This window comes from Salvelinus namaycush, chromosome 8 (genome assembly GCF_016432855.1).
Source record: "Salvelinus namaycush isolate Seneca chromosome 8, SaNama_1.0, whole genome shotgun sequence".
Taxonomy (NCBI): Eukaryota; Metazoa; Chordata; class Actinopteri; order Salmoniformes; family Salmonidae; genus Salvelinus; species Salvelinus namaycush.
Genome location: NC_052314.1, coordinates 16016134 through 16134803, shown reverse-complemented (window position 1 = coordinate 16134803; position 118670 = coordinate 16016134). Strand labels below are relative to the sequence as shown.

Genomic DNA, 118670 nt, shown 5'->3' with positions numbered 1-118670 from the left:
ACCTTGGTCTCCTTCGTATGACGAACGTGACAGGACAGGGAATTTTTACGAGGATTAAATGTCAAGAATTGTGAAAAACTGAGTTTAAATGTATTTGGCCAAGGTGTATGTAAACTTCCGACATCAAATATATATATATATATATATATATATATACAGTACCAGTCAAATTCTCGGACACACCTACTCATTGAAGGGGTTTTCTTTATTTTACTATTTTCTACATTGTAAAATAACAGCGAAGACATGCAAGACTATGAAATAACACATATGGAATCATGTAGTTACCAAAAAAGTGTAAAATAAATCGAAATATTTTTTATATTTGAGATTCTTCAAAGTAGCCACCCTTTGCCTTGATGACAGCATTGCACGCTCTTGGCATTCTCTCAACCAGATTCATGAGTAATGCTTTTCCAACAGTCTTGAAGGAGTTCCCACATATGCTGAGCACTCGTTGGCTGCTTTTCCTTCACTCTGCAGTCCAACTCATCCCAAACCATCTCAATTGGCTTGAGGTTGGGTGACTGTGGAGGCCAGGTCATCTGATACAGCAGTCCATCACTGTCCTTCTTGGCAAATAGCCCTTAAACAGCCTGGAGGTGTGTTGGGTCATTGTTCTGTTGAAAAACAAGTGATAGTCCCACTAAGCGCAAACCAGATGGCATGGTATATCGCTGCAGAATTCTGTGGTAGCCATGCTGGTTAAGTGTGCCTTGAATTCTAAATAAATCACTGAGAATGTCACCAGCAACGCACCCCTACACCATCACACCTCCTCCTCCATGCTTCACGGTGGGAACCACACACCCTTACATCGATTTCCACCGGTCTAATGTGAAAAGCCAACTGACATTTACTCCTGAGGTGCTGCACCCTCGACAACTACTGTGATGTCCATTGCTCGTGTTTCTTGGCCCAAGCAAGTCTCCTCTTATTATTGGTGTATGTAGGGATCTCTTTTATATCCATTCAACCATGAAGTCCTGGTTCACGCAGTCTCTTCTAAACAGTTGATGTTGAGATGTGTCTGTTACTTGAACTCTGGTAAGCATTTATTTGGGCTGCAATTTCTGAGGCTGGTACCCCTAATGAACTTATCCTCTGCAGCAGAGGTAACTCTGGATCTTCTTTTCCTTTCTCAAGAGAGCCAGTTTCATCATAGCGCTTAATGGTTTTAACGACAGCACTAGAAGAAGGTTTTAAAGTTCTTTAAATTTTCTGTATTGTTAATTGAAATGCATTCAAGGAGACTACCTAATTAGCTGGTTGAGAGAATGTCAAGCATGTGCAAAGCTGTCATGAAGACAATGGATGGCTACTTTGAAGAATCTCAAATATAAAATATATTTTGATTTGTTAAACACTTTTTTTTGATTACTACATGTTTCTATATGTGTTATTTCATAGTTTTGATGTCTTCACTATTATTCTACAATGTAGAAAATAACAAAAATAAAGAAAACCCTTGTATGAATAAATGTGTCTTAACTTTTGACTGGTTGTAACGGTATTCCTCCTCCTCTTCAACCGAAGAGGAGGAGCAGGGATTGAACCAAGGCGCAGCGGGTTGTGATGACATAATTTTAATAAAACAAGACGGGAAAAACACGAAACGAAACCACTTGAAATAATTAACAAAATAACAAAACAAATGTAGACAAACCTGAACTATACGAACTTACATATAACACTAAGAACGCACGAACAGGGAAAATAGACTACACAAAAGGAACGATGTACAAACAAACCGAACAGTCCCGTATGGTGCGACAAACACTGACACAGGAGACAACCACCCACAACGAACACTGTGAAACAACCTACCTAAATATGACTCTCAATTAGAGGAAACGCCAAACACCTGCCTCTAATTGAGAGCCATACCAGGCAACCCTTAAACCAACATAGAAACAGAAAACATAGAATGCCCACCCAAACTCACGTCCTGACCAACTAACACATACAACAAACTAACAGAAATAGGTCAGGAACGTGACACTGGTACTGTATATATACACTCCATGACCAAAAGTATGTGGACACACCCTCGTTGAACACCTCATTCCAAAATCATATGCATTAATATGGAGTTGGTACCCCCTTTGCTGCTATAACAGCCTCCACTCTTCTGGGAAGGCTTTCCACTAGATGTTGGAACATTGCTGCGGGGATTTGCTTCCATTCAGCCACAACAGCATTAGTGGGATCGGGCACTGATGTTTGGCGATTAGGCCTGGCTAGCAGTCGGAGGTCCAATTCATCCCAAAGGTGTTCGATGGGTTTGAGGTCGGGGCTCTGTGCAGGCCAGTCAATTTCTTCCACACCGATCTCGACAAACCATTTCTGTATGGACCTCGCTTTGTGCACTGGGGCATTGTCATGCTCAAACAGGAAAAGGCCTTCCCCAAACTGTTCTCATAACGTTGGAATGACAGAATCGTCTAGAATGTCGCTGTATGCTGTAGCATTAAGATTTCCTGTCACTGCAACTAAGGGACCTGAACCATGAAAAACAGCCCCAGACCATTATTCCTCCTCCACCAAACTTTACAGTTGGCACTATATATTGGGGTAGGCAGCGTCCTCCTGACATCCGCCAAACCCAGATTCGTTAGTTGGACTGCCAGATGGTGAAGCGTGACTCATCACTCCAGAGAACGCATTTCCACTGCTCCAGAGTCCAATGGCGGAAAGCTTTAAACCACTCCAGTCGATGCTTAGCATTGCGCATGGTGATCTTAGTCTTGATTGCGGATGCTCGGCCTTGGAAACCCGTTTCATGAAGCTCCGGACAAACTGTTCTTGTGCTGACGTTGCTTTCAGAGGAAGTTTGAAACTCGGTAGTGAGTGTTGCAACTGAGGACAGACGACTTTTACGCACTACGCACTTCAGCACTTGACGGCCCGGTCTGTGAGCTTCTGTGGCCTACCACTTCATGACTGAGCCGTTGTTGCTCCTAGACGTTTCCACTTCACAATGCCAGCAGTTACAGTTGAACGGGTCAGCTTTAGCAGGGCAGAAATTTGACGAGCTGACTTGTTGGAAAGGTGGCATCCTATGACGGAGCCAAGTTGAAATTCACTGAGCTCTTCAGTAAGGCCATTCTACTGCCAATGTATGTCTATGGAGATTGCATGGCTGTGTATTTGATTTTATACATCTGTCAGTAACGGGTGTGGCTGAAATATCCAATTCCAACAATTTGAAGGGGTGTCCACATACTTTTTTATATACAGTGCATTCGGAAAGCATTTAGACCCCTTGACTTTTTCCACATTTTGTTACATTACAGCCTTATTCCAAAATTTATTAAATTACTTTTTTCCTCATCAATCTACACACAATACCCCATAATGACAAAGCAAAAACGGATTTTCATACATTTTTGCAAATGTATTAAAAATAAAAACCGGAAATATCACATTTACATAAGTATTCAAACCCTTTACTCAGTACATTGTTGAAGCACCTTTGGCAGCAATTACAGTCTCAATTCTACTTGGGTATTACGCTACAAGCTTGGCACACCTGTATTTGGGGTGTTTCTCCCATTTTTCTCTGCAGATCCTCTCATGCTCTGTCAGATTGGATGCGGAAGGTCGCTGCACAGCTGTTTTCAGGTCTCTCCAGAGATGTTCGATCGGGTTCAAGTCCGGACTCTGGCTGAGCCACTCAAGGACATTCAGAGACTTGTCCTGAAGCCACTTCTGTGTTATCTTGGGTGTGTGCTTAGGGTAGTTGTCCTGTTGGAAGGTGAACCTTCACCCCAGTCTGCGGTCCTGAATACTCTGGAGCAGGTTTTCATCAAGGATCTCTCTGTCCTTTGCTCTGTTCATCTTTGCCCCAATCCTGACTAGTCTCCCAGTCCCTGCCTCTGAAAAACATCACCATAGCATGATGCTGTCACAAACTTGCTTCACTGTAGGGATGGTGCCAGGTTTTCTCCAGATGTGACGCTTGGCATTCAGGCCAAAGATTTCAATCTTGATTTTATCAGACCAGAGAATCTTGTTTCTCATGGTCGGAGAGTCCTTAGGATGCCTCCAAGGGAGCTGTCATGTGCCTTTTACTGAGGAGTGGCTTCCGTCTGGTCAGTCTACCATAAAGGCCTGATTGGTGGAGTGCTACAGAGATGGTTGTCTTTCTGGCAAGTTCTCCCATCTCCACAGAGGAACTTTGGAGCTCTGTCAGAGTGACCATCGGGTTCTTGGTCACATCTCTTCCCAAGGAGCTTATCACCCGATTGTTCAGTTTGGCCGGGCGGCCAGCTCTCATTTGTGGCCAAAAGTTGTGAGAATGACACAAATATTAATTTTCACAAAGTTTGCTGCCTCAGTGTCTTTAGATATTTTTGTCAGATGTTACTATGGAATATTGGAGTATAATTACAAGCATTTCATAAGTGTCAAAAGCTTTTATTGACAATTACATGAAGTTGATGCAAAGAGTCAATATTTGCAGTATTTGCATCGATGTTTTGTTCCCCGAGCCACTTAGTTATCACTTTTGCCTTATGGCAAGGTGCTCCATCATGCTGGGAACGGCATTGTTCGTCACCAAACTGTTCCTGGATGGTTTGGAGACGTTGCTCTCGGAGGATGTGTTGGTACCATTCTTTATTCATGGCTGTGTTCTTATGCAAAATTGTGAGTGAGCCCACTCCCTTGGCTGAGAAGCAACCCCACACATGAATGGTCTCAGGATGCTTTACTGTTGGCATGACACAGGACTGATGGTAGCGCTCACCTTGTCTTCTCCGGACAAGCTTTTTTCCGGATATACCAAACAATTGGAAAGGGGAATCATCAGAGAAAATGACTTTACCCCAGTCCTCAGCAGTCCAATCCCTGTACCTTTTGCAGAATATCAGTCTGTCCCTGATGTCTTTCCTGGAGAGAAGTGGCTTCTTTGCTGCCCTTCTTGACACCAGGCCATCCTCCAAAAGTCTTCGCCTCACTGTGTGTGCAGATGCACTCACACCTGCCTGCTGCCATTCCTGAGCAAGCTCTGTACTGGTGGTGTCCCGATCCCGCAGCTGAATCAATTTTAGGAGACGGTCCTGGCGCTTGCTGGACTTTCTTGGGCGCCCTGAATCCTTCTTCACGACAATTGAACCTCTCTCCTTGAAGTTCTTGATGATCCGATAAATGGTTGATTTAGGTGCAATCTTACTGGCAGCAATATCCTTGCCTGTGAAGCCCTTTTTGTGCAAAGCAATAATGACGGCACGTTTTTCTTTGCAGGTAACCATGGTTGACAGAGGATGAACAATGATTCCAAGCACCACCCCCCTTTTGAAGCTTCCAGTCAGTTATTCGAACTCAATCAGCATGACAGAGTGATCTCCGGCCTTGTCCTCGTCAACACTCACACTTGTGTTAACGAGAGAATCACTGACATGATGTCAGCTGGTCCTTTTGTGGCAGGGCTGAAATGCAGTGGAAATGTTTTTGGGGGATTCAGTTAATTTGCATGGCAAAGAGGGGCTTTGCAATTAATTGCAATTCATCTGATCACTCTTCATAACATTCTGGAGTATATGCAAATTGCCATCATACAAACTGAGGCAGCAGACTTTGTGAAAATTAATATTTGTGTCATTCTCAAAACTTTTGGCCACGACTGTAGGTAGAGTCTTGGTGGTTCCAAACTTCTTTAATTTTATATTAATGGAGTCCACTGTGTTCCTGGGGACCTTCAATGCTGCAGAATTTTTCGGTACCCTTCCCCAGATCGGTGCCTCGACACAAACCTGTATCGGCGCTCTACGGACAATTCCTTCGACCTCATGGCTTGGTTTTTGCTCTGACATGCGCTGTTAACTGTGGGACCTTATATAGACAATGTGTGTGCCTTTCCAAATCATGTCCAATCAATTGAATTTACCACAGGTGGACTCCAATCAAGTTGTAGAAACATCTCAAGGATGATCAATGGAAACAGAATGCACCTGAACTCAATTTCGAGTCTCATAGCAAAGGGTCTGAATACTTATGTAAATAAGGTATTTCTGTTTTTTGTTTTTAATACATAGGCAAAAAAAATTAAAAACTTGTTTTCACTTTGTCATTTTGGAGTAGTGTATGTAGATTGATGAGGACAATTTTTTATTTAAACAATTGTAGAATAAGGCTGTAGCGTAACAACATGTGGAAAAAGGGAAGGAGTCTGAGTACTTTCCGAATGCACTGTATAGTGCACACCTACTAATTCCAGGGTTTTTCTTTATTTTTACTGTTTTCTACATATAACTATAATTTTATAATTTTACTGTTTTCTACATATTTCTACACATAACCTTACCCTTTGTAAAGAATGGAACATCTGATCACACAATCCCAATAACTCAGACATCGTATCGCCTATCATGTGCAGTGATTTCAAAACAGGACTGTTGATTTTTCTTTATTTTTACTATTTTCTACATGGTAGAATAATAGTGAAGACATCAAAACTATGAAATAACATATATGGAATCATGTAGTAAACAAAAAAGTGTTAAACAAATCAAATGAATTATATATTTGAGATTCTTCGAAGTAGCCACCCTTTGCCTTGATGACAGCTTTGCACACTCTTGGCATTATCTCAACCAGCTACATGAGGTATTCACCTGGAATGCATTTCAATTAACCTCACTAGGGTACGTGGGACGCTAGCGTCCTACCTGGCCAACATCCAGTGAAATTGAAGAGCGCCAAATTGAAAAACAGAAATACTCATGATAAAAATTCATAAAACATACAAGTGTTATACATGGGTTTAAAGATTAACTTCTTGTTAATCCAACCATGGTGTCAGATTTCAAAAAGGCTTTACGGCAAAAGCATACCATGCGATTATCTGAGAACAGCGCCCAGCAGACAAATCATTACAAACAGTAACCAGCCAAGTAGAGGAGTTACACAAGTCAGAAATAGTGATAAAATGAATCACTTACCTTTGATGATCTTCATATGGTTGAACTCACAAGACTCCCATTTACTCAATAAATGTTCGTTTTGTTCGATAACGTCCATGTTTATATCCAAAAACCTCTGTTTTGTTTGCGCGTTTTGTTCAGTAATCCACAGGCTCAAACGCAGTCACAACAGGCAGACGAAAAATCCAAATAGTATCCGTAAAGTTCGTAGAAACATGTCAAACGATGTTTATAATCAATCCTCAGGTTGTTTTTAGTCATAATAATCAATAATATTTCAACCGGACAATAACGTCGTCAATATAAAAGGTAAACAAGAAAGGTGCGCTCTCGGTCATGCGCATGAAAATGCTCTGGGACACTGTAGTGTCCACTCATTCAGAGAGGTCTTACTCCATAATTTTTTAGAATACAAGCCTGAAACAATTTCTAAAGACTGTTGACATCTAGTGGAAGCCATAGGAAGTGCAATTTGAGTCCTAAGTCAATGAATACTCTAATGGCATTCAATAGAAAACTACAAACATTAACAAATCCCACTTCCTGGATGGATTTTTCTCAGGTTTTCGCCTGCCAAATCAGTTCTGTTATACTCACATACATTATTTTAACATTTTTGGAAACTTTAGAGTGTTTTATATCCAAATCTACCAATTATATGCATATCCTAGCTTCCTGGCCTGAGTAGCAGGCAGTTTACTTTGGGCACGCTTTTCATCCGGAAGTGAAAATAGTGCCCCCTACCCTAGTGAAGTTAACAGGTGTGCATTGTTAAAAGTTAATTTGCGGAATTTCTTTCCTTCTTAATGTGTTTGAGCAAATAAGTTGTGTTGTGACAAGGTAGGGGTGGTATACAGAAGATAGCCCTGTTTGGTACAAGTCCAATTCCATTTTATGACAAGAACAGCTCAAATAAGCAAAGAGAAACGACAGTCCATCATTACTTTAAGAAATGCATGTCAGTCAATACGGAACAGTTCAAAAACTTTAAACGTTTCTTCAATTGCAGTCGCAATTTTTGTTTTAACTACTCCTATTGAAATTGTAGTCTGTCAGGTACTCAGCAGGAAGGTCAGATTTTTATATTATTAAAGCAAGACCCAGATGGCAAATATAAAGACCTAGTCTATCTTAAAAACTGGAGACCCCTTACACTTCAATGTTGTGATGCAAATATACTAGCGAAATGCATAGCACTCCGATTTAAAAGGGTTTTACCAGGTATTGTTAATCTTGATCAGACAGGTTTTTTACATGGACGATACATTGGAGATAATATACGACAACTACTAGTAATAATAAAACATCATAAAACGTCTAAGAAGCCAGGCCTGGTATTTATAGTGGATTTTGAAAAGGCATTTGATAAAGTAAGATTGGATTTTATTTAGAAAATGTAGAATTTTTTTCTATTTTGGCAATTCTCTTATAAAATGGGTGAAAATAATGTGTAGCAACCCCAGGTGTAAAATAGTAAATAACGGCTACTTCTCAGAGTTTTTAATTGTCAAGAGGAGTTAAACAAGGGTGTCCGCTGTCACCATATCTATTCATTATGGCCATCGAAATGGTTGCTATTAAAATCAGATCCAATAACAACATTAGAGGATTAGAAACTCAAAACAAAGGTGTCCATGTATGCCGATGACTCAAGTTTTATATTAAGTCCACAAGCTAGATCCCTGCAATGTTTCATTGAAGGTCTAGATAACTTTTCTGTACTCTCTGGACTAAAACCTAATTATTATAAGTGTACAATATTACGTATTGGATCTTTAAAAAATACAACTTTTACGGTACCCTGAAGTTTACCTATAAAATGGGCTGATGGTGAAGTAGACATACTTGGTATTCATATCACAAAATATATAAATGAGCTCTCCACAATGAATTTCAATAGAAAACTTGTAAAAATAGACAAGATCCTGTTACCATGGAGAGGAAAATACCTGTCTATTTATGGAAAAATTGCCCTGATTAACTCCTTAGTCATATCTCAGTTTACTCACTTACTTATGGCTCTGCCTACTCCTGATGATTCGTTTTTCAAATCATATGAGCAAAAAATATTTATCTTTATCTGGGACGCTAACCAGACAAAATAAAACGTGCCTATCTGTATAATGAATATGAATTGGGTGGGTGGAGATTATTAAATATAAAAGCACTAAACCTCTCTCTAAAAGCTTCGCTTATTCAAAAGTTTTACTTGAACCCTAAATGGTTCTCAAATAGATTACTAAGAAAAGCTCATCCATTGTTTAAAAATTGCCTTTTTGCCTTTGTGCAAATTGTCATGTCTCATTTTCAATTAATTGAAAATGATATTTTTTTCAAAGTATCTTTCTTTTTCAAACAAGCATTGCAGAGCTGGCTACAATTTCAATTTCATACCCCTGAAAAGATAGAACAAATAATACAACAAATATTATGGCTGAACTCAAATGTGCTGGTTGATAAAATACCTGTATTTATGGGAAAGATGTTTGAAAAGGGTATTTTGTTCTTAAATGATATTGTAAATTGAAATGGTAGAGTTATGTCCTTCATGGTGTTATCAGAATTGTACGGTAAAGTCTGCTCAATCCAAGAGTACAACCAATTGATTACAGCATTACCCCAAAAATGGAGAAGGCAGGTGGCAGCAGGAGGAGGTAGGGAACTGGTCTGTCTGCCCAATATAAAGGATCAAAACTGGCAGAGGAAAAAATATATAATAAATAGGAAAGTATACCAGTTTCATTTGAGGACCAGAATGTTGACAACTGTGCCATACAGATTGCAAAATATTTGGGAAGAGATTTTTGATGTACCGATTCCATGATACAGGGTGTATGAGTTGATATATAAAACAACGTAAGATTCAAGACTTTGTGCTTTTAAGCTAAAATTATTATATAGAATTCTTGCCACCAACAAAATGTTGAATATTGGGGAATAAAATCATCGAAACTCTGCAGATTTTGTTGTGAGGATACAGAATCAATAGACCATTTATTTTGGTATTGCCCTCAGGTAGCCTGTTTCCGGTCTCAAGTTCAGGAATGGCTGAAAATGCATAGCATTGATCTAAAATTGACCCTAGAAATAGTACTGTTAGGAGATCTGGAGAGACTGGGTCAGTCAATTACTAATACACTAATACTCTTAGTAAAAGTATTTATCTTCAACTCGCAATCTGAGGATTCTATTCGATTAGATAAATTGAAATATTACATTAAACATCACAGCGTAGTTGAAAGATATGTGCTGCGTAGAAACCCGAAGTGGGTGGCCAGCAGAGATAGATGGGATAGGCTGAGGGAAGCTGAGGGTTGGGATGTGGAATTGGAGACATGTGGGAGTGGAGTTGCTGTGCAGGAGATAGAATGATGGTCAAAGAAAAAAGTTTTTAAAAAAAGTAAAAATAAAACAGAATAAAAAGTATGTTTGAATGACACTGAGGGGCAGTGTTTTTACAACTAATGCCGGTTGCCTGAGGCTGATGCCATGCAGGTGTTTGTACGCATGCATAAACACACACTCTCATTCAAATAAACACATACAAGAACAGACACATACATGTAATAGTGCCAGACATGCACACAAACATATACAGTTGGCATTGCTGTTCTTCTGGGGAGGTCTCGAATGGTTGAGGGTCAGCTATTAGGGGACTGTGGGGGGATCTTGGAGGGTTCAGGTTCACCTTTTTTGGCCTAGTGGGAGATCTGTCAACGTGCCCTTGAGCAGGACATTGACCCTGGATGCCTTTGTGTGTCACTCTGAATGGGAGTCTGTTGGATGACTGGTATTGTCACGAATCCCGTTTCCTGAGTCTGTTTTTTGCCTGTGTTCTGTCCTGGAGTGTTTTTTCCGGCGTCCTGGAACGCACCCTGTCTGGTTGCCGGGCAAGGTAGCCAGTTGGGAGAGTTCTGATTACCCGCACCTGTATCCCATCAGCTATCTGCACACCTGGTCCTGATCATCATCTCTCCTCTTCTTAAGCCCGGACCTGACATCCATTCCCTGCCGGATCGTTAGCCATGAACAGTATGTTGTGCCCACGAACCAGCCTCCAGTTGATAGAGTTTGTTTTGTTTTGTTTTGTTTTGTTTTGTTTTGTTGTTTTGTACGTCTTGCTTGCCTTTAACTTACCTCCGTTTGTTCTGTCTACAGCCATTCACCCGGAACCCATATCCCATCCCTGTCTGCTCGTCGCCAGTTTTTGTTTATCCCTTGGATCTGCCTATCCAATCCCATCAACACACCTCCGCTGCCCGCTCCACCACCTGGAACTATCTACCTCCACGTTCTCATTTATTAATAAATACTCACCATCTTCATACTCACCTTGTCCTGGTCTGCTTCTGGGTCCAATTTTGGTAAACCCTGACAGAACGATCCGGCCAGCGATGAACCCAGCGGACCTGGACTCCGTTTGCCATGCAATTACCCAGCAGGAGAAGATGTTGGGACAACACAACACGGCGCTACACGAGATAGCGGGTTCAATCCGGAACTTATCGGCTAGCTTAACGAGTATCCAGGATCAGCTCAGTTTGCCGGCGGATCATCCACCACCTGTTTCACCCATATCACCTGCCGATTCGGGAGCGGGTTCCTTCCGTGAGCCCAAGGTTCCGACACCGGATAAGTACGAGGGAGATTTGGGAGGATGCCGTTCATTTCTTTTGCAGTGTGGGTTAGTTTTTGATCTGCAGCCCTACTCTTACGCCACAGATAAGGCTAGGATAGCTTTTGTTTTTGAGCTGCTGCGTGGTAGAGCTCTGGAATGGGCTTCAGCCGTTTGGGAACGACGGGACACCTGCATGACGTCATACCAGGGTTTCACGGCAGAGATGAGAAAGCTTTTTGACCATCCAGTCCGAGGTAAGGACGCAGCTAAACGTTTGTTCTCTCTTCGCCAAGGAGCTCGCAGTGTGGCAGACTTTGTGATTGAATTCAGGACATTGGCTGTGGAGAGTGGTTGGAATGAGGAATCACTACAAGCGGCTTTTTACCCGGGGTTGTCGGAGCAACTCAAGGACGAGCTGATCTCCTATCCAGAGCCTAGTGACCTAGACAGTTTGGTCACCTTAGCTATTCGGGTAGATAATAGAGTCCGAGAGAGAAGGAGGGAGAAGCAGTGGGGTCCGTCTAATCAATCTGAGACTCGGTTACCATTCGGGTCAGGAAGTGGACCAGAACGTGTTGATCATTATTCCCCACACAGGATTAGTGGAGGGGTCTTGCCGTCAGATCCTGAACCCATGCTTATAGGGCGACACGGGTTAACTAAGGTGGAGCGCCAACGTAGACGTGAGACCAACAGCTGCTTCTACTGTGGTAGCTCGGGACATTACATCTCCGCTTGTCCTCAGCGCCCGTTAAACTTCCCGGCTCGCTAGTTTTGGGAGGTCTTTTAGCGAGCCAGTTTCAACCTCTCAAGAACCCTGTCAGACCCTGTTTTCCTGCGACCCTCATGAATAAGAATCAGAGTTTAGCGATGAACGCTTTTATCGATTCAGGTGCCGATGGCAGCTTTATTGATGCCGATTTGGTGGAACAGCTGGGGCTTTCCAAGGAGCAATTGCCGAAAGCCATTGAAGCTACCACTCTGAACGGCAGTAGTCTGGCACGGATCACTATGAGGACTGAACCGGTTAAGATGTTGTTGTCGGGGAATCATTCAGAGGTTATCTCCTTCTTCATTTTGTCCTCGCCCCATGTTCCCCTGGTTCTTGGTTACCCTTGGCTGAGAGAACACAATCCCTCGGTTGATTGGGTGACGGGTAGGGTAACTAGTTGGAGCATTGAGTGTCATGCTAACTGCCTTAGGACTGCCTGTTCTCATGCTATCCCCAGTCAGGGCAGTGAGTCTGCTCCCCCTGATTTGTCCCTGGTTCCAGAAATATATCACGATTTGGGTGAAGTATTCAGTAAGCAGAAGGCTCTGTCACTTCCTCCCCACCGACCTTATGACTGTGCGATTAAGCTGTTCCCTGGAGCTGCCTTTCCCAAGGGACGATTATACAGTATCTCTCAACCTGAGCGTGAGGCCTTGGAGACCTACATCAAGGAGTCTCTAGCTGCAGGTCTCATTCGCCCCTCGTCATCACCCCTGGGAGCAGGATTTTTTTTTGTGAGCAAGAAGGATGGCTCACTTCGACCGTGTATTGATTATCGGGGTTTGAATGATATTACGGTCAAAAACAAGTATCCCCTGCCCTTGATGAGCTCTGCGTTCGACTCATTACAGGGTGCTACGGTGTTTACGAAGCTTGACCTACGCAATGCTTATCATTTGGTTCGGATCAAAGAGGGGGACGAGTGGTTGACTGGGTTCAATACACCTATGGGACATTTCGAGTACCAGGTGATGCCGTTTGGACTGACCAACGCTCCTGCTGTGTTCCAAAGTATGGTGAATGACGTGCTGAGAGATATGATTGGTATTTTTGTGTTCGTTTACCTGGATGATATCCTCATCTTCTCGAGGGAGCTTTCTAGCCACGTCCAGCATGTCAAGCAGGTCCTGCAGCGGTTATTGGAGAACCGTCTGTTCGTGAAGGCTGAGAAGTGTGATTTTCACGCCCACACTACGTCCTTCCTCGGGTACATCATCTCCAGGGGAGAGATCAAGATGGACCAAGAGAAGGTTCGGGCGGTTCGGGATTGGGGCCAGCCCGGTACGAGATTGCAGCTCCAGAGATTCCTGGGATTTGCGAACTTCTATCGGAGGTTTATCCGGGATTACAGCCGGGTGGCCGCTCCTCTTACTGCCTTGACGTCTTGTACCAGGAATTTCTGTTGGACTCCTGAGGCAGACCGAGCATTTCTGGACTTGAAGAGCCGATTCACCAACGCCCCGATTCTCTCTCAACCTGACACTTCCCGTCAGTTTGTTGTTGAGGTGGACGCGTCTGATGTGGGGGTGGGCGCCATCCTGTCCCAGCGTAGCTCTACTGACGGTAAACTCCATCCCTGCGCCTTCTACTCTTGTCGTCTTTCACCAGCTGAGAGAAACTACGATGTGGGTAACCGGGAGCTTCTCGCTGTGAAGCTTGCCTTGGAGGAGTGGCGTCACTGGTTGGAGGGAGCGGAGCAACCGTTTGTGGTCTGGACGGACCACAAGAATCTGGCTTACGTGCAATCGGCTAAACGTCTCAACTCCCGTCAGGCCAGGTGGGCGTTGTTTTTTGGACGTTTCAATTTTTCCCTGACGTTCCGACCTGGGTCGAAGAACGGCAAAGCGGACGCCTTGTCCCGGATGTTCTCCAAGACGGATGAGAGTGGGTCCAAGACTGAGACGATTCTTCCCCAGAACCTCGTCGTGGGAGCCGTTACATGGAGGATTGAGGAGGATGTGATGGCGGCCCTTCGGACGCAGCCCGGCCCGGTAACGGTCCACCCGGTCGGTTGTTCGTGCCTGAGTCGGTCCGTTCTGCTGTCCTTCAGTGGTCCCACGCCAGCAAGATAGCTTGTCACCCTGGCGTTGCTCGGACTATGGCGCTACTGCGCAGACGATTTTGGTGGCCTGCCATGGGAGAAGATACCCGGAGGTTTGTTGCCGCATGTCCTGTTTGTGCGCAGAACAAGAGTACCAATCGGCCCAGCTCTGGGCTTCTTCACCCCCTACCTATTCCTCGGCGACCTTGGTCGCATCTGGCCCTGGATTTTGTCACGGGATTGCCCTCTTCTGTTGGGAACACGGTCATTCTGACCAGTGTGGACAGATTCAGCAAGTTTGCTCATTTTGTCCCTCTCTCCAAGCTTCCATCTGCCACGGAGACGTCCGAGATCCTTGTTAGGGAGGTTTTCAGGGTCCACGGATTGCCCAGTGACATTGTTTCTGACCGTGGTCCTCAGTTTACCTCTGCTGTCTGGAGATCCTTCTGTTTGGCCATTGGAGCTACAGTCAGTCTCACTTCTGGATTTCACCCACAATCTAATGGTCAGGCGGAGAGAGCCAACCAGAAGATGGAGTCTACGCTACGTTGTCTTGTCTCCTCTGATCCCACCTCTTGGTCATCTCAATTACCCTGGGTCGAGTATGCCCATAATACCCTTCCTTCATCTGCCACTGGGATGTCCCCCTTCCAATGCCTGTACGGATACCAACCTCCCTTGTTTCCTTCTCAGGAGAGGGATCTCTCGGTTCCTTCTGTCCAGGCCCACATATCGTCGTTACCACCGGACCTGGCATCGGGCCAGGAAGGTCCTCCTTAGAGTTTCTGACCGGTATCAGATCCAGGCGAATCGTCGCCGTATTCCTGCTCCCGCTTATACCATCGGAGATAAGGTTTGGTTGGCTACACGGGATCTTCCTCTACGGACTGAGTCGAGGAAACTGTCACCAAGGTTCATTGGTCCGTTTGTGGTGGAGAGAATCATTAACCCTGTTGTGGTCCGACTCAAATTGCCGGCAACGCTTAGAGTACACCCCACCTTTCATGTCTCCTGCCTCAAGCCGGTTCTTCTCAGTCCTCTGTTGCCCCCTCCTCCTCGTCCTCCTCCTCCTCGGATGATCGGAGGTGGTCCTGCCTACACGGTGCGCCGTATCATGGACTCCAGACGGCGGGGTCGAGGGTTCCAGTATTTAGTGGATTGGGAAGGATATGGTCCAGAGGAGAGGAGTTGGATTCCTCTGCGTCAGATCCTTGACGATGACCTGCTTCGTGACTTTTACCGCCTCCACCCTGGCGCTCCGGGTAGTCCGCCCGGTGGCGTTCGTCGGAGGGGGGGTACTGTCACGAATCCCGTTTCCTGAGTCTGTTTTTTGCCTGTGTTCTGTCCTGGAGTGTTTTTTCCGGCGTCCTGGAACGCACCCTGTCTGGTTGCCGGGCAAGGTAGCCAGTTGGGAGAGTTCTGATTACCCGCACCTGTATCCCATCAGCTATCTGCACACCTGGTCCTGATCATCATCTCTCCTCTTCTTAAGCCCGGACCTGACATCCATTCCCTGCCGGATCGTTAGCCATGAACAGTATGTTGTGCCCACGAACCAGCCTCCAGTTGATAGAGTTTGTTTTGTTTTGTTGTTTTGTACGTCTTGCTTGCCTTTAACTTACCTCCGTTTGTTCTGTCTACAGCCATTCACCCGGAACCCATATCCCATCCCTGTCTGCTCGTCGCCAGTTTTTGTTTATCCCTTGGATCTGCCTATCCAATCCCATCAACACACCTCCGCTGCCCGCTCCACCACCTGGAACTATCTACCTCCACGTTCTCATTTATTAATAAATACTCACCATCTTCATACTCACCTTGTCCTGGTCTGCTTCTGGGTCCAATTTTGGTAAACCCTGACAGGTATGATGTAGTTGTTGAGCGGCTTCACTGCAAGTACATTTTATGTTTCAGATATTCAATTAAAATGTAAAAAAATAATAAGTAATAATAATTTGCAGTCGCAATATTCATCAAGCGCTATGATGAAACTGGCTCTCATGAGGACCGCCACAGGAAAGGAAGATCCAGAGTTACCTCTGCCGCAGAGGATAAATTCATAAGAGTTACCAGCCTCAGAAATTGCAGCCCAAATAAATGCTACAGAGTTCAAGTAACAGACACATCTCAACATCAACTGTTCAGAGGAGACTGTGTGATTTAGGCCTTCATGGTCAAATTGCAATAAGAAGAAGAGACTTGATTGGGCCAAGAAACAGGAGTAATGGACATTAGACCGGTGGAAATCTGTCCTTTGGTCTGATGAGTCGAAATCTGAGACTTTTGGTTCCAATCGCTGTGTCTTTGTGAGATGCAGAGTAGGTGAACGGATGACCTCCGCATGTGTGGTTCCCACCGTGAAGCATGGAGGAGGAGGTATGATGGTGTAGGGGTGCTTTACTGGTGACACTGTCAGTGATTTATTTAGAATTCAATGCACACTTAACCAGCATGGCTACCACAACATTCTGCATCAATACGCCATCCCATCTGGTTTGTGCTTATTGGGACTATCATTTGTTTTTGAACAAGACAATGAAACAACAAACTTCCAGGCTGTGCAAGGGCTATTTGACCAAGAAGGCGAGTGATGGATTGCTGAATCAGTTGACCTGGCCTCCACAATCACCCAACCTCAACCCAATTGAGATGGCTTGGGGTGAGTTGGACCGCAGAGTGAAGGAAAAGCAGCCAACAAGTGCTCAGCATATGTGGGAACTCCTTCAAGACTGGTGGTGAGGGTAGGTAGCAACACATCTACCACGCTGATCCTCAACACTGGAGCTCCCCAGGGTTGAGTGCTCAGTCCCCTCCTGTACTCCCTGTTCACCCACGACTACATGGCCAGGCACGACTCCAACACCATTATTAAGTTTGCAGACGACACAACAGTGGTAGGCCTGATTACCGACAATGATGAGACAGCCTATAGGGAGGAGGTCAGAGACCTGGTCGGGTGGTGCCAGAATAACAACCTATCCCTCAACCTAACCAAGACTAAGGAGATGATTGTGGACTACAGGAAAAGGAGGACCGAGCAAGCCCCCATTCTCATCGACGGCGCTGTAGTGGAGCGGGTTGAGAGCTTCAAGTTCCTTGGTGTCCACATCAACAACAAACTAGAATGGTCCAAACACACCAAGACAGTCGTAAAGAGGGCACGACAAAGCCTATTCCCCCTCAGGAAACTAAAAACATTTGCATGGGTCCTGAGATCCTCGAAAGGTTCTACAGCTATAACATTAAGAGCATCCTGACTGGTTGCATCACTGCCTGGTACGGCAATTGCTCGGCCTCTGACCGCAAGGCACTACAGGGGGTAGTGCGTACGGCCCAGTACATCACTGGGGCTAAGCTGCCTGCCATCGAGGACCTCTACACCAGGCGGAAAGCCCTAAAATTGTCAAAGACCCCAGCCAACCCAGTCATAGACAGTTCTCTCTGCTACCGCATGGCAAGCGGAACCGGAGTGCCAAGTCTAGGACAAAAAGGCTTCTCAACAGTTTTTACCCCCAAGCCATAAGACTCCTGAACAGGTAATCAAATGGCTACCCGGCCTATTTGCATTGTGTGCCCCCCCAACCCCTCTTTTTACGCTGCTGCTACTCTCTGTTTGTCATATATGCATAGTCACTTTAACTATACATTAATGTACATACTACCTCAATTGGGCCGACCAACTAGTGCTCCCGCACATTGGCTAACCGGGCTATCTGCATTGTGTCCCGCCACCCACCACCCGCCAACCCCTCTTTTACTCTACTGCTACTCTCTGTTCATCATATATGCATAGTCCCTTTAATCATATCTACATGTACATACTACCTCAATCAGCCTGACTAACCGGTGTCTGTATGTAGCCTCGCTACTTTTATAGCCTCGCTACTGCATATAGCCTGTCTTTTTACTGTTGTTTTATTTCTTTACTTACCTATTGTTCACCTAATACCTTTTTTGCACTATTGGTTAGAGCCTGTAAGTAAGCATTTCACTGTAAGGTGAAATGCTTATTGTATTCGGCGCATGTGACAAATAAACTTTGATTTGATTTGAAAAGCATTCCAGGTGAAGCTGTTTGAGAGAATTCCAAGTGTGTGCAAAGCTGCCATCAAGGCAAAGGGTGGCTACTTTGAAGAATCTCAAATATAACATATATTTTGATTTGTTTAACACTTTTTTGGTTACTACATGATTCCATATGTGTTATTTCATAGTTTTGATGTCTTCACTATTATTCTACCATGTAGAAAATAGTATAAATAAAGAAAAAACAACAGTCCTGTTTTGAAATCACTGCACATGATAGGCGATACGATGTCTGAGTTATTGGGATTGTGTGATCAAATGTTCCATTCTTTACAAAGGGTAAGGGTATGGGTTTTATGAACTGCATGCAGGAAGACATAATCCTATATTCCAGGTTGAAACTACAACTCCAGATTACTGCATAACTCCCAAATTGACCTCTTTTTGTGGGTGCAAAATGTAGCTTTTTGGTAAATCCCTATTCAGTATTTAACTCTTTTAGGTGGTTTTGTATCAAAATGATGTCACTATTAAGCTTATAAGGAAATTAATTGGATGCTGCATCAGTTTATACCAATTGTAAAATGGACACATTCTAGCATAATGTTGTTGTGTATGATGATCTTAGAGGGTTATATCTCACAAGTGGATAGTGAGGATTGAGACATTAGTTTGCTAACAATTAGAGTAGTTTATCTTTTTTTGGCTCCCGAGTGGTGCAGCGGTCTAAGGCACTGTATCTCAGTGCTAGAGGCATCACTACAGACACCCTTGTTCGATTCTAGGCTGTATCACAACCGGCCGTGATTGGGAGTCCCATAGGGCGACGCACAATTGGCCCAGCGTCGTCCGGGTTTGGCTGGTGTAGGCCGTCATTGTAAATAAGAATTTGTTTTTGACTGACTTGCCTGTGTCACTCATTATGCCTTTTTAAATAAAGGTTAAAAAAATAAAAAAATTCGTCTCAGTCAGTCAGCTGATAGTGTGCACATCCTGAGATGAATTCTCATAGAATATTCTCTCTATTCCAGTCCCCTTCATACAGATGTAGGATCTTTATTTGATCACTCTTTTGTTGCTGAGAATTTTCCTGCGGAGAAGGAAATGCAACTTGTTTTGTATTTGAGTTTTAAAAGGCTTCCAAAGTTTGGATTTTCCCCTTAGACATTTCAGACTTGATTTGCTTTAATGAAAAATGTATCAACCCCTACAGAAATGTCTGTTAATTCTTATCTTTCAGTATTCCTATTTTGACTCCTATGCACCTGGAACCAACACTAAGTAGTAGTAAGGACCGCAGACGGCTGCTTATCATAAATTATAATCCACATAATAATTCACATTTCCTGTTGCTGCAGAATTATTTTCCTGCTGTAGCAAACTGGCTCAAATTAAGATCCTACATTTGTACCACACAGCTTTTCACACTCTTAAACACTCCTATTTACCACATCCTAAATACTTGCTGGATATAAGCTTATTTAAGATAGAAACTGTTTAACACTTTTATGTTAGAGCTGGACAAAATTCCAGTAACTTTTCCAAAGTTCCCAGGTTTTCCAGAAACTCTGTTTGGAAGATTTCTGGAATCAGGAGGGAATAAGCAGGAAATCTGGGAATCCTCCAACCAGGATTTCTCAAAAACCTGGGAATTTTGGGAAAATTACCTGACTTTTGCAACCATAAACTGGACATAGTTCAAAGATTTTGGATGTTGGTTCACAGTCACATCACACACAAGGTGTCACTCATTATGCCTTTAATGTTCCCCTGTAATGTATTGTTATGGCAGTTGTGTAAATGTATAGAAAGACCTCTAAAATAAAGTATTTTGAAATAAGGTTATTCCATGAAATCAGGAAATTAGAAAGGCTATCCCAATATTCATCAATATCAACATGCTCACCAATGTACAATAAGCTGTTGCTCCCCTCCCCCTCCAACCCCCCCACCCATTCTAAAATACCCAACCTCCACACACTGATAGTGCACTGGTTGCTAAGCGACAGAGGGAGAGATGGATTGAGGAGGCATAGTCGATCAATTCTACAGCGGGAGAGGGAGAGCACAGAGAGAGTGACCCAGAGAAAGAGGAGAGGGTGAGAGGAGGGGAGGAGGGAAAGGCAGAATGCAGAGTAGTGGAGAGGGGTTAGAGATGATCTTATAAAACATATATCTTTGTTAACGGTATCTTGCCTTTGAAAGAACTCTCCACCTCTCAATCTCTGTCCAAATATATTCCACTTTAATATCTTGATCACTACACATTATAATCTGTTCACCCTCCCCATGTGGAATGTTAACCAATTCAAGAGAGTTTATAATTTTATATTTTATACTTTCGCTCTCTATCACACACACACACACACACACACACACACACACACACACACACACACACACACACACACACACACACACACACACATACACACACACACACACACACACACACACACACACACACACACACACACACACACACACACAATCACACAATCCCACAGCAGTAGCACATCTCCCCCAGTGTGTGTGTGTCTGTGCAGAGCTAGGTGTTGAGCGCATCGACTGAGTATCGATCCCTCCACTCACCTCCCCGCAGTCAGCTCTTGTCCTACCTAGCATACCCTGTCTGATTTCTCCCTTAATGGCTTTTATCCAGCTCCAATCTTTATTTAAACTGAAAAGCAGGAATTAGCACTCACTCCCTTCCAGCTACTCCTTCCCCATCCTTTTCATCCTCCTCTCCAGGATGTCAACACATCACTGAACCCCATTCCTCCTTTACTGGCTTTCTCTTTGTTCTCATCCACATTTTACTTACTCCCCCCCACCCACTCTGTTTCTCTGTGTGTGTTGGCAATGATTGTGGTGCTGTTTGTGTGTCTGTGCAAGAGAGAACGAGAGAGTAAGAGAGAGAGAGTGAGGTGAGAGAGTGAGGTGGATTTCATACCAAGATCATATGAGTTTCAGTCATGTAAGAGAGAGATTTCAGATTTCTGCATGTTACCAAAAAATATGCAACTTACCCATCAAACACTAATATCTCCTGATAATCATTATTTGTCTTATGTGATTCTGATTTGCGCATAATACAAAATAAATATTCAGGGTTTATATGTACAGTACATTGAGATTAATTTCCATCATCCAGTCACTGACATTTCAGCCTGGGAATGAGAGGCATTTTTTCTATGAGGAATAATTTGTTATTGAACGGATTTCCTTATTGTGACTACCCAAGCTGCCCCGGGGAGGACCTGCTGCATGCCGTCACCCCACCATTCCATTTGATTTGATTTGATGATGTTCATAGAAGGAAGTGATTGGAGACTTATCTTGGCTGAGCAGAAAACAAGCCCTACCAAATAAGACACCGCCGACTATCTGTGCTGGCACACACAATGGGGATTAATTGATCACCTAATACCACAAATAAATCAATTCCTGCCTTCCCCTTGAGCTCCTCTGTCCATTTGGAGGGCTTATTGTTTGATCAACAGAGGCTCCGTGGCCAATGGGGAGGCAGGTGGGAGGGAGACTGACAGAAAGCAGAATGGAGGTTAGCCCTACTATGGCCAGTGGAGAGCCAATCAGAAAGCCATTGGCAGGAGAATTGTTCCTGAGTTGGATTGAATAGAATTAGTGCTAAATCCACAGAGCTACAGAGTGCCCTGTGTAATCCTGGCAAAACTGTAGTGGGAAACTACTGTATAAGAAGGCATCTATGGTTGGAGAAAAATGACTAGTTGATACAATATTCACATCAATCTAATAGGAATAAATGTGTTTGTTGAGTCAATTGATATCACAAAACACATGGTATACCCTCTTTAGAGTCACTGTAAACCTATCACAATATCACATCAAGTATCACTTGGTCACTGTAAACCTATCACAATATCACATCAAGTATCACTTGGTCACTGTAAACCTATCACAATATCATATCAAGTATCACATTAGTCACTGTTCCATCCTTTCTTCTCTCAGTCAGCTAGAACGCTCCTCCTCCCATGCAGCCAAGTCTCTGGTCTGGTCGGGGCACCGGCCATTTTCTCCCAGTCGCCTCCTCTTATCCCCTCCTTCATTTGATTAATCTCCATTAGACTATCGTTTCCATCCACTAGCACTCTCCTTCTCCTTCTTTTGTCTCTCTCTTCTTGTCTCTCCTAGTCTCTTTTATCAGTCACTTTGCTGTTTCTGCCTTTCCCACAAACATGCTTTCGTCTTACAGCTCATATAATAACGGGCTAAAAATATGCCCTTTTCTTTCTGGAAAGTATTGATTTTGCCCGTAGCATTGTCTATGGATAGGGAGAGGAGAAAGAGAGAGGGAGAGTGAATGGGAGAGAGAAATGAACTAGCAGGAAATAAGGAAAGGATCAGTCTATGTCTGGTTAAGCTCTCACCTTCTGTATTACTGGACTTAACCCAGTTGCAACATACGTTTGCTGTACATTACAGCACAATAATAACCCCACTTTGTCGGTTACGGTTTTTATTGTACTGGTCTACAGCACAGGGAGTGATTACATGTATAGGTACTAGTATAGCCTACTGTCTACATGTATTTCAAGATATGAAAGAACATTTGACAGTGTGCTCACCGAATATGTTTTAGGTCAGTGAATGGTTGGCTCTTTTGGCACTTGTGTGTAATGGAAATGGAGAGAGCTGATCAATAGAATATTGATCGCAGCTGGCCGTAGTCAGGGGAATTGAGAGTGAGAATAGGCGGGAGTTGGGGTGGGGGTTAGCTGCAAGTTGAATTTTTAAAATGCTTTATTTTAGAGATGACTTATAGCCTGTTTGTAGTGAGGGGAGAATGGAGGAGCCAAAGCGTCTCCTTCCAGTATGCCTCTTTCTGAACAGTCATCGGACAGACTGGACTTCCCAGAAGTTGTCTCTTGAATCTGAGCTGAATCTACTACAAAGCGATGGAGGCTTTTAAGGCCACAGCAGCTTGTGTTTGGGGATCTCTGTTTTAAAGGCTTTCAGAGCCATCCAGCAGTGTTTTAAAGCACTGCAAGCACATACAGTTTAGTGATTTGTACTTCTATCCAGGGTGCAAGAGTGTCTGGAACCCCAGGGGGCACAGAGACACACAGTACTTAGGTAATATTTACACACACACAGAACACAGGCTCTGATTGAGGTGCTATACCCATACAAACCAACACTGGAGGAGTGGATAGTAGAGGCATCACACATCAACATTTTATAAAAAGGGCACTGATGGTAAATGTATTTTGTGTGGAAAAAATAGCATATTTTTACCATACAAATGGATAACGTGGTGGGGGCATGTAGGCTACCTCCTCAGTTTCAGTAGGTATACTGGCTGTGGTGGACAGGACCAACTAGTAACACAGGTCCACAGGAGCCATTGGTAAGGCACTGGTACAGTTGAAGTCGGAAGTTTACATACACTTAGGTTGGAGTCATTAAAACTCGTTTTTCAACCACTCCACAAATTGCTTGTTAACAAACTATAGTTTGTTTTGGCAAGTCGGTTAGGACATCTACTTTGTGCATGACACAAGTAATTTTTTCAACAATTATTAGCAGACAGATTATTTCACTTACTGTATCACAATTCCAGTGGGTCAGAAGTTTACATACACTAAGTTGACTGTGCCTTTAAACAGTTTGGAAAATTCCAGAAAATGATGTCATGGCTTTAGAAGCTTCTGACAGGCTAATTTACATAATTTGAGTCAATTGGAGGTGTATCTGTGGATGTATTTCAAGGCCTACCTTCAAACTACTGTCAAGCCTCTTTGCTTGACATCATGGGAAAATCAAAATAAATTAGCCAAGACCTCAGAAAAAATTGTAGAACTCCTCAAGTCTGGTTCATCCTTGGGAGCAATTTCCAAACGTCTGAAGGTACCACGTTCATCTGTATAAACAATAGTACGCAAGTATAAACACCGTGGGACCACACAGCCGTCATACCGCTCAGGAAGGAGATGCGTTCTGTCTCCTAGAGATGAACGTACTTTGGTGTGAAAAGTGCAGATCAATCCCAGAACAACAGCAAAGGACCTTGTGAAGATGCTGGAGGAAACCGGTACAAAAGTATCTATATCCAGAGTAAAACGACTCCTATGTCGACATAACCTGAAAGCCGCTCAGCAAGGAAGAAGCCACTGCTCCAAAACCGCCATAAAAAAGCCAGACTACGGTTTGCAACTGCACATGGGGACAAAGATCGTACTTTTTGGAGAAATGTCCTCTGGTCTGATGAAACAAAAATAGAACTGTCTGGCCATAATGACCATCATTATGTTTGGAGGAAAAAGGGAAAGGCTTGCAAGCCCGAAGAACACCATCCCAACCGTGAAGCACGGGGGTGGCAGCATCATGTTCTGGAGGTGCTTTGCTGCAGGAGGGACTGGTGCACTTCACAAAATAGATGGCATCATGAGGCAGGAAAATTATGTGGATATATTGAAGCAACATCTCAAGACATTATCAGAAAGTTAAAGCTTGGTCGCAAATGGGTCTTCCAAATGGACAATGACCCCAAGCATACTTCCAAAGTTGTGGCAAAATGGCTTAAGGACAGCAAAGTCAAAGTATTGGAGTGGCCATTACAAATCCCTGACCTCAATCCTATAGAAGATTTCTGGGCAGAACTGAAAAAGCACGTGTCAGCAAAGAGACCTACACACCTGAGTCAGTTACACCAGCTCTGTCAGGAGGAATGGGCCAAAATTCACCAAACTTACTGTGGGAAGGCTGCCCGAAATGTTTGACCCAAGTTAAACAATTTAAAGGCAATGCTACCAAATACTAATTGAGTGTTGTAAACTTCTGACCCACTGGGAATGTGATGAAAGAAATAAAAGCTGAAATAAATCATTCGCTCTACTAATATTCTGACATTTCACATTCTTAAAATAAAGTGGTGATCCTAGCTGACCTAATAGAGGGAATTTTTACTAGGATTAAATGTCAGGAATTGTGAAAAACTGAGTTTAAATGTATTTGGCTAAGGTGTATGTAAACTTCCGTCTTCAACTGTAATTGGTTAGAGCCCTGGTCTATAAGTAAGTATCCCTGAGAGAGAAAGGCAGTAAAAATTCAGTAGAAATTCAGCTGTAAATAATGTATTGAATGAAAACTTAAGGTCCAGAGGGAACAACGGATGGGCTCTTATTCTTTTTGTTGCCTATTTATACAGTGCAGGTTCAGACTGATGGGTTTCCAGCTCCATTCTCTATTGTAATTTCAGCAGCCTACATATCATTTTACATGTGGATATGGATTTGGATAGTCTTGTTTTTCCATTTCACGCTCAAGTTTGCATACAATACACCTGTGCGCCCACATGTTTCTCTGCCCTCTCATGGTTGGTGTGCATGTGTGTGTTATCTAGGCCAGTAGCCGAGGCGGATGCATGGTCCTAGGTGTGTGTGTTATCTAGGCCGGTAGCCGAGGCGGATACATGGTCCTAGGTGTGTGTGTTATCTAGGCCGGTAGCCCAGGCGAATACATGGTCCTAGGTGTGTGTGTTATCTAGGCCGGTAGCCCAGGCGAATACATGGTCCTAGGTGTGTGTGTTATCTAGGCCGGTAGCCCAGGCGAATACATGGTCCTAGGTGTGTGTGTTATCTAGGCCGGTAGCCCAGGCGAATACATGGTCCTAGGTGTGTGTGTTATCTAGGCCGGTAGCCCAGGCGGATACATGGTCCTAGGTGTGTGTGTTATCTAGGCCGGTAGCCCAGGCGGATACATGGTCCTAGGTGTGTGTGTTATCTAGGCCGGTAGCCCAGGCGGATACATGGTCCTAGGTGTGTGTGTTATCTAGGCCGGTAGCCCAGGCGGATACATGGTCCTAGGTGTGTGTGTTATCTAGGCTGGTAGCCCAGGCGGATACATGGTCCTAGGTGTGTGTGTTATCTAGGCCGGTAGCCCAGGCGGATACATGGTCCTAGGTGTGTGTGTTATCTAGGCCGGTAGCCCAGGCGGATACATGGTCCTAGGTGTGTGTGTTATCTAGGCCGGTAGCCCAGGCGGATACATGGTCCTAGGTGTGTGTGTTATCTAGGCCGGTAGCCCAGGCGGATACATGGTCCTAGGTGTGTGTGTTATCTAGGCCGGTAGCCCAGGCGGATACATGGTCCTAGGTGTGTGTGCTCTGTTAATGCGCAGAGCCGGGATCCATTGATCTCTGTGCAGGATGTCAAACATTTTAGCGCGGATCTTGTCCTTGTTATTGCCCTACACAAGCAGGCTGTTAATGCATTAAAAATCGTTTCTCCCTATCTTTCCAAACCCATTTCGGAGCCCTGCCCGGAGCAACAGAAGAATATACCTCCATTGTATCATATACCACTCCTGACCCCCCTTCCTCCACCAACTGTTTCTCCCTGTCCTTCCATCCTCTTTGTCTCAATCAATCTTTACGACACCCGGTTGCATCTCTCTAATGTTTCCGGACTTGACTGTATCCCCGTTCAAAAATTCTTAATTAAGCCCGTTCTATCTGTTTACAGTTGGGCAAATGCCAATCTGACAGGGCTAATAAAATAACATTTGAGAGAGGAGGCCAAGAAAAGCATAAAGGGACCATTCTCTATTACCCTTACCTCCTTCATCTACCACTCCATCTCTACCACTCTTTATCTCCATATGTTCTACCTCACAGCTCACGCGAAGAGGGGAGTGATGAACTGATACCTGTTATTCAGGCCCCTGTGTTAATTTCATTTCTAGCCAGCTTTCATCTCTGGCTATTGAGATTCATTAATCTGCTCCCTGAAGTACAGTTAGTGCTACTGCTGTGAGTCATATGCCTATCTTTGCACATTAGCATTCTCTTGATATAGTTATTGACATATGCAATATCTAGACTTCAGGAATGTTTTTGTTTATATTTCGTATCTCTATTTCCATCCAATGTATGTTTTAAAGTGGACAGCTGCAGGAGCAGTGGGTGAGGTGGGGAGGGGAGGGAGAGGGGACCTCTCCAGCAGTTTAGGGAGACCTAGGGGGGGAATAAGGTTTGACGGCCTAATATCCCCTCAGAGCAGAGTCCAACCACACGTGTCTGAGGTCAGCGGTCATGACAGGAACAAATAAGGGGTGGTTTTCTAAGCAACTGAAAAGAAAGCAATACACCTCAAATGACATGACAGATGTTCAAAGGGAGCATTAATTAAGGGAAATATGAGAGGGCCCAGGTTCACACAAATTAGGTACATTTATTGACCAAATTATTGGTTTGGTACAAATTTGGTGTTAACAGTCTTACTTATTTTCAATTATAACCAACAAAAACTTAAATAAGTAAAATGAGTTTTATGCTCTTTAAAGTGTATTATTTTCTTCAGTATGTGTGTCCGTGGGAAAGAGAGGGAAAGAGTGTGTCTTGTATGATACTTTGTATGTTGCTCGACACAGTCTGACAGGAGCAAAGCCCCACAGTATTGTATTTCACACTCCACCGGACATATACCTCACATTGGATGTGTGAGAAATCCATTGTGGTCTTTGAGGACCTATCACAGAGCCTCTGTGAACACATCCTCACCTCCTGTATGTCAGCCACACACACAGGCTACCCACTGCAGTGTGATGTGTTCGCCCCCTTGTGAGTGTGTGAAGTGAAAGAGAGAGAGGCTCTGAGTTTGTGTCATAGGATCAGAGTGTGTGTGTGTGTGTGTGTGTGTGTGTGTGTGTGTGTGTGTGTGTGTGTGTGTGTGTGTGTGTGTGTGTGTGTGTGTGTGTGTGTGTGTGTGTGTGTGTGTGTGTGTGTGTGTGTGTGTGTGTGTGTGTGTGTATGAATGGCTGTCTTTAGTGCAGTTAATCAAAGGAGAGGCCTGGAGAGTGTCAGGCAGCTCAGTTGAAGAGTCCTCAAGCTCTCTCGCTGTGCGTTGACACCTCTTAACCCCAGTCTATCATCTCTCACACCGACACGGCCTCTCCATTGACACTTGCCACCGCCGTACAGCATACAGCCCTCTCCAAAGGCTGAGAGTCCACTACAGGGGTTGTTAGCATAAAGACAGTGTTCAGAACAGTAAAGCATGTGCATGGTATGAACTGTACGTATCAGAACCCCCTGGAATATTACAATGAAGAATAAGAAAAATGTATCAAAGAAAAATAAAAGGGAAAAGGATTTGTTCTGTAAAAATATGGATTATAGAAGATGCAAATGTATATAAGTATAATGACTTTCAGCTCCCATGACCATTCACTGCATGCCTGTCACCTTCACTCTTATTTTTCATTCATTGTGCAAATGGATTGATATGGATGGATGGATGACAAAAAGATGGATTGACGGGTCAGTGATGGAGTGAAAAATAGCATACATTTTTAAGACCCCAGAAACAATGCAAATTTGTTTATTCAAATAAGTCCTTCTCCTGTACAGCTGACCAACGGAAGTGAGAGAGGGGTGTCAGTACTGTCACTGGCCTGTGTAAGTGGGGTCAGGGGATAGAATCAGAAGATGAGGGTCAGTGGAGGAAGGTAAAAGGTCCCAGAGCAGTGGGTTCTTAAAACTCCTTTTAGCCTCCTTCAGGGATGTTATGTAATAGCTTGGGACAGGTTTGCAGGGTGAGGGGGTGCTAGCTAGGAGATTGTATATGCACTATGCAGGATGTATATTTATTACCCTTTTTATCAGGATTCAAAGTGAAGGCATTAAGGTCAAGAGGGTCAGGGTTCAAATTGATGTTGTTTTTTGGGAAGTATTAATATGATTATGTTTTACATAAAGAGGATGTCTTTATGTAGCATAGTTTAACTTGAACCTTCCAGACATGTTAGTGTCATTGAATGTCATCAAATTAGGTCTTAATAAATGTTCATATGTTCTCATCAACAGCCTTGTGTCATGAACAATGATATCCCCCTTTTACACCACAAACTCCATCACTCCCTCTACGTCATCATTGATCACTCCACAGCCCCAGTCTCTCTCTCCCTCGGCTATCTTTCTCCTCACACCTCTAACCTCCCTCCATCCTCTAGCCTCACTGTAAAATGTGTCCTTATTCCCTGCTTCAGGACACTAACCGTGTGCAGTCCCTATTATCAGTCCAGAGCTGTTAAATTAATAAATTGATATTGACGAGCTATCAGCCAGGGGATAAATTATTTGGGAGCGGAAGGCTAGGGTCACATGACTTTTAGTACCCACGATTCTGCAATTATTCCCTGCGAGTAGGCCAGTGGTGCATTTCCCATCCCCCCTTCCATACATTCACACTTTGGCCTATAAACATCAACACGTAGCCTACAGTGGGTTACAGGGGCTGTGGGGAATACCGATGATCATTATTGCTGTCATAAACGTAATTTCATCATACAGGGGTTAGAGCTGAATATTGTGCATTACTCGTAGCCTACCGATAACTCATAAAATACATAGAATGTCCATCCGTGTGTATATGGGCAATATATGTATGAGGATGTATAGAATCAAATGCAATTTGTAGACTATTGAGCGCACATACGTTGCCTTAAGAGTAGAATACCTACAGAAACAAAAATGCTAAAATATGGAATGTTATGCACTGATGTTTCCAATATAAATGCAAATGGAAGGTGAAATCTGGGAGAAAGGTGAGGACTGCAGATGAAGGGGTAGTGAGGTGGCAGGTAGCCTAGCGGTTAAAGCGGTGGGCCAGTGACTGAAAAGTTGCTGGATCGAATCCCAGAGCTGACAAGGTAAAACTCTATTGTTCTGCCGCTGAACAAGGCAGTTCTCCGGTAGGCTGTCATTGTAAATAAGAATTTGTTCTTAACTGACTTGCCTAGTTAAATAAAAAAAATAGAGTGAGCATCAGAGTGCCAATCATGGAAGTGCTCTCATTGCCCTCTGGCCACCACTGACCTCTTGACCCTGGCCATGGCCTAAAGGTTAAGGGTCAGCAGGGTTCACTGCTGGCCTGGCCGAGAACCATCACCATAGAAACCGTGGTCCCCAGGGAGGGAGAAAGGGAAAGGGCACTGGACTCTAACATCTACCATCTCCCCCTGACCAGAGGCTGTATCACATCTTTCCTGCTTTTAGAGATTTCAGCTTCCCCTATTAGCACACATTAGACTAGCATACGGTGGTATTGCTTAGCCCTACAGTAAAAGGAGAGGGAAAGGGGGATACCTAGTCAGTTGTATTCCTGGATGCCTTCAACTGAAATGTGTCTTCCGCATTTAACCCAACGCCTCTGAATCAAAGAGGTGCAGGGGACTTGCCTTAATCGACATCCACATCTTAGGAAAGGTAGCATAAGGCATCTAGTAAGGGAACATTATAATGATCAGGTTAGTATGATATTTCCAATATAATGAGCAATCTGATACTCACCAGGAGAGAAAGAGCTGATCTCTTGAGATTTTTTTAAATTAGTGTCTTGTTCTGTGAAGTATTGGTTTCCTGGTCTTACTAAGATGTCTTAATCTGTCACTTGTATTTTGTACCCAGAAAGTGACATGCAAGTCTACATATTGCGTGTGTAGAATTTCCATTAAGTGTGACGAATTAGAGCCCTACTGAAATATTTGTTTCAAATGGTCAAAACAATGTCGAGGATTTATTGACATCTTGCGCTATCTAGTGGTTATATGCCATATCGCTCTTTACGCAGCGCGGCACCGCTGGTCCTTTCTCCTCTCCGCTCTCATCACCGCTCCCCCTGCAAAAGAAAATCACTCCGTCTGCCTCCGTCTCCCGGGAGCGCCGGTCGATGCCTCGTCCTACCATATGTCTGAGCCCAGCTGCCAATCAACAGGTCAACGCGACCCCGGGGACAGAGAGGGGGTTGTGGGGAGAGATCAAATAGTGTACCTCAGGGATGACAGATGCAGATGAAAAGAAAGGCAATAAAACATTGCTTCAAAGATGGCAACGGTGCATTGGGAGGAAAATTATTGTTAACAGTAATGTGTAGAATAGCGCCTCGCATTCATGATAATCGATTGACTATTATGGGGCCTTTGATGCTCAGGCAGCTGAGGCTATTGTTCCTGTGACACAACTGTACACGACGGAGATAACGGTTCAGGTGCAGCCTAATGCTGACGTCTGAATATTCTACCTGTTTCTATCTATTCATAAGCTTTACAATACCTTGTTTCGACATTTTCCAAAACTTCAAGTTCATGCAAGTCTATCTGCCATGGGTCCGTGTACCTTTTCTTATTTTGATTTCCCGAGTCATAACTAAGAGTGGATAAACTGAAAATGTCTCGTTTCTCGTTTCTGATAACCAATTATAAAAAGGTGCTCTTATTTATTGTGTCATCATTGGACATGGAATAACAAAAAACAAATAACAACAAAATGTGTATATTTTTTGTCTCTCCGTTTTTCATTTGGTTCATACCTGGAAGCAGTGGCGACCCATCATTCAGGGCAGGTGGGGCTGTTTTGAGCGCCATATTTATAAAATAAAAAAAAATAAAAAAAACGAAAACATAAATAAAATATACACTACCATTCAAATGTTTTGGGTCAATTAGAAATGTCCTTGTTTTTGAAAGAAAAACAATTTTTTTTGTCCATTAAAATAACATCAAATTGATCAGAAATACAGTGTAGACATTGTTAATTTTGTAAATGTTATTTCACCTTTATTTAACCAGGTAGGCTAGTTGAGAACAAGTTCTCATTTGCAACTGCGACCTGGCCAAGATAAAGCATAGCAATTCGACACATACAACAACACAGAGTTACACATGGAATAAACAAAACATACAGTCAATAATACAGTAGAAAAATAAGTCTATATACAATGTGTGCAAATGAAGAGAGATAAGGGAGGTAAAGGCAAAAAAAGGCCATGGTGGCGAGGTAAATACAATATAGCAAGTAAAACACTGGAATGGTAGATTTGCAGTGGAAGAATGTGCAAAGTAGAAATATAAATAATGGGGTGCAAAGGAGCAAAATAAATAAATAAATACAGTAGGGGAAGAGGTAGTTGTTTGGGCTAAATCATAGATAGGCTATGTACAGGTGCAGTAATCTGTGAGCTGCTCTGACAGCTGGTGCTTAAAGCTAGTGAGGGAGATAAGTGTTTCCAGTTTCAGAGATTTTTGCAGTTCGTTCCAGTCATTGCCAGCAGAGAACTGGAAGGAAAGATGACCAAAGGAGGAATTGGCTTTGGGGGTGACCAGTGAGATATACCTGCTGGAGCGCGTGCTACGAGTGGGTGCTGCTATGGTGACCAGTGAGCTGAGATAAGGTGGGGCTTTACCTAGTAGAGACTTGTAGATAACCTGTAGCCAGTGGGTTTGGCGACGAGTATGAAGCGAGGGCCAACCAACAAGAGCGTACAGGTCGCAATGGTGGGTAGTATATGGGGCTTTGGTGACAAAACGGATGGCACTGTGATAGACTGCATCCAGTTTGTTGAGTAGAGTGTTGGAGGCTATTTTATAGATGACATCACCGAAGTCGAGGATCGGTAGGATGGTCAGTTTTACGAGGGTATGTTTGGCAGCATGAGTGAAGGATGCTTTGTTGCGATACAGGAAGCCGATTCTAGATTTAATTTTGGATTGGAGATGCTTAATGTCAGTCTGGAAGGAGAGTTTACAGTCTAACCAGACACCTAGGTATATGTAGTTGTCCACGTATTCTAAGTCAGAGCCGTCCAGAGTAGTGATGCTGGACGGGCGAGCAGCTGCGGGCAGTGATCGGTTGAATAGCATGCATTTAGTTTTACTTGCGTTTAAGAGCAGTTGGAGGCCACGGAAGGAGAGTTGTATGGCATTGAAGCTCGTCTGGAGGTTAGTTAATACAGTGTCCAAAGAGGGGCCAGAAGTATACAGAATGGTGTCGTCTGCGTAGAGGTGTATCAGAGAATCACCAACAGCAAGAGCAACATCAATAATGTATACAGAGAAGAGAGTCGGCCTGAGGATTGAACCCTGTGGCACCCCCATAGAGACTGCCAGAGGTCCGGACAACAGGCCCTCTGATTTGACACACTGAACTCTATCAGAGAAGTAGTTGGTAAACCAGGCGAGACAATCATTTGAGAAACCAAGGCTGTCGAGTCTGCCAATAAGAATGTGGTGATTGACAGAGTCGAAGCCTTGGCCAGGTCGATGAATATGGCTGCGCAGTATTGTCTCTTATCGATGGCGGTTATGATGACGTTTAGAACCTTGAGCGTGGCTGAGGTGCACCCATGACCAGCTCTGAAACCAGATTGTATAGCGGAGAAGGTACGGTGGGATTCGAAATGGTCGGTAATATGTTTGTTAACTTGGCTTTCGAAGACCTTAGAAAGACAGGGTAGGATAGATATAGGTCTGTAGCAGTTTGGGTCTAGAGTGTCACCCCCTTTGAAGAGGGGGATGACCGCGGCAGCTTTCCAATCTTTGGGAATCTCAGACGATACGAAAGAGAGGTTGAACAGGCTAGTAATAGGGGTTGCAACAATTTTGGCAGATCATTTTAGAAAGAGAGGGTCCAGATTGTCTAGCCCGGCTGATTTGTAGGGGTCCAGATTTTCCAGCTCTTTCAGAACATCAGCTATCTGGATTTGGGTGAAGGATAAATGGATAAATGGTGGGGGCTTTGGCGGGTTGCTGTGGGTTGACCGGGGTAGGGGTAGCCAGGTGGAAAGCATGGCCAGCCATAGAGAAATGCTTATTGAAATTCTAAATTATAGTGGATTTATCGGTGGTGACAGTGTTTCCTAGCCTCAGAGCAGTGGGCAGCTCAGAGGAGGTGCTCTTATTATCCATGGACTTTACAGTGTCCCAGAACTTTTTTGAGTTAGTACTACAGGATGCAAACTTCTGTTTGAAAAAGCTAGCCTTAGCTTTCCTAACTGCCTGTGTATATTTGTTCCTAACTAACTTCCTAAATGATTATTGTAGCTGGAAACGGCAGATTTTTTATGGAATATCTACATAGGCGTACAGAGGCCCATTATCAGCAACCATCACTCCTGTGTTCCAATGGCACCTTATGTTAGCTAATCCAAGTTTATAATTTTAAAAGGCTAATTGATCATTAGAAAACCCTTTTACAATTATGTTAGCACAGCTGAAAACTGTTGTTCTGATTAAAGAAGCAATAAAACTGGCCTTCTTTAGACTAGTTGAGTATCTGGAGCATCAGCATTTGTGGGTTCGATTACAGACTCAAAATGGCTAGAAACAAAGAACTTGCACCGGAGCCTCCCACTCTTCTTTCCATTCTGGTTAGAGCCAGTTTGCACTGTTCTGTGAAGGGAGGAGTACACAGTGTTGTACGAGATCTTCAGTTTCTTGGCAATTTCTCGCATGGAATAGCCTTCATTTCTCAGAACAAGAATAGACTGATGAGTTTCAGAAGAAAGTTCTTTGTTTCTAACCATTTTGAGTCTGTAATCGAACCCACAAATGCTGATGCTCCAGATACTCAACTATCAAATCAAATCAAATTTATTTATATAGCCCTTCTTACATCAGCTGATATCTCAAAGTGCTGTACAGAAACCCAGCCTAAAACCCCAAACAGCAAGCAATATAGGTGTAGAAGCACAGTGGCTAGGAAAAACTCCCTAGAAAGGCCAAAACCTAGGAAGAAACCTAGAGAGGAACCAGGCTATGAGGGGTGGCCAGTCCTCTTCTGGCTGTGCCGGGTGAAGATTATAACAGAACATGGCCAAGATGTTCAAATGTTCATAAATGACCAGCATGGTCAAACAATAATAATCACAGTAGTTGTCGAGGGTGCAGCAAGTCAGCACCTCAGGAGTAAATGTCAGTTGGCTTTTCATAGCCGATCATTAAGAGTATCTCTACCGCTCCTGCTGTCTCTAGAGAGTTGAAAACAGCAGGTCTGGGACAGGTAGCACGTCCGGTGAACAGGTCAGAGTTCCATAGCCGCAGGCAGAACAGTTGAAACTGGAGCAGCAGCACGGCCAGGTGGACTGGGGACAGCAAGGAGTCATCATGCCAGGTAGTCCTGAGGCATGGTCCTAGGGCTCAGGTCCTCAGAGAGAGAGAAAGAAAGAGAGAAAGAGAGAATTAGAGAGAGCATACTTAAATTCACACAGGACACCTGATAAGATAGGAGCAGTACTCCAGATATAACAAACTGACCCTAGCCCGACACATAAACTACTGCAGCATAAATACTGTAGGCTGAGACAGGAGGGGTCAGGAGACACTGTGGCCCTATCCGATGATACCCCCAGACAGGGCCAAACAGGAAGGATATAACCTCACCCACTTTGCCAAAGCACAGCCCCCACACCACTAGAGGGATATCTTCACCCACCAATTTACCATCCTGAGACAAGGCCGAGTATAGCCCACAAAGATCTCCGCCACAGCACAACCCAAGGGGGGGCTCCAACCCAGACAGGAAGATCACTAGTCTAAAGAAGGCCAGTTTTATTGCTTCTTTAATCAGAACAACAGTTTTCAGCTGTGCTAACATAATTGTAAAAGGGTTTTCTAATGATCAATTAGCCTTTTAAAATTATAAACTTGGATTAGCTAACATAACGTGCCATTGAAACGCAGGAGTGATAGTTGCTGATAATAGGCATTTGTACGCCTATGTAGATATTCCATAAAAAATCTGCCGTTTCCAGCTACAATAGTAATTTACAACATTAACAATGTCTACACTATATTTCTGATCAAATTGATGTTATTTTAATGGACAAATTATATATTTTTGGGGCTTGCCTGTTATGCATGCTATTTTGGCATTAATACGTGTTACATATCAGTTTACATACAATGTAAAAAAATATATAAATATCACTGAGTTAATAAAGCCGCAAACACACATGGTCTCTTTTTTGTTTTCTTGAGTGAGGCAGCTCCAAAATGCAGGTGTTTTAGCCTAGCTCAGTGTTTTCTGTGGTGCTGGGGCTAGCCAGCAAAAAATAGGAGCATTCCGCTGTGATTGGCTCAATGTTTTGTCAGTCATGGCGACAATACGTCATCGCCAAGTTTAAGTCCTTAGTAAGGGTAGACATCCAAAATGTCAGCCCTTTGGGTCCTGCCATAGAGTTATATTACAAGTACCCTTCCAAGAAGGCTCAAACTCATTGACGACAGATACAATTACGTCAAATCATGTTATATGTACAGTAGCTTTTATTGGACTGATCATGTCAATATCTTACTTTCAAAGTCTTAGCTAATAGTCATCATCATGAATCAAGTCGACAAACTACTGGCAAATCCTTTTTAATCCATGTCATATGAAGAGAAATAATGAAGAGAAATTATAGATAAAACTTATCGGTGCTCATCGGCCATTGGACATAAAAATTACACAACAAGTTGGAAATCGCAAATTCAACAATGAGTCGTTTGGAAGGAATCAGTGGCTAACTGCAAGAATTGCAAAGCAACCAGTAGCCTGCTATTCAATGGAGTTCCCACCATAAATCCAGAGAATGCCAGACTTTGATTACAACGTTTGATGACAAAATTGTCCCACAAAGGACCGCCGCGCCACCTTCATGTTTAAGTGAGCACATCATAAGCCAAGGTGAGTCCAAAAATGTCTTTAATGCTGCTGCATAAATTATGTAATATGCAAGGGAGATATGTGCACTATAGCTAAGAAAGTAATACTAAATGTATGTTGTGCAGTAAGCTGTTAGTAGCCCATGTTCCTCACCCTAATAATTTGGTATATTTTCACTTCTTAATTTCACCTAACATTACTGTTCTGACTCAGTGGTTGTGCACATGTAGCCTATAACCTGTTTTTGAGAAATGTCATCATCTAATATTGTAAGAGGTTTCAATGTCTGCTTATATGCCCCCTTTATTTATCTTACGGTTCTGACTTGGTGTACAGGGAGAATACTGTAAGAGCAGCCCATGTTCTGCATTCTGTCATTTCAAAAGTGCTAAACACATAGTTATATTGACTACGTCCGTCGTCGCTCACTCATTAATGTCTTAATTGAAATGACGGAATACCTCTTATCCGCTCATTGTTCCCTTATGCCATAGTTTGTACATCTCAATTGTCAGTAGAAACCAGATTTGTTTAAGCAAGTCAGCCATATCAGCTAAGTCTTTTAAAAAGGCAGTAAACGAGGCTGAATTAATTGTTTTGCTGCCAGACAAGGCTCTGCTGATAGCGAGGTGTAGCAGTGGTAAAGATTCACTCCATTGTCATGGAAAGAAAGCTCTGCTGTTGGGACAGCTTTATGTAGGCCCTTACAGTTTGTGGGCACCGCTTGTCACCGTTATAGTGCTATTGATGTATTGTTTAGTGTTGTGTTGTGTAGTGTCTTTGCTGGCATGGATCTTTTTTTGAGTTTGCCCCACCAAGATTAACATGCTAAAATCGACACTGCATGGAAGTACACACTCCCTCATAGAATATTCACAGGGTTTAGGGGGGGTGTTACAGTCTAGGTTGGCAGCACAAATAAAGGATTAGACAGTGTGAGTGTGACAGGAAGATAAAAATACTAATGTTAGACTAAGATGCAGAACTTATTATGAAGTTAGCACACTAATAGAACAAACTCAACAACAACTGAACAAAGTTGGTTTGCACTAGTTGGCTACAAGGCTGGCTAGCTAGCCCTACCTGGTTACTGGCTATAGTCATGCTAGCTAGTAGTAGCTAGTGGAAGTAAGTTAGTCCCTCAACCTGCTATAAAGCTGCCCGGCCAGGTCTACTGTACCTGCTGCAGAAAGGTTTGATTTCTAGATTACTTCTGCAGGGAAGAACAGGAGGGTCTCAGCTGATGTCCAATAATTATTATACACTGCTCAAAAAAATAAAGGGAACACTAAAATAACACATCCTAGATCTGAATGAATGAAATATTCTTATTAAATACTTTTTGCTTTACATAGTTGAATGTGCTGACAACAAAATCACACAAAAATTATCAATGGAAATCAAATTTATCAACCCATGGAAGTCTGGATATGGAGTCACACTCAAAATTAAAGTGGAAAACCACACTACAGGCTGATCCAACTTTGATGTAATGTCCTTAAAACAAGTCAAAATCCGGTCATGCTGGAGAATGTTGCAGGCAGCAGAACGTTCTCCACGGCGTCTCCAGACTGTCACGTCTGTCACATGTGCTCAGTGTGAACTTGCTTTCATCTGTGAAGAGCACAGGGCGCCAGTGGCGAATTTGCCAATCTTGGTGTTCTCTGGCAAATGCCAAACGTCCTGCACGGTGTTGGGCTGTAAGCACAACCCCCACCTGTGGACGTCGGGCCCTCATACCACCCTCATGGAGTCTGTTTCTGACCGTTTGAGCAGACACGTGCACATTTGTGGCCTGCTGGAGGTCATTTTGCAGGGCTCTGGCAGTGCTCCTCCTGCTCCTCCTTGCACAAAGGCGGAGGTAGCGGTCCTGCTGCTGGGTTGTTGCCCTCCTACGGCCTCCTCCACGTCTCCTGATGTACTGGCCTGTCTCCTGGTAGCGCCTCCATGCTCTGGACACCACGCTGACAGACACAGCAAACCTTCTTGCCACAGCTCGCATTGATGTGCCATCCTGGATGAGCTGCACTACCTGAGCCACTTGTGTGGGTTGTAGACTCCGTCTCATGCTACCACTAGAGTGAAAGCACCGCCAGCATTCAAAAGTGACCAAAACATCAGCCAGGAAGCATAGGAACTGAGAAGTGGTCTGTGGTCACCACCTGCAGAACCACTCCTTTATTGGGGGTGTCTTGCTAATTGCCTATAATTTCCACCTGTTGTCTATTCCATTTGCACAACAGCATGTGAAATGTATTGTCAATCAGTGTTGCTTCCTAAGTGGACAGTTTGATTTCACAGAAGTGTGATTGACTTGGAGTTACATTGTGTTGTTTAAGTGTTCCCTTTATTTTTTTGAGCAGTGTATATTCTGTCCAGTTGTCCCTCAAACAGGCATGCAGGTGTCATCAATCAGCTTACATACCATCTGTGAGTGAACTGTGAGGATTGTCATGTTTCCCATGCCAATAAATCCCATTTGAATTGAGAGAGAGAGAGAGATAATCACTGTTGAGCATTCCATTTCAAATAGTGTATAACTGTTCTATAGTCTATAGTCAGTCTTGAAAGCATCATGTCTCCTGGATAGGGCTGTTTGACTGAACTGTGTGAATGGTCCTGTCGGTGTGTGTGTGTGTGTGTGTGTGTGTGTGTGTGTGTGTGTGTGTGTGTGTGTGTGTGTGTGTGTGTGTGTGTGTGTGTGTGTGTGTGTGTGTGGGAGAGAGAGGGATAGGGAGAGAGCGAGAGTGTGTGTGTTGGGGGGGGGCAAATAATATTAGACTGGTTGCGTATCATTGATCATTGACCCACCCCACAGGCGATATGTACAGATGTAGGATGTTAATTTGATAATTTTCTCACAGCATAAAAATGATCCTGCAGCAACAGGACATATGAATAATTGTGTGGATTATAATTCATTGATACTTTTGTCAGGGTTGATAAATTCTTAGTTCGGGCAAATCAAGTCAGTCATTTTAAAGTGGAAATTACAAACTACAGAAGCCTTTTTAAACCTCAAATAAGCTATACATTTGCAACAACTGGGTGATCAATTAAGATCCTACTCCTGTTTACACGGAGTGTACAAAACATTAAGGACACCTTCCGAATATTGAGTTGCTCCCCCCCGTTTGCCCTCAGAACAGTCTCAATTGGTCGGGGCATGGACTCTACAAGGTGTCGTAAGTATTCCACAGGGATGCTGGCGCATGTTGACTCCAGTGCTTCCCACAGTTGTGTCAAGTTGGCTGGATGTCCTTTGGGTGGTGGACATTCTTGATACACACGGGAAACTGTTGAGCGTGAAAAACCCAGCAGCATTGCAGTTCTTGACACAAACCAGTGTGCCTAGAACCTACTACCATACCCTGTTTAAAGGCACTTAAACATTTTGTTTTGCCCATTCCCCCTCTGAATGGCACACATACACAATCCATGCCTCAATTGTCTCAAGGATTAAAAATAATCCTTCTTTAACCTTTCTCCTCCCCTTTATCAACACCGATTGAAGTGGATTTAACAAGTGACATCAATAAGGGATCATAGCTTTCACCTGGATTCACCTGGTCAGTCTATGTCATGGAAAGAGTAGGTGTCCTTAATGTTTTGTACACAGTGTATATTCAGAGAAGTAGGCCAATTGTCATAACAATAGTCGTGTTTTGTACTGAGTATAGCCTTGGTCTGCCTTTCAGTGAGTAGGAAGGGATGTTGGTGAAGTATACCAATGCCAATAAAAAGGCTTATTTTAACTTACTGTATTACTTGATGTAACTACATGAAGTTCATGATGATCAGCTGAGATGCCATATTGTACTTTTCTCCTACGGGGACATTCAGAACTCTCTCTCTCACACACACACACACACACACACACACACACACACACACACACACACACACACACACACACACACACACACACACACACACACACACACACACACACACACACACACACACACACAGAGACACACGCACACACACGAACACACACGCAGGGGAGGAGAAAGGTTAAAGAAGGATTATTTTAAAGGATTATTATACAATAATCTCCTTACTAAACTATAGTCAGTGCTGATGCGTCACTGACTATAGTTTAGTAAGGAGATTATTGTATACATAAGCAATAGCAAAGTTAGCTATGCAAAGTGCCAGATAGGTAACTATTTACAGTAACTGCAGTTCATTGTTACTTAGTCAACAAACACCATTAGCCAACAGAAGATCGAGCTACCTTTCTGCCGCAAGTAGACTTGCCTAGTTAAATAAGGGGGACTAATTTACTCCCATTAGCTACTACTAGCTAGCATGACTATAGCAAGTAACCAAGTAGAGCTAACTAGCCAGCCTGCTAGCTATTCTGTAGCCAGCTAGTGCAAGCTAGTGCAAGCCAACTTTGTTCAATTGTTTTTGAGTTTGTTCTGTTGGCATGCTAACATCATAATTAGTTATGCAACTTTGTTAGCATGAGTATTTTTATCTTTCTGTCACACTCACACAGTCTAATCCTTTCTTTCTGCTGCCAACCTAGGCTGTAATCCCTGTGAATATTCTATGAGGGGTGTGTACACCAGGTATGAATAAAAAAGGAATATATTTTGATGTTGTTTGTTTTCTGTTATTCCATGTCCAGTTTTGACACAATAAATGAGAGAACAAGTAGATTTCAGAAACACATTTTTCACACTCTGTCTTGACTCGGAAATCAAAATAACAAAAAATACACAGACATATTCCGTTATGAATTTAGTTAACCTAGTTGTTATATCCTAGGTCATTGAACTAGGTTAACCATTGGCTAAATTTAGGTAACGTAAGGCTTGACTAATTCAAATAATCTAACACATTTGACACGTTTATTGAAATAATAATTTTTATATGCCAAGTTTTGGTGGTGCAGTTGTGCTTCCTGTCTTATCAAATGTCATTCACATAAATCCCCCAGCTTTATGTCATTTTCTTCTGTTTTACAGATGCTCTGTGGAATCAGACATCAGCCAATGTTTGGTCAACATTTGTCAATATTGTGTCTTGTGTTGAGCCATAATCAATCCAAGAGATACTACAGCAGAGCTATCAAACTAGCTTTGGAATACTGTAATGTACTAATGTACTAGAACATGGCCATCAGTTTTCATCGCAGCAGGACACATCTTCTTACCTCACTCTCAGATCTGTTAATCAGGCACAAGTCGTGGACAGTAATCCCCTGAACCCTTCAGCCTATCCTATTAGATTAAGAAGTTAAAGCACCCAACCTGACAACCTCCCTCTGCAATGGCCCTACAGGCTGGGGCTGAAGTGTACCACACACTGACCGCGTCAGTCATCTTAAACACTGTTAACTTCTGATCATCATTCATTGAATGGAGAGTTTATTTGGTAAATTGAGATATCAGGTTTCTTGACGATGGACAACTCACATATTCCTAAAATGCATGGCACACCTACAATGTCAGAGGCCGAAAGAATATAGCACATTGTTTGACTATTCCCCCCCCCAAATTGAAACCTTAAATTTAGCTATTTTGGATTAGACATCATTACTAAAAGTTGAACAACTTGACAACATGTGTTGTGTCACGTTAAAGTCATTCAAGGGGCTCTACATTGTCTGATAGTTTTTCCATTGTTCATTGGTCATTTTACTGTGAACTTCAACCTTATACCTCACAACCACCAAATAGGTAACTGTGTGTGTGTGGGGGGGGGGGGTTGCGTGTGTGTGCGTGTGGGGGGGGGGGTGCGTGTGCGTGTGCGTGTGCGTGTGCGTGTGCGTGTGGTGGATGCAACCTGTTCAAAGTCTTGTATCCTGCCAGCATGCGGCAAACATATGCAACAGAATTAAAGCCCTAAAGCTCACAAATTGATGAGGATTTAATGCAGAGTGTAATTGATGGGAATTAAACAAATTAGTGATCTAATTAGCTTGTCCACAACGAATCGAGAGATTTGGTCAACAAAAATTAATTAGATGGATTTGTCATCGCTCTAATGAACATAGATGGAAATTGGGTATTGAGATGTTTGTCTCTTGTATTTTAGCCCTTTCCCATTAATATATTAATTATATTTTATTTTTACAATGTAATCTAATCTACATGTCAGATGTATTGCTTTATCTGGAGAAAAAAACCTCACATGAATTGCAATAAACAAGTAGCATAGTTCATTCAAAAAAACAACTCAAGTATTGTGAATTTAAATGTCAACCTTTGGAAATTACATAGGAATTTCCTATTAATGGAATAACTGATAGCTGATGATTGACTTTTCTTTTTAATCTTGTTGTATTCTCCAGATATGATTTTCTGACCATGCTGCTGCATATTTTAACACGTTTTGCCCTTTGGGAAAGAAATATGGTGCCAGTTCCCTATCCATTTTCAGATCTGTTTAAATATCATTATTATTGTATACTGTATCATATCTATATCACATTTCCAGTTGAGTTTGATTGACTGTTGGGTTTGATTGACTGTTGGGTTTGATTGACTGTTGGGTTTGATTGGACCTGTATACCTTCTACTTGTTGTTGCCTGTGATGACTTTGACAATGACCTTGTCCTCTTGGCCTTTCCATGTCCACTCCTCCACCTGCTCTCCCCCTCTCCATGACATCCACTCCCCTCCCCCTCACATCTCCCTCCCTCCTTCCCTCACCTCCCTCCCCCTTCCCTCACCTCCCACAGTGTCTCTTCACCACAGGAGCGGTTACAGATTACACTGTGTGATAAGCTTCCTATTTTTTTCGAAACTCCTTGGGATCTCTGGGATTATCCAGGTGCTTATCCCCGGAGTCAGCTTTGGGAAGCCTGCTTTAGTCTCTCTTACGGCACAAGATTTGGTATCCTGGCAGCTCTGACTAATTAGCATCTAAACTGCGCCGGGCTGCCGGAGTGGGCTCACTTTTAACACCCTGTATCTACACACAACCACACACAGACACAATTAGGAACACACAACCACATACAACCAACCACACACGTGAATACACAGGCACACAAAAAGACACACAGACACAAAAAGGTATTCACTCGCACGCATGCACGCACACACACGCATGCACGCACACACACATGCACATGCTCAGTTGATGAACTATACTACCCGGAGTACCAAATGTCTTCTCAGAACAGTCATCTGTATGGTCCATTATTCTGTACAGATTTGTTACTTTAAAGTGCTTTATTTACTAGTTCAAAAAGTTATCATTCAGTTTAAGCCTTTTCTCGTCTGACAGAAATCAATGACACTTTGCTGGGTGAGTTTTTGGTTTATTTATTTGAAATTGTGCAAGATATATAAAATATTGCAAATCTTCATCAGTATATTTACAATTCATTTTCTTCATATACAGAATTCATCAAATACAATATACATGTATACTATCACAGTACAAATCTGGTGTATTACATTTCAAACAAAAATTGTGCAATATCGTACTTTCGTGCTTTGGTACTCTTATTTGTGCCAGCCAGCCACATATTTCACAATCATACTCAATACATCTCTCTCAGCCACCTGTTATATAAAGAACAGACCAACATCCAACATGCATCCAATTCTATGTGGTGCTATTGAACCGGAGCGTGGCTGGGTGTCGTCTGGTCTGCAGGCTGGCCCAGCTCCAATAGATCCTGGCTGAGACGTAGGACAGAGGGTGGGCCGCGGAGAGAGGGTGGGCTGGGGGACAGCACCAGCACCACACACCCCTGGGCCTATGGAGGGGGTAATAGGGTGTGTGCAGGGCGTAGGGAAGCTGTCCTGTTACTCTGCGGATTCTGCGGCGAGCCCGGCGGCGATGGTAGTCCCCATTGGAGAAGTCCTGGAAGTTAGTAGGGTGGATGGCCCAGAAATGGCCTTTACCATTGTCACTCCGACCAGCCTTCACAAAGCACTCGTTCAGGGATAGGTTGTGTCTGACGCTGTTTCTCCAGTTCTTATCCTGTAGGACAACAATAAAGTTCACATATGAGACATTGAGTAATGTCGAAAGTTGAGTAATGAATTAAGTGTTGTATGTGGCCCTGGAACAGAAAGTATCTAATTTAATAGAAACTAATAATCGTTTTCCCTCACAGCTGAATCCCCAGTATATACATTGATACACTGTACTGAGAATATGGCAATTTGCTTTTGCTTTCATTTCATTGGTTCCAAGTTCATGTGAAGGGTCCATGGTGACCTTTGGTCAATGATGTTTCAGTTGGCTGCCAGACGAAACCATCATGTTCACTTTGTCAAACTCCCCCAATCATATGAGGTAAACTTGCTGTTACACCTGTTAAAGACCTAGTTTTAGTTTTTAGCCTGTTGCGGCTATCAACAGGTTTACCTATAGCCTTGAGATGACTCAGTTAGACCTTCCATGCAACAACAGCATCAGCCGAGCCAGGGTCCTGCATGCAGCAATTATACTCATTACTGAGTCAGACCACTAGATTACAGCTTACAATAGGAATATAGTGAACATTTAAATTTATAGATCAACTTTTTTCAAGCTCTTTATTTTCAGATGCTGCCTTATGACTAGAGTGGAGGAAGTGCGTAATGTCCCAGAATAGTACTTTAAGTTTTGGAAACTTTCCACACACTAGCCATTGCTTGACCAAAGAACTTTGTTTTTTTTCATGAGTATCTTGTCTACTGTTATTCAGTTAAATTGATAGGAATATCAGTAATTGGCTATTGGCTATACAGGGTTGGCAATGTCAATTAAATTCAGTCCATATATTAAGTGAATTGAAATTGCATTTCAATAATTAAAAAAAATCTGCTTTCTAAATAAATGGCACTCTTTTAAATTATTGAATTGGAATGTACTGTATCTCCTGAATTGAAATGAAACTGGCCTCAACCCTAATTCAGACAAATTCTCAACTTGAAATGAACCCTGAAATTAATCAATTGGACATACCTTGCTCTTGAAGTAGGGGTAGTTATCCATGATCCACTGGTAGATGTCACACAGCAAGAGCTTCTTCTCCTCTGAAGCAAGTATGGCCATGGAGATAAGGGAGATGTAGGACTGGGAAGGCTTGTCCTGTGGGCTGTCTGTAGTGGTTTCCTCTTCATCTTTTCCCCCTTTGATCTCCTCCTCCTCTTCATTCTCCTCCTCTGACCCCTCTTCTCCCTCTGGCCCCTTCTCAGGGCTCCCAGGTTTGATCATTTTCCTCTCTGAGAGGATGTCAGGACTCTGGCCCTCCAGTAGGCTATGAGCGGCCTGCTCCACTGCGGGAATATTTTGCTCTTCTCTCATACACTTACTGTCCTTGTTGTACAGCAGGTAGTCTATGGTGAAGCGTATTCCCAAGCGCTCCCGGTCATTGTTGCAGCTGCTTCTGTCCTCCATGGTTCTTCTTAGACTTTTAAGGCAGTTACTAATACTTTTGATGTAGATTATCTATAACCACCACAATAGGCAATCCTCAGATTCTTTCACAGGTGTTTTTGTTTCTTAATTTCAAGATGCTGGTCTAGGACACTGCTGTGCTCTCCATCAGGTAGGATGCCTCTCTTCAATGTCCTTTGGGCTAAGTAAGTTAAGTCTCTCTGGTCACAAGATCAAGTTAGGACAATTAAAAGGGATCCTCCCAACGTACTCTAATTATTTGGTGACTCAAACTCAATGTGATGCCAAAGCTTGAATAGGTTTAGAAAAATCTAATTTGTTAGACCAAATAGATAGGTTAGAGAAAAAAACCTGTATATTTTTACTATCTATGCAGTGCTCAACTGTATCTTGTGTACACTAGATCAGAATGGATCACAGTTGTGAAGGTACCACTATTTAAATGTTCGTAAATGTATCCTTCACAGTGAGGGGCAATAGAGACAGGAGAAGCAGAGGTAGGGGGTCTAATCGAAGCGGATTAATTTTATTAACCACAGCAAATCTTTGTAATTACGGGAGATTAAACACTCTGATTTAGTAGGACATGGTGTTCAGAGGGTGCTTCAGCAGCACCAAAAGGCATTTAAACAGCGTTATCCCTACTTAAATGGTTTTCGAACAGAGGATGCGCTGCAGAGTGCGCATCATTAGAGTTAGGCTTACTGTAAGCCTTTCTGTTATAAAACATTAAATCATTTATCATAAATGATATGCTAAAATCAAACTCCTTTGGCACAATGACAATAGCCAAGAGGCTAGACATAATAACTCAAACTACACTGCTTGAGTTTATCTACTTAATCTAAATTCAATAATTTGGTTGCAGATGTTGAGTGCCAAATCAAGAGCAGAACTATCTCAACTTCATTATTTTACGAATATTCTACTATTTCTCGCATAGGTCTTGTCACAGTTGCTAGGTTCCAAACGGAATATGAAATGTTTAATTGTTCTATGTAAAAAGCTTTAATGCTGCTGACTATTTGTAACTATTATAACACTAAAAAGTGTTGCACTTGTGCTATTCTAGAGTTAAACTACAATAGCCCTGCCTATAGCCCTGTTCTGTACATAATCTTACTATAAAATGTATTATCCTCAATTATATTTCATTTCATTTGGTTGAAGAGCACATTCAAAGTGCTCCTTTCCAGGAATATCCCTAGCGTCAGTAAAGAAAGCTAAGTTGTAATGCTGTATTAGAACAAGGTAGGGCATGCAAACCGTCTTACACTGGCCAAGAATGAGAGGAATGAAGAACCACCAGTGGACTATATCGCCCTCGTCTGTCCGAGTTGTGGAACTACTACTACAGCATATACAGTACTATCCAAGTATAATGGGTGAGCCATGTGGTAAAATGTGTCGTTAATTAAAGCTAGAATCCTTAATTTAAAGAATAACAAAGAGGTTACATCCACCTATGTATTGGTAAAAAGCTGAGGGATTGGCCTGGAGAAATGTAACCACTCTCAAATATATAGACAGAGATATGGATGCAAGGACTGACCATCCATAATATCAAAAGTCAAAAGTATAGTTTTAATTAGTTTTGAGGCTATCCAGCAGTCAAACTCATTCCATGGAGGGCCTAGTGTCTGCGTTTTTCTTTTCTTATTTCAATTAAGACCTAGAGCAGAGTTAGGCTACTATGTATTGTTCCAATAGTATACTTAAGTTATGGCAAATTTGAGGTTAACATATATCAAAGATGATATATGACAGCGTATATAATCTTTAATTAGATTTTATGAATCAATTTGAACCATTTCTGTTCTTCAGCACAAATCACGAAGTTTGGAAATCCAGAAATGGATCTTCAATGGAGAGTGTGAAATCGGGATTTATTTAACTCATGACTGCTCTTATTCAATGCACTGCATTTTCAAATTGAAAATCAAATATAACCTCTCATCAGAACGTGACTTCAGTACGCTACATCTGTGTACTGCATTTTGACTTGACTCCCTGTGATTATTTAGGTTTTGTGTTAAAAAAATATACAAAGCATTTATAGTTGATAGCTAATAGTTCATTTCAAATCCCGAAGTGTAGCTTTTCACTCGGACAGGAGTTGATTTGGCCATGTGCCTCTCCCCATTTAACAAGTCATGCTTTCCTCTTGTGTTGAATTTGAATTATTTCCACAACGCATATTCTCTTTGACTCGATAGTATAAAACTCAGCAAACCCCAACGTTCAGCTATTTGGAGGCTGGTTATGTTTTCTTATAATTGAGGCCTAACATATAGGGGAGGCCTGTCTTTTAGTGTTTAAAAAAAAGTTGTACTGTCACTTTAAAACAATGCTGGCACGCCTACTTTCAACACACTCCTTGAGGCTCGTGATGTAGTTGCGCTGTGATTGGAAGCAGAGAACCGTCGACCAGCGACCCTTCTGCCTCTCATTGGCGAAGGACTATCTTTCGGCTCTGGCTCTCGCGGGGCTGCTGTACGAAGATGGCGGCCGAACTGGTGGAAGCGATGGTATGCAGAGCTCCGCTCGCCTGGGTTGATAGAAAGGGGTCTGCTGTAGCGTGGGGGATGGCCTGCTAGGCTGGGAAACTGTAAGGGTGTGTCATGAATACTGTCTAAAATGGTTTAACTTAGCTACTTAGTGGTGGTTGATTAATTGGTATATTGAAACTGGTTTCCGTGCGCTGCTAAGTGCGTCTAGTTAGCAGGGACAGTGATGAGTGATGAGACCATAAACATTCGCCAGCAGGGAGTCGGCGTGAAATTGTACCATTCAGTGTTTAAGCAAGATATTGCATTAAGCATTCGGGCCATCCGCTGTCCATTTGACTTGTCAAATCAGTTATGGGGGTGACAACAGAACAAGTGGAGTTAGCTTAGCTAGCTAGCTATGTAACCAATAGCCTAGCCTCTGTTGTCAGACAAGGCACTTGCTCAATGCCGCTGTCTGGACAAAACAGTAAGCATGTCACTGAGCCTTATACACGAACTGTAGAAATTAAGTCAATTGATGAGATTGACTGATGTAGCTAACTTGTAAGGTAATTTTCTTATTAACTAAATAGCAAGCTAACGTTCCATGCATTGCTGGGTCTTCGACTATACCGGTGTTGTATCCTATAGTAGTTAAATGAGGGACCAGTCTAGGTTTTGCTTGCAGGAAAGATATGTATGGCGTTAGGAACAGAAGGGGCTCGTAGGTCACGTTACTGAATTCTAGAGGGTATGGATGGGAAATATTGCTCCAAGCAAATACTAACACTGATATTTCAACCCATCAAAAAATAAGTTGGCATGACCTGAGTATACACTTTAAACAACTTTTTTTAGACACCTGTGCCCATCTCTTTGTGTAGGCTATTTTTCTTATTGGGACTTGCCTAGGTCAAGGAATCCAAAGATTGTAATCCAAAATCAAAGATGGTAATCCAAAACCTCCCCTCTTCTTCCTATCCCTCTCTCCTTTGTCTTCCCTCCAGAATATGGTGAAGAATTTTCGGGTGTCTGACCTGCAGACGCTGCTGGCCTCTATGGGCCGCAGTAAAAGTGGTCTCAAGCAGGACCTGGTGGGACGGGCGCTGAGGCTGGTGCAAACAGAGTGCAGCCCAGAGCTGCTGAAGAACGTGCGGCAGCTCTATGAGTCACGCTTCCCCAAGGCGTCGGGTTGGCTGGCTGCCCGGCGCCCGGAGGGGGTCTCTGTGGCCTACTCCTCCCTCAGCTCCTCGCCCACTGGCACACAGGGCGCAGACTACCTCAACGGCATCCCCAAGCTGTCCTCCACACCAGCAGCTGAGGTCAAGCTGGTGTCACTGCCCTTTTACCAAACTCTGGAGAAGCTGTTGCTGCCAACGGAGCTGAGTGAGTGATTTTTGTGTTTTTTTCACCCGCAGTGAGATATCAGGCTAGTCTTTGTAGAGAGGCCCAAAAAATTTTACTGCTCAAATGATAAAGCTTAGAAGAATACTTCCTGGTCAGGTCTTGTGGTCAGAAAACCCCCTGGCAACTGGGCCATGGCCCTACACATACAGTGCATTCGGAAAGTATTCAGACCCCTTGACTTTTACCAAATTTTGTTACGTTACAGCCTTATTCTAAAATTGATTTTATTTTATTTATTTTTTATGTCACCTTCAATCTACAGACACTACCCAATAATGACAAAGCAAAAACGTTTTTGGACATTTTTGCTAATTTATATATAAAAATTAACTGAAATATCACATTTTCAGACCCTTTAGACAGTACTTTGTTGAAGCACCTTTGGCAGGGATTTACAGCCTTGAGTCTTCTTGGGTTTGAAGCTACAAGCTTGGCACACCTTTATTTGGATAGTTTCCCCCATTCATCTCTGCAGATCCTCTTAAGCTATGTCAGGTTGGATGGGGAGCTGCACAGCTATTTTCAGGTCTCCAGAGATGTTTGATCGGATTCAAGTCTGGGCTCTGGCTGGGCTACTCGAGGGCATTCAGAGACTTGTCCCGAAGCCACTCCCGCGTTGTCTTGGCAGTGTGCTTAGGGTCGTTGTCCTAGTCTGAGGTCCTGAATGCTCTGGAGCAGGTTTTCATCAAGGATCTCTCTGTACCTTGCTCCGTTCATCTTTCCCTCGATCCTGACAGTCTCCAGACCCTGCCGCTGAAAAACATTCCCAAAGCATGATGATGCTACAACCATGCTTCACCGTAGGGATGGTGCCAGGATTCCTCTAGACGTGCCGCTCTACCATAAAGGCCTGATTGGTGGAGTGCTGCGGAGATGGTTGTCCTTCTGGAAGGTTCTCCCATCTCCACTGAGGAATTCTGGAGCGCTGTCCGTGACCATCAGGTTCTTGGTCACCTCCCTGACCAAGGCCCTTCTCCCCTGATTGCTCAGTTTGGCTGGGCGGCCAGCTCTAGGAAGAGTCTTGATGGTTCCAAATTTCTTCCATTTAAGAATGATGGAGGTCACTGTGTTCTTGGGGTCCTTCAATGCTGCAGAACATTTTTCGGTACCCTTCCCCAAATTGGTTCCTCGACACAATCATGTCTCGAAGGTCTACGGACAATTCCTTCGACCTCATGACTTGGTTTTTGTTCTGACATGCACTGTCAACTGTGGGACCTTATCTAGACAGGTGTGTGCCTTTTTCCAAATCATGTCCAATCAATTGAATTTATCACAGGTGGACTCCAATCATGTTGTAGAAGCATCTCAAGGATGATCAATAGAAACAGGATGCACCTGAGCTCAATTTTGAGTGTTCATAGCAAAGGGTCTGAATACTTATGTAAATAAGGTATTTCTGTTTGTTTAATACATTTTGCAAACATTTCTAAAAACCTGTTTTTGTTTTGTCATTATGGGGTATTGTGTGTAGATTGAGGACAAATGTATTTTTATCAATTTTAGAATACGGCTGTAAGATAACATAATGTGGAAAAAGTCAAGGGGTCTGAATACTTTCCCGAATGCACTGTATATTAATGATAGAAACATGCCATGGCATTCAAATGAGAAGTACTAAGGACATTGCGAAGCATAGTGATGTTGTGCAATGTGTATGATCTATTTTTCTGCACCTGTCCTTGTAGTTGCCCAGAACAGTGAGAAACTGCAGGACAGTCAATGCGTATTTGAGTTAACACAGAGCCAAGCGGACCAAGTCAGAAACTCAACGTGAGTATAACACTTTTATTCAAAGTTAACTGTCTATCCTACTGCTTGTGACTTTGAATGAGCAATGAGGGTACCATCATTTTACCCTCTTGTTGTTTCAGTGAGCTTCGGCCAGGAATGAAGGCAATCCAGGTGGTTCTTAGGTGAGTTAAGATGTCCAACTGTTTTACACACAGCAGCACACCAATCCCACTGTTAATATAATTGCATAGGTACGTATAGTTGATACATACAGTACCAGTCATAAGTTTGGACACACCTACTCATTCAAGGGTTTTTCTTTATTTTTTACTATTTTCTACATTGTAGAATAATAGTGAAAACATCAACTATGAAATAACACATGTAATCATGTAGTAACCAAAAAAGTGTTAAACAAATCAAAATACATTTTATATTTGAGATTCATCAAAGTAGCCACCCTTTGCCTTGACAGCTTTGCACACTCTTGGCATTCTCTCAACCAGCTTCACCTGGAATGCTTTTCCAACAGTCTTGAAGGACTTCCCACATATGCTGAGCACTTGTTGGCTACTTTTCACTCTGCGGTCCAACTCATCCCAAACCATCTCAATTGGGTTGAGGTCGGGTGATCGTGGAGGCCAGGTCATCTGATGCAGCACTCCACCAATCTCCTCCTTGGTCAAATAGCCCTTACACAGCCTGGAGGTGTGTTGGGTCGTTGTCCTGTTGAAAAACAAATTATGGTCCAACTAGGCACAAACCAGATGGTATGGCGTATCGCTGAAGAATGCTGTGGTACACATGCTAGTTAAGTGTGCCTTGAATTCTAAATATATCACTGGCAGTGTCACCAGGAAAGCACCATCACACCACCACCTCCATGCTTCACGATGGGAACTACACATGCGGAGATAATTTGTTCACCTACTCAGCATCTCACAAAGACACAGCGGTTGGAACCAAAAATCTCCAGTTTGGACTCCAGACCAAAGGACAGATTTCCACCAGTCTAATGTCCATTGCTCAAGTTTCTTGGCACAAGCTAGTCTCTTCTTCTTATTGGTGTCCTTTAGTAGTGGTTTCTTTGCAGCAATTAGACCATGAAGGCCTGATTCACACAGTCTCCTCTGAACAGTTGATGTTGCAATGTGTCTGTTACTTGAACTCTGTGAAACATTTATTTGGGCTGCAATTTCTGAGGCTGGTAACTCTAATGAACTTATCCTCTGAAGCAGAGAACTCTGGGTCTTCCTTTCCTATGGTGGTCCTCATGAGAGCCAGTTTCATCACAGCGCTTGATGGTTTTTGCTACTGTATTTGAAGAAACGTTCAAAGTTCTTAATGTTCTGTATTGACTGACCTTCGTGTTAAATGAATGATGGACTGTCGTTTCTCTTTGCTTATTTGAGCTGTTCTTGCCATAATATGGCCATAATATTGCTATCTTCTGTATACCCTCCTACTTTGTCACAACAAAACTGATTGGCTCAAATGCATTAAGAAGGATAGAAATTCCCAAAATTTACTTTTAAGAAGGCACACCTGTTAATTGAAATGCATTCCAGGTGACTACCTCATGAAGCTGGTTGAGAGAATGCCAAGAGTGTGCAAAGCTGTCATCAAGGCAAAGGCTGGCTACTTTGAAGAATCTCAAATATATTTTGATTTAACACTTCTTTTTTTGGTTACATGATTCCGTTTGTGTTATTTCATAGTTTTGATGTCTTCACTAATATTCTACAATGAAGAAAATAGTAGAAATAAAGAAAAACCCTTGAATGAGTATGTGTCCAAACTTTTGACAAGTACTGTACATGTTAGGTACATACAGTTGATTTGTAAAACTCAAGTATACAGTTATAGCCTATGCCATATCAGTATCTAGGTTTCCATCAATTCGTTTAAAGATTTTCATGCAAATATTTGCTTAAAATATGCACATTTCACAAGCAGTGGTCGATTTCCATCAAACTGTCTTGTTAATTAAAAGCTGTGCGGAATGACGTAGTGCACATAAAAAGCACTTTGTCCTTTAACTTAATTTACCAAAAAAGAAAAACAAGTACAATGTGTTTCCATCCAGTTTTTAACTCTGCCGTTGGTATTGGCACAAGAAGTCTGCAACAAACGGTAAATGTGCCCATTGGTCTTAGCACGTGTGCTCTAGCCAACAGCTCGCAGAGGGTAGGCTTCATGATGACATTTTGGATAAGAGCAAGATCATTTTTATTTGTCAATTGACAGCCAAGCATTGATCATCATGTCACCAGCGTCAAACTAAGACCCTCAATATTTACTGGAAAGGAGCATCACGATCATCACTGTGCACTTTCACAACTTATTTCATCTGTAGCCTAATAAACTGTGCAGTGTGGATGCTTTTCTAAGTCGTGGGAGAACCATTCAAAATTTTACTTCGAGATGATGGTATTTTGTTCTGTCGACATTTGGAAAGTTTTCCTCTACAGTGTCCTCGTTTGTCAACAGTGAAAGTCAAAAAACAAAATGGTGTACAATTTGAAATGTGTGTATTGAATGACAAATCTGACCACCTCAACCATTCATTGTGAATGGCTCAGTGTCTGAGGCTTACAAATGTTGCAACTTATCTAACACTGCTAACCAATGAACCTCCTATGCTGTTTCTACGATGCTTTACAGAATCTGTTACACAGACTCCGTCGGTGTGCAGGAAGATCAGTACCCTCCCAATATTGCTGTCAAAGTCAACCAGTCTTACTGTCATGTACCGGTGAGTATTCAAGATGGGGAAACCCATCAGGCATACAAACCAACTAACTAATCAGAAGGAAATGCCTAGTTCTAAATATTGGAGGCTTAACATGTCTATATTTGTTCTGTACAGGGTTACTACCCTTCTAATAAGCCAGGTGTGGAGCCGCGTCGGCCCTGTCGCCCAGTCAACATCACACCCTGGTTACACCTCTCCACTGCCACCAACCGGGTCACTGTCACATGGGGCAACTTCGGCAAGGTCAGTCTCTGGTTGACACTGTTCTGTAATTGAAAACCTCGCTGCTGTATTCCAAATTTGTTTTGATTCATTTTTTATGACAAGTATTTGAAATGGTGTGGTTTGTTTTCTGTAGAACTTCATATCTGCTGCTTTCATTCTGCTCACTGCTCTCGTTCTGTGTGCAGCGCTACTCGGTGGCAGTGGATTTAGTGAGGCTCTTCACATCAGCAGAGCTCTTCGGCCAACTCAAACACTGCTCAGTGGAGAGTGCAGAACGCTGTCGTGAACGCAGTAAGTGGCCTCAACATTTCTTTCTCCCTGTTTTTCATGCTTCTTGCATTTTAGTGATGTTCACCGTGTAATGCTGTGTGATGTTGAACTAGTTTCTCTCTGCTGTGTCCAGTCCAGGACAAGCTACGCTTTGATCCAGAGAGCGAGATCGCTACCACAGGGCTACGGGTGTCCCTTATCTGTCCTGTGAGTATCTGGCTCCCACCCTAATCCATATCCACCCAAGAGAGGAAGTCACAAACCTTTCAGTTGTTTCTGACCAAAACAAAGAGAACTCACGACACGACAAACAGGCTACAACCCACCATTTGTCCACAGCTTAATAATCAAATAAAATTGTACCTTACCATGAAATGCTTACTTACAAGCCCTTAACCAACATTGCAGTTCAAGAAATAGTTAATAAAATATTTAGTATATAAACTAAAGTTAAAAAAAAATCAAATACATTTAAATAACAGTAACTAAGCTATATACAGGGGGTACCGGTACTGAGTCAATGTGCGGGGGTACAGGATAGTCGAGGTAATGGCATGTCTCCCTTTCCTCCTCTCAGCTGGTGAAGATGCGGATAGGCGTTCCATGTCGGGTGATCACCTGTGCCCACCTACAGTGTTTTGACGCCATCTTCTTCCTGCAAATGAATGAGAAGAAGCCCACGTGGACCTGCCCTGTGTGTGACAAGCAGGCTCCCTTTGAGCTGCTCACCATCGATGGGTAAGTAAGGCACGTTGAGACTTGAGACTTACTAGCACTACCACTCACAGGAATTTGAGAACCACGCTTCCTCTTTGCATGGGTCATTGCTTGTTCAACCTTGGAAACAAACATTTGCATTTTTGGAGCAATTTGTAGACTCCTGTTAAAACTTGCAATGGCTTACCTACACTGGGCTACATTTTCAATAAGGCTGTTGTCTCTCCCTGTTCTATTGTGGAACAGAGTAGAATAGTAGAATATCAAACCATTTCCATTGGGCTCCCGAGTGGTGTAGTGGTCTAAGGCACTAAATCTCAGTGCTAGAGGTGTCACTACAGACCTTGGTTCGATTCCAGGCTGTATCACAACCGGCCATGATTGGGAGTCCCATAGGGTGGCGCACAATTGGCCCAGCGTCGTTAAGGGTTTGGTCGGGGTAGGCTGTCATTGTAAGTAAGAATTTGTTTTGGACTGACTTGCCTAGATAAATAAAGGTAAATAAAATTCAACAAACTTCCTATCTAAGATTTGAGAGTTGATAATGTGTCTTGTGGGACACATCCGATCGATCCCTTCTTGTGTGTTCTGGTATGATATGTACTTCTCTTACTGACTGTTTGTCTCATGTTTTAGGCTGGCATCTGAGATCTTAAAAGAGACCCATGAGGATATTGAGGAGATTGAATATCTGACTGACGGTTCATGGAGACCCATCCGAGAGGAGAAGGAGAGGGAACGCAGCAACACGCCTGACTACCCTGTTCTGGATATATGTAAGTGCATGTCAAATATTGCCATTATTGCCTTTTCGACAATTGCAGACTAACGTTTTTATTTTTTATTTAAGTTTTCAAAATTAATTTAAGACGCCACGCTGTTGTAGGTCATGTCTATTTTATTTTTTTAAACGGCATTGGTTTGTAATAGTGTGTGAACCTGTTCCTTCTTCTCAGGTGTTCCCGAGGTGAATGGCCACTCCCCGGCCCACAGCAGCACCAGCCAGACGGGGAAGTCAGGAGCTGGGTCCACGGCAGGGGGGGCGGGAGGAGGAGTGGTGGTAGATCTGACTCTAGACTCTGAGGAGGAGGGGGGAGGGGCTGGAGGAGACAGCGACGACACTGAGGACAGCCAGGACAGCCCCGCCCCCAAGAGGGGCCGATACGACTATGACAAGGACCTGGTCACAGCGTACTGACTGGCGGACTGACCCCACAGACTGGGAAAGAGGGTTGGGCTAAATTGGAGGACTGGAAATCATTAGTCCCTACTACATCGCCCGCCCCCACTACTCTAGCATATATTCACACAGACACATGCACATACATGCACTGTCAACCTCTGGAGTGGTTAGCCTTCCTCAATACACCACTGGAAAAAGCAGCTCCCTGGCACTTGTGACCCTCCCAGCATTCAAATTCTGTATCCTCCATCATAAAGACCATTGAAAAGAGTAACCGCCAAAACTATTTCTCCCCTCCATCTTCTTGTACTTTGTATTTGACTGGAACTTAAGGCTCTCAAAGCCACAAGCATTTGGTGTTTGCGTCTCAGAATTTCGCCACTTTTTGTGATCGCAGGCAGAGGGAGATATGGCGCCTCCTCCGTAGTTCAGTGGTAAGAGGTCTAAATAACTTAAATGAATAATTTGGGACACGAACAACAGACTAGATTTTTCTGGAATATGATTAAATTGAACAACACCCCTACATTTTCTTTGTTTAATTTATTCAGACAATGAAAATAAATTAGTTCTAACAAAACCTTCCCCCATTTTTGTCTTTAAATGCTGACAACCTACCTCAGTCATACACAGCAAACTTACTTGACCAGAGAACGTAGCACCTGAACTAAGGTTGCTATAGTATTTAACAAGAGGGTCTATTTTTATTTTTTTGTTTAACTTTTTTTTCACTCACTCGCCTCACTTTTCCAAACAATTTATGTATGGCCTTTTTAAGGAATGGGTTATTGGAATCGGGGTCGTGTTCATTAGGGCACATGTTGCAAAACATATTTTTATGGTTTGTAACAGAAAATGAGCATTTCTTATTGGACAAGTACAGTTGGTACCTCCCTGTTTAACTCCATTGGAGCATTTTCGTTCTAATTTGTGCCTACTGAATACGACCCAGGAATGCTGTGTCTTTGACAATATACTTCTTGTATATACTCCCCACTGCATTGAAATCTACGATTTGATTTGGTGGCTGAATTCATATGACAAGCAATTGTCTTTGTGGAGAGTTTGCAAAAACAAGCAGTTATCAGTTGAGGTTTTGGAACATACTCTTTTCAGATTCTTCCCAATGTTCTGTTTTGCCAGTGTTGTTCATATTGATCAAGGAAACAAATGCAGGATGTATTCTTTTCACTTGCCTATTTCATGTCAGTTTTCAACAGTTGGATAGTCTAGAGACTGACTACTGCTGCATTCAACCTTCCACTGATATCCTGAGAGCTTTGCAGGGTTTTGAACTGGACTAGAGTTTTTTTTAATATTGAACAAGGCTCTAACTAAAGAATGATCATGTCACAAATATTAGTATCCACACAATTGGTCAAGATCATGTTGAGGCAATTGTGCCAAACAGATTTGGGTCAGTTATCTCTTGTTGTTTGGCCAGATTTGGGTGCCTTTTTGTTTTGAGTTAAGATTGGTGGAGGCTCAGTAAGAAAATTAATTAATTCCCCCCCTTTTTTTCCTGGAGTGGAGGACTTGAGATCTTCAGATCTGGAATGGGATTAATTTGTGAGTGTCGACATCCTTTGACTTAATTTTCTTCGTCTTAAGTATTTTATTTATTGATAATTGATTGCTTCACGCCTTTGTTTTATTTGAATGGCAGTTTATATTAAAATGTACATATGTCTCAATGGAAAGAGTGCTTTACCAGAGCATTTATATACAGCTCTGATCTGTACACGTTTTCAGTAAGGGATAGCAGAACACTTACGGAGCTTGGACTTTTTGTGGAAGAGTGAATGATTGCGGCACAAAGCACTGCCATTGTTAGACAGGTTCCATTCCTTTTCCTCTGAGGAAACTTAGCACTTCTAACCAATGACACATTCAGCCTCCTCCCAGTTCAAGGATATTACCCTCAGAAATCAGCATTTATTACCACATAGATCCTAGATGAATGTCCTCTACATCAGTAATAGCTGCTTCAGAGGAGCTTTTTCCACAGGCACAATTAAAATTGTAATTAACAGTTCATCTTTTGGGTATCAACAGTTGTTGAGAGAATTTGGCTACATGGATGGTATGAGTTTAAATATCCTCTCACTTTTATTTACTTTCCATGTCATTAGATTCCTCACCCCAAGAGTCCCTGTTTTCAATCTGTACTTTAGAGATGGCATTTCTGTTTTTATAGAACTGTGTGTTCTGAATTCCTAAAATGTCTCAAATGGTATTGATGATGCATGCATTTGACTATAGCATATTGACATTTTGTGATCATTCTGAATTCAGACTTGCGTAGACATTTTGTCCAAAGTGTAGTAGTATACCTAATCTAATAATGAGATGGTAACGACCTGAGGAAACTTATGGGCTCTGGTCTTTTATGCTAACCTGGTCTTCCAATTTTCTGCAGTACTCATGACATGTCCATATAGCTTGCGGATTGTTATACCGATTGGTGAGTCCTGTAAACATGGGAAACCCGCAATGATTGATGGCACTTTCTGTAAAAGAAACTCAAACCGTAGCCGTGTCCCTGAATATGACAGTCGTAGAATTTAATGCATTTAAGCAACATGTTAATACATCTTGCAGAATTTCATCTTCAACTAACAGAAAGTACTTTACAGATTTAATTGTATTGTCTACATTGTTTAAATTTCCAGGTGCAAAAGTGTAGAAGAACATCGCTGCGCAGATAAGATTTCCTCAAGCTTTTGCATATCATGGGCAAGGCGAGAGAGGTGAAGTACATGTTGTTTCTAAGGAACTCAATTATAATAATGCTTAAGGTAGCATGAGCAGTGGCTTGCAATCCATGATGTAAATGTTTTGTTTGTCTTTTTATATGTTCATATTAAAAGACAATACAATTAAAATATTTTATTAAGCTTTGAATTGCCTCCAGTTGTTCCAAAAGTCCAATAAAATCACAAATACCAGTGTTGGAACTGATGCCACTTTAGGGGTAAGTGAGGTGGTTGAGGTGTAGATTGGTGTGATGTCCTGTACCTGATGCTGTGGCCTCAGGGACACATTTGTCTCCTGTTCAAAAAGAACTGTAAAATTCTAAATAATCGTATTCGAACACCTGTTATTGATGTGTGGAACTAATTAAAACATTTTTAAATATAATTGTCTTAGATACTTTTAGAGCTAAAATTACTTAACTGAAGTTCCTTCTGGAAAAAGTGATTTAAAACAAACATTTAATCATGATCAAATTACTTTTGCCAGTTGTCCCAGAGGTAATAAAATTGTATTTGTCACATGCTTCGTAAACAGGTGTGGACTAACATTGAAATGCTTACGTATAGGCCCTTCCAAAGAATGCAGAGAGAAAGAATAGAGAAATAATAGAAAAGTAAAACACGTAGTAATAACTAATGAGTAACGCTAACTTGGCTATATACAAGGGGCACCGAGTCGATGTGCAGAGGTATGAGGTAATTGAGGTAGATGAGTATATACATATAACTAGGAATAAATTGACAGATAGTAAACGGTAGCAGGAGCGTACGTGATGAGTCAAAGTTAGTGCATGTGGGGGGGTCTGCTGCTACTGCATGGTTACCTGAGAACTTCAGGTGTCATGGAGGCTCTGAAAGACTGGCTGATAAAACAACACATGACTGTGAACGTGTGTGGTCTCCTCTGTATGACTGGGTTTACATACTGTGAGAACAGGTCCTGGCTTGGAGGTGGTTTCTTAATGGGTTATCTAGGTATAAATATTTCTGAGGTTAGATGTTTTATGTCATGTATTTATGTACATAGCTACTGTATGTGGTAAGATTTCCTTTTCTACACTGTCAGTTGGGAATTACTTAAGTATGACTGTGTTGCTAAGAGATTAATTATATTTAAGGGCCTCCGAGCCTCACTGTGTCACCAGTACCGCGTGCAGTGCAGTGGGGGTGGCCTTCCTCTGACACCGCCTGGTATAGAAGTCCTGGATGGCAGGTAGCTCTGCCCCAGTGATGTACTGTGCCGTACGCACTACCCTCTGTAGCTCTTTGCGGTCGGATGCCAAGCAGTTGCCATACCAAGCGGTGATGCAGCCAGTCAAGATGCTCCCAATGGTACAGTTGTATAACCTTTTGAGGATCTGAGGGCCCATGCCAAATCTTTTCAGCCTCCTGAGGGGGAAAGGTGTTGTCGAGCCCTCTTCACGACTGTTGGTATGTTTGGACCATAATAGATCCTTAGGGATATGTACACCGAGGAACTTGAAGCTCTCAATCTGCTCCACTTCAGCCCGTTCTATGTGAATGGGGCCGTGCTCGGCCCTCCGTTTCCTGTAGTCCACAATCAGCTCCTTTGTCTTGCTGACATTGAGGAAGAGGTTGTTCTGGCAGCAGACTGCTAGGTTTCTGATCTCCCTGTAGGCTGTTTTATTGTCCTCTGTGATCAGGCCTACCACCCTTGTCATCAGCAAACTTAATAATGGTGTTGGAGTGGTGCCCGGCCACACAGTCGTGTGTGAACAGGGAGTACAGGAGGGGACTAAGAACGCACCCTTGAGGGGCCCCTGTTTTGAGGGTCAGCGTTGCGGATGTGTTACCTACTCTCACCACCTGGGGGTGTACCGTCAGAAAATCCAGGAACCAGTTGCAGAGGGAGGTGTTCAGTCCCAGGGTCCTCTGCTTAGTGATGAACTTGGAGGGCACTATGGTGTTGAACGCTAAGTGACGTTTTCCATCATAAATTTAAGCCTTAATAGTATTTTGATGCACGTGTCTAAGTAACATACTAAAACAATCCCCATCAAAATCTGTCAGTTTAAGCAAAATATGTTCTCCATCCACCGCATCCGGCTATGTAGGCCTTCTGCATCTGCGGTGGAAGGTGGCCGAGCTACAGCGATGTTTGTCAGGCCATGAGGCATCCCTAAAATCAATCTTCTCATGAAAACGTCTGTAGCGTCCGAACCATTTGGGTTACAAACTAATATCACCCCACTATGGAAAGGGGAGATTCTCATAAACACGATGTTCTCCGTTTTGCTTTACAACCCCCACAAGTGTCACAGGACTCGTCTGAAGGTAATCGGTACCGTTATTTTTGTTTAAGTTATGGAGGTCGTTGTGTCCAAAAAAACAATATTTACTTAGCTTTCTTATCTCCTAGATATAGGAAAGACACTTAAAAACCTTATTCTATATGATTATTTATTTTACTGTGTTCTGACATTTATAAGTGTTTTTCAGTGCGCTTATATGGACGATAGTGGTCAAATTTAAATATTTTATCAAAATTGTATATACAGTACCAGTCAAAAGTTTGGACCCACCTACTCATTCAAGGATTTTTTTATTTTTACTATTTTCTACATTGTAGAATAATAGTGACGACATCAAAACTAAATAACACATGGAATCATGTAGTAACCAAACAAGTGTTAAACAAATTTTCCTTCACTCTGCTGTCCAACTCATCCCAAACCATCTCGGTTGAGGTCAGGTGATTGTGGAGGTCAGGACATCTGATGCAGCACTCCATCACTCTCCTTCTTGGTCAAATAGCCCTTACACAGCCTGGAGGTGTGTTGGGTCATTGTCCTGTTGAAAAACAAATGATAGTCCCACTAATCACAAACCAGATAGAATGGCGTATTGCTGCAGAATGCTATGGTAGCCATGCTGGTTAAGTGTGCCTTGAATTCTAAATAAATCAGTCTTACAGCAGAGCACCATTACACCACCTCATCCATGCTTCATGGTGGAAACCACACATGCAGAGATCATCTGTTCACCTACTCTGCGTATCACATAGACAAACATTTCAAATTTGGACTCATCAGACCAAAGGACAGATTTCCACCGGTCTAATGTCCATTGCTAGTGTTTCTTGGCCCAAGAAAGTCTCTTCCTAATATTGGTGTCCTTTAGTGGTGATTTCTTTGCAGCAATTCGACCATGAAGGCCTGATTCACGCAGTCTCCTCTGAACAGTTGATGTTAAGAATGTGTCTTGCCATAATATGGACTTGGTCTTTTACCAAATAGGGCTATCTTCTGTATACCACCCCTACTGTACCTTGTCACAACACAACTAATTGGCTCAAACGCATTAAGAAGGAACAAAATACCACAAATTATCTTTTAACAAGGCACACCTGTTAATTGAAAAGCATTCCAGTTGTCTACCTCATGAAGCTGGTTGAGAGAATGCCAAGTGTGTGCAAAGCTGTCAAGGCAAAGGGTGGCTACTTCAAAGAAACTCAAATATAAAATGCTATTTTTTTTGGTTACTACATGATTCTATATCTGTTATTTCATAGTTTTGATGTCTTCACTATTATTCTACAATGTAGAAAATAGTAAAATAAAGAAAAACCCTGGAATGAGTAGGTGTGTGCAAACTTTTGACTGGTACTGTATACAGTTGAAGTCGGAAGTTTACATACACTTAGCTGGAGTCATTAAAACTCGTTTTTCAACCCCTCCACAAATTTCTTGTTAATAACCTGTCTGGCTCTGGCGTTCCGCCAGCGGAACTCCTCCCACATTCCACTGAAAAGGCAGAGCGTGAAATTCAAAAGATATTTTTTAGAAATATTTAACTTTCACACATTAACAAGTCCAATACAGCAAATGAAAGATACACATCTTGTGAATCCAGTCAACATGTCCGATTTTTAAAATGTTTTACAGCGAAAACACCACATATATTTATGTTAGCTCACCACCAAATACAAAAAAGGACAGACATTTTTCACAGCACAGGTAGCATGCACAAAGCCAACCTAACTAACCAAGAACCAACCAACCAAACTAACCAACAAACAACTTCATCAGATGACAGTCTTATAACATGTTATTCAATAAATCTATGTTTTGTTCGAAAAATTTGCATATTTCAGGTATAAATCATAGTTTACATTGCAGCTACAATCAGAAATTGCACCGAAAGCAGCGAGAATAATTACAGACACCAACTTCAAATACCTAAATACCCATCATAAAACATTTCTGAAAAATCGATGGTGTACAGCAAATTAAAGACAAACATCTTGTGAATCCAGCCAATATTTCCGATTTTAAGTGTTTTACAGCGAAAACACAATATAGCATTATATTAGCTTACTACAATAGCCTACCACACTACCGCATTCATTCATCAAGGCACGTTAGCGATAGCAATAGGCACGTTAGCGATAGCGAATAAACCAGCAAGATATATAATTTTTGACTAACCTTGATAAGCTTCATCAGATGACAGTCCTATAACATCAGGTTATACATACACTTATGTTTTGTTTGAAAATGTGCATATTTAGAGCTGAAATCAGTGGTTATACATTGTGCTAACGTAGCATCTTTTTCCCACAACGTCCGGATATTTTTCTGACACTTTTTCTGAAACACATATTCTGACCAAATAACTATTCATAAACATAACTAAAAAATACATGTTGTATAGGAAATGATAGATACACTAGTTCTTAATGCAATCGCCGTGTTAGAATTCTAAAAATAACTTCATTACGACATCCAGCTTAGGTATAGCGAGAGAGTACCCAAAAGCTGGGCGCAAACGACTAGCACAACATGTTCGACAGATATATGAAATAGCATCATAAAATGGGTCCTACTTTTGCTGATCTTTCATCAGAATGTTGTACAAGGGGTCCTTTGTCGGGAACAATCGTTGTTTGGTTTTAGAACGGCCTTTTTCCCTCTCGATTTAGCAAGCACACTTGCCAAGTGGCGCGAATCTCTCCATCGTAAACAAACTCAGAGAACGGAACACGGCAAAACTCCCGAAAAAATTTCAATAATCTGATTAACTTCTACTTCCTCCCAATCCGGGAGCACCCCCATCAGTAAAAAAGATGACTAGCATAGCCTAGCATAGCGTCACAAGTAAATACTAGCATCTAAATATCATTAAATCACAAGTCCAAGACACCAGATGAAAGATACACATCTTGTGAATCCAGCCATCATTTCTGATTTTTAAAATGTTTTACAGGGAAGACACTATGTCAATCTATTAGCTAACCACGTTAGCAAAAGACACAACTTTTTTTACTCCACCATTTTTTTCCTGCATAGGTAGCTATCACAAATTCGACCAAATAAAGATATAAATAGCCACTAACCAAGAAACAACTTCATCAGATGACAGTCTGATAACATATTTATTGTATAGCATATGTTTTGTTAGAAAAATGTGCATATTTCAGGTATAAATCATAGTTTACCATTGCAGCCACCATCACAACTCTCACCAAAGCGACTAGAATAACTACAGAGAGCAACGTGAATTACCTAAATACTCATCATAAAACATTTCTGAAAAATACACAGTGTACAGCAAATGAAAGACAAAGATCTTGTGAATCCAGCCAATATTTCAGATTTTTTAAGTGTTTTACAGCGAAAACACAATATAGCATTATATTAGCTTACTACAATAGCCAACCACACAACAGCATTGATTCAAGCCAAAAATAGCGATAACGTATAAACCAGCAAAAGATATTAATTTTTTCACTGACCTGCTCAGAATTCTTCAGATGACAGTCCTATAACATCATATTACACAATACATATAGAGTTTGTTCGAAAATGTGCATATTTAGCGGCACAAATCGTGGTTATACAATATGAATAGTAGCCAAAATGCAAACAAAATGTCGGGAGAAATCTTGGGAGAGGCACCTATTCTAATCGATAACTAATCATAAACTTGACAAAAAAATACAGGTTGGACAGCAAATGAAAGATACATTAGTTCTTAATGCAATCGCTGTGTTACATTTTTAAAATTAACGTTACTACGACATACAGCGTGCGTTAAAGCGAGACCGCACCGAAATTAATGGCGGATTATGCATTTTACATTTTTCAACAGAACGAATTAACAGCATAAATAGTTCTTACTTTTTGATGTGCTTCCATCAGAATCTTGGGCAAGTTGTCCTTTGTCCAAAAGAATCGTTGCTCGGTTGTAGAATGTAGTCTTCAACGTTGGAATTAGCAGTAAACATTAGCCATGTGGGCCAGACGTGCCCAACTCCCTAGAACGCAACACAAATAAATACCCGAAAATCGCAATATACTGACAAACTGATATAACTCGGTTTAAAATAACAACATTATGATGTCTTTAACAGCTATATCGAATAAAAACAGAGCCGGATATATCTAAGAGCTATAACCGGAGCTTTCTAGTACAACATGCCAAGGTCCTTCCTGCTTCATGGCGAAAAGGGGAAAGAGGGTACACCACGTTGCCAGCCTATTTATAGGCCTTCAGATCTGCCTAGAGACTCCATTTCAATTCTCACTATTCGCTGACATCCAGGGGAAAGCGTATGCAGTGCATCTCAACCAATAGAAGACAGGCAAATTAATAAACTGACCTGGGAACAGCTTGCAGAATTCAGCATTCTCACATCCTCATAGGAAAAAGGCTCCAACTCGAGTTCTGTTTTACTCACAGATATAATTCAAACGGCTTTAGAAACTAGAGAGTGTTTTCTATCCAATAGTAATAATAATATGCATATTGTACGAGCAAGAATTGAGTACGAGGCAGTTTAATTTGGGAACGAAATTATTACAAAGTGAAAACAGCGCCCTCTGTCCTCAACAGGTTTTAACAAGCTATAGTTTTGGCAAGTCGGTTAGGACATCTCCTTTGTGCATGACACAAGTAATTTTTCCAACACTTGTTTACAGACAGATTATTTCACTGTATCACAATTCCAGTGGGTCAGAAGTCAAATCAAAGTTTATTTGTCACGTGCGCTGAATACAACAGGTGTAGACCTTACAGTGAAATGCTTACTTACAGGCTCTAACCAATAGTGCAAAAAAGGTATTAGGTGAACAATAGGTAAGTAAAATAAAACCGTAAAAAGACAGTGAAAAATAACAGTAGCGAAGGCTATAAAAGTAGCGAGGCTACATACAGACACTGGTTAGTCAGGCTGATTGAGGTAGTATGTACATGTAGATATGGTTAAGGTGACTATGCATGTATGATGAACAGAGAGTAGCAGTAGTGTAAAAGAGGGGGTGGCGGGACACAATGCAGATAGCCCGGTTAGCCAATGTGCGGGAGCACTGGTTGGTCGGCCCAATTGAGGTAGTATGTACAGTTAAAGTGACTATGCATATATGATAAACAGAGAGTAGCTGCAGCGTAAAAGAGGGGTTTGGGGCACACAATGCAAATAGTCCGGGTAGCCAAGTTTACATACACTAAGTTGACTGTGCCTTTTAAACAGCTTGGAAAATTCCAGAAAATTATGTCATGGCTTTAGAAGCTTCTGATAGGCTAATGATGTATTTCAAGGCCTACCTTCAAACTCAGTGCCTCTTTGCTTCACATCATGGGAAAATCAAAAGAAATCAGCCAAGATCTCAGAAAAAAAATTGTAGACATCCACAAGTCTGGTTCATCCTTGGGAGCAATTTCCAAATGCCTGATGGTACCACGTTCATCTGTACAAACAACAGTATGCAAGTATAAACACCGTGGGACCACACAGCCGTCATACCGCTCAGGAAGGAGATGTGTTCTGCCTCCTAGAGATGAACATACTTTGGTGCGAACAGTGCAAATCAATCCCAGAACAACAACAAAGGACCTTGTGAAGATGCTGGAGGAAATCTGTACAAAAGTATCTATATCCACAGTAAAACGAGTCCTATATCAACATAACCTGAAAGGCCGCTCAGCAAGGAAGAAGCCACTGCTCCAAAACCGCCATAAAATAGCCAAAGACTACGCTTTGCAACTGCACATGGGGACAAAGATCGTACTTTTTGGAGAAATGTCCTCTGGTCTGATGAAACAAAAATAGAACTGTCTGGCCATAATGACCATCGTTATGTTTGGAGGAAAAAGGGGGAGGCTTGCAAGCCGAAGAACGCCATCCCAACCGTGAATCACGGGGGTGGCAGCATCATGTTGTGGGGGTACTTTGCTGCAGGAGGGACCGGTGCACTTCACAAAATAGATGGCATCATGAGGTAGGAAAATTATGTGGATATATTGAAGAAACATCTCAAGACATCAGTCAGGAAATTAAAGCTTGGTCGCAAATGGGTCTTCCAAATGGACAATGACCCCAAGCATACTTCCAAAGTTGTGGCAAAATGGCTTAAGGACAACAAAGTCAAGGTATTGGAGTGGCCATCACAAAGCCCTGACCTCAATCCTATAGAACATTTGTGGGCAGAACTTTAAAAGCGTGTGTGAGCAAGGAGGCCTAAAAACCTGACTCTGTTACACCAGCTCTGTCAGGAGGAATGGGCCAAAATTCACCCAACTTATTGTGGAAAGCTTGTGGAAGGCTACACAAAACGTTTGACCCAAGTTAAACAATTTAAAGGCAATGCTACCAAATACTAATTGAGTGTATGTAAACTTCTGACCCACTGGAAATGTGATGAAAGAAATAACAGCTGAAATAAATAATTATCTCTATTATGCTGACATTTCACATTCTTTAAATAAAGTGGTGACCCTAGCTGACCTAAGACAGGGAATTTTTACTAGGATTAATTGTGAAACTGAGTTTAAATGTATTTGGCTAAGGTGTATGTAAACTTCCAACTTCAACTGTATGTTTTTATACCTACAGGGGTCCTAAAATTCTAAATCAGATAGCTAAATGATCCATGGTATGACCATCTTAAAACAATGCCATATATTAGCTTAGTTAAAAACTCCTCCCCCAGGCTTAGACTTTCAGAGGTGAAATACTAAAATGAAACAAAAATCCAAGCAAACCTTTTGAAAATTGAAGTAAATTTGTAGTCTGAACTGAAGTATTTGAGTAGCTAGTTGTCGAAAACGGCTTGATTTGTAATTTCTACAACCTTCCATTGGTGGTCGCTAATCATGAGAGACCTGGCGATAGTTCAATTGCTATGCCCATGATGGCTCAGTCTCGCGATTTTTGGAAGACTCCACGTTGCTGGGTTTACACTAGATAGCACAGCCACATAGTCAAAATTGTTTAAGGTTAAGATTAGCCATAAGGTTAACAGTGTGGTTAAGGTTAGGTTTAAAATCAATATTTAAGAAGATACATTTTAGTTATAGGCGGGGTTTATGACTTTGGTAACTAGTGACGAACATGTCTCTGTTTCCTGTACAGAAACCCCATAAGCAAAGATAGTTCACTCATGCCGTTTACCATTGGAAAAAACAAGTCAGTTCCGGTCTACTTAACTGGGTGTGTCTCCCTTAGACACCAATACAATAGCAGCTGGGTCCATTAAACCAGAAGAAAAAAACTGCGAGTGGGGTGTCTCGCTTCCTTTTCAGTCTCTGCCGAAACCCTTCTCCGCAACCAAGTTTCACACCCGGCTGCATAGGGAAGGTCCACCGCTGCACCCCCCCAAACCTTCGAAGGCCAACCATCCTCCGTCAGTGACCAGTCCTGTCAACCACCGCCGCTGTCCTTTCCGTGAGACCTCAGTGGCGAGGGCCGCTCCAATTTGAGGAACGCATCACACGATTTTCGTAGGGGAGCTGGTTCTACTTATCGCCTAGCAGCTAGCTTGCTAGCTAGGCAAGAATCGAAAGGAACAGTAACGTTAATATGTTGTGTAAGAAATACTGCTAGTGTAACGTTACTGTTATAGCTAGTTTGTTTGTGAAATATTCTTTACTCGTTAACTAGCTAGTTAAGTTAGCTATCTAAATAACGTTAGTCAAATGCACCTGACCTGATGGTGACGTGCATTAGGGATTGTCCTTAAACAGTTATCTGCCATGATCGCAAAGTAACGTTACTTAGCTAACGTTAAGTCACAGACCGCCAGCAACATTTACCCCTGTTGCTGTTTTAGAACAACTTTGAAATATCAGTTAATTCTTGTACTGATTTGCTTTGGAAAGTCGTCCAGTGCACTGTCAAATATTTCGAAATGGCTCCGAAGAGAAGACCCGTTCCCCTAAATATCACGCCCATTGGAGAGGGGCAGTCCATCTCCACGACCATCGATGCTGCGTCGGAGTGAGTGTTCAAGGAGGGCTGAGGGCATGTACTGTACTGATATTAGGCAAATGTTGATTCCGGGAACTGTAGTTGTATAATTTAGTTCCAGGCCAAAACTAACCTACTTAACACTAGTCTAACACACCTGATTCAAACCAATCATGGGCTCAGTGATCAGTTGTATCTGGTAGTGCTCGGCTAGAACACAAATGTGTCCCCAGGAAAATGGTCAATAATATGGTTGTTTAATATTGATCTGTGCCATGCTCACTCCATGCATATCTCCTTAGAGCAAATCTGGAGGCCTTACAGAAGAAGCTAGGCGAGCTAGATTTGGACGAACAGCAGAGGAAACGTCTGGAGGCTTTCCTCACCCAGAAAGCCCAAGTGGGCGAGCTGAAAGATGATGATTTCCACCCCATATGTGAGCTGGGCGCTGGCAACGGTGGAGTGGTCAACAAGGTCCGCCACAAACCCTCCAGACTGGTCATGGCCCGGAAGGTGAGTCTAACCTTGTATGTACTTTTGACATTATTCTCCAAATCCAGAGTTTTAGCTCTACACTTCACTACACTACTGAGACATACAGCTATTGAAAGAAACCAGGTCCACACACAAGTCTAAGTTGGTTTATGACTCTGAAACTGATAGTTATTCTAGATGAGCAATAGATTATTTGGATGTTTATCTGATCTCTCTTCTCCTCCACAGCTCATCCACCTGGAGATTAAGCCTGCCATCAGGAACCAGATAATCAGAGAGCTGCAGGTGCTCCATGAGTGTAACTCTCCCTACATCGTGGGCTTCTACGGGGCCTTCTACAGCGATGGAGAGATCAGCATCTGTATGGAGCACATGGTAAGAGTCAGAGAGACCGAGGTTTGAGTTGAGGGGGAGCGTCTGATTTACCTCAGTCATTGAACTAACATTATGCTGGAATGATGAAACTTGTTGGAAGACAATGGGGGGGTCCATGGCAAAAAGGCAGATGTGTGAATTCTCATTTTTGCTGAGAGTATGAACATTTGTGTGTGGTTTTGAGACGGCAATGGTGCTTATAATAGGACCTGTGGTATAACACTAACAAACCAGTTGTAACTTTGTTTTAACAAATTGATGTGTTGCAATGGTTGTTACGATATACCTTGTCATGCACCTGGAGCTATTGTGTATTACTGTATGACAAAACAATACAAAATGCAGACTGTGTACAGTAGCAGTGTGTGTCAGACATTAAGCCGTGGCCTGTTGGGTACAGGATGGAGGCTCTCTGGATCAGGTACTGAAGGAAGCCAGGAGAATCCCTGAGGAGATCCTGGGCAAAGTCAGCATAGCAGTGAGTATTACACTACATAATAAAGATTTATTTGTATTATTTGTGCTTCATTCAGTGGTACTTGCGTTTATTTTGTAGATGTCTAGATTTATCTCGTTTTAAAGCAAGTTTCCTGCAATTCTATATATTTTTCCATGGGGTGGAGACAAATGTTTGCAGTTTTTAATATGATGACCGGAGTGACTAACAAAAGCAATGAGAGCCCCACGGTCGGTGATTCAACCATGATTCCTACAAGTTTAGAATGCTGGCCATAACACAAATTACCAAACTAAAAAGTTTTAGCTGACACAGGCCAATTGAGTAACTAACATAACAAGATATAAACTACTAATGCACAACCACATTTAAAAATGTCACCTTGTGGGGGAATTGATCTGTGGGCCAGTTGCCCATCCGTGCTCTGAACACAACAACTTCACAGTATGTCACAACTGTGATCAAATGCACTCTGCTCCCTTCCCATGTGGTTAAAGGCCCGATGCAATTATTATCAAATCATTTCTGGGTAACAATTACTACATTACTGTAATACTTTTCCATAATAATAGCTTTTTAGCAAGCAAACATTTAGCCTTTTATGCTGGCTTCGAGGCAAGCAACACTGAAGCATGCATGAGAGCACCAGCTGTTCCGGACGACTGTGGGATCATGCTCTCCGTAGCCGATGTGAGCAAGACCTTTAAACAGGTCAATATTCACAAAGCCGCAGGGCCAGATGGATTACCAGGACGTGTACTCAAAGCATGCACGTACCAACTGGCAAGTGTCTTCACTGACATTTTCAACCTCTCCCTGACTGAGTCTGTAATGCCTACATGTTTCAAACAGACCACCATAGTCCCTGTGCCCAAGAAAGCGAAGGTAACCTGCCTAAAGGATTACCGTCCCGTAGCACTCACGTCTGTAGCCATGAAGTGCTTTGAAAGGCTGGTCATGGCTCACATCAACAACACCATGCCGGAAACCCTAGACCCACTCCAATTCGCATACCGCCCCAACAGATCCACAGATGACGCAATCTCAATCGCACCCCACACTGCCCTTTCCCACCTGGACAAAAGGAACACTTATGTGAGAATGCTGTTCATTGACTACAGTTCAGCGTTCAACACCATAGTGCACACAAAGCTCATCGCTAAGCTAAGGACCCTGGGACTAAACACCTCCCTCTGCAACTGGATCCTGGACTTCCTGACAGGCCACCCCCAGATGGTAAGGGTAGGCAACAACACATTTGCCACGCTGATCCTCAACACCTGGGACCCTCGGGTGTGTGCTTGGTCCCTTGTTGTCCCAGGACAACAACCTCTCCCTCAATGTGAGCAAGACAACGGAGCTGATCGTGGATTATATCACCTGGTATGGCAACTGCTCGGCATCTGACTGTAAGGCGCTGCAGAGGGTAGTGCGTATGGCCCAGTACATCACTGGGGCCAAGCTTCCTGACATCCAGGACCTATATACCAGGCGGTGTCAGAGGAAGGCCCTAAAAATTGTCAATGACTCCAGTCACCCAAGTCATAGACTGTTCTCTCTGCTACCGCATGGCAAGCGGTACCGGAGCGCCAAGTCTAAGACCAAAAGGCTCCTAAACAGCTTCTACCTTTGTTTTTACATTGCTGCTACTCACTGTTTATTATCTATCCATAGTCACTTTACAAATTACCTAAAATAAACTGTATCCCCGCACATTGACTCGGTACCGATACCCCCTGTATATAGCCTCTTTATTGTTATGTAATCTTCTTGTGTTACTTTTATGTCGGGATTTTTTTTCTCACTTTAGTTTATTTAGTAAATATTTTCTTAACCAACAATGCAGTTCAAGAAAGAGTTAAGGGCTTGTAAGTAAGCATTTCATGGTAAGGTCTACACCTGTTGTATTTGGCACATGTGACAAATAACATTTGATTTGATTTTGCTGGGAATGTCTGAGTGTCCTGAGTGAGGAACATAACCTGAAAACTAGCTGTTATTGGCAGAGAGGTTTGGAAGGCCACTCTCTTTGTGGCCTGTGGTATTCTATTAATTTATAACACCAGGCAAGCCAAAACTCCATGCTGATTAGGTCCTGTGTAAATTGTATTTTCAACCAGCAACTATCAGGAAATAACACATTTCACCAGTTGTACAATATGATAGGAAAAAACTGAATTTGGATTGCACTGGGCCTTTTGGAAGGCGTTTCTTATTGTTTCTCAATGGACTGCTTTTTCTACTGTCGTGATAATCAGGAGTCACAGGAAGCTCGGCATGCAGGCCTCACTGTTCTCACCGTTCACACTGTGTGTGTGTTTTTGATATGATATCCTGTATGGATGTATCTATGGACTCAGAGCTGGTCTTTGTATGATTTCAGGTCCAGGAAGTGTGGGTTATTATATGTTGTGTTAAATAAAATGTTTGCATCTCACTTTTAAAGGTACTCAGAGGACTTGCCTATCTGCGGGAAAAGCACCAGATCATGCACAGAGGTAAGCGACAGCTCTCCATATCGAATGTGTGTGTTTTTGTGCATATTAACAATATGATTTGAGACCCTGGATAGTGTTTGATTTGGATGGAATAAATTAGTGTGATGTCTATAGTGTGTTTGGGTGTATCTGAAGCTGAGGAGTTCTGGTGTCTAGTGTTCTGAAGTTGAGGCCGGTGGTGAAGTGTTTTGAGCTGAGCGTTGTGGCGTACAGGTTTTTTTGTTGTTGTTGAGGGCACTGGTGTATGGTGATGTATGTGGAGCTGATGGGGTGGGCTCTGGTGTGTTGGGGTGTAGTTGGAGGCAGAGCTGAGCGCCATGGTGTATTGGGGTGTGGTGGTGTTAGGCAGCAGGGCTGAGGCAGAGCTGTCTAGGAGCCCAGTCGGTAATTACACGCTCTCCGATGTGATTACATGGCAGCCACACCCTGCAGCCCCCTCCCTCTGTCTCTGTCACTCCACCTCTCATACTTGCCCCTCTGTCTCCTCTGAAGTGGGAGGGGTCACCACAGAGGATGGATAGCAGGTCTACTACACCCCATTATTGAGAGAATTTTTCCAGACTAGAGGGATTGAGGAGGATTTGGCTTGTTTGTATGGTCTCAAATGTAAATGTTGCGGTCCATGCTAGCTAGCAGAATCAGTGGCTTTGTGAAATGTCAGTGGTGAGGTGTCTGGCATGGTAGAGGGACAGGGACGAAGAGAAGTAGGGAAGGGGCTGCTGGGTCTGGGCCTCCGGCCCTCTCTCGCTCTCTGACATCTCAACTGTCCTCCCTCCCTGCTCTGCCACGCAGACGTCAAGCCCTCCAACATCCTGGTGAACTCGCGCGGGGAGATCAAGCTGTGTGACTTTGGCGTGAGTGGCCAGCTCATCGACTCCATGGCCAACTCCTTCGTGGGAACGCGCTCCTACATGTCGGTGAGTCAGCTCTCCCTCCCCTGCCCAAGCCGCCTTGCCAAGAGCCGAGGCCGTACCCAGTAGAGGGCTGTGTCGCTGCCAGCCCTGTCCCCTTCCCCCAGACACCTGGAGGGAGCGATGCACAGAGCTGCCCGCCCACTTGGTCCACTCTGGGTGTGACGTGCGTGTGTTCCTCAACAGCCGGAGAGACTGCAGGGCACACACTACTCTGTGCAGTCAGACGTGTGGAGCATGGGCCTGTCCCTGGTGGAGCTGGCCATCGGCCGCTACCCCATCCCCCCGCCTGACGCCAAGGAGCTGGAAGCCATCTTTGGCCGGCCAGTACAGGATGGAGCTGAGGGGGAACCACAGGCCCCCTCCAACCGCCTCCCCAGACCACCAGGAGGACGACCAGTCAGCGGTTAGAACACACCTGAAGCCCTTTCTTCTCACACAATATTACAACACAGATTATATAACTGCTTTTCAAACAGATTTATTTTTGCTTTTCAATAAAAGGAATTCTGGAAGAAAGAAAAATAATTACAAAAAATTGAATGTTTTATTTATGAAATCTAAATACCTCTCCATATTGTCCTCTTCCTCAGGACATGGGATGGACAGTCGACCTGCCATGGCTATATTTGAGCTACTGGACTACATTGTCAATGAGGTCAGATGAACTGCTGACTCTACATTATATTCTCCTTATTACATGTTCTCCTTGTTCGTGTGCTCTGGTTATTTGAAATGAGTTTTGTCTTGCGCACCTTTTCCTCATTCCCAGCCTCCTCCCAGGCTTCCACTCGGTGTCTTCACCAACGATTTCCAGGAGTTTGTGACAAAATGGTGAGCCCAAGCATTCATCATATAATAATACTGCCCATTATTACCTCAGCACCTTTTATTGTCAGCATTCAGACAGAATCCCCAGTTGGTTTACTATGATTGTTTGGTGGCTGTGTGTGGACTCTCCACATCTTGTGAATTATTGTATACACTAGGCAGAGCCTAGAGCAATATGGAACAAACTTAGATTCAAAGGTCATTTTCTCACCTCTAGAGAATCACTTTATATTAGGTAGTCAGCAAAATGCTTATTGTGATTCCCTGTGCTACTAACCTACTCCAAGAACTTCTGGAGGGTTTAGAGAGAAACATCTTTCATAGTGGAGAAAGCTTTCCTTTTATTTCTCTGCTGCGTTTTCTAATGATTTCTCCGGAGTCATAGAGATTATCAACTGTTTGTGTTAATAGTCTGATCAAGAATCCAGCGGAGAGAGCTGACCTGAAGATGCTGATGGTATGTAGTTTTCAAATTGGCTCAGGGGTCCTATTAGCTTTCAGAAATCTGCTTTTTTCAAAATGCAGACGTTAAAAAATATGCGTTTTAAACCGCTTCACCTGCGTTTCATATTGAAAGTCAAGTATTTTTTATTATTTTTTCAATAAAGTGATCAGGGGCGTGCAACTACAATCAGGGTTGGAGTGTAACGGATTACATGTAATCAATTACATGTAAGGGATAACAAAAACGGTAACTGTAAACCGTTACGTTACCAGCAAAAATATTGTAATCAGATTACAGATACTTTGGAAAAACTAGATAATTTCTTCGATTACTTTTAAATTCAGAAAGGTTTGCAAAGAAAAATCTTTCACACTTCTGTTTTCTCAATGACATTCAAATCAGCATTGAAAAAATATGCAAGTTTAAGTTTGTTCCACCTGAGCGAGTCTGACCACAAGTTAGAGACCACTATGATGACACACCAAATGTGTTTGATGGATGGAGGGAAAAGAGAAGGAATAGGCTTTTGTAGGCTACAGTCTAAGCTTTGTCTTCTAATCGTATGACTGCTGACGGCTTCCAAAGATTATCCAACTTGAATAAACACTTGGAGGTAAGGATGACAGCAGTGGTGTAGTCTACGGCGATACGGATATCACTTATTATTGATATCTACATAGCGCATTGATGTGAATCACACTGCTGCTCTCTCATTTAGCTATTTGCGCCTTACGGATTGTGGTTGTTGTGGATGGCTGTTCACAAATCTAAATATGTATTTGAACCCAATAATGGTTGAATTCAAGAAGTTTAAGCTGCTTATCAATCATTGTTTTTTAAACCAGTGGACAGTCAGTGAAAAATGCGCTCTTGCAACAGCTGCACAGTGCGGATCCCAGCCTATGGAATAAAAGTGGGGCTTTCGTTGCTCAATCGAATTCATTAAAAAAATGTCAAACTCACACACTTTTGACTTAAAGGGGCAATCTAGTTGCTGCATCCATTTTTGGACTTGTAAATTATATTTATATCCATCCATAGATTGATTCTTGAAGAATATAACTTGTAAATGACTCATGAGCTTAGTTCAACTGTCACACTCCATGAGAACCCAAAATATAAGCTTGTTTTTCTCCAATGTTTGTAGACATGGTAAATGTAAACAAACACTGTATAGCCTCATAACATGGTTAAAACAATCATTTTGATATCATGGATGGTCAGGCCTTGCATCCATAGCTCTGTCTATTAATGTTACATTTCTCCAGGCCCATCCCTCAGCTTTTTACCAAAACACCAACAAAAAGTAAAATAGGCCTATAGCAAATGCAGCATTCATTTTTCACATGTAAATAGCACTTTTCAGTAGTGTTCAAAGCATGCCATTCCATGAGCGCAGCATTTATTTTTCAACTCAAATCGAGCCCAATTAGTCCTCCATGACAACAAAATCATTAACAACAGAGTAGGGCTGGCTAATAAATCCTTAGTTTTGGGGTTATGCTCAGGTTAAACAATTTGGCTAATCTATAATTCCATATTTCCAAGTCCTATTCTTGAAGATCAAGGGGTATAACATTTTTTGGAATGACTGGAATTCTGATGGACGGGTGTTTAATGTAAAGATATAATTTAATCGTATTATAGTATGTAGTAGAAAGAGATGGGTTAGAAGAATCCTACATAACCAACCCATAAAGTAAAATTTAACATATGGCCAGCCTTGTAAACTTGAACATTGATTTATCCTGCAATAGATGTGCTTCAATTGGTAACATATACATTTTTGTCTTCTTCTAATTACTCTAAGGGGAAAGTAATGAAATGTAATCAGATTACGTTACTGAGTTTGTGCAATCCAAAAGTTATATGACTGATTACAATTTTGGATAGGTAACTGTAATGGATTACATTTAGAAAGTAACCTACCCAACCCTGCACAAAATACGCTAGTGCAACAGATTTGGCAGAAAATTGCTTCATTTTCATTAGATGACAACAGAAGTGTAATGCTATTTTGGCTAGGAGCCACACAAGAAAATTAGTTTACAATGAAAAAGCAAGGTATTTTTTTTTTTAAATTGCAAAAATTATACATGGCCATCATATCTAATGTTTGTCATAGGACATTTAGCTGGCTACATTCTTTCTAATGTTTTGCTTTAAATGAATCTATAATTTTACCAGAGAAAAATACAAAGAAAAGTTCAGGATAAAAGTAGCTTCACATCAGTCTAAGCACTCAGCTGATGGAATGCCTGTTCGAGAATGCAGGGATTTGATTGGTCTGATGACGAGAGCAAAGATTTCTCATCCGGTGGAGAAGTGCAACTGAATCACAAAATTAATCTGAAGTTGAGCAGAAATTACAATAAGAAGCATTTCAGATCTACTTTGACAAAAGGCAGCAATATATTTCTTATGCGTTTTATCTAAAATAATTATGTGTGGAAAAACGCCTAAATTCTGCGTTAAAGTGACCACTGTGGCTATGTTACCTATCTACTGTACATGCCCTTTCGATATTAGCCATCAACTAATTCTGATGTATTAACTAACTTGCGTTTGCTGTTTTGTTATTGTTTAGAACCACACGTTTATCAAGCGTGCTGAGGTGGAGGAGGTGGACTTTGCTGGCTGGATGTGTAAAACCATGGGCCTCAACCAACCCAGCACCCCAACCCGCATCACAGAATGAACAGCCCAACGCCAAACTGCTAACCACATTAGGATCCATGGTGTCTCACTGTCACACACACACACTTTGGCACCCTTTTCGTCTTGCTCTTAAAAAAAGGTTTCAGCACTCTCTCTAAGGTACACATATCATCAACAGGGCCAATTGACTCAATGTATGACCACAGATTTCGCATACCAGTGGCAGGGTAGATCTACACACTAGTCATGATCTTTTTCCCCAATCATCATATTAAAGAGAAGGTACAAGGCATGAAAGGGCTGCCAGGTTATAATTTAATGATTTGTCATTGATATCATCTTACCACATTTGTATTGATAAATTCTGTATTAATATTGGCAAGAGAGTTGTTAATGGTTTGTGCAACTGCATATTAGTGAAGGCTGTAGAGGGGCCATCTTTGACAAAGAAAAAGTGTCCATGACAGAAATCACTGGAGTCAAGTGCTTTGTATTCACAGGAGGACAGCAAACCAAAGAAGGTACTCATCGTGACTACTAATGTTTTGCATTTAATGCCTTATCAAAGTACTTCGTTTTGTACATTCATGACCAGTACAGTTTTGAGAGAGGAGTACTTTGAATGTTGACATTTTTATTTGATTATAATAGTAATTACGTAGTTATCAAATGTGCTCATTTTTACAAAATGACATAATTTGCTATCTTATATATTTTCCAGACACTCAAGATCATGTTTTTTTTTTTTTTTTTTTTTTACTTGTATCTGTATCAACTGCCTGGAACGCACATCTGTGTCAAGTCAGAATATGTCCAACACCTTGACTACAGACGCTCTGAAATGTTCAGATTTTTGCCAGTCGACTCAATTTATTCCCCAAAGTGTTTTTGGTTCTGCTCGCACTGTTCTGCTTTGCGTGAGTAAGTGTAACCTACACGCCAAGCTTTCTTTTGGTGAAGCCGTGGTTACTGGCTCTGGTGGGGGTTGGGGTAGCATGTATTAATTAGCCTGTCGTCTGTAAGAGCCCCTGTATATATAATCTGCTTCTGGCTGACCTTTACAATTTTCAATAGATTTGCATTCGTTGCTAACAAAGTTAAGGCATTGTCGCCTGTATGTGTATAAAGCTATATAAACTGTACGCAAGTGCTATTTTGCAGTCTTAAGAAAAATATGTTGACTCGTTTAGACAGAAATGTAAGAAATTTCGTTTTATCTAAAGAAAATGTGTTGGATATTGTTATAATGTAAAAAAAATAAAACGTATTTGTGAATGTATATGGCAATTTTGTTTTTATGTGGGGAGAGTTTTGTGGTTAGTTATGGAACAAATGTTAAATAGTGCTTTCTATTGGGCGAATTGAATGGCTTTGCCCTCTTGCAGGAGCGTTCCTTTAGAAACAGGACACTACCTGATACTTACGGAGGAAAGACAGGAGGTAAGTGCCAAATGATGCTCTTGACCCAGGTTATGACATGCTACACATATCCAAGGATTCAACTCTTGAGTCATGTACTATAGCTATAACACAGCTTCCCGTTAAACTATGCTTTGGATACTTATTTTAAAACCAAAACACTTTAGGAGATACATTCCGTATTGCTCTTAAGTGTTTGATTAAAGTTTCTCGCCTTTGGCCCGAATTAAGTCAACCATGACTCAGTCACAAATGACAAAAGCAGAGTTGCTGGTGGGTGTTTGTGGTGGGTAAGGCTAGTTTATATTGGACTGTATTGTAATAAAAATGTCTGACATCATCTGACCTGCCAACCAGAAGGGAAAATTAACCCGTCTGGTGGTTAGCTAATTATTTAAGACTTGTATGAAAACTGTATAGTATCAATCGTTCAGATGTACAATGTATTGGATGTTAAACTGCAGTACTGTCGGTATAGATTGATTTCTAGCTGTTATTCTAGTGCAAATAGTTCATATGTATTGTCCGTATAGCAGGGGTATTCAAAAACGGAATGGTTTCCTGATAATGAGTTGCACCCACCTGGTATCCCAGGTCTAAATCTGTCCCTGATTTTAAAGGGGAACAATGGAACAAATCCAGTGGAACACGCTTCGAGGTCCAGAGTTGAGTTTGAGGGATGTATATATTTGTTATATTCTGTGTTTTGTCTGATTGTGAACTACCTCTGCTACCTGCTGTAGTGCTGACACTGCCCTCTAGGCTGGGTGTGTGTTACTGCCTCCCCCATGCTGTCAGAGCATGCCTAGCCTAGTTCTTCTCACAGTGCCAAGCCATGCCACACAGTGTGGGGTGCAACAGATTCCAGTCAGACCGAGGAGACACCAGTCATGGCTAGCTGTTTCATCACATTACATAAGGTAAGCCATTTCACTTCATACATGATAACGTGTTCATACTCCGTGTGATGCCTGTTTAGAGTAAGGAAGATCTCCATCCCACTCTGACTGACTGTCCAGGTGTGCAGTGTAGAAAATTAAAAAAGTGCGTAGGCATGTTAGAAAACAGTCAAAATGCGTTGTCCTTATAAGAGATATAAAGCCCAACCATTTGATTTTGACTGGTGTCTTACACGCCACCTAAGAAGTGTTGGTAAAAGTGGGATTAGTATGACAAGAGGTGAGGCATGTTCTGTAGTCTTACCTGTAAAAGGTACAGGTATTCTAGTACAATGTGAGAAGGTGGAGGGACAGAGGGAGAGATTGAGAGTCTAGGGGGTTACTGGCAGCCCCTGTGTCCTGGAATGTACCAAGGCTTGTTTTTGGGGTGGGACACTATGACCTCAGGCTATGGGATGGGTGGGTGTGATTCGGTAGAAGAGAAAAGACTAAGGTAAGAACTACAATCAGTTCATGCCCAATTAATATGGACTCTGTTGTCAACTGTACCGACAGCAAGAGGATGAAGTCAAGTGCTCATTTTGAATTATGTCATTGAGATGACAAATGTCCATTCTTGATCACAGACAAATCTCTTTTATTTTTCTCCCCAGAGAGGAGAGCAAGAGAAACATCTAATGGAATGCTGTTTCTTTAAGAGAGAGAGAGGGTGAGAGAGAGAGAGAAAGGGAGGGACCTCTTTGCCCTCCAGAAACCAGGAAGGGAATTGAGTTGATCTGCTGGCGCTTGGTTAGCGCATACGGGGCTTTGAGCAGCACGACAGTTAGAGAGGGAGAGAGAGGAGGAGAGGAGGGCTGACCCATAACAAGCACCACCACGGCCATCGCAGGTGAGCTAAAAGCACCCCCGCTTACACCCCGCTGTCCGCCTAGGGCCTGTCGACCGGAGGGAGCAGGCACAGAAGGAGAGAAAGGAATGAGGGAGGGGGACAGAGAGAGAGGAGAGAGCAAGAGGGGAGGGGAGGGAGGGGGGGGGGGGGTTGTCGCAGGCAGTAGTTATGGATATGTTTTTATTCCTGGTAAAATACTTATCTGATTCCTGCTTTTACCTTTTGGGGGAGGCTTCAGTTTTATTTGGTGTGTTTGAGGCATGAACTTTTTGGGCAGGTGGAAGCACTTAGAGGATGAGGTGGATGGGAGGTTCGGAGGGGGGGGGGGGGGGGGTTCTGAACAAGAGGAAGGAGGAACCAAAAAGAATTATGTAGAACAAGGTACGATGACAAGCAAATGACAACTTTTCAGAATTTGTCATTCACTAAGAAATCATGCTTGGAGGGAAAAGTTACGAGCAATGTGTTTAAATATATTTTTGCTGGGTTGGTCCTTTCCTCCTGGTTTGGAATTGATCAGAATAGAAATTAGTCTTTAATTTGGTCAGGCCTCTTGAAGTGTGTTTAAAACGTAGACAGAGGGGTAGTCTCACTGAATACAGTGTTTGGCTGTGACGTTCTGGCCGAGAGCCTTTTGTTAGTATGCAGCACGGCCCTGTTTGATGGCTGATCTGTACTTTTAATACCTGGCATCCTGCTAGCAACATACTGTAGTGTATAATTCTGCCCTGAGTGCTTACGTTGGAACAGGCTTGGAGCAGTGGGGGTGGCAAGGTACGGAAAGCTGGGACTCGTAGTTCACAGCAAGGGCTGTGTAGCAGGTCAAATAGCATTTAAGGACTCTACATCCCAGAGTGCCTTGCCCTTGGCCATACAGAAAAGGGAACAGCTGCCAGCCTATCCCAGCAAGGAGGTGTGGTGAGTGAGCGGCTGTCAAGCCAATCACAGATGAGGAAGATATGCAAGAGCAGTGGGCTGAAAATAGGGGGGGGGGGGAGTAGGTGTCTGCTTGTGTGGAATCAGGCAAGGGCTTGCCTGTATGACTAGGGCCACTCGGAAGTTTCCTGTCTGCAAAAGCTCCAGTACTGAGGCAGCAGGCAGGGCCCTACCCAGACACGGAGACAGGAGAGCCGGACAGGGCCTGGGGAAGGGACACGTGCTTCTGCCCAGCTGGTAAGAGCTCAAACTGCACTCTCTCTCCCCTGACACTGAGGAAAGAGAAAGGAGGAGGAGAGCTGAGGAAATAAATACCAGGTTCTCTCTTTGTGTGTGTGTGTGTGTGTGTGTGTGTGTGTGTGAGAGAGAGAGAGAGGGGCATGGGATGGAGCTTCAGAGCTCCTGACCCACTTGCAGATAAAAAAAAAGATGGCAAATAGGGCACTGTTCAGAGCAGGTAGAGCACATCATGTTTAGAGAGACTTGTCTTAAAGATTTGGGAATACACACTGTGACATTTTAACACTTTACTTACTGGGATGATTTAAAATGAGGATTGTTAATTTGATCATCTAAAATAGTGTGATTGTGTGTAATGTTAATGGTTATTAATGGTGTCATGGTTATTAATGGTGTTATTAATGTTATAAGTGAGTCAGCTACAGATGATATCTCCCTCCTTACCATCAGGCACAACTGTGACATGATGGAAGAAAATGTGACACCTCTTGTGGACAATTTCCCCTCATTAGTGAAGTGTAGAGAACGAGCCACCACTGGAAACTTTGCCCACTGCCCTTGGGAACTCCTGTATTAGTTTATTAACTTTCAGTTGTTCATCTCCCCGGCTGCCCACACCCTCCTTCAGTTGTTCTTCTCCCCGGCTGCCCACACCCTCCTTCAGTTGTCCTTCACCCCGGCTGCCCACACCCTCCTTCAGTTGTCCTTCACCCCGGCTGCCCCACACCCTCCTTCAGTTGTTCTTCTCCCCGGCTGCCCACACCCTCCTTCAGTTGTTATTCTCCCCGGCTGCCCACACCCTCCTTCAGTTGTCCTTCACCCCGGCTGCCCCACACCCTCCTTCAGTTGTCCTTCACCCCGGCTGCCCACACCCTCCTTCAGTTGTTCTTCTCCCCGGCTGCCCACACCCTCCTTCAGTTGTCCTTCACCCCGGCTGCCCACACCCTCCTTCAGTTGTCCTTCACCCCGGCTGCCCCACACCCTCCTTCAGTTGTCCTTCTCCCCGGCTGCCCACACCCTCCTTCAGTTGTCCTTCTCCCCGGCTGCCCACACCCTCCTTTTTGTCACTCTCTTCATCCCTCTCACCTCAAGTAGCCCTTTTGGCATTGTGTGATTTGTGTCACAATGTATTTTAGCCTACTGTCTGTCTGTCTGTCTGTTGGTGGGTTGTCAAAAGATTTTGCAGGAACCATAACTTATTCTAATTTACAGATGCATATTTCTGGCAACCCATACTTGTTGGACTTGTTTTGAAGTGTGTGGGTAAGAGAGAGGAAGGGGCATATTGTATTGTAATAAAGACACCCACAACTGAGAGGTGTTTAGATAGCTTTCACAGGCAGTGTTTTAAAAATTATTCAAATGTCAGTGTTCTGATGTTACTTTTGCTACCCCTGAGTACCAATTGCAAAAGGCTGCACTTTCAGCCTGAATAAATTCCACTAAGAGGTTAAGTCGGGACGCTCCATGTTACCCACAATAGCATCCAGGGGAATTGCAGGGGACTTCAGTGGCTGTGGGTAGGCCCTAGACACCACCCATCAATTTGGCGGTGAGCATGTTGAATACAGTTTGATATTCTTGTATGTTGTGCACCATAATGCCCCAAACTAGCAGGTCCACAGTGACAGGAGGAGACAGGTTGCATGCATGCTTACTGACAGTCTTTGGAAGGCCTCATTTTGGGGTAATGTTGCTTTTGAGTGGTGCACTGAACTATAATCTGCCCCATTATTAAGGGGGAACTCCCCTTGTCAGCAGCTAAATGTCCCACTGTTCCTGTCCCAAGTAGACAGACACACAGACATGGCTCTGTCTGTTGTGTTGTTGTTGTGGAGTCTGGGGGGAGTGATAGGGGCTGTCCTGGGCCTGCTGGGTTATGAAGCAGCTCACACAACCTGATCAAATTAGAGGCTGAGATGCAGCCCAGGGTAAGAGTAGGCCGTTGTGTTGTGAGTGGGACTTCACTTTTTACACTTTCCTTTTACACGGTGGGTTGTCTCCAAGGTGTCACACATTTTTGTCTGAGTAATCTATTGTCTGAGAAATCCCATGTTGACCTTGGTACTACGTATGGAGAGAGGAGTGTTCGCTTAAGTCTCCTGTGATCAGGGGGTAGCATATGACAATCTCATGGCTGGTGAGTTCCTGTCTCATTTCCAGACGTTGTTCTAGCCTTCTCAGCAGGCTGAAGGGGATGTGGGCGATGTGGTTGGCCAGCAGGGGCACAGCGCAGTGCAGTGTCTGGAAGAGGGAGAGAGAGGGATGGTCATCTGATAACAGAGCGGGTTCTGTTACACGCCTGTCACAGACACACAGGAAGTCCTCTGCACACAATGCACAGCCGCCTGCACAGAATGGCGCAGGGCTGAGGGGAGGAGGGCTACTGCTGCTGGGCCTGGCTCTACTAGGGGTGCAGCTGATTTTAGTGCTACTGTGAGTTTGGATCCACTACTTCCTGACTAACAGCATGGCAGCGTTAGAGAAGTATAGTTCCAGCAGTAGAAGAGGTTGTGTCTCTGTTTGAAACGGTGCTACCAGATGTGCAAGTCTGTTTCTGGACCAGCTAGCTCAGGCTGGAGGAGGGAGGCAAGGAAAGCCAAGTCGAGCCTTCACTTTGGTTTACTTTACTTTGCTAGGAGAAGGGGGATGGTACTGTAAACCCATACAGTAGTCAGTTATTGATTCCCCACAGTGGCTCTCCAGCTATCTCTTGATCTCTGGGGTAATGGTACCCTTAAAGAACTTAGACCTTTGATATGAAATCATAAAAATCTCCCACTTCCTCTTGCACTTAACCTTTATTGACAAACATGGTATAAGGACTTTATATAATGGTGTCTAACCCCTCCTGCAGTGTGAAGGGTTAGTTTCTTACAGGGGCTAAGAAAAGGTTTCTCGAGTCTCAGACACTTTCAAAGCACATTACATTTACAGTATTCCTTGGGCTGATGTCAAGGTTGTGAGTTTGTTTAAGATTGCCTCGCCCACTACCTTTCAGTCAGGGGCATTGTGTCTGATTCTTGGCAGCCGTCTGCCATGTTTCAAGTTGAGCAGCACAGCCCCACCTCCAGTTTTATCAGTTGTTCGCCCTCTTCCTGCTCAGGACCTATCAGGCTTCTTATCCCGGGAAGCCTGGCAGTAATGAATCACACAGCCACACTAGGCCAGGCTCAGCCTCAGTCAGAATCCTGTTCTTCTTGGAACTGGCCAGCCCCTGCCCCCCTCCTCCCCATAGTATTTCTGATTATCTTGTAATATCCTATGACCTTGAACCCTGGTGACCTCAGTCCAGTGATTCCCTTTCTCTGGGCTCAATCAGCAGGTGGCTGGTCTTAGCCCGTGACAGTCAGCCAGGGAAAGACAACCTGTTTGCACTCTGCTGTCTATCTATATCACCCACCCTATGCTTCTATGAGTTATACCCTAGTCTACTGTAATTGTTCCAGTGTTGTTGGAGTTAAATTATTCACAGATATACCACTGATCCCCCACACACTTGCACTGCTTGTTCTGCTAAGGATGCTTGTTTTCTGGTCTCTGTGTTGCTCCCTTCAGCAGGGAAACAAAGAAGTGTGCGGTGGACTGCACTTCAAAGGCATTATAGCAAAACACTCAGTTTCAGCGACTTTCATTTTGGTCATGTAAGGAACACCTGAGCTTGTCGTGGGTAAGGTTGATAGTCATTTTACTCCTGGAATGAACAGTATGTGTCAGACAAAGACTGTAGCTTCTTTGATCCGGGTCCCAGTTGACCTGAGATTATATTTCCAGTATAACGCACCACCCAGTGTATTACAGGTTTTATAACTACCAGTATAACCACAAGGTGTCACTGTATTGGTCATTAAATAAGAAGGGTTCTATCTAGGACAGAAGCCTATTTATCACAGTCAGGTGTTAAAAGCCAAATAGACAAAGTTCAATAGAACTGAAACAAAGTCGATGTTCAGCTCAGAGTGTCTTGCATGGGATCGTCCCCGAAATCTAATCTTGATAGCTGTTCTCCACGTTTGCTGGGCACGTATCGGGGGGGGTGAGTGAGTCGGGGCAGGCAGGGGAGGGGTGGGGTGGTGGGATCTGCAGCAGTAAGTAGTGGTTTGACTTGCAAAGCAGCACCCTGTGCGTGCAGAGTAGGATCTAGTGAACTAGGCAGGCAACGCTGGGTCGGTGGTGGCCCTGGGAACTGAGACGTTGGGGACACGGTGTGGCGCTGTGGCCGCTGTCACCCACAGCCATGAATAAGTGATAAGGAATGTTTCAAGCCATGAGTAGGTGTCAGGATCAGGTTTGTTTGCACTGTTGTTTCCTCCTCTTTCTGTGGGTTCATCCTGGCCCCGGCCTCTTCTCCTCTCCCCCTAGCTCCTGTGTACAAGACAGGACACCTGCATGCCTCAATGGTGACTGGGCTGTATGAGGTAGCCTATGAGACTGTTTTTAACTCCTCTCAGCCTCCACAGATCTGCGTGTGACCCAGGGTCGGGCGTGTATGTCCTGAGGATAATGTGTAAGCAGGTTTGCACCAGGGGCCAGCCCAGCAGCTTGGTGCAGTAAGCAGCAGCATCAGTGAGAGCAGGTTGACTTGGCTGAGGTCTCTGTGGGCTCACTCAGGATCTATTTCCACACTGTGAAGGACATGACCGTTAACCCTGCGGTTGCCTTCTCCGACTCTCTCTCTCGCTCTCTCTCTGAGTCTCTGTTCTCGCTGCCCTCCCTCAGCATATTCAAATGAGAGGTGGAGGATAATCAAATGTTCCCACGTCAGACAGGGCAGTTTTATCAGAAAAACAATGGGAGAGGTTGTAGTGGCGGTGTGGTCAGGTGCATATAAAATAGTAGGGGGTTAAAGGAGAAAGAAAGTGCTCTAACTTGGCTTGAGCCGAAATGAAAGGGCATTGTGTCATGAATAAAAGACACAAACTACTCCACATGGAACCAAGTGGGACAGTATTATTTCCATTTGCAAGCTTGTTTGTTTTAAGATTACCGCAAGACAGATGTACCGGTTTACCATAGTAAAGCATTTAAATGTCACACATTATGAGGTGGCATGATTGACAGGTCTTGTTAAGGATTTTTCCTCTTTGTTGAAGGAGTGGAGTTAACATCAGAGAAAGTGCAATTAGGTTTCTAGCACTACCCAGAGTTGACTTTTCAGAGAGCGTTACCGGAGTATGACCTGTGGTTAGTGTTGCTGCGGTGCCAGATCTCTAGGTGTGGAGAGAGGCGTTGCTTTGTGAGGTGTGGGAGAGAGCCAAGCAGGGGAGAGGAGAGGCAGCCAGGTTGAGCACAGCTAGTGTATATACCAAGAGCCTTAATCTGAAGGAATGTCATTTGAATGCGTTGCTCTTATAGAGAATAATCCCACTTGCTGGGTCTCCCTGGCAGATGGAGAAGGGTGGGTGGGCTTTATTTAATGTGTGTGTGTGTGTGTGTTTGTCTGTGCTTGTGTAAGTGTGTTTGTAAATGGACAAATCAGGAAAGACTTGTGTTGCCGAGCCCCCCTCCCCCGTGCATTGCAAGCTGCAGTCGATCATTTTAATCTTCCCCACCCCCCACCCCCCACACACACACACGTGAGCGAGGGCACAGCCTTCCTGAAACTTGGCACACAGTAAAGGGTGGGGTAACCGGCTCAGACCGGATTGACAACCTCCCTTTTTAATACCGTTCCCTCGCAGCTTGTGCGTGTCCTCCTCCTCCAGTGAGGTTTTTCCACGGGGTCTGTAACCCCCGCCCCCCTCCTCCCCCTTTCCTAACTGACACAGAGCGACGCACAGCCTGCTGTACAGTCCCGGCCCTGCTCCTCCTCCCAGCATGCACTCTGATCCTCCCTGCTCTCCCTCAAACTGCCCTTCACTCTCTCTCATGGTAATAGGTTCAACAGTGGGCCAATACATCCAGCATTACAGATACAGCATGGATGACAGCTATTTCAACACTGACTATGTATGGGAGATGTTGGCCAAAAAGGATGTATGCCATAGCTATACTGTAGTTTCTATTAGATTGGTCTGTAAAGCCAGTATGTCGGCCAGTAGCTGTTTGTCAGTGAAATCAATGGTATCTGTAGTGTTTGTATGGTGGTGATGTTACAACATGGCTCACCACCAGGCCCTTCAGGCTCTTTAATGAACTCTGGGGCCTGGTGTTGTAGAGGACTGTAGTGATGGGCTATTGACAAAAGAAATTAGCCGTTTTGAAAACTTTCAGTTCTTCAGCTAAACTGGCCAATAGGAACTCTGACATGATTTAATAGTGATTGATCTACAGTATCAACTTTTATTCCATGTTGGTTCTAGGGCTGTGAAGATACCAGTATCGTAATGTTATTTCCATGGCAAAAATGAAAACACGAAGCAGTTCACTCTTTGGTCCTTTTTAAAACCTTTTGTATGTAAAATATTGTGGGCTATAGTTTGGAAAATAATTAATCTGACTCTGGATGACAACATAATGATGTTTGTTTCCAACATTTGGGATTTTTTCCTAAAAAAGTCCTTGCCATTACACAAACGAGTTTCGCAATACTGGTATCGTCCCGGACCTAGTTAGTTCAGCATAATTTAATTGAAAGGACGTGGAAGAAACAATAATTCAACCAGTGTGTGCCCAGTGGGTATTAATGGCACGCCACATTATTGTGGCATTAGTGAGCAAAATTTCAACACAATATTATTTTCATGTATTTTCTCAGGTGTGAAGGCACTTTAAATTACTTTCTTACACAATTTCTAAATAACCACCAGCCCTTACCCTGAGGCACCTCTTATATATCTGGGTGGATGGAAAAATTACAGAGAAAATTCCACCTAGCCTACCACATGGTCAGGGCCGTAACCAGGGTTTTAGTGAGGTCGGGAAGTTTTTATAAAAAAATATATATATTTGACCTTTATTTAACTAGGCAAGTCAGTTAAGAACACATTCTTGTTTAAAATGACAGCCTAGGAACAGTGGGTTAACTGCCTTGTTCAGGGGCAGAACGACAGATTTTTACCTTGTCAGCTCGGGGATTCGATCTAACGACCTTTCGGTTACTGGCCCAACGCTCTAACCACTAGGCTACCTGCCGCCCCGAGGGTTGAAGATGCATTTTTATATAAGGAGAAAAAAAAGTTCAAATGCTGTTAAGAGAACAGCAAAAACAAGCTAGTGTAGGTTCCTTCACCTCAGTCCATCTAGAAACACACAGCCTATTAGGAGAGCAGGCATGGTGGGAGGAGCTATAGGATCATGGACTCATTGTAAAGACTGGAATGGCATAGATGGAACGGTATCAAACATATGGAAACTACATTTTAGACTCCGTTCCAATAATTATATTCCAGCCATCACAATGAGCCCGTCCCCCTATAGCTCCTCCCACCAGCTATTAGCTATACAATTGTAATGTTATACCCCTGAAAGGGGGGAAATATGAGAACTGAATCACACTGACACCTAGCATCAGCGACTGTTCAGTCAGTTGTAATGATGAAATGCATAAAATCATCAACTCTTTACATAGATATCTCTTTTCTCAAATTACATAGCGTTCACATTTGTATTCCGAGCCATTACTAATCAAGCTCCGCACAGACAGACATCAATGGAGCACATAGATAATCGTATTATCAATTATTAGACTATTACTTACGGGGCCTCCAAAGTGGCGGCGTGGTCTAGAGGCATCGCTACAGACCCGGGTTCGATCCCAGCCGGTTGTGACCGGGAGACCCATGAGGCTGCGCACAATTGTTAGGGGAGGGTTAAGCCGGCCGGGAGGTCCTTGTCCCGTCGCAGTCTAGCGACTCCTTGTGGCGGGTCGGGTGCATGCACGCTGACTTCAGTTGCACAGTGTTTCCTCTGACACATTGGTGCGGCTGGCTTCCAGGTTAAGCCAACAGTGTGTCAAGAAGCAGTGCGGCTTGGCAGGGTCGTGTTTCAGAGGACGCATGGCTCTCGACCTTGGCCTCTCCCGAATCTATACTGGAGTTGCAGCGATTGGACAAGACTGTAACTACCAATTGGATATCATGAAATTGGGGAGAAAAAGGGGTCAACAAATAGAATATTATTTACTATTCTGTATTAATATCAGCGATGTGGTGGTAAAAAAAGATGGGTAAACTATAAACTCCATGTGCTGCTAAAATGGCAAATCCGGGGGCGCAGGCGAACATAACGAGCAACCACTGTCCATGATTCCATTCTTTCGCAAACAGGCAGGCGCGATTAGAACTCAGTCCGATGAAGAATATTAACGTTCTGAGCTTTGAGCAATATTTAGATTGATTTCCTTTGTGTACAAAATACATATTTTTTATTCCTAAACTTTTTTTCAAACGAGAAAAAAATACAGTGGTCCGGACCTCGGTGTCCTCATATTATGGCCAAGCACGTGATGCTATTACCATATTGCTACTGTAATACCTACCAAATCCCTAGGACTTTGGGCTAGGAATTGAATTGGGCATCTGTGTATTGTGTTTTAAAGACTGAGAACTGATTCTCTCCTCCTCCTTTTCTCCCCCTCTTCTTCCTCCCTCAGACAGGCAGACGGACAGACGGCAGGACGGACACGCGGGCGGCGGCTGTGATTGGCGGCTCTGCGGCAGGCTGGTGGAAGATGTCGTTGGGAGCCGGCGGGAGGGGCGGGCGGCGGCTCAGGGGCACTGGGGGTGGAGGAGGAGGGAGAGGGGAGGCGGCGGAGGAGGGCCTGGTGGGCATCCCCTTCCCCGAGCACAGCGCAGACATCCTGGGCAGCCTGAACAAGCAGCGCCTCAGCGGCCTGCTGTGTGACGTGCTCCTGGTCAACCAGGAGAAGGAGTTCCCCGCCCACCGCTCGGTCCTGGCCTCCTGCAGCCCATACTTCTACAAGCTGTTCACCTCTGGTCCAACTGCCGACCAGCAGCACGTCTACTCCATCGACTTTGTGGCGGCCGAGGCCCTAGGCGCCCTGCTGGACTTTGCCTACACAGCCACGCTGACCGTCAGCCACAGCTCCGTGGGAGACATCCTGGCCGCTGCCCACCTGCTGGAGATCTCGCCCGTCCAGGAAGTCTGCACTCACCTGCTGGACACCAAAGTGCTCTCCCCGCCGGTAGGCTGGTCATCATGACAACGCTAACTTACCAACACTCCGTCAGCAGTCTCTGTCTTACCATTACATCACAGGCCTCGCATCAAAATATGGTCACTTGACAAACTTTCTGATCCAAAGTTTCTGAAAGTTAAAATACATGTATTCAGTATGGCCTCTGTGGAAACCAGTCAAACCACTCTTGTTTTGAGTTGTTAAAACTATTGTGTTGCAAGTGCCATTCTGGAGCTCCATCCAAATGCGCCACCACAGACCACGTACCACACAACCTCATCGCGTCACGCTAACAAACTAACACTCAGTCATCAGTCTTTGTCTGGCCATCACATCATGCTCTTTATTAGTGTCTCTCTCACACACTGCCAAACACACATCCACACCCTGGGGTCACAATGACACTGACCTCGAAACATTTACCCATGCTAAGCCAACACCAGTCTCTGAGTCTCAGGACAGGGTGCTCTTTCACAAGCTGCATTCTACAGACAAAACCTATCGCAGTTAAGCTACAACATTCGCATGGTGGGGAGCGTGTAGAATAGCAGTAGCATGGCCATGTTCATAGTCATATATGTTTCTGTTGTGTGAATATGATATACATGTGTCCACTCACATTCTGTTAGACATTGAATGAGATCTAATAATGGAATCCTGTTTTATTTTTTCGTAGGCGGGCAGTGAGCGAGGAGAAGAAGAGGATGATGATGATGAGGAGGAGGAGGAGGAGGGGAAAGGTGGAGGAGGAGGAGAGGTGGAGCAGGGGAATCGGCTGCGGGCCCAGGAGTATCTACAGTACTTCCAGAGAGGGGCCCACTGGAGCAGCAGCTGCAGCACGCCAGAGCTCAGGGACATGCCCACACACCTGCACTTTAATCATGGCAATGGGGCCCAAAGCAACGGGGCCCCCAGCGGCCCCAGAGAGTACTACTCTCCCTTGGACCTCGCCCTGACCCAGGCCCCCACACAGGACCCTGAAGATGAAGAGGATGAGGATGAGGAGGACGAAGGGGAAGTGGAGCACTCTGAAAGTGGCGGGGACATGCTGGCCTGGGCCAGGGGTAACGGAGGGGGGCCAGGGGCCTCTTTCTACGTCCCAGCCCAGAACGGACACTTTTACCTCCCAACGAAGCCCAAACTGGAGACGGAGGAAGAGGGGGAGGAAGAGGGGGGGCAGGATGGAGAGAGGGGCTCGGCCAGCGCCCTCCTGCAGAAGATGATGGACTCCATCGAGAGGCAGAAGGAGCGGGCCGCGGCCGGGGAGGAGCTGGGGGAGGGAGAGGACCCGGACGTGGAGTTTTACTTGAATTACTTTAATAGCACGCAGCACGAAGATGCCGCTGCCGCCGTCTCACAGGGACTGCTGCCCCTCTGGACGGCACGGGGCAGCTCTAGCCGAGAGAGAGAGAGGGGGGGAGGAGAGGGGGGAGGAAAGGGAGGAGAAGAGAGAGGGGGCGGAGGGGAGAGGAAGATGCGCTCCAAGGCCTTCCAGAAGTGCCCCATCTGCTCCAAGGTCATCCAGGGTGCAGGCAAGCTACCCCGCCACATCCGCACGCACACGGGAGAGAAGCCCTATGAGTGCGCCATCTGCAAAGTGCGCTTCACCAGGTAATCCCCAATTAATGCATTGACCACCCCATGTCACATCTACTCATGGTGAGGAGGCGTGATGGAGCAAAAACAAGACCACTGTTGTCCCACAGCCAAGGAAAGTCTTACTTAGCATTAGCTATGTTAGCTTAGCCAAATGTTTGCTCTCTGTCAATTAATTAATTTACTAATGTACTAATCTGAAATTAAAGTGAGAAACATAGTTGAAAGCATAGTACACAATTTTTTAACTAGGCAAGTCAGTTAAGAACAAATTTTTATTTTCAATGACGGCCTAGGAACAGTGGGTTAACTGCCTTGTTCAGGGGTAGAATGACAGATTTTTACCTTGTCAGTTCGGGGATTCGATCTTGCAACCTTTCGGTTACTAGTCCAATGCTCTAACCACTAGGCTGCCTGCCGCTCTAGATGTCCCCTACCTATGTGGTAATGTAAATCATTTTGCCAAAACCTTTCGGGAAAATGTTAATCAGAGATGAACATGTTTGATATTTCATCTAGTGGATGGAATCAGGGTGTCATAAAGACGTGTTTTATAAAGACATTGCTCATGGCAAAGTCCTGGAATGTTAACAGGTGGTATAAAAGAGGGTTGTGACACGTTATCTAGGAGGAAGCTGCTGTAAAGTGTTCTGTTCTGATACTGACAGGGGGATTACAAGCCGAGTGGTGCCCTATCTGTGCCAATGCCGGAATTTGAATTTGTGATCCCTGGTTTTGTTGATTATTGCCCACGACAAAACCGACTGGACCTCTCCCTCTCTCTCCTCTCCCAACCGACCAGCCCTCTCCTTCTCTCTTCCCTCCCAACCGACCAGCCCTCTCCCTCTCTCTCCCCTCCCAACCGACCAGCCCTCTCCCTCTCTCTCACCCCCCCAAACCGACCAGCCCTCTCCCTCTCTCCCCTCCCAACCGACCAGCCCTCTCCCTCTCTCTCACCCCCCCAAACCGACCAGCCCTCTCCCTCTCTCTCCCCTCCCAACCGACCAGCCCTCTCCCCTCCCAACCGACCAGCCCTCTCCCTCTCTCTCCCCTGCCAACCGACCAGCCCTCTCCCTCTCTCTCCTCTCCCAACTGACCAGCCCTCTCCCTCTCTCTCCCCTCCCAACCGACCAGCCCTCTCCCTCTCTCTCCCCTCCCAACCGACCAGCCCTCTCTCTCCTCTCCCAACCGACCAGCCCTCTCCCTCTCTCTCCTCTCCCAACCGACCAGCCCTCTCCCTCTCTCTCCTCTCCCAACCGACCAGCCCTCTCCTTCTCTCTCCCCTCCCAACCGACCAGCCCTCCTTCTCTCTCCCCTCCCAACCGACCAGCCCTCTCCCTCTCTCTCCTCTCCCAACCGACCAGCCCTCTCCCCTCCCAACCGACCAGCCCTCTCCCTCTCTCTCCTCTCCCAACTGACCAGCCCTCTCCCTCTCTCTCCCCTCCCAACCGACCAGCCCTCTCCCTCTCTCTCCCCTCCCAACCGACCAGCCCTCTCCCTCTCTCTCCCCTCCCAACCGACCAGCCCTCTCCCCTCCCAACCGACCAGCCCTCTCCCTCTCTCTCCCCTGCCAACCGACCAGCCCTCTCTCTCCTCTCCCAACCGACCAGCCCTCTCCCTCTCTCTCCTCTCCCAACCGACCAGCCCTCTCCCTCTCTCTCCTCTCCCAACCGACCAGCCCTCTCCTTCTCTCTCCCCTCCCAACCGACCAGCCCTCCTTCTCTCTCCCCTCCCAACCGACCAGCCCTCTCCCTCTCTCTCCTCTCCCAACCGACCAGCCCTCTCCCTCTCTCTCCCCTCCCAACCGACCAGCCCTCTCCCTCTCTCTCCCCTCCCAACCGACCAGCCCTCTCCCTCTCTCTCCCCTCCCAACCGACCAGCCCTCTCTCTCCTCTCCCAACCGACCAGCCCTCTCTCTCCTCTCCCAACCGACCAGCCCTCTCCCTCTCTCTCCCCTCCCAACCGACCAGCCCTCTCCCTCTCTCTCCACTCCCAACCGACCAGCCCTCTCCCTCTCTCTCCACTCCCAACCGACCAGCCCTCTCCCTCTCTCTCCCCTCCCAACCGACCAGCCCTCTCCCTCTCTCTCCCCTCCCAACCGACCAGCCCTCTCCCTCTCTCTCCCCTCCCAACCGACCAGCCCTCTCCCTCTCTCTCCCCTCCCAACCGACCAGCCCTCTCCCTCTCTCTCCCCTCCCAACCGACCAGCCCTCTCCCTCTCTCTCCCCTCCCAACCGACCAGCCCTCTCCCTCTCTCTCCCCTCCCAACCGAACAGCCCTCTCCCTCTCTCTCCCCTCCCAACCGAACAGCCCTCTCCCTCTCTCTCCCCTCCCAACCCACCAGCCCTCTCCCCTCCCAACCGACCAGCCCTCTCCCTCTCTCTCCCCTCCCAACCCACCAGCCCTCTCCCTCTCTCTCCCCTCCCAACCCACCAGCCCTCTCCCTCTCTCTCCCCTCCCAACCGACCAGCCCTCTCCCTCTCTCTCCCCTCCCAACCGACCAGCCCTCTCCCTCTCTCTCCCCTCCCAACCGACCAGCCCTCTCCCTCTCTCTCCCCTCCCAACCGACCAGCCCTCTCCCTCTCTCTCCCCTCCCAACCGACCAGCCCTCTCCCTCTCTCTCCCCTCCCAACCGACCAGCCCTCTCCCTCTCTCTCCCCTCCCAACCCACCAGCCCTCTCCCTCTCTCTCCCCTCCCAACCCACCAGCCCTCTCCCTCTCTCTCCCCTCCCAACCCACCAGCCCTCTCCCTCTCTCTCCCCTCCCAACCCACCAGCCCTCTCCCTCTCTCTCCCCTCCCAACCCACCAGCCCTCTCCCTCTCTCTCCCCTCCCAACCCACCAGCCCTCTCCCTCTCTCTCCCCTCCCAACCCACCAGCCCTCTCCCTCTCTCTCCCCTCCCAACCCACCAGCCCTCTCCCTCTCTCTCCCCTCCCAACCCACCAGCCCTCTCCCTCTCTCTCCCCTCCCAACCCACCAGCCCTCTCCCTCTCTCTCCCCTCCCAACCCACCAGCCCTCTCCCTCTCTCTCCCCTCCCAACCCACCAGCCCTCTCCCTCTCTCTCCCCTCCCAACCCACCAGCCCTCTCCCTCTCTCTCCCCTCCCAACCCACCAGCCCTCTCCCTCTCTCTCCCCTCCCAACCCACCAGCCCTCTCCCTCTCTCTCCCCTCCCAGCCCTCTCCCTCTCTCCCTTCCCTCTCCCAGTCCTTAGTCAGCTAATGAAATCTGTGTGCTCACAGTCAGGCTGCCCAGCTAGCTACAGGCCAGGGTGGACTGCTAGACTAGCGCGCTGTGTCGCTGGTCTCCCTGTATTTTAAGAGCACTACCTCTTCCTTGAATCTATCCTCTTAATGAATGAATCAATGGACTTGCATTGGAAATAGATGCACACTGGAAATACCCAGGACTAGGGTTGCAAAGGGAGGGTATGTTACTGGAAACGTTTGAAGTTTACCAGAAAGCTACCAGAATGTTGGTAACTTTCAAAGAATATATTGAATTTTATCAATGACATCTAGTGGGCTTTTGGGGTACTTCAGATTTACACAGGTGTGTGTAATTATCTCTGGCCTTCTTGTGTGGCCTTATCACATGTAAAAAAAAATATATATAATAATAATACAAAAGAATGACAAAGCTGTAATACATTATTCTGAATATAAACCATGACCTTAGTGAATTACATTAGCATTTAATGAGGGTTTCCACATGAAATATCCTTTATATATATATATATATATATATACACCCTTTGCGCAGGCGGGCGAGCCTGATCTAAATGTGCTTGCTTCTAAATGCAGCCTATCGGCAGTGAAGTGGGAAGCGGGTGTTGTAATCTTAATCCTATTTGATCAGGGTTACGAGTGTGCTGCTTTCGCACTGTAATAAACCACTCCTGTCCTTTAAATATTTCACCCTGTGTCACTGTATGTGTGTAACCATGGTAGCAGTAGTGCCCCTATGTGGCTTGTGTGGGTGCTAAGTAGTTTTATTAACTCCGGAGGTTTGTTTAGGTGCACTCTGGGTGCTAAAGGGCTGGATGGCAGAGAGACAGATATTATGACTGGGTGGGTAGGTGACGGAAGCTGAAGGACGGATTAAAATCAATGTTTTATTGTCACATGCGCTGAATACAACAGGTTTAGACGTTACTGTGAAATGCTTACAATGCTGTTCAAGAAATAGAGTTTAGAAACTAAAGTTAAAATAAAAAGTAACACAATAAAATAACAATAACATGGCTATACGTATACAGGGTTACCGGTATCGCGTCAATGTGTGGGGTACAGGTTAGTCGAGGTAATTTGTACATGTAGGTAGGGGCAAAGTGACTATGCATAGATAATAAACAGTGAGTAGCAACAGTGTGAAAACAAAGGGGTGGTCAATGTAAATAGTCCGTGTGGCCATTTGATTAATTGTTCAGCAGTCTTATGGCTTGGGGGTAGAAGCTGTTAAGGAGCCTTTTGGATCTAGACTTGGCGCTCCAGTACCACTTGCCGTGCGGTAGCAGAGAGAACAGTCTATGACTTGGGTGACTGGAGTCTTTGACAATTTTTTGGGCCTTTGTCTGACACCGCCTAATATATAGGTCCTGGATGTCAGGAAGCTTGGCCCCAGTCATGTACTGGGCCGTACACACTACCCTCTGTAGCGCCTTACGGTCGGAAGCTGAGCAGTTGCCATACCAGGCGGTGATGCAACCAGTCAGGATGCTCTCGATGGTACAGCTGTCAACCTTTTTGAGGATCTGGGGACCCATGCCAAATCTTTTCAGTCTCCTGTGGGGGAAGCCTCAGTTAATAAAGTAGAGGGGCCTGAACTTGGCACTAGTAAGGTGTACAGCTAGCTGTCCTACTTTTACAAGATAGCACCTCTACAGACTGTAATCCTAAAGTGTATGTTTTGTCTTCTAGTTTTATTTCACTGTAAACTTGCTGCTGATGTTTTAAGAGGAGCTATTGACCCATTGATTAGTCTCTGAAGATACTGGGTTTGTCCAAAAAAGTGACAAGAGAAACTAAAGCTTCGCAACCCTTAATCTAAAATAAAGGTTAAATAAAAAATATATACAGTTTCATTCACAAACATTTTTGTTTAATTGAGTTTATTTCCACTTTCCAGTGTTATATGTGATATTCTTTGAAGGTAGCTGCAGCAGAAATAGATTTCCCCTGAACCTAGCCACACTGTCTGTGAACGTTGAGCTCCGGGCCAGGTCTCTACATGTACTTTAAGAAATGGTGTAGATAAAGATGTAATGGTGTAGATAACTGTAAGTGAAAAGTGTGAAGGAAAAAAAAAAAGGAAAAAATAGTTCTACAAGCAAAGAATCCTCAATTCCAGCATGGCTGGAACTTTACGAGGCCTTTCTTCCAAAATATCCACACTTAAGAACGTGTGACCACCACTATTATTTTCCAAACTATTGTATTTATTCATGGCCTGTCCTCAGGTGACCTTGCTGCCATGGCAGAGTAAACAACCTGGAAGAGGTCCATTAGGTGTTATAGTGAAGGAGATAGACACAGGGAGACAAACAGCCTCCATACGCACATTCACCCTGGACAAACACCCTACTTTAAGATCACATAACAATATGTACTGTAGCCTATGTTGCAAAGTAGTGGAACATTTTCTATTTTGTTTCAATGTCAACACAGACATGTTTTAAATTGTAATTTTTCAAGATTGTGATTCTTAGCCTATTGTTTGGTTAATGGTTGTAGTTTGCTTCTTATATTAACTACCCTTGTTGCTATCAGAGTTCCTACTGTACTAATCAATTCTGTTGTTTTTCTGTACTGAGCCTCTGTGTTCTTCCTCCGCAGGCAGGACAAGCTCAAGGTTCACATGCGTAAGCATACGGGAGAGAAGCCTTACTTGTGCACGCAGTGCGGTGCTGCGTTCGCCCACAACTACGACCTGAAGAACCACATGCGCGTGCACACAGGCCTGCGGCCCTACCAGTGCTCCAGCTGCTTTAAGACTTTTGTGCGTTCAGACCACCTGCACCGCCACCTCAAGAAGGACGGCTGCAACGGCATCCCCTCCCGCCGCGGCCGCAAGCCTCGTGTGCGGGACCCCGGGCTCCTGGAGGTCCCTGTGGGGCTGGCGGGCCCCGGCCCTCGGAGTGTCAGGGGGAGACGGCGCATGGAGGCGGCTTCAGCTGCGGCGGTGGAGGGGGCCTCCAGGGCCCATGCACACAGTCCTCAGCCCCAGGAGATGGCAGGGGAGCCGGGGGACTGAGACAGGGAGGGACGCTGGACGCCATATTCATACTGGGACCCTGAGGGGCCGCCACCGAAACCAAGGGAGAAAAGAACACGCTATGAACAACGGCAAACAAAATAAACACAACAACTAACTATTCCTCTATATACCAAATCAGGGTGTCACCAATCTAATATTTTCAGTTTATTTTATCCCTTTGCTTTAGGAAACAGAGTAGACACACAAACACGAGTCAGTGGTCTGTTAAAGAGCAAAGAACGCTTCAAATCACACCCCCATGATGTCTCCTTTCTGGGTCATTTCTGTCTCTTCTGGGTTTCTGTACATTTGGCATAAGTGCTTATGTATAACCAAACAACAGAAAAACCTGAGCAACTATGCAGTTAAAATAGATTCTATTGGTTTGGACTTCATAGCCTTCAAACTTTGTGTCCCACATCTATTGGCTGCTGCATTGGTGAACGGAGTGTGATCTCTCATATTCAGATGGAAAGCAACCGATCTTTTTCTATTCTTTTGCATTTCTAAAATGTACAGTTACTATAGAAATAGTAGTATTGTCAGAATATGACAATATATGCAAGATTAACTCAACCACACCTATGATGCAGAAATAATAATTTTTTTCAAATGCTCCAGAAAGAATCAGACAAGGATTTGATTTAAGTGTTACTTACTCTTTAAAATATATTTTTAAATCTATGGTTCATCTTTTTAAAATGTTAAATGTCGAGTTGAATCCACGTTTGGGGGGGCTCTTCCATTGCAGGGGTAAGGACCGCGAGAGGAGGGGGTGTGTTTCTAAAGCACTACCATGGTCATGTTGCCAGGTGACCACGTTGTTGACTACCAATCACAACCCTGACATTTCAGCCTTTCTATTTTCTTTTTGATTTGTCTTAATTTTTTTCCGTTGTTTGTTTCTTGTTTGAGTTGACTGCTTTGGGTACTTGACACTTTACATTTGTATACATGTAGATACATTAGGCGGTGATTATATTGGTCCCTTTTTAATGCTGAGATATATTAGCCTAACAATCGGGGTTTCCTTCAGCTTGATGTCAGATTTCTCACAGAGTGAAGCTTGTGGGTAAAAGAGAAAAGAAACTGTATGAATGTTAGTATATTGAATTGAGAAACCCATTGGTCCTAAACTTAACACTTGATTGAGATGTATAGAGTTACTGCCCGGAGGAAGAAGAGTTATTAGCTATGTGCTTAACTTTGTGCAGTTCTGACAGAATCTTCCCTGGTGTGAGGAGAGAGGGCAGTGTCTAACCAACAGCAGGTTGAAAGAGACGAAAAGCAGGGATAGACAGAGATGAGTAGAGGAGAGACGAGCACCTTTTTTATACGTTTGCACAGCTTTACTAAAGATATCCAACAGAGAGATGTATATTTAAAGGGGGTCGTCGGGAAAAGGAGGTGTGTAATAGTGCGTATTCCAATCTTTTTTTGTCCTGGGGACCACAAAACCACGAGGCAACCTGTGTGGTGAAGAGAGCAATAAATACCTGTCCAAGTTGGGAGGCCAAATAAGTGCGCAGCTGGGTGTTGGGGGATGGGTGGCGAGTGGAGGGGGATTTCACAATGTCTGTTGCATTCTAAAATATAATCTCCTCGGCACAGCCATGTTTCCAGGCAGATCGGGTTCAAATCAGGCCTTCTCTCTCCCACTTCAGTCCTCCAATGCCCCAAAACCAGCCTGTGGAGTGCAGGGTATGATAGAGCCCTGGGTAGAGGAGGTCTACTCAGTGGCTGACTGGACTGCTGCTGGGTGTTTGTGTGTGTGGCAGCCAGGGTCTTTTCTCTGGCCACATCAGCGCAGTGTGACTCACTCAGACTGGCTGGGAGTGTCAGCAGCTCCTCCAGTTGTGGGCACGTTCAAACACGCTCCCCAAACTGCTGGCGCACTAAAAGCCAGGCAGACACTAAAGTGGGCGAAAAACACGAGGGCAGCCACTAGGTGTTGCTCTACAGACTTATGACGTGTGTTCGGTATGGGCCACTGGCTCACATACATCTGGACATGTTTGTCTTGGTCAGTACACTCTTAACCACACAGAGGAGAGGGTGCCGTGCCAGTGACTTAGATCGAATTCCCCTGCCATTGCTGCAATGCGGTGTCCTGAGTATCAGTCCTTTGCACCTTAATGGGAAAGAAGCAGGTTCTGAATGCACTTTGTTACTGAGAAGGGCACTTTTGTCAAAGAAACGGGTACTTTGAAACAAAGTAAGGCGAATGAGCTTAATATCCCCATCACAAGTGCTGCCGTTAAGCTTGTTTTCTGGTTTTGTTCAGTTTTTGACGACAAGCTGCCAAAAAAGAAAGAAATGTATGTGCGTTTTGGATCTCTTAAGAGAAGTCAGGCAGGTTCAGGAATGAACATGTTGGGTTTTGTGACCATACAAACTTTTAAAAATACAAAATAACCCCATGTAACTGATTGCACTTGAAGATAAGTTTTGGTAAAAAAAAAATATATATATAGTCTATATTCATGTCTTAATGCAGAGCAGGGGACGAGTGGAGGTGGTGGGGCCGGAGTGTGTGTGTGTGTGTGTGCATGGCTGGAGGGTCTCAGGGCAAGCCTGGATAAACAAACTATCTCCACCCATCTGTTCACCAGCTCCCCTCTCATAGCTCCACATATTATCGCAGGGAAGAAAACACAGTCAGACACCAACTCCAACTGCACGGCAGTTCCATCATACACATACTATTTTCCAAGTAGTGGCTAACTAAGGGGTGTGTGTGTGTGAGTATACTTGAAACATCCACACACCCTAAACCATCTTTTCCATAGCTTTTCCCCGCTTTGTATTCTGTTGCAATCTTTATTTCCCTGGGATTTGTTATTGAACTCCTTTTAGATGAATGTCTTCAATAGTCTGTCAGTGTGGACATCTACAATGATCAAGTCAAATACTAGGAGGTAGTAGATAAGGGGTGATTGATATGTATAGCCTGAATGCCAGGAGCTCGGTGTAGGGTCATGTATATGCATAGGTCTGATGAAAGCCATAGTTCGGTGAGGTGTTAGGCTTCTAAGTTACCCCTCCCAAGCATTTGTAACCATTTAAACGGGTGACATTCTTGGGCCTTAGTATTGTGATTTCAAGTTTTATTCCTATTTTATTTCTTTATTCTTTGGCTAAGCCAAAATTGACCCAGATTGCACATAGGACACTCTTATAGAGATATGCCCTAGTTGTTCTCCATGTCTGGTGTATAATATGAAGGTATGAAAGTAATCCCAGACATATATAGAATGAGACCGCCTCTGACCAAGCCACACACCAACAAAGCCCACCCCCTCGATATGTATGCAGCAAATTGTGTGGAATCATACACAACATTTACTTGAGTTCACATTTCTCCCTTTATTTCTGTGGACTTTACAATGGTGTAGATGGAATAGCTTGTCCTTTATGTAAAAGAAAACGTCTTAAAGGTTCCGCTACAGCATTCCTTTTTTTTCTAACCAACTTTATGGCTATTTTTGTGTGGGTGGGGGTCAGGGTATGGGATGTGGTTTAGGGAGGGTGGGGTATTTTATGAGGTCGGGCAGAGGGGTGTTTTGGGTGGGGTTGGGGATATAAAGCCTGATAGCACTGGAAATAGTGCTATAGCTGAGACAACAAGAGTTTGCACTAAAGTCATGTCCTTGTCCTGCTAAGGGTAGGAGGGCATGAGACCTCAGCAAGGCCCTTGAGTTTCCATGAGCACAGGGTGTTTACACACTCAGCGGTCCAACACAGAGAGTCCATCCATTCCCCTAACCAGCAGACTTGATCATGTAACGGTTCTTCTGAGAAGTATACCAACATTAATTAACCAAACCAAAGCAGAAAAAGACTTTGATAAGTCATTGCACATTTAAGCTGTCTTATCATGTTGAATGTATACAGCAAAGCCTGAAGGTGCTTTGAAAGTTGTAGAATAGTTCACACAGAGGAGACTAAAGTCATGTAACTACAGCGAATCTGAAACTCCCATGTTTGAAATGTTGTAAACATTCAGACCCTATATATAACTTATATAGCTGCCTCTGGGAGGTAGAATGACAACCCTCTGAGCAGTGTGTTCAGCAGCAGTGTCTAGATCATTTCAGGTGTCCTTTAGGTAGAGTGCGTGTTCTCTGGGACTCTGTGGCCTTGTCTGAGGACTAAGCTTTGTTTAATGGGTCCAGTAGCAGGCTGGGGCTCTGTCTGTCTGTCTCACCAGGTGGACATGGGACATGGGTGAGAACGTGACTTAAAACAGAAGGAATGGAAGAACCCCTCCCTCTTTCTAATTGTAGAACACCTTAATCTAACTTCTTAATGGTTAGTTAAAACATGTGGATGTTGAGAAGTGTGGCTGAAAATCTCTGGTGAGCCACTCTTAATCAAACTCCCACTGTATTGTTTGACCAAACTACTATGACTTACTTATAAATGTAAGAAGAGGTGAACCTATGAACCAATTGTTCTACTGGTTGATGTTGTGGTGTAGTTCTCTGCTACTTCGTTGCCCTATGTTCCCATGGTCCCACTCCTGGTGAGACCTCCCAGGCTCAGCCCCTGACCTCTGTTACTCCGACACACGCTACACTGACAAGGTGTCTCACAACACCTTCAAGAAAATACTTATTATTGGTGTTTATCCAAATCCTCCTGATGTTTTGTTCCTAATTTATTAAGAAAAAGAAAAGAACATGTCTGAAAGCATTCAAATCTACGCAAAACATTTGATAACAATTATAACTGTAATAATCATAGAACAGGAGTGGGTAATGGTGGTGGAGGGTATGTTTTGTTAGTGGTGCTGCACACCTGAATGTCCAGGCTGGTGAAGCACAGCAAGCTGAGGATGACATATGCAGTATGGCACAATGCACAGCGTGGCTCTGGCACTGGCACAGCCATCCCTGGGGCCTATCAGAGGCTATTGGCTTGTTGGTCGGCCAGTTTACTGTAGGAGTCGCTATCTACGTCAGTGGGGTACAATGGTTTGCAAAAAGTGGGAGAGACCAGATCAGGGAAGTTGTGCTGTGCAATGGTTCAGGTTGCCCCATCTTGTTGTGTTTCACTGGGAATTATATGATGTAGCAAAATGGTGGACGATGTAGGGGAGTCACAGAACTGGTGATGGGGAAATTACAGGGGAATGTTGATTATCTACTTTTCTGTTAGTGCTTCTCAGGTGGAAAGCAACACTGCAATGCATTGCGTTTCAATTTCTGTTTCTGTTCAGTTTGTGGTTTGACCCCAGTAACATCCATTTGTACAATTGCCAAATTGTACCAATGTTTAACGAAATGGTTCCCAGAGCGCGGAAACAGTTGGTTCCCCATTGCCATGTGACTGTGACCCCTATTGCTTTACCTAATGTTGATTCAATGGCTTGTCTGTGGGAGGGAGAGTGCTGAGAAGTCTGTGTTAATCAGGTTGAAACATGTATAAAAGTATCTGGGTATGAGAAGCACAGAGGGGAGGGGAGAAGGGTGGGTTCTCTCTCCAGACCCTGGTTTCCATATCTCTAAAGACAGGCCTTTGATTAGAGATCACAGGCCCTCAGCAGGGGAAGCTGAGAGAGGGAGGGAGGGAGGGAGGGAGAGAAAGAGAGACTCACTTGTGGTTTAAAGCCACCAACCAATAGAGGATACATTCCATAACTTCATACAGTAATTCCCGCTTTTGAGTCTTGGCGTGGGGAGACGGAGGGGGTAGAGGGAGAGGAACAGTCAGCGTTTTACAGCCGAGTGTTTCAATCTGTCCATTCCACCTCCTACCACCCCCAGTCTGACAGACAGGCAGGCAGTGAGCTCGGCCTCTCCAGGCTTGGCCGTCCAACTGCCTGAATGTCTCAGCTTCTGCGATTGTAACAAAGCACTTTGCGAAAGGCCATCCAGAATATTGTTTGCTGTTTTTTGGGGGTTATTACTATTGTTATTATTGTTTATTCTTGTTGATATTTTTATTTCATTATGGATTATTATTTAAATGCAAAGCTACATGAAAATGAGAACTTGAATATTTGATATTTGGGTTGAAGTCCATTCGAGCTACCGCCCCACTAGGCCATACATACATACACCTCTGGCATACACACAGTCTCAGCTAATAGATCCAGCTCAGTGGGGATACACTCAGAGTGAAAGGGTTTTAAGGCAAGGTCTCCTTCATCTCCACATACAATCTCTTTGGAAAACAAGTCATATAATCTCATTGGGAGAGTTGCGCTGCACAGAAACTTCCATAACAGTTGAGAAGCTTTCTGAGAAGGCTAACTGGGTAGTTCTACTTAATGTCAAACATGCAGTACTTTGTAGGTTTAAAGCTAATTTATTTTTATCTCTCACGTCACTTACACATACTGGTTCATTAATGTATGTGGTGTCTCTTTGCTGTACAATAGTGCCCCTTGTGTAGCTAGAGTAAATTGCTGGATCTGGTATCCTCAAATCATTCTGAGACATGAAAATAGGAACGACCAAAATATTGTGCAGTTTTTGTTTGGAGTTAAGGTTTTGGCCTTCACAGATTTTTCAGTCAAATCAAAATTAGTTTTAGCAAAATAGAGTAGTATGCAGACATATAGCAGAAGTGTGAGGGAGAAGAGATTGACTATCCATTATAGATTGATTTCTAACTGTAAAAATCACTATCCATCCATTCTAGTTTAAAACGCTGGGGCACAGACGGGGGCAGCAGAGTATTCCCTGTCTGTCAGGCATGGATGCTAAAAACCCTGTCCTCTTCAGAAAAGTCATTAACATTTCATTAACATTGTCTGTCAGTGTATTTTGGAAGCTATGCAGGGCTATGCAGGGGATAGGTGGTTCTGGAGAATTTGCACTTTTGGCTACAAAAATAAATTGTATTGTATATGAGACCACTAAATCCACACCGTCTAAACCATATAATTCCATTTGTTTTGTTCTGTTTTTCTCTTTGTAATATATCCCAAAATGTCTGGCGTCCTTGGTTGAAAGAAAATACGATCTTTCTATTAAAAAAAAACAATGGTTGTGACTTTTTTGTCTGCATGCACATGTTTGTTTATAACTAAGAATGGACACTAGCAAATGCATTCAAGAGCAAGCCTCTGGCGATTGTCATTTCAAATGTCAGGCAAATGGTTTCTGTCTCTATTCTTTTGCCCACACACTAAAACCACATCAAATAGCCTTCCCAAGTATAAGTTTCTCATCAAATATTATCTAAAAACAGCTAATAGTACTGCAATAGTTTGCATAGTTAATGAATATGTATTTGTACATTCACAATGTTTTGCATTTCAATATTTTGTCTAAATCTGCTTCACTTTAAAATCGTCCCACTGAAAAATACAGCAATCCAACCTGTTTGTGAATTTTTTATAAATAAGAATATTATAAATTACACATGTACCTTAACTATCAATGTAATATCCGAGAAATTATTGCTATCTTTTACAGTATTTTTCAATCGCTTTGGTGCTATTTTCACACGTATGTTATGAATTTTCAAAACTCTTAGTACAAAACTCCAAACTGGTAACACTTGTAATGCAGCAAGTCTCATATTCAAAACTTTTTCACTATTGATCCCAAATATAAATTTACTGTGGAATACCATTGAGCATAAAACAATGATATCTTCTCAAGGAAATGTCTTCTTTTAACAAGTTTTTTTTCTCCAATCGCTTTTGTGCAATTTTCACAAGTATGTGGTCAATTTTCACAACTCTTAGTACAAATTTCATCTAGAAATACAGTTTTCACATTGCAATACATGTTCAAAGAAAGTCATTGCCTTTTACAATGCAATGCTCACATTACTTTTGTTATGATTCTTTTCTCATTTGTTAAAATACATTTTATTACTTAATCTGTTAGCTCTTAATTGATCATCACTAAATTGAACACAGTGGCCTCCATCATTCTTAAATGGAAGAAGTTTGGAACCACCAAAACTCTTCCTAGAGCTGGCCGCCCGGCCAAACTGAGCAATCGGGAGAGAAGATCATTGGTCAGGGAGGTGACCAAGGTCCCGATGGTCACTCTGACAGAGCTCTAGAGGTCCTCTGTGGAGATGGGAGAACCTTCCAGAAGGACAACAATCTCTGCAGCACTCCACCAATCAGGCCTTTATGGTAGAGTGGCCAGACGTAAGCCACTCAGTAGAAGGCACATGACAGCCCGCTTAGAATTAGCCAAAAGGCACCTAAAGACTCTCAGACCATGAGAAACAAGATTTTCTGGTCTGATAAAACCAAGATTGAACTCTTTGGCCTGAATGCCAAGCTTCACGTCTGGAGGAAACCTGGCACCATCCCTACAGTGAAGCATGGTGGTGGCAGCATCATGCTGTTGGGATGTTTTCCAGCTGCAGGGACTGGGAGACTAGTCAGGATTGAGGCAAAAATGAATGGAGCAAAGTACAGAGAGATCCTTAATGAAAACCTGCTCCAGAGCGATCAGGACCTCAGACTGGGGAGAAGGTTCACCTTCCAACAGGACAATGACCCTAAGCACACAGCCAAGACAACGCAAGAGTGGCTTCGGGACAAGTCTCTGAATGTTGGAAAAGTACAGGAGCAAAGTACAGAGAGATCCTTAATGAAAACCTTCTCCAGAGCGCTCATGACCTCAGACTGGTTGGAAGGTGAACCTTTCAACGGGACAAAGACCCTAAGCACACAGCCAAGACAAAGCAGGAGTGGCTTCGGGACAAGTCTCTGAATGCCCAGCCAAAGCCCGGACTTGAACCCAATCGAACATCTCTTGAGAGATCTGAAAATAGCTGGGCAGCAACGCTCCCCATCCAACTCCCATCCGATTTATTGGAGGACCAAAAAAGGTCGATACCGATTAATCGGCTGATTTTTATTTATTTATTTGTAATAATGACAATGACAACAATACTGAATGAACACTTATTTTAACTTAATATAATACATCAATAAAATCAATTTCGCCTCAAATAAATAATGAAACATGTTCAATTTGGTTTAAATAATGCAAAAACAAAGTGTTGGAGAAGAAAGTAAAAGTGCAATATGTGCCACGTAAGAAAGCTAACGTTTAAGTTCCTTGCTCAGAACATGAGAACATATGAAAGCTGGTGGTTCCTTTTAACATGAGTCTTCAATATTCCCAGGTAAGAAGTTTTAGGTTGTAGTTATTATAGGAATTATAGGACCATTTCTCTCTATACGATTTGTATTTCATATACCTTTGACTATTGGATGTTCTTATAGGCACTTTAGTATTGCCAGTGTAACAGTATAGCTTCCGTCCCTCTCCTCGCAGCTACATGGGCTCGAACCAGGAACACATCGACAACAGCCACCCTTGAAGCAGCGTTACCCATGCAGAGCAAGGGGAACAACTACTCCAAGTCTCAGAGCGAGTGACGTTTGAAACGCTATTAGCGCGCACCCCGCTAACTAGCTTGCCATTTTACATCGGTTACACCAGCCTAATCTCGCGAGTTGATAGGCTTGAAGCATTGCGAAGAGCTGCTGGCAAAACGCACGAAAGTGCTGTTTGAATGAATGATTACGAGCCTGCTGGTGCCTACCATCGCTCAGTCAGACTGCTCTATCAAATCATAGACTTAATTATAACATAATAACACACAGAAATACGAGCCTTAGGTCATTAATATGGTCGAATCCGGAAACTATCATCTCGAAAACAAAACGTTTATTATTTCAGTGAAATGCGGAACCGTTCCTTATTTTATCTAACGGGTGGCATCCATAAGTCTAAATATTCCTGTTACATTGCACAAGCTTCAATGTTATGTCATAATTACGTAAAATTCAGTCAAATTAGATCGCAATGAGCCAGGTGGCCCAAACTGTTGCATATACCCTGACTCTGTGTACAATGAACGCAAGAGATGTGACACAATTTCACCTGGTTAATATTGCCTGCTAACCAGGATTTATTTTAGCTAAATATGCAGGTTTAAAAATATATACTTCTGTGTATTGATTTTAAGAAAGGCATTGATGTTTATGGATAGGTACACGTTGGAGCAACGACAGTCCTTTTTCGCGAATGTGCACCGCATCAATTATATGCAACGTAGGACATGCTAGATAAACTAGTAATATCATCAACCATGTGTAGTTAACTAGTAATTATGATTGATAGATTGTTTTTTATAAGATAAGTTTAATGCTAGCTAGCAACTTACCTTGGCTTCTTACTGCATTCGCGTAACAGGCAGGCTCCTCGTGAGGCAGGTGGTTAGAGCGTTGGACTAGTTAACCGTAAGGTTGCAAGATTGAATCCCTGAGCTGACAAGGTAAAAATCTGTCGTTCTGCCCCTGAACAAGGCAGTTAACCCACTGTTCCTAGGCCGTCATTGAAAATAAGAATGTGTTCTTAACTGACTTGCCTAGTTAAATAAAGGTGTAAAAAAATAATTTAAAAATCTGAAAAATCGTCGTCAAAAATACCGATTTCCGATTGTTATGAATACGTGAAATCGGTCCTAATTAATCGGCCATTCCGATTAATCGGTCGACCTCTAGTGCCAAGCTTGTAGTGTAATACTCAAGAAGACTCAAGGCTGTAATCGCTGCCAAAGGTGTTTCAACAAAGTACTGAGTAAAGGATCTGAATACTTATGTAAATGTGATATTTCAGTTTTTTATTTTTTATAAATCAGGGGTCTTGTGTTTAGATTGACGAGGGGAAAAAACTATTTAATCAATTTTAGAATGAGGCTGTAACCTAACAAAATGTGGAAAAAGTCAAGGGGTCTGACTACTTTCTGAAGTCACTGTATATACAGTGCCTAAAGGCAGATTAACCAGCATGGCTTGACCAGCTTAACCAGCATAGCTACCACAGCATTCTACAGCGATACACCACCCCATCTGGTTTGTGCTGAGTGGGACTATCATTTGTTTTTCAACAGGACAATGACCCAACACACCTCCAGGCTGTGTAAGGTCTATTTGACCAAGAAGGAGAGTGACGGAGTGCTGCATCAGCTGACCTGGTCTCCACAATCACCTGACCTCAACCCAATGGAGATGGTTTTGGATGAGTTGGACTGCAGAATGAAGGAAAGCAGCCAAGTGCTCAGCATATTTTAATTTACTGTGAAGTAAAATTATAATAATCCTCATAATAGAACATTACAGTATATATATCACACTTTATATGTTTCTACTTTACAGACCTACATTTTCAGTATGTAGTTCTCAAAATCTTTAGTAGACAAACCAGTTTAAAATAGGGTCACCAAGCAGTTAAGTAATTGTAACATTTATTTTAACAAATGAGAAGAGAATCATCAAAAGTAAAATGAGCATTGCATTGTAAAAGGTAATAATTTTTTATGAAAATGTATTGCAATGTAAAACATGTATTTCTAGACAAAACACTGATTAATTAAGGATTGGACTCTTTTTTCCCCCCCAATTTTCACCTAAAATCACATACCCAAATTTAACTGCCTGTTGCTCAGGACCTGAAGCAAAGATATGTATATTCTTGATATCATTTGAAAGGAAACACTTTGAAATTTGTGGAAATGTGAAATTAATTTAGGAGAATATGACACATTAGATTTGGTAAAAGATAATGCAAGAGAAAGGCCACAATATACTATTCCAGGTTAGGCACCATTTAGATTTTGGCCACTAGATGGCAGTGCAACGTTTTAGACTGATTCAATGAACCATTGTATTTCTGTTCAAAATGTTGTATCAAGACTGCCCAAATGTGCCTAAGTGGTTTATGACTACATGTTCGTAACTGTGCACTCTCCTCAAACAATAGCATGGTATTCTTTCACTGTAATAGCTACTGTAAATTGGACAGTGCAGTTAGATTAACAAGAATTTTAACTTTCTGCCCATATTAGATATGTCTATGTCCTGGGAAATGTTCTTGTTACTTTCAAATCAAATCAAATTTTAGTTGTCATATACATATGGTTAGCAGATGTTAATGCGAGTGTAGCGAAATGCTTGTGCTTCTAGTTCCGACAATGCAGTAATAACCAACGAGTAATCTAACCTAACAATTCCACAACTACCTTATACACACACAAGTGTAAAGGGATGAAGAAATGTACATAAAGATATATGAATGAGTGATGGTACAGAACGGCATAGGCAAGATGCAGTAGATGGTATCGAGTACAGTATATACATGTGAGATGAGTAATGTAGGGTATGTAAACATATAAAAGTGGCATTGTTTAAAGTGGCTAGTGATACATGTATTACATAAAGATGGCAAGATGCAACCTCATGCTAGTCACATTAGCCTATGTTAGCTCAACTGGACACTGATCCCGTAGAGGTTAAATTAGGTGAAAAAGTGGTTGTATGATTTTATGTTGTACTTAGTCAATAGAAATATGCTTAGAGTTTTTAAACAACTGCCTTTTTTCACCTTTATTTAACCAGGTAGGCTAGTTGGGAACAAGTTCTCATTTACAACTGCGACCTGGCCAAGATAAAACAAAGCAGTTCGACACATACAACAAAACAAAGCAGTTCGACACATACAACAACACAGAGTTACACATGGAATAAACAAACATACAATCAATAATACAGTAGAAAAATCTATATACAGCATGTGCAAATGAGGTATATAGCAATTAAACACTGGAATGGTAGGGTGTGCAGAAGATGAATGTGCAAGTAGAGATACTGGGTGCAAAGGAGCAAGATAAATAAATAAATACAGTATGAGGATGAGGTAGATTGGATGGGTTAGTTACAGATGAGCAATGTACAGGTGCAGTGATCTGTGAGCTGCTCTGACAGCTGGTGCTTAGAGCTAGTGAGGGAGGTAAGAGTCTCCAGCTTCAGAGATTTTTGCAGTTCGTTCCAGTCATTGGCAGCAGAGAACTGGAAGGAGAGGCGGCCAAAGGAAGAATTGGCTTTGGGGGTGACCAGTGAGATATACTTGCTGGAGCGCGTGCTACGGGTAGGTGCTGCTATGGTGACCAGTGAGCTGAGATAAGGCGGGGCTTTAACTAGCAGAGACTTGTAGATGACCTGGAGCCAGTGAGTTTGGTGACGAGTATGACGCGAGGGCCAGCCAACGAAGAGCATACAGGATCTATTTTGGGTTTTGTACTAGGAGTTGTGAAAATGTACCGCATACTTTTGAAAAATGCACCAAAGCAATTGAAAAATAAATAGGATATTCTGGTATTAGGAGCTCCCACCTCAACTATATATTTTCCACATGCAGTACTCAGGACATCAGTTCCGCCTCAAGATGGCAGTATCCTTTCTAGAATGACCTGAATACTGAAGCTACATCCCAGTAGTAACTTGCTACTGCACACACAAACTTGCTGCTATTCATTCTGCTGAATCCACCACAGCGGAAGCCGGCCCAGCCATCAAATCAAATACATTGTTATTGGTCCAATACACATGGTTAGCTATAGACGCTAAGCAGACCATGCTGAACATTCAAGTACAGTACTATATTTTTTACCCACTTAAGCAAATACATAAACACACCACCATTATGCTTCTTGATGCTTCCTTACGTATTCTGAAATGTGTGCACTTTGACTCTTAACTTTAATTCCTCAATTTTTGCTAAGGTCTTGTACTCTGCCGTGTCCACTTACACAGTCGTGTGTGTGTGTGTGTGTGTGTGTGTGTGTGTGTGTGTGTGTGTGTGTGTGTGTGTGTGTGTGTGTGTGTGTGTGTGTGTGTGTGTGTGTGTGTGTGTGTGTGTGTGTGTGTGTGTGTGTGTGTGTGTGTGCGCATGTCTGATTCCCTCAGGGTGTCCTGTGGGGTGAACGGAGTCACGTGACGGCTCCCTCCAGTCCCCTCACTCCAGGCCCTGCTCAGCCTGCCCCCTCCCACCACCCCACACACACACATCTAATGCTCCACTAATGACAGTTAAGCAGACTAAGTCCACTGTGTGAGTTACATATTCTCACAAATGGTGTTATCTCGTGTGTTATCCATGTGGTTATAAATGTTTCCTAGCCTCAGCCTGTGATGAGAAGGCATACTGTCGGGAAAGTGTCCAAATCTCCACTTATTCTTCATCTTCACTGAGATAACGTCTATTTGTGCATGTTTGAGTATAATGAATCTAGTATTTTTGTGGAATACTTGAAGCTAACATAATCTATTTTCAAACAACAAAACGTGAATGGAGAACACCTACATTATACATGACTACAGTGAAGTGCAGAATGTCTTTAGGCTTGAAACAATAAATAAATGTGGTCGGTATCTCAGACACAGTAGGATGTGGTGTTATTTTCCAGGTTTAGGCCCATGTGTTGTAGTCTAAACATATTGGATAAGACGCACAGTAACACTGGGGGGGTAAGAGATGCCTGGGAGCTGTTGTCTACCGTCTCTGGTGACACCACTTTATGTGTGTGTGTGTGGGTGGGTGTGTGTCGTCTTCGTTATGACCTGAGGTAGTTGGGCACCCTGCTGTTTTCACAATGAACACACACAGAATACATGTTTTCTTTCTTATGTTGATCAGGGACAGTGATCCTTGACCCCTGAACCCTGCCACCCTCCTCTGCATCTACCCCCACTCTGCCCAACTCCCACCAGGAAGTATTTTGGGGGACGGGGGAGGCTTGGAGCCTCGCCGCTGGACATTCCCCTCCCTAGAGGAGAGGACTGAGGTGCATTTAAACCACTGCGGCAAAAACCCCACCAAAACTCTGCAGTCATTAATATGCAAAAATGCAAATGAGGAGGTAATTAAGAGCCTGAGCTCTCTGGAGGCTCTTTGATTGCTAATTAATTCTAATCTGCAAAGAAAGGGGGAGGGGATGCAAAAAAAGGATGGAAGAATATAGAGATATAATGAAAGAGGGTCCAATACCTGAATTTCTTACATTCCTAACTTTAGAAATCAAAGTTATTACCTGGGGTCATACGCTTAAAAATTATCCTAGTCATTTCATCCAATAACAAAATGGTAGATATAGGTCACAAACATTTTGGGAGAATAGCAATATGTACTTGATTCTTTTCAAAATAAAGAAATATAGTCTAGGCATTATTGTTATATTTTGCTGATGTAATTTTTACCTAAAGAGAGATCATGTTTTGAACAGAAAGGGTTGTGGTAAACAATAGAGTATCAGTGTAACGGGAGAACGTTAGACATACTGAAGCAGATTAGAACACACTGATAAACACACTTATGACCTGATGTGTGTCAGGGAGAAAACAGAAAAAGGCCAGGTATCTTGGCAGAATGTGTTCTACTGCTGCAGCAGCTGTGTTGTGGAGTAGAGGAGATGTCATTTCATCACGTTTGCAAGCAATAACACCCCCCTCTTCTATGCTCTTGCTCAGACACATGCACACACAAACACACACACGCAGGCACTCACTCACACAGACACACACACACACACTGCTGTTATTGTTGTTCCAGTGCTCCCAAGACACCAACAATCTCTGTCTCCCTCCCCCACTCGCTCCCATCTATCTCCCTTTCTCTCCTTCTTTTCCTCCTCCTGTCCTGGATCTGCCTGACATGCCTGCTCCAATTGATTTAGAGTCAATTCAAACCTTGATCTGATTGTAATCATATGACTTTGCCCTCCCACACTTCCTACTCAGTATGTGACTATTACATTATATTTACAAAATGTCAAGCGACCAAAGATTGGGAAGTGTTGATATTGCCAGGGACCTCTCTCGCTCTCTCTCTGTCTCTCTCTCTCTCTGTCTCTGTCTCTCTTTCTCTTTCTCCGTCTTTTGTTGCACTAACACATTTTTGCTCTCCTTCTCGCTCATGGGACCGCAAGTCTGTTCCGTGGTGGGGGTTCTAATGTGCCTGCCTGACAGTGTTCTGTTCACCGTACCTGAAGCGTGGGTTGCAGAACAGGGGCTACCCATGGAATTACTGCTCAATAATGGGATTTCAAGATGGCAGGAGGGGTGTCAAAAATCACAAGAGAAAGGTAGTGGTCAGGAAACCACCTCATGTTAAAATGGGACAATAGGGTTTGTTGGGCTTTGTTAATACACAGTTGATTTGTTTTTGTCTGTGACATACAGCATTATGTTCATTTTAGCTTTAGGATAGTTGTGAGATTCATTTTAAAGTCAATCCAAAAAGCTCTGTGGGAATTATAGTTTCAGTCAAATGCAATATACTTTATTGGAAGTATAATACAGAACACATTTGTGTTCACATTTAACTTATACTTTGTGTACTATGAGGGTACTTTGTGTACCATGAGGTTATCTACGAACTATTTGAATTTGAGGTGTCTTCACATCACATATAGTCTTAAACTTGTCTTTCCTCATAGCTAGCTGACCTTGCAGCTTGTTAAACACTCTTCTCTGTGCACCTTGCTGATATTACACAGGTGGGCATCTGAGCTTGGATAGTTTCTGCTCTGTGGGGGTCAGTTTACCATGAGTACAGAGAGCACAACAGATAGGTCCTCCTCCCCTCCCCCTTTCCTTCTGCAGAGATAGACTCAAAATACAGGCATCCAGCCAACGCTATCAATCTATCCCCTGCTACCTTCAGCTCTTTTCATTGGAGCAATGCTTTCAAGGGGTACGGAAATATGAATCATTGCCCAAATACATAAGGTTTATTCTCTAAACACACGTGTTGTGGACCAAATGCTTTTTTAATGTCTGGTTAATGACATTCTCTCAAGGGATTGTCTTGATCCTGTAACAAGTTGCAGTGATGGGAGGGGCTAGCGTTTGAAGTGTTGTCGGTCTTGGCCTAGTTTCTTGTGTGATCAGAACCCTATGCACCTCTGCCCTTCCCCCACAACCAATCCAAAGCCTCTACCATTACGCAGTCATTGACTGTTAGGGGCTCAGTGTAGTGAGCAGCTTGTCTCACTGCTGTGTGATATAACCTGGTGATGTGGTTTGCATGAGTGGCTTTCTATAGACTGAACAGAGAGGATGCTGGGGAAGAGGGCTGGATTTGAAAAAAGATGTAAGAGACTGTTGAGACAGGTAGCACCAAACCACAAAACATAAAGAGGAAAGGTACATGCTGCCATTTGTTCAGTGTAAAATGGAACAAAGAGAACATTGGCCCACAATGCTTTCTTCCTTGTTCTCCCAGGAGTGGTGAATCCCCCTTTGTTTATTTGTTTCTGTTCTTTACTTAATTAATTTGATAAATACATCTAATATTGCACACTTAGTGCACAATTATTACTTACATGAATTGGTCTATATTCAAAGATTTGTATACATTTGAATATTTTATACATGTGCCCAAATATATGACCGATTAGCACCAATGTGCAAAATATATGCTAATTTTTCTACGTGCATCTGGGGTTAATTACAGAGAGGAGGCAGGGAATGGCTTGAAGGAAGTAATGAGGGCAAATATGTCAGTTTCTCGCTCCAAATACATTCTGTCTTGTCTATTGTACTATTAATGCATTTGAAGATTGTATATTAAATATACAGTATTTTGGTATCCACTTGTTCTTCCTATGACAATGATATATGATTATCATGATCTGGGGCTGCCAGGCTATCATTCTGCGACCTGTTAATCATAAACAACCATTGCAATATGAAGGATGGTTAAATGATGTGATTTTAAATCATATTTGTCTATTTCCCTGGCACACACATTATTGATACAACATTTACAGGTACACTTAACTCAAATCAATACTCCATTTTATGTTTCAAATTCTATACAATGCCCCTTCCACTCCACCTTTATTTCGTGGAGTTCACTATCCACTCCAATATTCTATGAATTCATGTCTTTGATCCTTTAGTTAAAGGTTTTCAGACAATTTTTTTATTCCACCCCCTCCCTCTTCACTCTGGCTGCCCTTGTACATGCTCTCCATGTCAGGCCCAGCTGTTAATACAAACTACTTGGAGGGCTTACAAGCCTCATTGCTAACACTGACAACAGCACTATTCTTACCCAGGGCCCAATAGTGGAAAAATATATTTTTTCTTCTGTCAATTCATTTTCAAACTGTTCAAATTTTTATTTTTGATGAATAGATACTTTAATTCCGGATTTTTCAAGTGGCTGTCAGATAAGTGAATCAGATGTCCTTTTTTGACAGCAGGGATAATTGTCTGTGTTTTTTCTTCCTGCCTTCCGTCAATGTGTTCAGTGTGTTAGTAAAGGTATTTATGGCCCATATGTGCATTTGTAGGCAATAACCCCATTACATTCCACAGATGGTCCCTGGGACTAATTAATGCACTGTGCTGCCGAGGCTCTCCTACCCAGGGGACACCGTGATTATTTACCTATATATTCTATTGGCAGCCAATCCCCCTCTCTCTCCTGGCTATCCTAAGTGAATGGACAATTAGATATTTAGTTGATGCTTTTAATAATTTCCATTCAAAATCTTTGCTTTCCAATTGTAAACTTTGGCCACAACTTGGACCACAAACACAAATGGTTGTCATCATCCTCATCATAAAGATCATCATCACATGTTTATCTACCCATTAGCCAGTCTGAACTTGATGTTGGTCATGGCATTCCTTATCGCATCCTTGCCTCATGGTTGATCTAAAGGGTTTGTAGTTTCTACACACAATGCTCTCCAACCCTGTTCCTGGAGAGCTACCCTACTGTTTCGCTCCAACCCCAGTTGTAACTGACCTGATTCAGCTTATCAACCGGCTAAATGTTAGAATCAGGTGCGCTAGATTAGGGTTGGAGCAAAAACCTACAGAATGGTAGCTTTCCAGGAGCAGGGTTGGAGAGCCCTGTATGACAAGGTTTAAGGCGGAACCTCTGACATTAGTTA

The 118670-nt window shown here is 43.5% G+C and overlaps 4 protein-coding genes across 6 annotated transcripts; 3 read left to right on the top strand and 1 right to left on the bottom strand.

Moving 5' to 3' along the window:
- Positions 1–44419: 44419 nt before the first annotated feature.
- On the bottom strand, positions 44420–46207 carry LOC120052041 (forkhead box protein A1-B-like). The gene is made up of 3 exons (XM_038998905.1): positions 46051–46207; positions 45773–45984; positions 44420–44800 (listed from the first exon to the last, which is right to left on the bottom strand). Exons 1-3 carry the CDS (start codon positions 46205–46207, stop codon positions 44420–44422), a joined length of 750 nt encoding a protein of 249 aa, XP_038854833.1.
- A 2441-nt stretch (positions 46208–48648) lies between these two features.
- Positions 48649–59891, top strand: LOC120052439 (E3 SUMO-protein ligase PIAS4-A-like). Of its 2 annotated transcripts, none has more exons than XM_038999347.1 (11): positions 48649–48735; positions 49704–50082; positions 51792–51876; positions 51978–52019; positions 54502–54592; positions 54707–54835; positions 55003–55108; positions 55221–55294; positions 55665–55825; positions 56441–56580; positions 56761–59891. In XM_038999347.1, exons 1-11 carry the CDS (start codon positions 48709–48711, stop codon positions 57000–57002), a joined length of 1476 nt encoding a protein of 491 aa, XP_038855275.1. In that variant the 5' UTR covers positions 48649–48708; the 3' UTR covers positions 57003–59891. The 2 variants fall into 2 exon arrangements, with proteins under 2 accessions (XP_038855275.1, XP_038855276.1); XM_038999348.1 differs by having other exon boundaries at positions 48711–48815.
- Positions 59892–69206: 9315 nt separating this feature from the next.
- LOC120052438 (dual specificity mitogen-activated protein kinase kinase 2-like) lies at positions 69207–79899 on the top strand. 2 transcript variants are annotated; one of them, XM_038999344.1, is made up of 12 exons: positions 69207–69484; positions 69863–69980; positions 70253–70463; positions 70674–70820; positions 71221–71298; positions 73724–73775; positions 74568–74692; positions 74873–75092; positions 75280–75344; positions 75459–75520; positions 75929–75974; positions 78550–79899. In XM_038999344.1, exons 2-12 carry the CDS (start codon positions 69892–69894, stop codon positions 78658–78660), a joined length of 1206 nt encoding a protein of 401 aa, XP_038855272.1. In that variant the 5' UTR covers positions 69207–69484; positions 69863–69891; the 3' UTR covers positions 78661–79899. The 2 variants fall into 2 exon arrangements, with proteins under 2 accessions (XP_038855272.1, XP_038855274.1); XM_038999346.1 differs by lacking the exon at positions 75929–75974 and having other exon boundaries at positions 69209–69980; positions 78550–78662.
- Positions 79900–82866: 2967 nt separating this feature from the next.
- On the top strand, positions 82867–103420 carry LOC120052040 (zinc finger and BTB domain-containing protein 7A-like). The gene is made up of 6 exons (XM_038998903.1): positions 82867–83000; positions 83777–83993; positions 91537–92088; positions 92759–92794; positions 92837–93693; positions 99512–103420. Exons 1-6 carry the CDS (start codon positions 82867–82869, stop codon positions 99927–99929), a joined length of 2214 nt encoding a protein of 737 aa, XP_038854831.1. The 3' UTR covers positions 99930–103420.
- Positions 103421–118670: the final 15250 nt, after the last annotated feature.

Bases quoted from the DNA above. Each gene is read 5' to 3' on its own strand.
- LOC120052040 (XM_038998903.1), top strand. From the start codon at position 82,867: ATGACTAGGGCCACTCGGAAGTTTCCTGTCTGCAAAAGCTCCAGTACT. The intron at 83,994-91,536 runs GTTGTCCTTCTC...TTCCTCCCTCAG, and splicing joins CTGCCCCACACCCTCCTTCA to ACAGGCAGACGGACAGACGG. The intron at 93,694-99,511 runs GTAATCCCCAAT...CTTCCTCCGCAG, and splicing joins TGCAAAGTGCGCTTCACCAG to GCAGGACAAGCTCAAGGTTC.
- LOC120052439 (XM_038999347.1), top strand. From the start codon at position 48,709: ATGGCGGCCGAACTGGTGGAAGCGATG. The intron at 52,020-54,501 runs GTGAGTTAAGAT...GATGCTTTACAG, and splicing joins GCAATCCAGGTGGTTCTTAG to AATCTGTTACACAGACTCCG. The intron at 55,109-55,220 runs GTAAGTGGCCTC...TGCTGTGTCCAG, and splicing joins AGAACGCTGTCGTGAACGCA to TCCAGGACAAGCTACGCTTT.
- LOC120052438 (XM_038999344.1), top strand. From the start codon at position 69,892: ATGGCTCCGAAGAGAAGACCCGTTCCCCTAAATATCACGCCCATTGGA. The intron at 70,821-71,220 runs GTAAGAGTCAGA...TGTTGGGTACAG, and splicing joins GCATCTGTATGGAGCACATG to GATGGAGGCTCTCTGGATCA. The intron at 73,776-74,567 runs GTAAGCGACAGC...TCTGCCACGCAG, and splicing joins GCACCAGATCATGCACAGAG to ACGTCAAGCCCTCCAACATC.
- LOC120052041 (XM_038998905.1), bottom strand. From the start codon at position 46,207: ATGGAGGACAGAAGCAGCTGCAACAATGACCGGGAGCGCTTGGGAATA. The intron at 45,985-46,050 runs GTCCTGACATCC...GGCCAGAGGGAG, and splicing joins TAGCCTACTGGAGGGCCAGA to AAGAGGGGTCAGAGGAGGAG. The intron at 44,801-45,772 runs GTATGTCCAATT...GTTGTCCTACAG, and splicing joins ACCCCTACTTCAAGAGCAAG to GATAAGAACTGGAGAAACAG.